Source organism: Azolla caroliniana, unplaced genomic scaffold (assembly GCF_043228905.1).
Source record: "Azolla caroliniana isolate FFs.n. ecotype wild unplaced genomic scaffold, voAzoCaro1.0.p SCAF_9, whole genome shotgun sequence".
Taxonomy (NCBI): domain Eukaryota; kingdom Viridiplantae; phylum Streptophyta; class Polypodiopsida; order Salviniales; family Salviniaceae; genus Azolla; species Azolla caroliniana.
The window spans coordinates 21,610,246-21,754,424 of record NW_028230444.1 but is presented as its reverse complement, the minus strand read 5'-3'; the positions used below and the strand labels follow the sequence as shown (position 1 = coordinate 21,754,424).

General features: G+C 42.4%; 6 protein-coding genes across 7 annotated transcripts in view; 2 read left to right on the top strand and 4 right to left on the bottom strand.

The window, feature by feature from the left end:
- The window catches only part of LOC147860614 (flavonoid 3'-monooxygenase-like), a 7,562-nt gene extending 7,151 nt beyond the window's left edge, over window positions 1-411 (bottom strand). Inside the window, exon 1 of the mRNA XM_087324125.1 lies at window positions 356-411. Within this exon, the coding sequence (XP_087180251.1) occupies window positions 356-411 (56 nt within the window). The remainder of the gene's footprint in view (window positions 1-355) is intronic.
- A 76,398-nt stretch (window positions 412-76,809) lies between these two features.
- On the top strand, window positions 76,810-84,453 carry LOC147860613 (putative LRR receptor-like serine/threonine-protein kinase At1g06840). Of its 2 annotated transcripts, none has more exons than XM_087324584.1 (20): window positions 76,810-76,973; window positions 77,365-77,515; window positions 78,650-78,721; window positions 78,867-78,938; window positions 79,049-79,192; window positions 79,422-79,493; window positions 79,643-79,714; window positions 79,812-79,880; window positions 80,108-80,176; window positions 80,334-80,405; window positions 80,513-80,584; window positions 80,692-80,781; window positions 80,865-80,927; window positions 81,091-81,599; window positions 81,690-81,851; window positions 82,202-82,491; window positions 82,546-82,615; window positions 82,747-82,997; window positions 83,460-83,594; window positions 83,951-84,453. In XM_087324584.1, exons 1-20 carry the CDS (start codon window positions 76,862-76,864, stop codon window positions 84,287-84,289), a joined length of 2,886 nt encoding a protein of 961 aa, XP_087180710.1. In that variant the 5' UTR covers window positions 76,810-76,861; the 3' UTR covers window positions 84,290-84,453. The 2 variants fall into 2 exon arrangements, with proteins under 2 accessions (XP_087180710.1, XP_087180711.1); XM_087324585.1 differs by having other exon boundaries at window positions 82,564-82,615; window positions 83,951-84,452.
- Window positions 84,454-88,826: 4,373 nt separating this feature from the next.
- Window positions 88,827-91,317, bottom strand: LOC147860612 (uncharacterized). Its single transcript, XM_087324678.1, has 3 exons — window positions 90,740-91,317; window positions 89,992-90,153; window positions 88,827-89,168 (listed from the first exon to the last, which is right to left on the bottom strand). The coding sequence occupies exons 1-3, from the start codon at window positions 91,276-91,278 to the stop codon at window positions 88,928-88,930; spliced, it is 942 nt and encodes a 313-aa protein (XP_087180804.1). The 5' UTR covers window positions 91,279-91,317; the 3' UTR covers window positions 88,827-88,927.
- Window positions 91,318-95,499: 4,182 nt separating this feature from the next.
- LOC147860611 (rhamnogalacturonan I rhamnosyltransferase 4-like) lies at window positions 95,500-102,011 on the bottom strand. The gene is made up of 8 exons (XM_087324376.1): window positions 101,186-102,011; window positions 100,331-100,398; window positions 100,150-100,238; window positions 99,372-99,537; window positions 98,990-99,279; window positions 98,695-98,899; window positions 97,152-97,309; window positions 95,500-97,060 (listed from the first exon to the last, which is right to left on the bottom strand). The coding sequence occupies exons 1-8, from the start codon at window positions 101,613-101,615 to the stop codon at window positions 96,841-96,843; spliced, it is 1,626 nt and encodes a 541-aa protein (XP_087180502.1). The 5' UTR covers window positions 101,616-102,011; the 3' UTR covers window positions 95,500-96,840.
- A 3,779-nt stretch (window positions 102,012-105,790) lies between these two features.
- On the top strand, window positions 105,791-107,622 carry LOC147860610 (uncharacterized). Its single transcript, XM_087324788.1, has 3 exons — window positions 105,791-106,087; window positions 106,730-106,881; window positions 107,506-107,622. Exons 1-3 carry the CDS (start codon window positions 105,793-105,795, stop codon window positions 107,563-107,565), a joined length of 507 nt encoding a protein of 168 aa, XP_087180914.1. The 5' UTR covers window positions 105,791-105,792; the 3' UTR covers window positions 107,566-107,622.
- Window positions 107,623-109,190: 1,568 nt separating this feature from the next.
- Window positions 109,191-114,625, bottom strand: LOC147860609 (protein LEAD-SENSITIVE 1-like). Its single transcript, XM_087324659.1, has 2 exons — window positions 114,483-114,625; window positions 109,191-110,073 (listed from the first exon to the last, which is right to left on the bottom strand). Exons 1-2 carry the CDS (start codon window positions 114,574-114,576, stop codon window positions 109,436-109,438), a joined length of 732 nt encoding a protein of 243 aa, XP_087180785.1. The 5' UTR covers window positions 114,577-114,625; the 3' UTR covers window positions 109,191-109,435.
- Between the last annotated feature and the right edge of the window lie 29,554 nt (window positions 114,626-144,179).

Sequence of the window (144,179 nt, the reverse complement as noted above, 5' to 3'; positions counted from 1 at the left end):
AATCAATATATAATATAGACCATAGTCAATCCAATCAAACTTGTCAATCCAATTCAACTTTGAGATGATTTACCATACACGTTTGATTGAATCATTCTCGAATGTGAATGCACGTATGATACGTATGGTTCATTCTATGTGTATACGCATTTAATCGCATACATGTGATAAACATAAATATGTGTATATTAGTGTTTATTACAGTATTTTGGAATATCGAACGTTGTACTTTTCGGGGAAAGGAACTTGGTGGGCATCCTCACATTTTTTGTGAGAAAGGCGTAGTCACCATCCTTCAAACAATTTGTTTATTTATTTTATTTCCCTTGGTCACCTCGATTTCGCTACATGTTAGAATGAAATGATCATAGCCACAATGATGTTGAGAGCATAGATCTTGACCCACTTCATGTGAGGTCGCCCATATGACACATGCATCCAACATTCCTCACTCGTTACATGGCTACGATGCCACCATAAGATCATCATTACGGAAGGCATTCGTAATTATGTAACCATGTAACGGGTCATGTGGGCTACTACGAAAAGAGGGCTTGTGTGGCTTAACCATTAGGTTGCACTTTGGGGTATGTCATCGTAATGTTGAGACTTGAGGTTGGGTAACGTACCTACATATTTTTCTTGTTAACAAGGGGGAAATAAGATTCATTTGTCACCCCCATGAATTTTAAAACACCTTTGTCTTACCATATTAACCTGATCTTGAACCTCGCCCCATATGTCTAGAAGGGTATTGACGTGAGATAATGATATTGATTGATGTTTGCCCATGATATGTTTACATCACGACATGATGTTATGACTATTTGGCTAACCTTATCCTATTTCTTTGCTAGAAATTATCATTCAATGGCTCGTAATAACGACCCAATGGCATTCACCCAAGCAGAAGGAATTGAAGGAAAAATCCTCCTAGGCCAATCCCCATTGAGTCATATTTTTTACAAATACAAAATTTCCTTAATTCTACCTTGCACGAGATTTTTGAACTTTGACAATCTCATAGTGCTCTTGAGGCACGTTGTCGTGAAGAATGTGCTTCACGATATAAAAATGAGCTTAAATGTTGTATTTAATAATATTTGAGAGACTTGAACCCACATCCTTATAAACAATATACAATGTACATACCACTAGGCTAGGCTATTTATTTGTAAAAGTGTGTAATAAATGTGCTTCATGATATAAGAATGAAGCTATATATTGTATTAAGTAAAATTGAGGGACTTGAACCCTCAACCTTGTATACCAAGCACCAAGTATACACCACTAAGCTAGGTTAGTTATTTTAGAATGCATTTTCATCATTATAGTTATCCCATATCTATTTTCATACATAGCCATCATTCATCACATGCAATGCATGTGCGCCAAATGGCGATCATGCATTACATGTAACTCATGCATTGCATGCATGCCATGCTCCCATACATTACCATATGCATGGTAACACTTATATAAAGAGGGGAAAGGGAAAACAAAGGGATCAAGAGAAAGTTAGAGAAATAAGATAATAAAAAAAAACAAACAAGTTAGCTTGTTGGTGAAGAGGCTCGTGTTTCCAAGTTGGAGTCAAGAGTTCGAATCAAGGGTCGATAGAGAAAGGGTTCATCTTGTTACCAAACATTGTAAAGTTGGTAAAATCTTGTATTCATAATATACATCATGTTCATATCATATACTTTTTTGTCTTAAATCATACTTTGTCTCTATCTTGCGTCTTGAATCATACATTGCCTCTATCTTTTATCTATACTAGTCTCTCTCTCACACATATTACTTTAAACTATTATTCCTCATATCCTTTATCTTCCTAACATTTGCGCGCAAGCCTAATAAAAGTTCCTTCAACTCCCCTTAACCTTAGTCCTTGCGACTTCGCCGCACGAACCACAACTACCCCGACAACGTGTCATTAGTATACAACGTGATACTAATAGACCTTATGAGCGCCAAGGTGAACCATCATTTGTTGTAAAGCCATTTATGGGAGAAAAAAAGGAAAGAACTGTCGAATACATGTGTATAATGGACGTATTCACACCATCCCGTTTCGGCCATTTATGTAATTAGCATAAAGGGTAGTTGCCCTAAGTCGGTCACTATATATAGTGACCTTGTAACCTCTTTGTGAGGTTGGTTGTTGTATGATTGCTTTGTGAAATAAAGAGTCTTTTGTGTCTCTCTCTCTCTCTCTCTGTGCAACGACCTACATTCTGTCATACACAGGGAATAAACAGGAATCGAGTGCTTCAAGATCTTCCGCACTGACGACATTGCTTCCAACATCTGGTATCAGAGCATGCACAGTAGTCGGTCCTTCAATCCGCTGTCGGCCGTCGTCTCTGCACTCGGTTTCCTGCGTCATTCGAAGAAAGAGAGAAGAAGAACAAAAACGAGGTTTGCACCTCATCGCGTTAGATCCTCTTGCTTGGAGTAAGCCCTCAGGTTGTACTCTGTTCCTTGTGATCGTAACCGCTCGAGGTGAAATCCCCTTGTGCATCATTGACACGATCGTCCTCCATTCGGTTAAACGGCATCCGAAGAGGTCACCAAACGCTGCTCGTTGTAACCACTCGGTGCAGATCGGTCTCAAGACAACAACCCCAAATTCGTGCTTCATCAGGCTGATCGACATTCGAGAGGATCAGTTGGATCTATCTCTCTCGTCGCTGCAGTCAACCGAAGCAAAATCGGTCCAGATAATCGGTTTCAATAATCGGTACTCGGCACATATATCCGAAGCGAACCGGGCTCACTCCGACTCGGCAACACTCGGGAAGACCAGTCGGTTCTGTCCCTCAAGTTACCGGAGTCAATTCGAGCAAGTTCCGAAGCTGAACCGACTCGGGTTCAAATCCGACTAGAACGATATCGGGTGAGCCAACCGGCTGCACTCCAACAAGGTTCACAGTCAACTCCGAACCGAGCTTCGTCAACCGAAACCGAATTTGATGGCATCAACATCTGGCTCGTCAGAAATGAGTCTACGAAAGTTCGATGGATCGAACTTCAACTTCTGGAAGGAACAAATGCAGGACTATCTCATAGTCAAGGGGCAAATCGACCCCATCGAAAATGAAGAACCTCCAGAAGGATACAAACCAATTGAGTGGCAGAAGCTGGACAGAATTGTCCGCGCCACGATCCGGATGCACCTATCGGAATCGGTATACTTTACGGTGCAATCGTGTACGACAGCATTCGAACTGTGGAAAACACTGTCGGACACTTACGAAAAGAAGGTCGCCGCAACGAAGATGTTTCTGATCCGGCGCCTCTACAACTTGCGGATGAAAGAATCCGACTCGGTCCAAGCACACCTCAATGAGTACGAAAGCATAAGCTCCCAAATCTCGTCACAGGGGATGGCAATCGAGGATGAACTCAGAGCAATGATACTCATGAGCAGCCTTCCCCCATCATGGGAAACTTTCGTCACAACCGTGTGCAACGCGTCAACCACGGCTGTTAAATACTCCGAAGTCACGAGCGCAATCCTGACCGAAGCAGCTCGGAGAAAGTCTTTCGCCAAAGACTCAACAGACGACGCCTACGTAGTACAAGGTTCGACAGACCGATCGAACATACGAGGACGAGATTCCTCACGGCCGCCGAACAATCAGCGAAGACGGAGCCAGTCACGGGATAACCGAATCTGCAACTATTGCAAGAAACCCGGACACATCAAAGCCGACTGCCGCGCACTCAAGAACAAGAACAACAAGAAGAGTGGCCGGCATGAGGAGATCAATTACGTCAGCTTCTCAGCTGATGTACTACCGGACGACCCGAATATACTATCAATAGAAAATCCAGTTGGATCAGAAGTTCTGCTCACGACTGAAGAATCGAGCACATGGCTCTTAGATTCGGGCGCGTCATTTCACGTGACTCCTCATCGATCCCAATTTCGGCAATATACGATCCGTCACTCCGACTCAGTTCGGGTCGGCAACTCGCAACACTGTGACATCATCGGAATCGGCACAGTAGAGCTCAACCTTGCAGGTGGCTCTACACTTGTACTCCACAATGTCCGACATGTACCCGAGCTCTCAAGGCCATTGATCTCAGTCGGACAACTAGATGAAGACGGCATTCGTGCCGGTTTTTCTTCGGGAGGGTGGACACTCCACAGGGGGAACCTCCTGCTTGCTAGAGGACCCAAGATACACTCACTGTATCCGTTACATGTTACGCTCAGAGAGGGTAACCTGTTTTTGGTGGATATTCCTGTGTCATCATTATGGCACCGAAGATTAGGACACCTCAGCAAGGCCGGCATCACGCACCTATCTAGCGCCGGATACATCCCCAAACTCTCCTTCTCGGACCATCAATTCTGCGAGCATTGCCAGTATGGCAAACAAGTAGCCGCATCACACCCGACATCAGCACCAAGAGAAACGAGACCTCTCGATTTAGTCCATTCGGACGTCTGTGGCCCAATGCCGCATCAGTCTCTAGGCGGTGCCTCTTACTTCGTCAGTTTTATTGACGATTCGACTCGAAAGGTGTGGGCTTATCCAATTCGCACCAAAGATCGTGTCTTCTCGATCTTCACCGATTGGCTCGCTATGGTAGAAAATCAAACCGACCGAAAGCTGAAATGCCTTCGGACAGACAATGGGGGAGAGTTCAAATCCGATGAATTCGTCAAATTCTGCCGACAACGCGGCATCCGACGTGAATTTACGGCACCACACAGTCCGGAGCAAAACGGGATTGCCGAACGAATGAATCGGACAATCCAAGAAAGGATAGTTTCCATGCTCCAACACTCCGGACTGTCGGATGGCTTCTGGGCAGAGGCTCTACTCACGGCAGTACACATAATCAATATGTCGCCAAGTCGACCTCTAGGACTTCAAATTCCTCAGGAACTATGGATCGGCAGTAAGCCGAATTACGACAAGCTGAGGATCTTCGGATGCGAGGCGTACGCCCTCATTCCGAAAGATGATCGCCGAAAACTTGCACCTCGGTCCAGGAAATGCATTTTCCTTGGATATGGATCAGACGGCGAAATGGGATACCGACTCTGGGACCCCGAATGCAGACAAATCGTTCGAAGTTCGGACGTTGTGTTCAACGAGTCGGCTATGAATCCATCAGTCGAAAAACCGATCGAAGTCCGAAGGGTAACATTCTCCGATGTGCTGACCCTTCAAGAAGGCCCCGCTCTCAACACACGGTCAGCTTCACGGGTAGCTGAAACTTATACTACCGACTCGGACAACTCTGACTCGGCACAGCCGAATGATTCGGTTTCGGACCATCCGACCTCGATACCCGATGCGACCAGTCCAATCATACCTCGACGATCCGAGAGACTGTCGCAACCTCCGGAGAGGTATTCTCCTGGAATTTTCTTCACCGACGCCGGCGAACCGACGTCTTACGAAGAAGCATCGACATCTGTCGATTCGGCCACCTGGCATCTGGCGATGGAGTCGGAAATGCACTCCATCCGGGCAAACAAGACTTGGGATCTGGTCGAATTACCTAGGAACCGACGTGCTCTTCCTTGCAAGTGGGTTTATCGACTAAAAGAGACGTCTGATTCGACCACCCCAAAGTACAAGGCCAGATTAGTTGCGAAGGGCTTCCGACAAGAATATGGCGTCGACTTCGACGAGATTTTTTCACCAGTGGTGAAAATGACAACCCTTCGTCTTCTGCTCGGCGTCGTGGCAGCCGACAACTTGGAGCTGATTCAGCTAGATGTCAAAACAGCCTTCCTCCATGGTGATCTCGAGGAGGAAATTTATATGGAGCAGCCAAAAGGCTTCGTGGCAACTGGCCAAGAACATCTAGTCTGCCGACTCAGGAAGAGTCTATACGGCCTCAAACAGGCACCGCGACAATGGTACAAGAAGTTCGACGACTTCATCCAATCAATCGGCTTCTCCAAAAGCGATGAGGACCATTGTCTCTTCACCAACACAGCTCGAGATGGATCACCCATCTTCCTCATCATTTACGTGGACGACATGCTAATTTCTGGACGCCACGCGGGCGAACTTGCCGATCTTGTTCGGCAACTGCGGTTGAAGTTTGCCATGAAGGACCTCGGTCCGGCACGACACATCCTTGGCATGAAGATTAGTCGGCATCGCAATAAACGACATCTTTTTTTGTCTCAGACCGACTATATCGGACGTGTCTTGGAACGCTTCAACATGCAATCAGCCAAATCTGCTTCAACCCCACTCCCTATGAATCTTCGGCTCTCTCAGCGAGACTGCCCGACATCCGGTTCGGAGGGGGAAGATATGAAGTCGGTACCGTATGCACCGGCAGTCGGCTCCCTTATGTACCTGATGGTCGCGACACGGCCTGACATCTCTCATGCCGTAGGAGTCGTTAGCAGATTTATGCACAATCCTGGCCGATCGCATTGGAACGCAGTCAAGCATGTGTTCAGATATCTGGCTGGCACAAAAGACCATGGCATTCTTTTCGGACCGAACCGAACCTCAGGCGTAGTCGGTTACACCGACTCGGACTTCGCTGGCTGTATAGACAGTCGGAAATCAACAACCGGATACTGCTTCAAATTCGGCAATGGAGCAATCTCGTGGAAGTGGAAACTTCAGGAGTGCACAGCGACCTCAACGACCGAAGCAGAATATGTAGCTGCGTCCGACGCAGCAAAAGAAGCTTTGTGGCTCGGTTGGCTGGCGCACACGTTTCGACAAGTCGAACATGACTCGGCTCCAGTTGTCTACAGCGACAGTCAAGGTGCTGTTGCCTTGTCGAAAAATCCGGTTCACCACAACGCCTCCAAACATATCGACGTTCGATATCACTTCGTTCGGGACTGCGTCATTTCAGGGAAAATCGGTCTAGAGAAAATATCCACAACCGATAATGTCGCAGATGGAATGACCAAATGTCTCTCGGCAGACCGTTTTCGGTCTCTTCGGCATCAGATGGGCGTAACGACAAACCAGTCCGGTTAGAGCCGGACACAGAGCAGGATGGTTCCCGAAAACTGACATCAGCTCCTTAATGATCGGCTTCAACTGTTCCGACCCGACCAGTTCGGTCTTCTGTCTTCGGATCCTGCCGACTCGAACAAAGCTGATATGTCCGAGAACCTAAGTCTATACCTGTAATCTTAGATAACCCATGTATACGCCCATTACGGGGGAGTGTCGAATACATGTGTATAATGGACGTATTCACACCATCCCGTTTCGGCCATTTATGTAATTAGCATAAAGGGTAGTTGCCCTAAGTCGGTCACTATATATAGTGACCTTGTAACCTCTTTGTGAGGTTGGTTGTTGTATGATTGCTTTGTGAAATAAAGAGTCTTTTGTGTCTCTCTCTCTCTCTCTCTGTGCAACGACCTACATTCTGTCATACACAGGGAATAAACAGGAATCGAGTGCTTCAAGATCTTCCGCACTGACGACATTGCTTCCAACAAGAACCAAAGAAGCAATCTTCACGTGGCTGGGCCAATGGGAGTCTCATTTTGAACTCTATCCCAAGTCAGATAGTACGAAGATTGCATACGTTGGTAGAAAACTAGGGGCTAAGGTCGCCACCTAGTGGTGTGGACTCCGCACTTTGGGGAAATTGCCAGATACCTGGACATACTTTGTCAAAGTTTTCAATGTTCAATTTCTGCAACCTCCATCTTGAACTAAGGCAGCACAAGCTTTAATGAACCTCTCTAGTCGGAACTTCTCCTCGCTAGAAAACTATGTTCACCATGCTAGAAACCACATCCAGAAATCTAGTCTAGAAGGCGATAATTGGTTGATAGCTTGTTTTGTCAATGGCATCCCCAATTCGGACTATCACTGGATAGTGCATGATAATAATCCCAAATCCTTTGAAGGGAAAGTTTAAATAGCTCTTCGTTATCAACGCACTTCGAAGAAGGACCAACGAAGGAGACACAATTTGCTAGGAAACACAAGACATCCAACGAATTCATGGATCATGATTATAAGCGACAAAATCGTTTTTGTGTAGTCTGTAAAAAGAAGAGTCATACAAAAGAGCAATGTCAAAAGCTCCGACGGAAAGGGCACAACAACAAAACAAAAGTTGCAAACAATAAAGGTCAGACTCTTCATGTCCTTAAGATCTATACACATTATTTAAGTGGTTGTAAATGTTCTTTCCCTCACTATGTATTGGGACCCAATGCTTTACTACATGCAAATGGGTATATTAATGGATCTCCTATACAATTTGTATTTGATTCGGGAAGCTCACACAACTTTGTGAATGATCATTTGGTTTAGATATGGGGAATCCAACCCATCGTAAGTGATACTTGGCTGATGGAATAGTAGGTACAATACATCAATGAGGCGATTCATTCATTAGGAATTTCGGTTGATACTTATATAGAGGAAGTAGAGTTCCATGTAATGAATCTTTCTACCACTGATGTAATATTGGTAATCCCTGGTTTTATAATAAAAACTCTTCTTTATCTATTGATTGGGGTCACCATTCCATTACCTTTGTACTGAACAATTGTACTCATTTTATTCAATGTGTAAAAAAACAATCTCTTTCGATTGTTTCCTCTTCATCAATATTCGAGTTGTATTATTCTTCTTTATTTTATTGTGTACTTGCTCCGAACCTTTGCATTTATAATATCAATAGTGTCTCGAATCATTTATCATGTTTTGAACAATAACTCGATGAAATCTTAAATGATTTTCGTTATATTTTTACGAGTGAACTACCACTTTATGTGTTACCTCCTAAACGTAATATAGACCATCGTGTAGATATTATACTTGGTGTTGCATCAATAAGTATACCTCTGTATCGTTTAAGTCGATCCAAAGAGGATGAAGTATTTAAGCAACTTAAGAACTATTTACAAATGGGTTATATACTTCTTCTTTTTCCACAAAAAATGTTCTCCTTTGGTATTAAAATTAACAATGCCAAAGGCAAAATACAAATTGTACATAATAGTTTCCACTCCACAAGTATCTATCATCAAAAAAAGGACCAACTATGAAGCGATGGCATTTGACAAGATAAGCCTAAATATAATCCATGAAACAAACTCTCAGCCTTTGCCAACAACACCTTTGATACCACCCAAAAAGGGGATAGAAATTAAGGACCATACTATCAATCTCCAACATCTGAAAACATTTAATGATACATCGAAATAACCATGTTCTATAACTCTATCACCATTACATTCCAAGACCATATCTGTAGTATGAAGCGTCTGAAACACATCTTAAATTGCCCCTTGTTAGGGCCTCTAAAAAACTTCATGTTGCAGCCAAAATTGGCTAAATGTGGTTCCACATATACTAAAGCTCTTCACTATAACCAAACTCAACATATAAACAAATTCCTGTGGTCCAAGATAATACATATCTTGGTGGTAATCATACTCAACATACCCTAGTTGTCCACCATGGTTGGTAGTCTAAAAACTCCATCTTTGCATTTGGTTCCGCATATACTAAAGTTGTTCACCATCGCGTGACTGTCCACTAGTTGTTGCTATTTGGCAAATGTTTTGTACGTCGAGATCTTCTTCAATTGCTGCAATTGAAGACATGAAAACAGTCCATGATGCACATGCCGCTTGGGGTAAAATGTGATGGACCGCCTTGGATAGCCCCCATCAATCCTGTCCCATATCGAAACGACCATGTCCTCCATCTCCACGAATATTGAAAATGTACTTGTAATGAATCTCTCTATAAAACAAGATGATCTATGTCCTCTTCAGCTCAAACAAATCTGCTTTGATCCCCATACCATCTTCACTCAACCTTCTCACAAAACAAAATTATGGTTCATTCGGTCCGCATCAACCATCTCGCCGCCGCTTACCACCAAGGTCCTGTACAAAATATCAACAAAATGAGTCTAGTGTGTTTCTCATCCCGTCATGATCTACTTCGCTCCCCCCCCACCATCATCACTCATAAAAACAGACAAATTGCTTCATTCAAATCCACATCAACCATCTCGCCGATTACCACCAAGGTCTTGTGCAAGTAGCAACAAAATAAGTGAAAAAGGTTTCCTCATCCCCTCATGATCTGGTTCAGCCCTCACACCATCACCACTCATCCTCTCGTCATGACAAATATGCTTCAAACCCCATCGCCATCATCCCTCAACCTATGAGAACCATAACATCTTCTTAACTCAACCCACATCTGAAGCATCTCGCTGACCCTCTTGCCATCTCGCCGATTAACACGAAAATCCTGTACTGACAGCCAATAAATGAGTGTAAAAAATTTCCTCACCTTCTCATAATAATCTGCTTCAGCCCCCACACCAACATCACTCATCCTGATCACAAAAACAGAAAACCAGTTTCCTCCTATCCACAGAAAACGCCATCTCCAATTATCTCAGGATTTCCATCGATTACCGCTAAAATCTTGTAGTGACAGCCAAAAATTGAGTAAAAAATTTCCTCACCTTCTCATAATATTCTACTTCAACCCCCACACCATCATCCCTCATCCTCATGTCCAAATCCACCATCTAGCTATCTCCGATTATCATCAACACCTTCTACATTAAAAGAGCCTTCCTACATGCCACAACTGCCTCCTCTATGTTAACTCATGTTGTTTGCAGTAAGAATGGTGCCAGTGGCGGGAACAATCAACGAGGTGGTACGTAGTTCCACCTGACCTCAGATCCTGCATCTAACCTTATAGGAATAAATGACCAAACTGAGCGAATTCTCCTTCTTTCCCGAATAGTTGTGTTTCTAGAACCCTTATAACTGTCATAATCACCTTTAATCATATGTACCAAGAAGTTCCAAAAAGACTTTACCTGATCCACAACATGATTGTTTTCATCATTGTATAACTTGAAACACCTAGCTTTCCAAAGAACCCATAAAGCCAACAAGGAGACAATCTGCCAAACATAACTCCGCAAGGAACTTGAAGTAGAATATACCTGAAAGCTTCTTACATGTAAGACAAGGAAGAATGATGACAATGATAAAAAGCCAATTGTTGATCCAACATTCCACAAAAGTTATGGGCAATGGTAGGTTGATACTAGTGGATGAGGAGTCTCCAATCATGTCCACTCCGAAGCAGTTGCCAGTGCAAGTAACTGCTAGATTAGATAAATATATATATATTGATCCTAGTCCACTAATTGCTAACTACTCATCTCATATTTCGGTGTTACACTCTAGGCCAATTGACGATCTGTAGTGGGATCCATCGGATTATGGTTGGAAATTGTCCATGTCTGACTCTTCAAATAAGGTCCTCCCTTTCTTCACATATTCGGTGACGTTTGGGAGAAATTTTATGTTGAAGCAGACCGAGTCGATACCTGTTGGAAAAAAGTATTGGGAGGAAGGTAATGTCTCATCCTCTCATATGGTGATATTTTGGAAACTGTTTTGGTCAATTAAATGCATGAATAAGATATTGCATTTTCGGTGGTTGATTCATTATGCATTTCCAGTAGGTGATTTACTAAGGGGATCGGTGAGTAATCGGTCATGTGTTATGTGTGGGTTTGTGGCTGAGAAATTGCATCATGTATTTTGGGAATGTGTTGCCGCAAAAAGTTGTTGGTGTCGAATTCTTAGCCTAATGGGTTATATACTATTGAGAATCAAACTGAACTATCACAGACACACCAAGCACGAACTAGGACAGAGCATGGAGCTTAAGACACTAGGAACAACATAAGAGCATGAAGACAAAGATGAAGATCAAGGAGACAAGATGGGGCAAAACAAAAATACTAGATTGATGTGTCAAAGACTGGTGTTGAATCCCTTGAAAGGGACAAAGGAGGTTACAAGTATTTATATTGTTAGTCAAAGTACATGCATTAGAATACTCTGGAGAATATTCTAGAACCCTCTAGCACCTTCTAGCACCTTCTAGTTCAAGAACTTCCGAAAAACTCCTAGCACTTCAAATAGATAATCTATGAATACATAATATGACCATGTATTTGGATGTATTGGTTAGAACATAACATTTTACTATTATACAAGAGGTCAAGAATTCAAATCTTGACATGATTATTGTCATGTCCATGACATTATCCTTTACGATTGCATTTTCGGAAGCATTGTGTAGGGGCAAGTGGAAAGAGAAAACTGGAGTACGTTGAGGAGTGGCCGACCATGAACACTCCTCACCGGAGAATGGAACACAAGTGAATGTGAGCGACCATGTGAGGTCCTCACCGAGAACATGGACACCAACGGGCGTGAGCGACCATGTGCAATCCTCACCGAGAACTTGGACACCGACAGGCGTGAGCGACCATGTGCGGTCCTCACTAGAGACACAAACATCGACAGGGGTGAGCGACCATGTGGGGTCCTCACCGGAGACATGAACAATGACGAGCGTCAGCCACCATGTGCGGTCCTCACCGGAGACACGAACACTGACGGGGGTGAGCGACCATGTGGGGTCCTCACCGGAGACATGAACAATGACGGGCATCAGCCACCATGTGCGGTCCTCACCAGAGACGCGAACACCGATGGGCGTGAGCGACCATGTGCGATACTCAGCAAAGACTAGAACACCGACGAGAGTGAGTGACCATGTGTGGTCCTCACTGAAGACTGGAACACCGACGGACATGAGCGACCATGTGGTCCTCAACAGGAACTGGAACACGAACGGGAGTGAGCGACCAAGCGGTCCTCACCGAGAACTAGAACACGAACGGGAGTGAGCGACCATCCGGTCCTCACCTAGAATTGGAACAAGAATGGGCATGAGCGACCATGTGTGGTCCTCACAAAAGGCTAGAACACCGACGGACATGAGCAATCATGCAGTCCTCAACGGAGATTGGAACACCGATGGGCGTGAGCGAGTATGTGTGGCCCTCACCGAAGACTAGAACACCGACAGTGTGAGCAACCATGTGCGGGCATGAGCAACCATGCGGCCCTCATTGGCAACTCGAACACGAACGGGAGTGAGCGACCATTCTGCCCTCACCGGGAACTTGAACACGAATGGTCGTGAGCAACCATTCGGCCCTAACAGGGAACTCGAACATGAACGAACGTGAGTGACCATGTGTGGCCCTCACCAGGAACTTGAACATGATGGACGTGCGTGACCATATGCGGCCCTCACCGGGAACTAGAACACGAACGGGAGTGAGCGACCATGTGGTTCTCATCGGGAACTGGAACATGAACAAGAGTGAGAGACCATAGGATCCTCAATGGGAATTGGAACACGAACATGAGCGACCATGTGGTCCTCACCGAGAACTGGAACATGAACGGACATGAGCAACCATGTGTGGCCCTCACCAAGAATTGGAACACGAATGGGCAAAGGAGTGCAAGTAAAGTCGTCGACGCGACTTCTTCTATTATGAGAGGGTAAATAGTCGAGGTTGACCCAAAACACAACACAAACGGTAGCGCTAGCGAGAAACCGACATGATCCCCACCAGGTGTTAAGAGTCTATTACGAATCAATATACCAAAATAAAGTAAAAGAAGAAAAATAGATTGGATAGAAGAACCCGTTCCACCCGACCACCCCCGAGCTATGATCTAGACATAGCCAACCTACCATCGACGTTGGAAGAGATTACACGATTGTCGAGACGAAAGCCTAGCCTACACCACCGGTGTCTAAGACAGTAGCCTTCCGACATAATGTCCTTATGAGGTAGTTAAGCCTCATATTTATACATTTTCCTAGGCCCCTTGAATAGATGTGCCTTTCTAAAAGGGTCTCCATTCATTGGTTGCCCAAATCATGATAGTGTTTGCAAATATCATTTCTTCTATCCAATCACATTAGCCCCCTTTTTAACATTAGTGAACATACCCTTCAGTAATGTAAATATTAGTGACTTACCCTCACCAACGTTATGTGTACATAACATACTCCCCTACTCTAAAAGATTGCACTCTTGCAATATAAAGAGAGGAAATTGTGCCTTAAGAGTATGCTTACGTTCCCATGTGGCATCATCAATAGGTTTATCAATCCTTTTGATCTTGAATAGCTGAATCTCTTTAGAATATAAACGTTTAGTATGAGAATCAAAAATTTGTTCAGGAACATAATGTTTGTAAGAAAAATACTCTAATGTTACAAGATCTTGGATTGTGATAGTGTTATCACAGAGCCTAAAAAAAGTTTTAGACTACTGACGTGAAAAACAAGATGAATACCAACATTACGGGGCAAGGCAAGGTGATAAGCAGATGACCCAAATCATTTAAGGATTTCAAATGGGCCACAATATTGTGGGGAAAACTTAGCGCACTTGCCTATAGACAATGACATAGAGTCAGTAGGGACACACAAAAAAACTTTTTGACCAATAGTAAATGCACGAGGACATCTCTCCTCATCAGCATAAAATCGAGCATGATCTTGAGCTATTTTGACATTTTCTTTGGCAATGTGCAACATTTGGTTCATGTCTTGCAAAAAATTGCGTGTACTATCTAATGTATCACGATGAATCGTGACATCGACTAGGGCACGTGGCTGAAAACTGTCGAAACGTATGTGCGGAAGCGTAAGACAACAGCTTGGCTGTGTAGCAGCAGAGAGAGAGAGAGAGAATAATACACACAATACAAAGAGTACTCGGGAGAGACAGAGAGAGCAGAATAAGAATCTCGATTCAAAAATTATATCAACACTCCATAAATACAACGTGCTCAACAACACTATTTATACAAGTCCTCATGGGACTGACAGAAGTACAACGTACTTCAATGCTCACACAAGCGTCTGACACTAACTACGAGACAATAACTACGTAGTAATCTAAGCTATTACTCGGCTTCCGGTTACCGCTAGACTCGGCTAACCAGCTCCCCAGCTCACCGGCTCTTTTGCTCACCAGGTGCTCATTGGCTCACTGATCCGTCTCGCTCACCGGCTCAGGCTTATTCAGCCGATCCGGCTCCAGTTGAGCTTGCCGCTCAACACTCCCCCTCAAGCTCAACTTGAGGTCCGGTCGTAGTGTCAACATCTATGGCAACCGGTCCTTCTACCCGGCTCCTTCTGGCGTCGCTCCGCCTCGCTCGCGCTCCTCGTCCGGTCTAGATCTGTTTGTCGTGACCCCTCTTGTTATGGGCACCTTGACCTTCTCGGTCGGCTCATCTGCTCAACAGGCCCAATTCAGCTCCCTCGCTACTACGACTCCGGTGCTTGCCGATCCATTGATTACTCTGCGATGGCATCGACTTCCGCTGCGTCCGTGTCCACTTGGCCTTTAGTTGATCCGGCTCCTCCGAATCCAACTTGTCTTTCGGTTCCAGGCCCTTTACCACATTGGACGATGTCCGAGTCTTGGCCTTCTTCTTCTGGTCGGCTCTGTCCTTCTTGACTCTGCCGCCGCTGTCGAATACAAGTGTATAATGGACGTATTCACACTATCTCTTTGTATAGATCAAGTTTGGGCCATTTGTGTAATTAGCATAAATGGTAGTTGCCCTAAGTCGGTCACTATATAAAGTGACCTTGTAACCTTTTTGTAAGGTTGGTTGTATTATTGTCTTATTGAATAGAAAGACTCTTTGTGTCTCTCTCTCTCTCTCTCTCTCTCCATCTCTGTGCACGACCTTAGAAACTGTCATACGCAGGTATTCAACACGAATCGAATGGTGTTTGATCTTCCGCATTGACGGCCTTGTCTCCAACATCTGGTATCAGAGCCTGCACAGTATTCGGTCTCTCAACCCGCTGTCGGCCGTCGTCTCAGCCTGCACAGCATTCGGTTCTTCGCTTCGTCACAGCCTGCACAGTATTCGCGTCATTCGAAGAAACAGAGAAGAGAGAAGAAGAAGAAAAACGAGGCTTGCATCTCATCGCGTTAGATCATCTTCGCTTGGAGTAAGCCAGCCGGTTGTACTCTGTTCCTTGTGATCGTAACCGCTCGAGGTGAAATCCCCTTGTGCAACATTGACACGATCGTGCTCCACTCGGTTAAACGGCATCCGAAGAGGTCATCAAACGCTGCTCGCCGCTCATTGTAACCACTTGGTGCAGATCGGTCTCAAGACAACAACCCCAATTCGTGCTTCATCCGGCTGATCGACATTCGGGAGGATCAGTTGGATCCGTCTCTCTCGTCGCTGCAGTCACCCGAAGCAGAATCGGTCCAGACAATCGGTTTCAATAATCGGTACTTGGCATATATATTCGGAAGCGAACCGGGCTCACTCCGACTCGGCAACATTCGGGAAGACCAGTCGGTTCTGTCCCTCAAGTTACCGGAGTCAATTCGAGCAAGTTCAACAATACATATATCCTAAGCCGAACCGACTCGGGTTCGAATCCGACTAGAACGATATCGGGTGAGCCAACCGGCTGCACTCCAACAAGGTTCGTAGTCAACTCCGAACCGAGCTTCGTCAACCGAAACCAAATTTGATGATATCAACATCCGGCTCGTCAGAAATGAGTCTACGAAAGTTCGATGGATCGAACTTCAACTTCTGGAAGGAGCAAATGCAGGACTATCTCATAGTCAAGGGGCAAATCGATCCCATCGAAAATGAAGAACCTCCAGAAGGATACAAACCAATTGAGTGGCAGAAGCTGGACAGAATCGTTCGCGCCACGATTCGGATGCACCTATCGGAATCGGTATACTTTACGGTGCAATCGTGTACGACAGCATTCGAACTGTGGAAAACACTGTCGGACACCTATGAAAAGAAGGTCGCTGCAACGAAGATGTTTCTGATCCGGCGCCTCTACAACTTGCGAATGAAAGAATCAGATTCGGTTCAAGCACATCTCAATGAGTACGAAAGCATAAGCTCCCAAATCTGATCTCAGGGGACGGCAATCGAGGATGAACTCAGAGCAATGATACTCATGAGCAGCCTTCCCTCATCATGGGAAACTTTCGTCACAACCGTGTGCAACGCGTCAACCACAGCTGTTAAATACTCCGAAGTCACGAGCGCAATCCTGACCGAAGCAGCTCGGAGAAAGTCTTTCGCCAAAGACTCAACAGACGACGCTTATGTAGTACAAGGTTCGACAGAACGATCGAACATACGAGGAAGAGATTCCTCACGGCAGCCGAACAATCAGCGAAGACGGAGCCAGTCACGGGATAATCGAATTTGCAACTATTGCAAGAAACCCGGACACATCAAAGTCGACTGCCGCGCACTCAAGAACAAGAACGACAAGTCTCAGAAATCAGACAAGAAGAGTGGCCGGCATGAGGAGATCAATTACGTCAGCTTCTCAGCTGATGTGCTACCAAACGACCCGAATATACTATCAATCGAAAATCCAGTCGGATCAGAAGTTCTGCTCACGACTGAAGAATCGAGCACATGGCTCTTAGATTCGGGCGCGTCATTTCACGTGACTCCTCATCGATCCCAATTTCGGCAATATACGATCCGTCACTCCGACTCAGTTCGAGTCGGCAACTCGCAACACTGTGACATCATTGGAATCGGCACAGTAGAGCTCAACCTTGCAAGTGGCTCTACACTTGTACTTCACAATGTCCGACATGTACCCGAGCTCTCAAGACCATTGATCTCAGTCGGACAACTAGATGAAGACGGCATTCGTGCCGGTTTTTCTTCGGGAGGGTGGACACTCCACAGGGGGAACCTCCTGCTTGCTAGAGGACCCAAGATACACTCATTGTATCCGTTACATGTTACGCTCAGAGAGGGTAACCTGTTTTTGGTGGATATACCTGTGTCATCACTATGGCACAGAAGATTAGGACACCTCAGCAAGGCCGGCATTACGCACCTATCTAGAGCCGGATACATCCCTAAACTCTCCTTCTCGGACCATCAATTCTGCGAACATTGCCAGTATGGCAAACAAGCAGCCGCATCACACCCGACATCAGCACCAAGAGAAACGAGACCTCTCGATTTAGTCCACTCGGACGTCTGTGGCCCAATGCCGCATCAGTCTCTCGGCAGTGCCTCTTACTTCGTCAGTTTTATTGACGATTCGACTCGAAAGGTGTGGGCTTATCCAATTCGCACCAAAGATCGTGTCTTCTCGATCTTCTCCGATTGGCTCGCTATGGTAGAAAATCAAACTGACCGAAAACTGAAATGCTTTCGGACCGACAATGGGGGAGAGTTCAAATCAGAAGAATTCGTCAAATTCTGCCGACAACGCGGCATCCGACGTGAATTTACGGCACCACACAGTCCGGAGCAAAACGGGATTGCAGAACGCATGAATCGGACAATCCAAGAACGGATAGTTTCCATGCTCCAACACTCCGGACTGTCGGATGGCTTCTGGGCAGAGGCTCTACTCACGGCAGTACACATAATCAATATGTCGCCAAGCAGACCTCTAGGACTTCAAATTCCTCAGGAACTATGGATCGGCAGTAAGCCGAATTACGACAAGCTGAGGATCTTCGGATGCGAGGCGTACGCCCTTACTCCGAAAGATGATCGCCGAAAACTTGCACCTCGGTCCAGGAAATGCATTTTCCTTGGATATGGATCAGACGGCGAAATGGGATACCGACTCTGGGACCCCGAACGCAGACAAATCGTTCGAAGTTCGGACGTTGTGTTCAACGAGTCGGCTATGAATCCATCAGTCGAAAAACCGATCGAAGTCCGAAGGGTAACATTTTCCGATGTGCCGACCCTTCAAGAAGGCCCCGCTCTTAACACACGGTCAGCTTCACGGGTAGCTGAACCTTCCACTACCGACTCGGACAACTCCGACTCGGCACAGCAGAATAATTCGCTTTCGGACCATCCGACCTCGATACCCGATACGACTAGTCCAATCATACCTCGACGATCCGAGAGACTGTCGCAACCTCTGGAGAGGTATTCTCCTGGAATTTTCTTCACCGACGCCAGCGAACCGACGTCTTACGAAGAAGCATCGACATCTGTCGATTCAGCCACCTGGCATCTGGCGATGGAGTCGGAAATGCACTCCATTCGGGCAAACAAGACTTGGGATCTGGTCGAATTACCTAAGAATCGACGTGCTCTTCCTTGCAAGTGGGTTTATCGACTAAAAGAGACGTCTGATTCGACCACCCCAAAGTACAAGGCCAGATTAGTTGCGAAGGGCTTCCGACAAGAATATGGCGTCGACTTCGACGAGATTTTTTCACCAGTGGTGAAAATGACAACCCTTCGTTTTCTACTCGGCGTAGTGGCAGCCGACAACTTGGAGCTGATTCAGCTAGATGTCAAAACAGCCTTCCTCCATGGTAATCTTGAAGAGGAAATTTATATGGAGCAGCCAAAAGGCTTCGTTGCACCTGGCCAAGAACATCTAGTCTACCGACTCAGGAAGAGTCTATACGGCCTCAAACAGGCACCACGACAATGGTACAAGAAGTTCGACGACTTCATCCAATCGATCGGCTTCTCAAAAAGCGATGAGGACCATTGTCTTTTTACCAACACAGCTCAAGATGGATCACCCATCTTCCTCATCATTTATGTGGACGACATGCTAATTTCTGGACGCCACGCGGGCGAACTTGCCGATCTCATTCGGCAATTGCGGTTGAAGTTTGCCATGAAGGACCTCGGTCCTGCACGACACATACTTGGCATGAAGATTAGTCGGCATCGCGATAAACGACATCTTTTTTTGTCTCAGACCGACTATATCGGACGTGTCTTGGAACGCTTCAACATGCAATCAGCCAAATCTGCTTCAACCCCGCTCCCCATGAATCTTCGGCTCTCTCAGCGCGACTGCCCGACATCCGGTCCGGAGGGGGAAGATATGAAGTCGGTACCGTATGCACCGGCAGTCGGCTCCCTTATGTACCTGATGGTCGCGACACGGCCTGATATTTCTCATGCCGTAGGAGTCGTTAGCAGATTTATGCACAATCCTGGCCGATCGCATTGGAACGCAGTCAAGCATGTGTTCAAATATCTGGCTGGCACAAAAGACCACGGCATTCTTTTCGGTCTGAACTCAACCTCAGGCGTAGTCGGTTACACCGACTCGGACTTCGCCGGCTGTATAGACAGTCGAAAATCAACAACTGGATACTGCTTCAAATTCGGCAATGGAGCAATTTCGTGGAAGTCGAAACTTCAGGAGTGCACAGCGACCTCAACGACCGAAGCAGAATATGTAGCTGCGTCCGACGCTGCAAAAGAAGCCTTGTGGCTCGGCCGGCTGGCGCACACGTTTCGACAAGTCGACCATGACTCGGCCCCAATTGTCTACAGCGACAGTCAAGGTGTTGTTGCCTTGTCGAAAAATCCGGTTCACCACAACGCCTCCAAACATATCGACGTTCGATATCACTTCGTTCGGGACTGCGTCATTTCAGGGAAAATCGGTCTAGAGAAAATATCGACAACCGACAATGTCGCAGATGGAATGACCAAGTGTCTTTCGGCAGACCGCTTTCGGTCCCTTCGGCATCAGATGGGCGTAACGACAAATCAGTCCGGTTAGAGCCGGACACAGCGCAGGATGGTTTCCGACAACCGACATCAGTTCCTTAATGATCGGCTTCAACTCTTCCGACCCGACCAGTCCGGTCTTCTGCCTTCGGACCCTGCCGACTCGAACAAAACTGATACGTCCGAGAACCTAGGTTTATACCTGTAATCTTAGATAACCCATGTATATGCCCATTACGGGGGAGTGTCGAATACAAGTGTATAATGGACGTATTCACACTATCTCTTTGTATAGATCAAGTTTGGGCCATTTGTGTAATTAGCATAAATGGTAGTTGCCCTAAGTCGGTCACTATATAAAGTGACCTTGTAACCTTTTTGTAAGGTTGGTTGTATTATTGTCTTATTGAATAGAAAGACTCTTTGTGTCTCTCTCTCTCTCTCTCTCTCTCTCTCTCTCCATCTCTGTGCACGACCTTAGAAACTGTCATACGCAGGTATTCAACACGAATCGAATGGTGTTTGATCTTCCGCATTGACGGCCTTGTCTCCAACAGCCGCCGCCGCTTGTTCCGACTTGTTTGGATGTGTCAACATCCTCTGTTGACTCGGCTCCTTTCTTCTTCTTGTCTCTCCCCTTGTCAGTTCTTCCATTACCGGCGCAATCAACAGTCTCTTTGCCTTTGCCCATTCTAGTGTCTTTGCCCGTTCTCCCCCTCAAGTGTGGCACGTCGAGATGCTAAACACCAAGCATTTCGGTGAAGTGTTGCAACTTGTCTGATCCGAGCAGTTTGGTGAAGATGTCGGCAACTTGCCGATCCATATGAACATACCAAAGTTCGACTTCACCACTCAGGCCACGCTCACGCACGAAGTGGTAGTGCACTTCTATGTGCTTTGTGCCAACATGGAATACGGGGTTCTTGGCGAGCTGCATGTTGCTTATGTTGTCGCAGTAGATTATGATCGGGGTCGGCACCTCGATCCACAGGTCTTGCAGCAGTCGCCGAAGCCAAATGGCTTCACAAGTGGCAACGATAGCGCCCTAGTATTCGGCCTCAATGCTCGAAAGGGCCATTGTTGGCTACTTTTTGCTGCTCCACGCAACAACTGCGCTACCAAGGGAAAACATATATCTGGAGGTGGATCAGTGATCTGATGCATCGTCGGCCCAATCGGCATCCATGTAACCGACTAGCTCTTTGGTTATACCTCGCCGGTATAATAGTCCCTGATCCTCCGTGTCGCTCACATATCGCAGTATTCGGTGCGCACACTGAAGATGGTCTACGGTCGGCTTCTGCATGAATTGGCAAATCACACCGACCGAATAGCAGATGTCGAGTCGGGTGATGGTCAAATATATAAGGCTTCTGACGATTTGTCCGAACCGCTTCTCATCGCATGCCGGTCCGAAATCGGGACAGAGCTTCTAGTTCCAATCCAGAGGTGTGGAGATCGGTCGACATTCAGTCATGCCGAACTTGTACAGCATATTCAGCACATAGTGTCTCTATGAGAGTAATATGTTGTCGAGGGTTTGGATCACCTCGATCCCAAGGAAATAGTGAAGGTCCCCTAGGTTCTTCATCTCAAATGCGTCCAACAGTTGGGACTTGACTCGGCTGATTTCATCGGGGCCGGGTCTAGTGATGACTAGATCATCAACATACAACAAGATGCAAACCAGACCATCCGGACCTTGCCGGATGAACAATGAAGAGTCGGGCTTGGAGGCTGCAAACCCCATCTTACGCAACCGGTGCGTGATCTTCGCATTCAAAGCTCGGGGGGCTTGCTTCAGGCCATAAAGTGACTTCTTCAACCGGCATACCGCCGACTTGTTCATCTCCGACTGAAAACTGGGGGGTTGGGTCATAAAGACCTCTTCTTTAAGATTGCCTTGAAGAAAAGCATTATTCACGTCCATCTGGTGAAGATGTCACCCCCTTGCCACAGCAACCACTAACACACATGAACCGTCGTCATCTTCGCTACCGGTGCGAAGGTCTCGTCGTAGTCGATTCCGTGGGTCTGCACGTATCCCTTCGCCACTAGTCGGACCTTGTACCGGTTAACCGAACCGTCGGCATTGTACTTTATCTTGTACACCCACTTACATCCGATTGGTTTACAACGTCGGGGAGGTTCAACTAGGTCCCATGTGTCATTGGCATCAAGTGCCCGCACCTCTTCCTCCATAGCGGCATGCCAATGTGCGTCCTTTGCCGCTTTTGCGTAGCTCTCCGACTCACGCATCTTAGCCACCTTGTTCATGTATGCATAGTGATGCGCCATGTACTCGTTGTACTCGTACCGCGTCACGGGGTTCTTCTAGCGGGAAGACCGGCGTAACTTGGTATTAACCGGTTTGGGGCCCTTCTTGGCTAGGTCGGACTTTATTCCCGACGATCCGCCTTCATCTTTTCCGGAGTCGGATTCGCACCGATCCGACTCGGTGTTGCTGGTTTCGTATTCCGGCATCTTCTTCTTCCCCTTCTCTTTGCGCGTGAACCGTCTCCTCGGTTCCTTGCGTGGGGACAGCATGACAGAGTCTCCACTACTCGCTAGTTCCTCATCCGACCGGTCATCCCGACTCAGCCGCTCATTCAATCCGCTTAACCGAAATTAGATCGGACTCTCTTCTAGAGTGCCGACGTCTTCATCTTCTATCTAGACCGATTCAGGCTCACTTGCCTCATCCTCCGGTATCGGGTCGGGGTCAAAGGTCGGAGCCGGTAAGGCATACCATGATGCCGTCTCATCAAACTCAACATCCCGGCTAACTTGGACCTGCTTTGTCTGGGGGTTATAACACTTATACCCCGTTTGCTCATGCGAGTGACCGACCAGGATGCATTTCTCCGACTTTGCATCCAACTTCTTCCGCTTCGCATCTGGCACATGCACATATGCAATGCTACCGAATATCTAAAGGTGTCACAAATTCGGCTTGCGCCCGTAATATAGCTCGTGCGCGGACACCTTGTCACCGATCCGGTTTTGGATGTAGACGGTCATCCGAACCGCCTCTGCCCAGTAGAAATAGGGCATGCTCTTCTCCTCCAGCATTTCCCTTGCCGCGTCGATGATCGACCGATTCTTCCTTTTGACCACACCATTCTATTCCGGTGTGTATCTACAACTGAACTCTCGCCGAATTCCTTTTTGCTGCAGATAACTGTTGAATTGGCCAGAAAAATATTCTTTTCTGCCATCTAACCGTAGGCACTTGATCTTTCTCTCCAATTCCCGCTCCACCATGCTTTGGAGGTTCCGGAAACAGTCGAAGACTTTGCTCTTCCACTCAATGAGGTAGATCCATGTGTGTCGGGTGTAGTTGTCGATGAAGGAGATGAAATATCGACTCCCACCAAGACGCACGTTCTGTGCCGGTCCCCATACATCTGAATGAATAAGGTCGAGCTTGTTATGGCTATGGTTTCCTTCGGTGGGGAATGCAAGCTAGTGTTGCTTCCCGAGTTGGCAGGCTTCACATATTTGGGCCTTTCGGCCACTGAACTTCAACAAACCGAAAACAACTGGTTTTGTTTGCAGGGCTTGAAGCCTCTGGTAATTGACATGGCTGATCCGCTTGTGGCACAGGTCGATGTTCGATTCGACCTTCTATCCTTTGGCGAAAAAAGCGGTGCCAACGTCATTGGTGTCGAGGATGAACATCCTCCCGTCTCTGTGCCCTTGCGCCATGACTTGGCCCTCTTCCTCAATGAAGCACCCGAGGTGCGTAAACCGCACCTGCATCCCCTGGTCGACAATCTGTCCAACCGACACTAGGTTCTTCGTGATGGTCAGAACGTGTAATACGTTCATCAGCTTCCCCCTCTGTCCGACGTGGCACAAAGGGACTTCTCCAATATGCACGATTGGGTGAGGAGTGTCGTCTCCGGTTTCGACAACTCCCGGTTGATCCGGTTTCTCCAGATAAGAGAACCACTCTTCGTGCCTTGTCATGTGTTTCGACGCACCGGAATCAACATACCATACTTCCTCCGATTTGGAAGTGGTCTTCTTCATCAAATTTTCCTCGTGCTTTATTACCAAGGTTGGCCCCTTACCGGTCTTCCCAGTTCCGAATCCTTTCGATCCTTGTGCGTAGTGCGAGCTTTGCCGGTTCTCCCGACCGGTTTTGCCAAATCCAGATCTGTCCAAATTGGCGCGCTTCTTCCAGCACTCACTTTCTCTGTGGCCCTTTTTGCCACAGTACCAGCATTCCGGCGTTGCCTTGACTCCCCCTGCTTGTGGAAGTCCCAGAACTGTTGTCGGCACGTTGTCGTAGAGTATTTCGTGCACTACGTGAAAATAATATAAAATAACCGATTGAATAAATATGAAGAATATATATATATATATCAAAATAAGCATTACATGCATAGGGCAAGATTCAAACCTTGCACCTCCATGATAATAATGTAATGTCTTACCATTACACTAGCATTTCATTCGTGTTAAAAAGTAGATGTCCCACATACAAAAGTAAGTTCACGTAGGATAAACTTTAGTTAAAAGAAAAAAAACGCATGCTAAAAGAAAAAGCTACGCATGCACATCTAGCGTGCATGAACGTTATAGTTGACAAAAAAAAACGCACAAGTTAGAAAAAGCATAATCACTTTAGATAAAGCCGATAAAGCATATAGTCTATCTATAGGAAAAGCATGGAGTCTATAGTTAGAGAAAAAAAAGCATGGATTCCTAAGACTCCCTCATCACTACATAAGGATGGGGAGCACAATGTAATAGGTGTGTGAAAAATATTTGAGAAACTGGATATATTTCCTAAAACACCAATTAATATAATCGTGGGATTCACGAAGTTTTATATAATCTATCTCTTTCAAACTAAATTCATATTCTTATATAAATATTGATTAATGTAATACTTGTCGGATTCACAAGGTTTGATCTCTTTTCTATTTCTACTCTAAACTATTCTAAACTATTTCAACTTATGGGATTCACAAGCTTCTAATAATCTATACAGAATTAAAATCGCCTCAAAGTCTTCCTCTTTCTAGTCCATAACCCCAGTGGTTCCCACCCGACTCACGCAAACGATCTGGCACCGAAAGGCACGACACAAGTGGTGAACCCGACGTGAAGACGGGTGGCAAGGAGATGGAGAATCAACAAGAGGCGATGAGCATAATGATGATGATGATTGAGGGGATGCAACAAGAACAACGTGCGATGACGGAGATGAAGGCGGCAGTAGAGCGGCTTGTGCGACGAAATGGGGAATTCAATGGAAATGATGTGTCACGCTATCTACGTGACTACAAAGTGGAGATGATGTGATGTGGGATACTGGAAGGATTGCAAGTGAGGTCCTTCAGTCGGGTAGCCACGGATGAGTTACAAGAAAGAATCTACAAGATACGGCAACAAAATCCAACATGGGGGTCCTCTGAAGAAGCTTTACGAGAGGCATATGACTACGAGAGATCGAAGGGACAAGATCGACGTGAGTTTGACGAATGGGTGGCATCGGAGAAGACCCATCGAAGTGCAACACAAGCATTCCTAGAGTTCGAGCATGGTTTTGCTCGACTCTCAGAGCGGGAACAACGATTGGTGGGAGAGGATAAAGTCCTAATGTTCGTAAAATCCATCGATCGAAAAGAAAGGATCGACATCGGTATCGAACTCGAAGACGATGACGGTGCGAATGGTCTTACCGAATATTAGGCCGAAGTCCAAAGGGTATGCCAGAGACATGATGAAAGGAAGATGAGAATCTTGTCAACGACATGGCCGATGAAGGATGGTCGATTGAAGACAAATGATGGAGCCGATATGAAGGCCGAAATATAACATGATGGTGCGATGGAAGAGAGTGTAAAACAAGCTACCCTCTTGTCTTGCGAAAGAACGACGGCGAAGGATAAGGCCGATAACCCAAGTTTAGAAGAAGATTTCTGAATACAAGTGTCTGAAACATCGGGTGAAAAAGGGGTAAGCATAATTGATGGTTGCATAATTGATGCAGTGAAAGAGAGCAAGGAGGACTTGATTAAGGAGGTCACCACGAAAGATGACATCGAATCGAAGGTGGCTATGGACGAATCAATGGCGGATGGCCATATCGAGACTTCCCCACCACTGATTCCAGAGACTCCGACGGTTGCGTTCAAAAAGCAACGTGAGACCAAAGAGATGGAAGATGGCGGAGAGAAAACGAAGGCCGAAGCCGATGCATACGACAAAGAGATAGCTGAAAAGGTGGCTATGGTTGAAATGACAAAGGATGATAATACCGAGGGGTCATGCACACTAATCCTGGAGACTTCGGCGATTGCGTCCGGGAACCAACGTGAGACCAGAAAGACGGGAGGTGGCAGCAAGGAAGGTAAAGTCGGAAGCTGGTTCGGAGGGAAGATGATCCATCCGAAATTCCGATGTAAACAAAAGCACGACAACGCGAAGGTCGGGTCTACGATGGGAGAAACACATAATACGGAGCACGTGCTACGGTGCAAAAAGAAGCACGCGCTACGGTGCAAAAAGAAGCATGCACTACGGGGTAATACGATGCATGCACTACGATGGAATGCGAAGCATGCGCTACGGCATAATATGACGAATGCGCAACAACGAGAAATGAAACATGCATTAAAGCCGCACAAGGATCTAACAACGAGCGCGTATTCGGAGGTCGACATCGACACGTGGGTAGAACCTACGGAAGACAAGCGTGAAGCGGAGAGAGACAGCACGCTGAGATGCTTAAGAGGACCACAAGGGACCATGACAACCACTCATGGCAATGCAAAGAGTGAACGAAGAATATGGTGGATCGGATGGCGACAATGGTTCGGGTGGAAAGAATGGATGTGCTCAAAATGGAGAGACAAAGCTGACATAGTGAGAGAAACGGAGGGTACAACACGTAACGAAGAATTACGAGGGCCGGTAACCGGAGACCGGACAGAGCCAACAACCGAACAAAACTAAAACCGAGCGGAGTCGGCAACCAAAAACCGGAGTCCAAACAGAGCTGGCAACCAAAAATGACTGGCGACGAAACCAACCATGCGGAGAACGGACAGACGAGACTAACAATCACCGACAACTTCGCCACATATTGGAGGATGTGCGGGTTCAGAGGGGGCGAGTGTCGTAGTGTATTTCGTACACTGCGTGAAAATAATATAAAATAACCAATTGAATAAATATGAAGGAAAAAATAAATAAAAATAAAAATAAGCATTACACGCATAGGGGAAGATTTGAACCTTGCACCTCCATGTTAATAATGTAATGTCTTACCATTACACTAGCATTTCATTCATGTTAAAAAGTAGATGTCCCACATAAAAAAGGTAAGTTCACGTAGGATAAACTTTAGTTAAAAGAAAAAAACGCATGCTAAAAGAAAAAGCTATGCATGCACATCTAGCGTGCATGAACGCTATAGTTGATAAAAAAAAACGCACAGGTTAGAAAAAGCATAATCACTTTAGATAAAGCCGATAAAGCATATAGTCTATCTATAGGAAAAGCATGGAGTCTATAGTTAGAGAAAAAAAAGCATGGATTCCTACGACTCCCTCATCACTACATAAGGATGAGGAGCACAATGTAATAGGTGTGTGAAAAATATTTGGGAAATTGAATATATTTCCTAAAACACCAATTAATATAATCGTGGGATTCACGAAGTTTTATATAATCTATCTCTTTCAATCTAAATTCATATTCTTACATAAATATTGATTAATGTAATACTTGTGGGATTCACAAGGTTTGATCTCTTTTCTATTTCTACTCTAAACTATTCTAAACTATTTCAATTTATTACTATGATTAAGACAAACTAAAACAACTCTACTTGTGGGATTCACAAGCTTCTAATAATCTATACAGAATTAAAATCGCCTCAAAGTCTTCCTCTTCTTAGTCCATAACCCTAGTGGTTCCCACTCGACTCACGCAAACAATCTGGCGCCGAAAGGCACGACAACATTCTCTGTGCCTTCTTTCCTGCTCTTGTCGGCCGCCTCCAGTGCGTGCAGACCCACCTCGTCCCCTACGCCCACGGGGCCTATCCACGTCCATGTACAACATCCGACTGTCTGATTGAGTGGTCCTTGACCCACTCACGTGGTTTTCTTCAACCATCAACATCAATTGCAAGTCGAAGAAGGTAGGTGGTTTCTCCCAGGTGCAGATCGCTGTCCGGATTGGCCCGTACCTTTGCGCTAGACCACCAAGGCAGATTTGTACCATTTCATCTTCGTCCACCGTCACGTTGATGGACCGGAGCGCGTCGCAAATCTCCTTTGTTTTGGTGGTGTAGTCCGTAACCGACATATCTCTTTGTTGGATGTTGTTCAGCTCTTGCTGGAGCTGCAACTTACGGGTTGTGGTACTTGCGGCAAAAATCTTACGCAGATTTTCCCAGGCCTCCTTCGACGTCTTTGCATCCCTGATGTAGTCGAGCATCTGGTCGTGCACACAAGACGCGAGGGAGTATAATACTCGGCTCGCTCCTTGCTCCCATACCGGGAAGTCCTTATGTACAGGCTCTGGTGCTACCTCATTCATTCCTTCCACGAAAATCCAATACCCATGCCCCAGTAGGTACTGGTGCATTATGTATGACCAGGACGCGTAGTTGCTCCGGTCAAGCTTGTCTGTAGGAAGTGAACTCGCCATACCTCTGTCCATATTTTATTTTATTTTTCCCTATCTACTGTTCTCACAACCTATACAGTTTTTCTTGCGAAAGCAAATGTCGGCTGCAGAGGTCTTCAATCCTCGCGCTCTGATACCATGTCGAAATGTATGTGCGGAAGCGTAAGACAACAGCTTGGCTATGTAGCAGCAAAGAGAGAGAGAGAATAATACACAGAATACAGAGAGTACGTGGGAGAGACAGAGAGAGCAAAATAAGAATCTAGATTCAAAAATTATATCAACACTCTGTACATACAACGTGCTCAACAACACTATTTATACAAGTCCTTATGGGACTGACAGAAGTACATCGTACTTCAATGCTCACACGAGCGTTTGACACTAACTACGAGACAATAACTAACCTAGTAATCTAAGCTATTACTCGGCTTTTGGTTATTGCTTGATCCGGCTAACCGGCTCCCTAGCTCACTGACTCTTTTGCTCACCGGGTGCTCACCGGCTCACCGATCCGTCTCACTCATCGGCTCAGGCTTATTCAGCCGATCCGGCTCTAGTTGAGCTTGCCGCTCAACAAAAAGCATAAATCAACATAAAAGGACTAATATCCAGTGGATGTATGTTTAGAACTATTATAGGAAAATTCTAAGATATGAAAGTATTGCTCCCACTTAGAAGGGGTTTTTGCTACATAAGCTCGAAGCATGTCCTCAATAATTTGATTAACTCATTGTTGTGAAGATTCACGACCATAGTGAGAAACCTCGGGGAGTTAATGGCATCGACGGAGTGCATCATGTGCACTTACCCTTGTATAAAATGTGTTAACATAGGGGCGCCTTTATGGCGCCGAACAGTAATTAATTCGGGACAAAGAATCCCATGTAAAGTGGGGTTTATCCCACATTGTTACACATCCCTCTCCTTGTTCTATAAAAGGAAGGGAGGGTCCCTTGAAAAAGGGGTTGCCCAATTTGAGTTAGGAGGGTATACGACCTAGGTCTAAGGTATGATAGCTTTTCTCTTCTTTCTTCCTTACTTTATTTAGGGTTTCATCTAGGTCTTCTTCTTCGTCATCATGTGGGTTGAGTCTTCGTGTCTATTTAGGGTTTAGTCTGGTTAAGAGCTTGTATATCTTAAGGGGTTTTCTCTTTTACTCTATCTCCTATCCAAGACCCCGCTTCGCGCGACGAGCCTGAGAGCTCCCCAATTAGCGTCTTGGCCGCAGATTGTTGTTGTAACCTAACCTACCTTAGTCCAGCTCGAAGCCGGAGTTATATCTCTCTCTTGTAAATATACATAAGTGAAGTTGAGTGCGTCAGTGTTGGTGTCGGTGTCTTCGGAGTTTCTTCTTTCCGTTTTTGTACATATGTGTGTGTGTGAGCGTGCATGCAAGCACAGTAAACCAGATCATAGTCCGTGTACTTATTAATATGCATATAAATATATATACTTAGGTCTATCAGGCCTTCTATAAATACGGCTGCGAAGGGCAAGCGGGTGCGTGTACGTGCGTGCTCTCCCTCTATGCGTTCCGGTCGTATTCCGGGACGCGTCCGGATCAGTTGTCTCCAAGTCGCATCAGGAACTACTCCTGTCGGTGTCTTGACGGCATATCCGGCTCTAGAGAGCTCGACCTTCTGGAAACCCATCTCTCCCCGGTCCAAGACTTTGGTGGTCCCGCCCAGATCCGACATGTACCCGCGGATTTCCGCGACATTGTCCATCAGACTGAGGATGATGATCTGTGGAACTCATGCTCAACGTAGTTTCTAGTTTCTTAAAGACCTGAGTCCAAAAGTCACTAGTAAACTTGGAATCTCGATCACTAACAATATCCATCGGTAATCCATATAAATGAAATAACTCATCAACAAATTGATAAGCCAATTGTTGAGAAGTTACCGTGGTTTTGGTAGGAATAAATCATGGCAATTTTGTTAGTCTATCAACGACAACCCAAATGGTATCATGACCCCTCTATGTACGAGGTAAACTAATAATAAAATCCATCGAGGTACTTTTCCATTTGTTGTTGGGAATATCTAAGGGATGTAAAACACCAGCACCTTTAAGTCGTTCCGACTTATTAATCTAACATTGTAAGCATTGAGTTACGTATTTATGCACGTCAGAGCGTATCTTAGGCCAGAAAAAAGTACTCGAGATGAGAACGAGTGTGCGTTGTATTCCAGGATGACCAGCAAAGCATCATGACATTCATGAAGAATTTTCTATTTTACGTTTGGTAAATCTGGAACACAAACCTTTCCACTACGGTAGAGCAAACCGTTTGTAATGTGAAAGGTCACCTTCGAGGGTAGGGTGCTAGTAACGACATCTAAACCAGATTCAGCTTTCGTCTAGTATTTTGAGAAATAACTGTCATCAAGGTATTTCCCTCGAAGGTGATCTAAAAGATCAGATTTTATTTTCGTGAAGCTAAGCATGTTAACTTCTTTAATGCGACTAAGAGCATATGCAATGATGTTCATAGAATCCTTGCGATACCGTATGGAAAAATCAAAATCTTGTATAAGGTCAGCCCAACGACCTTACCACCAACAAGATCTGGCTGGTCACAAAAATACTTCAATGATTGATGGTTTGTTGTAACCACAAATTTATTTCTATAGAGATAGTGACTCCATGTTTTAAGTGCATGTATTACCGCAAACAATTCTTTCTCTTCAACCAAATACCGAGATTGAGCAACATCAAGCTTCTTACTTTCAAAAGCAATAGGGTGACCACCATGATAAAGAACGGCACAATAGCATAATCACTAGCATCAGTTTCAATTAAGAAAGGCTTAGAAGGGTCCGGTAATGGAAGAGTGGGAGCCTGACACACATACTCTTTGAGTATCTCAAATGATTTGTCAAGTTGTTCATTCCATGTAATTGGTTTGACAGACTTACATGGATGATCTTTTAAAAGGTTCGTTAATGGCGTAGTCCAATGTCTGGAATAATTATGACTTGATTTTCGTAAAAATCCAACAAACCCTAACAATGATTGCAGTTCACGAATATTACGAGGAATGGGCCAAAGTTTAACCTTTTCAATACGAGAAGGTTCAATTTCAATGCCATTTTCTATAATTAAATGACCTAGGTACAAACAAAAAAAAATTGGAAAAAATCACACTTTGAATGTTTTGCATAGAAAGAGTTGTCACACAACTTTTGCAAAACAAATCGAACATGTTGAACATGATCTTGCAAGGTACGGCTATATATCAAAATATCATCCAAGAAGACAACAACAAAATCACCAAGTTGATCTCGGAAAACATCATTCACCGCTTGTTGGAATGTGGTTGTCTAGAGCGTTAGTCAACCCGAAAGGCGTGACTAAAAACTCATAATAGCCATAGCACGTAGGAAAATCAGTTTTAGGAATATCATCCTCGGCAATGCGAATCTGATGATAACTTGTTCGTCAGTCAATTTTTGTAAAATATCAAGCCCCATGCAAACGATCAATCAAATCATCGGCGCGAGGTTAACGGATATGCATTTTTAATTGTCATTTTCTTCAAACGACGATAATTGATACACATTCGCCATGAACCTTCCTTCTTCTTAACTAATAGAACCGGCACACCCCAAGGTGATTTACTATACCTAATGTGGCCCATACTCAAGAATTCCTTAAGTTGTTTAGCGATCTCATCCTCTTCTAATCGACTAAGTCGGTAAGCTAGAATGCTCACAGGAGCAACACCGGGGATGAGTTCAATTTGATGGTCCACATTACGTTTTGGTGGTAAAGTAAGCGGCAATTCGTTAGGAAACACGTCTTGAAAATCTTCTAAAATAGAGTCAAGTAATCATTGTTCATAATGTGGTAATTGTGTGGCGTCAATATTAAAATAATAAAATTGAAGCGCAGGATCAATTACACACGAATAAATTAATGAACTAGAATACTCACTTAAAGATTTAGAAGACATAAGTGAACGAGAAGGAAGTTTGGAACATTGAATAAAATGTTTACAATTATTAAGTTCAGATGTGATTGAGTTATTAACCCAATCAATGGACAAAGAAGGGTTTTCATTAAATAACCAAGGGTATCCTAAAAGGACATTTGTGGATTGTAGTTTCATAACATGACAGTCTAGCTTCTCCAAATAGGTATCTCTTTGAATTGGCAATTGACAAACAATGCCCCTGATGTATTGAACATTTCCATTTGCCATGTGAACTTGATAGATATGGTCACTTGCAGTTATGTGGAGTTCCATTTGCTGCACAAAGTGATCATTAAGAATATTGTGAGAACTACCAGAATCAAACAAGAAATGTGCTTGTGTTCCATTGATATACCCGACTGTTCAGAGTAAATCATTAGGTCCAAGTAAATGTGAAGGAAAAGTGCATTCACATGAACTTAAGTGGTTGGTATGAACTTCAACAACATCAAAAGACTCACTTGTGTGACTCATAGATTTGTCTTGAGGAGGGGTGTTCATTGACTTCCTCTCAAGACGACAATAGGTATCCTTTGTGTGGCCCCGCTTCTAGCAATATGCACAGAAGAGGTTCGGTTTCTTGGAGTCGTGATCAAGAGTGTCATTGGATTGCTTACATTTCCCAATAAACTTGACATTCAGAGTTTTGCCGAACTCAGGTTTATTAACTGTTGGCTGCAAAAACTATTTCTTAAAAACATCAATGAAACCTTCCCAAGTTGTGGGTAAGTTCTTGGCAGTCCTTAGGCCACGCCACCAAGCAGCATTTCAGCCACCTAACTCACAATCGACATAACCAATTTTTACAACATCGGGCTTAGGGTGGAGCTCAAAGTGAGACTCCCAACGACCAAGCCAAGTGTTAAAAGCCTCCTAGGTTCTTTCTTTCTTATCTCCTTTGAATGATGTTGTCGCGGTATTCCACGGGTACGTGTAGGATCTTAGGCGGCACCGCGGGGTCTTGGACTAGGAAGGGGTTAGGAGAAAGAAGAAGAGATTAATACGAAAGAGTAGTAGACCAAGAACAGATACACCAACAAGTTACATTAAGAAACCACCAAACAATTTACAACCATGGCCATATAGGCCGTATGCAAACACCACTAGATCAAATCCTAACCGGATAGCAAAAGAAGAAGAATGAAACCCTAGATGAAACCCTAAACCAGATAGGGAGAAGAAGAACCCTAGAACAACCAAAACCCTAACCAAGAAGAGAGAGACTACCAAACCCTAGATCTAAGTGGTATACCCTTCTAACACAAAATAGGCAACCCCTTCACAAGAGACCCCTCCTTACTTTTATAGAACAAGGAGGGAGGGACGTTACAATGTGGGATAAATACTCCCCTTATTATTCTATACTTATTCCTAATATACATGTGCACACGTTACACATCACTGACTGGCCCATTCCATCCAGGTTTCACACCGTAGCCGGGAATCTTCATGACATCTACCCCTACCCAACCGCACATCCACTGGTATTTACCAAGAAAGGGAGAGGGTGAAAGATTTTCAGAGACGGTGATCAACTGGGTTCTCCGTCGTCCCGATACCTAACTATCGTGTTGGCCTCTACCGGTCCCGCACCGTCAATTTCAGGGACCAATCCCGCCCTTCTTTCGAGAACTTGCCCCCGCGGTTCTCCTCATTAACCTTGCTCAACTTCGTCTTCCATTTCGAGCATGCCCGTCCTTTCCACACGAACCATTATAGCCTCCCAATCCATCGTACCCACCATATGTCCCCGATCCGTTGGTTCCATTCGATCCACCATATCTGACGCTTCAACCTTCCTCCTCGACCGAACGTAGTTAACTTCCCGGACGGTGTTGCCGATCCAATCACTCTTCCTTCATCTGTCGTGCGTGTCCTCTGAATGGACTCCCGGTCACTCCGATTGCACGTTGTATACCGCCCCTCCCATACTGTCTGTGTTCCTCCTTCTGTTCAACCGTTTCCTCGTCCCAAGCACCTCGGTGTGTCGTCTCCCTCTGTTCCACGTTTGCCTTCCATAGGCTCTACCCACGCGTCGATGTTGACCTCCGAATACCCGCTCATTCTCAGGTCCTTATGTGACCACATTACGCGCTCCTCATCTCGCCCTTGCCCATGGTTCTCTCTCACGGTGGAGTGCACCTCCATCCCGATGTCTGTGTCAATGTTCCCCGCTTCTGTCTCCTCCGTCTTACGTCCCCATTCGATCCTTCTGTGCGGCTTCCTGAACCGTAGTCTCCATTCGATTCGCCAAATCCGGCGATCGCACTCTATCTCCCTTTCGGCTCGAATAGACCTCCCGATCATCACTGTCGGACCGACAAGTCTCCCTTCACTCCTTGCACTTGTTTCGACTTGGCCGCGCACATGTCCCAGCACCATCGTGTCCCATTTTTCCCTTCTCGATCCCTTCCTGTCGGCCTCAACCTTCTTTGAACTCGCGCTCATCTTTCGGCCCTTACACGACCACGCTACACGTTGTCGTGAAGAAAACCGTCCCCAGGCGCAAACCGTGTATAATGTGCGTGAACCGGCCCTTACACGTGGGCACGCCCCTTGTTGTATAGTAGATAGGTAGGTAGCAATATTCTATAGGGGAAATCGAGGAGTATCTCTGTCCGAAAGGACAGAGAATTAATGTGATGTAAACGGGTGAACAACCTCCCTCCTTGAGCTATAAAGGAGAGGCAGACGGGGGGAGAGAGATATAGTGCGCTAGAGGGGACGAAGTGTTGTCGAACTGGGACCGAGCTCTTCTCCTCTGTCGTTCTCCATAGCTTTCTTTGCGCAGGTTCTCGAGAGGCTGATTCTGCTCCGTGGAACGCCCGTGTGCTTCCGGCAGAATCTCCATCTTGCTCCCCTGTGTGCGTGGGTGATCAGGCGTCGACACCCGTCTCGCCGACCTGATCGGTTGTAGCCGATCGAGTCATCTGCATACATATATTTATATACGCGTTCTTATACTCTATCTCCTGCCCAACTTGTGTCTCTTGTGTTGATTAGGCTGCATTCCCACGCGCTCCTTTGTCTATCCGTATGTGAGCGTGTCTCTCTCTCCTTTCGCTTCCTCACCTATTCCTCGGTCCAAGACCCCAGTGGTCCTGCCTCGTTCTCCACGCACGCGCGTAGCAATGCGACATATTTGGTGAACCCAACGTGAACAGGCGGCAAAGGAGTAGAAGATGAGGGGGTCAGACCTTGCAGAAGCCATGGCTTCGGTTGTGGACCGTATAGTGAGTGCGCGCGAAGGCACCGGCGCCCTTGATAGGGCTATCGAGGCGGTTGTAAGTACGATCAGCCGGTTTAGTGGGAAGGATGCCAGGAGCTACTTGTCGTCCTACCGGGCTGAAATGGTAATGAGGGACATTCCGGAAGAGAGGCGTCTAGCTGGATTCCCTCGAGTGGCGATGCCGGGCATCCATACGGAGGTGCTCGAGGTACGGGCCGAGAGCCGGACCTCGGAGGAGTTCGAAGGTCGGCTCCTCGAAAGATACGGGCTTGAAGATGCGCTTTGACTTTCGAAGGGGGACTTCATGGAGTGGGTGGAGACCCCCGACAAAGGAAGGAACGCGTCAGTGCTCCTCCGGGAGTTTGAGGAACGCTTCGCGCGCCTCTCAGTGCTTGACCGAGCCGTTCTGGACACAAGTCGTGTCCTATTGTTTGTTAAGTCGGTTGACGACCGGGAGCGGGAGCAAGTAGGCCTCCTATTGGAGACTGATGACGGGCTGACGGCCGACTGGGCCGTGGTGAAAAGGGTTTGTGGCCGTTTCGACAAACGGCGGGAATGGGTTGACAAAGGATTGACAAGGGCGGGCTCTGTCGCAGCAAGGAAGCTTGAGCCAACACCACCAACGCGAAGGGAAGAGACCCAAGATTGGCTCGAGACCGGATCGGCTTCAACCGGCATGGTCAAGGGCTCGTCCGGGGGAGCAGCTCTGGAAGAGCTGACGAGGATGGTAAAGGATCTCCAGATCGCCCAGGCATAGAGGGATGGTGGCGAACAGGCCCGTGACCGACGACCTCTGGCTGAAAACAGGTGCATGTGGTGTGACGCGGTTGGGCACATCCGGAAGGACTGCGGGGACTTCGCCGAGTCGATGAGAAGCAAGGTGGTGTACCTGTGGAACGGTCGGGTGCACACCAGCGAGACCCGAAGGGCCCTGAACCTGAACGTCGGGCAAGGGGGTATGAAAAGGCTGATGGAGGAGGCGGCGGCTCGTCACGCGGAGACCGTCCACTACTCGGCATCAGCTGGTATTTGGGTCGGAGGTGGCGAGGCCCCGAAGACAAACAAAGCCGGGTTCTAGCCGACGATGCTAGAAGGCCTCGCTGACGCACGACTGAGGAAAGAAGAGGTGGACCGCGCGGAAAAACGGGTCCGGGAGGTAACCAGGTGGAGTGACCCGGTGGGAGAAAAGACGGGCTTCGTCGAAGCCGCTTGTCAAAACTACGAGGCTCTGGTGGAGGACAAGCGAGTAGGGAAAACCGGAGGGGCCGGGCCCTCGCAGCGATATAAAAATCGATTCGGGCAAAGACGGAATGAGGCCGGTGTAACCGGCGCCCAGGATAATCCCAAGAAGGGCGGGTACCGGCTGGGCACAGAAATCAAAAGATCCACGGACCTGCGGAAGGTCCTGGAAGAACGAACCCTCGACAGCAAGGTGGAACTGTCGCTGAGGGAAGTGCTCGGGATCGCCAAGAAGGAGTTCCACGACTCCATCGTAGACTTGGTGAAGAAGAAGAGGCTGTCGACGGAGACAGAACCGGAGAGCCATTATTCGAGGCCGCACTGGGCCAGAGCGACCACGGAGACCCCCGTGAAGATCGAAGATGTTCATGAGCCGGTGGAGGTGCGGACGACGCACATAGAGGACATGGCGCTGGAAGACGAGTTGGCGGAGAGCCACTATTCGAGGCCGCACTGGGCCAGAGCGACCACGGAGACCCCCGTGAAGATCGGAGATGTTCATGAACCGGTGGTGGTGTTGGTGGACCATGGTTCAGAAATCAATTTGATGTCCATGGACTTCTATAAGAAGGGAAAATGGCCGATCAACACCAAGCACGGGTGGAAAATACGGGCGGCGACGCGTGCCACCGAAGAACTGCATGGAGCCTGCCCAAACGTACGAGTAAAGATCGGCGATGTCGAGATTGACCAGTACTTCTTCGTGCAGGAGAACCGTACATCACGGCAGCACGGATGGAGACCAAGGTGCTGGACAACGGCTCGGCCTACGCAAGGGTCAAGAGCCAGGATGGGCGTCACTCGGTCCAGTTCCTGACGGTGAGACCGAACCATGAGAGGAACTGCGAGACCCTCAAGGGCGAAAGCCGGGAGGATTTTTGAAGAGGGCTATCAAGGCGTGGGGCCGCGATAGTCGGGACACTCTGGGAAAACCCCACAAGTGTATGGTAGCGAAGAAGACCTGTACTATAAGTAGGAAATTTTGGTTCTCCGACAACGGAGGGTGTACGATAGTCGACGTTGTTGGCCGGAAGAAGAGAAGGGCGGAGGAGCGACTTCCGGCATGTGGCGTCCTCGACCTCGGAGAGGAAATCAACGGAGCCGTGGAGGCGGTCTCTTTCGACGATACCTTGGGGGAGCTGCGGGAGGTAGTCAGAGGAGTCCTTAAAGAGGACCAGACGATTCCGGTATGTTCGGAAAGGATGTACGAAGTCATCGCAGACTTCAGTAGAGGGCTCGAGTCGGATCGGACGGCCCGGGTGGACACGAGGTACAAGACTGTGGACCGGAAGGTGAGGCCAGTCGCGGCTCCCTTGCCGAAGGGCAGCGAGTTGCGAATAAAGGGGGTTGTGTCGGACCCGAGTTTACGAAATCCGGCCCGCATAGGACACACGTTCACCGACATAACGCTACGGGAGCTCAAGGTCGGTGGGGGCGGCTTCCTACTGTCGGTGGAAGAGGACCGTTTTCGGGTAATGCTCGGAAGGTGCAAGAAGGCTTTCGCATTCTCTCTCGAGGAGATCGGGTGCGTAGACCCGACAGTCGTGGAACCAATGGTGATATTCACGGTACCGCATGTGCCGTGGAGTCTCAAACCGATTCTAGTACCCAGAGCTCACATCCCGAAGCTGATGGAGCTGTTAAAGCAGAAGGTCGAGATGGGAATCCTTGAACCGTCGAGTGCCCCATACTCGAATCGGTGGTTTACCGTGCCAAAGAAGGACGGTACGCTGCGCTTTATTCAAGACCTACAGCCGGTCAACAAGGTGACCATTCGAAACGCAAGAATCGGACCGACAATAGACGAGTTCGCAGAGGCCTCCGTCGGAAGGTCGATTTACTCGGTCGGTGATCTCTACTCGGGTACGATCAGTTCCAGCTTGCCGTAGAGAGCAGAGACATCACGAGAATGCGAACTCCTCTCGGCCTAGTGCGGATGTGTACCCTGCCGCAAGGAGGGACGAACTCGGTGGCTCACATGGTGAACGCAATGAACAAAGTGTTGGGGGATTGTATCCCGGACATCACCATGCCGTTTTTGGACGACGTCCCGATCAAGGGATGCCCGGTGGAGGAAAGGGACGAGACGATCAGACCGGATGGATGACGGAAATTCGTGGCAATGCACATCGATGACTGCGAGAAGGTGCTGCAAAGGTTGGAGGGCGCGAAGCTCACCTTCTCTGGGGAAAAGTAGGCCTTCAGGCAATCAGAGATCATGGTCGTTGGACACCTATGCGGGCCGTATGGCCGGAAACCGTCTCCGGCTAAGGTAGAAGCCATCTCCACGATGAAGAACGACTGTAGTTCGGTCACGGAGGTTCGGAGGTTCTTGGGAGCGTGCGCGTTCTACCACATATGGATCCCGCATTATGCTCACGTCGCGGAGCCGTTATATAGGTTGCTGAAAAAGGGGCAAAAATTCGAGTGGAGAGACGAGCATACGGAGTCTGTCCGGAAGATGAAGGGAGCATTTGTCGCGGCTCCGGCGCTCCGAAAGGCTGTCTACGGACAGAGCATTCCAATTTACGTAATGGTGTTGCGTTGTTACGCACGTGCGTGGAGAAAGTCGGGACCACGGGGGTCTTGGACTAGGGAGCGACGGAGCGTAGGAAGCCGCACTTCGCCGTTTCTGGGGCACCCCTGAAACGGACTGGAAGCAGCCGAAGGGAGAGAGGGAGTGAGAGAGCGTGCTTGACACCGACTCACGCGCGCACACACACACACACACGCACGCACACATGCACACACGCCCTCTTGTACAGGAAACGCAGGGAAGGAGGGGAGCACCCGACACCAACAAGACGCCAATATACACAGACAGATGCAAACGTATATGTATATATATATAAGAAGAAAACGCTCCCGGCTTCGAGACGGACCAGGATAGCTTACAACAGTCGTCTGCTGTCAAGCCGCCGTCGGGGAGCTCTCGGGCTCGTCGCGCCGAGCGGGGTCTTGCACAGGAGATAAACTGCAGCCAACCCTAAACAAACACGAAGGGGAAGAAGAAGAAGCAGAAGAAACCTAACCCTAAACCTACCGGTATACCCTCTAATCCAAAATGGGCAACCCTTTTACAAAGGGCGTTCCCTCCCTTTTATAGAACAAGGAGAGGGATGCGTTACAATGTGGGACAAATCCCGACTTGCATGGGATCGTCTATCCCGACTTGACTACTCTTCGGCACCATAAAGGCGCCCTCGATATTCACACCAAATGTACATGCGTGCGTACACACGTTGCACCCCGCCGATGTAGACAATGTTTCCCGGTTTTCGTCGCGCCGAGCGGGGTCTTGCACAGGAGATAAACTGTAGCCAACCCTAAACAAACACGAAGGGGAAGAAGAAGAAGCAGAAGAAACCTAACCCTAAACCTACCGGTATACCCTCTAATCCAAAATGGGCAACCCTTTTACAAAGGGCGTTCCCTCCCTTTTATAGAACAAGGAGAGGGATGCGTTACAATGTGGGACAAATCCCGACTTGCATGGGATCGTCTGTCCCAACTTGACTACTCTTCAGCACCATAAAGGCGCTCTCGATATTCACACCAAATGTACATGGGTGCGTACACACGCTGCACCCCGCCGATGTAGACAATGTTTCCCGGTTTTCGCCTATGGCCAAAATTCTTCACGACATCCGCCCCCACCTAACTGCACGTCCACCGGTACGTGCCAATCTGGTTGAAGGGTGAGAGATTTCGGCCGATGAGAAACCGGTCTCCCGTGATCCGCATCTCGGCTCGCTGCCGGTTTGATCCGACAGCTTCGAGTCTTCCTTCGCGCTCGCCTCCCCGTAGGCTCGTTCGACCCGTCGATGGGTCCTCTGCCGCGATCTCCGTACCACGATGCCCGATGTCCTCCGCTAGAGGAATGCCCATGGCAGCCCGCTTGGCCTCCGTTGTCGAATCGTGATGTCCCGATGGTGTTTCGCGTTGCCTTCGTCCTTCCGCCGCCACCTTCCTTCTCCATGGTCTTACATCGCCGCGTCGGCTCGAACCGCCATGGTCTCCGAAACGACGTGGAAGATCCCTTTCCGGCCTTCTCCACGCTCGTCTTTCCGCTCCGGCACCTCCGTGTGCCACTTACCCTTGTCTGTTGTTTGGTACTGCCCGTGTTGCACGTGAGTCCCAAGCTGAGGAAGGTGGCGGTGATAGACCAAGAATCACCGGCGAGACGATACGCGGAAGGAGTAGACTAAAGCCCTCGAACCCGATTCCGGAGAACTCGGCATTCGGGCCCGTATGCCCATGTAAGACCGAGGAGATGGATGGCGGTACCGAGGAGTCCTGGCACGATGCCAACGAAGACGGATGGGAAACGGCCTGCGAGGAGGCCGAGGGCGGACGCGGCACGAGGCGATCGGCATTTCGATACGTATGGAGCAGAATCCGGTCGTGGATCGTTCGATTGGGGCCGGATTCGGCATGAAGGTACGTCGGTACCACGGGAGAGGGTGCGGAGTAAACCGCCCTCTCGGCATGAGGAAAAGGACGACCCGGGACAGGGTCGGGAAGACAAATCGGCGGCCTACGGAGGATCCTTCACACCGGTTCTAGAGACTTCGGCAGTCGGCAACGCGGTCGACGTAAGACCAAGATACTGACGGTGGCGGCGAGGTGACGAAGGCAAGGGCTATGGATCGGAGGTCTACGGAGGATCTTTCACACCGGTTCTAGAGACTTCGGCAGTCGACAACACGGTCGACGTAAGACCAAGACACTGACGGTGGCGGCGAGGTGACGAAGACAACGGGCATAAGGAAGTCCGGTCGTACGGGATCCCCACACTTAACTGGAGACCCCGGTTGTTCGGCCAACGTGGCAACGTAAGACCGAGGGAGAAGGAAGGTGGCGGCGGGAAACAGGACCCGGCTACGCGGAAGACACGACGAGAGTCCGGGAGGGACTCAAACAAAAGACACCCGACTTACCGCAAGCATAGAAACGGAGTCCGGTCCTATGGGACCCTCACACCGATCCGGAGGCTCCGGCAGTTCGGCCAACGTGGCAATGTGAGACCGAGGGAGAAGGACGGTGGCGTCAGGGAACGGGACCCGACGACACGAGGTTCGGAAGGAGCCGGTAGGGGCAAACACGGAGAGGTGTGTCAGGCCGGAAAGGCACACCTTGGACAGAACAAGAGTCTCACGAGTGGCCATCATGGGCCGGATCGAAGCGTGACTACGGGACGGTGTTCGGCGCGGGCGAGGCCAAACGAAGGAAGCGGAAGACGGCACAAGGGAGGTGCCCAGAACGAAGGGACAAGTGCCTAGTGGACTGCACAGGGTCGGAACCAGGATGGCAAGAGAGGCCTAAGGAGGATCCTCCACACTCGCTTCGTAGATCTCGGTAACTCCGTCGAAGTAACAAAGACTGACACGGCAAGCCGGGGTGACAAGCTGGTGGGGGCGAGGGGACAACGGCAAGCGAAAGACCCAGGACCTGTTTCAGCAGCACGATGACGGGAAGGGCCAAGCGGGCTACTGCGGGGTGTTCCTCGGATGCAAAGGAAACCGGTATGCGGGTGAACAGCGATGCACGATCAGGCCGGAAAGGGGCCGACGAGGAGTGCACTCGGGCCCGACTGCCATCGTCTCGGGAGCAAGTGTGGGAAGACACAAAGAATCGCCTGTCCGTTTTATGCCCTTGTCCGTAGCCACCGACTCTTCGTGGTCGGTGGTCGTCTTCTTACCGATCGCGCAAGCCCCGCCTGGGCTTGTCTCTCTGACGACCGGGATCTCGGGCTGACCCGTCCGAAACCACTGGTCCAAACGTTCCGATTCCGCGATCGGTATCTCGGCCTCGTCCTTGGCCGTTCTATCTCCGCAAGTCGAGAGGGTGGCTCGTCCCGCGCCCTCTCCCGTGGTACCATCGTACCCTTCATTTTCAGCCTCCTCATCCTCCGATCGCCTCCGGCCCGACTCCATAATAAGCCCTTCTTCGGCTTCGATTTTCCCCTCTTCCTCGAGCATCGCTTTGATCGCTGCGTACGCCTCCGCAATCCTGGCCCCAACGCCGACCCTTGCCGACTCTCCCTGCCGTTCGGCCTCTTCCCGATGTGATGGCACGCCGTCGCGTACCTTCCTCTTAGCCTTCTCAGCTCACTCGTTGTCTAGCCTTTGGCACACCCTTCCGACCTTCGACCAGTCCCCCATAAGCCCATTCGCTCCATCATCGTCTTCGAGCTCAATCCCGATGGCTTCCCGTTCCGGTCGATCGATCGACCTAACGAACAAAAGGACTTTGTCCGCCCCCACCAAACCTTGTTCCCGCTCTGGGAGCCGAGCAAGTCGTCGCTCGAATTCCCGGAACGCCTTCGTCGCACCCCGGTGGGTCTTTGCCGATGCTACCCACTGGTCGAAGTGGTGCCGTCCCCGGTTCTTCCGCCGTCCTCTGTATGCCTTCAAGAGCGCCTCTTCGAAGGCCTCCCACGAACCATGAGCCTCATAGAGCTCCATTACTTCCGCATGCATCCGGACAGCTACGACCCGGCAGAACAACTCCAGCCTCAACGCCTCGTCTACGCCACGCTCTTCCATTTCCGCGTTGTAGGCTTCCAAGTAAGATGGGACTTTGTCCCCGTTGAAACGGCCAACTCTTTCGACCACTCGCCCAACCGCTTGTTGCGCTGCTTCTCGCCTCATCACCACTCGTGCCGACTCCAACACCACTTCGGCCACCATCTCCGCAAGGTCGTCGCCTTCCGACTCCATCCCCCCTTGCCGCCTTTCACGTCAGGTTCACCAAATATGTCGCGTTGTTACGCGCGTGCGTGGAGAAAGGCGGGACCACGGGGGTCTTGGACTAGGGAGCGACGGAGCGTAGGAAACCGCACTTCGCCGTTTCTGGGGCACCCCTGAAACGGACCGGAAGCAGCCGAAGGGAGAGAGGGAGTGAGAGAGCGTGCTTGAGACCGACTCACGCGCGCGCGCATACGCACACGCACACACGCCCTCTTGTACAGGAAACGCAGGGAAGGAGGGGAACACCCGACACCAACAAGACGCCAATATACACAGACAGACGCAAACATATATGTATATATATATAAGAAGAAAACGCTCCCGGCTTCGAGCCGGACCAGGATAGCTTACAACAGCCGTCTGTTGTCAAGCCGTCGTCGGGGAGCTCTCGGGCTCGTTGCGCCGAGCGGGGTCTTGCACAGGAGATAAGCTGCAGCCAACCCTAAACGAACACGAAGGGGAAGAAGAAGAAGCAGAAGAAACCTAACCCTAAACCTACCGGTATACCCTCTAATCCAAAATGGGCAACCCTTTTACAAAGGGTGTTCCCTCCCTTTTATAGAACAAGGAGAGGGATGCGTTACAATGTGGGACAAATCCCGACTTGCATGGGATCGTCTATCCCGACTTGTCTACTCTTCGGCGTCATAAAAGCGCCCTCGATATTATCACCAAATGTACATGGGTGCGTACACACGCTACACCCCGTCGATGTAGACAATGTTTCCCGGTTTTCGCCTATGGCCAAAATTCTTCACGACAACGGTGGACACGAGTCCGATTGGGATCGGATGGGTCGTCAACCAAGAGGGCGAGGACAGCATGCGTTTCCCGATCCGGTTCGGTGCGAAGGTCCTCAGCGAGCGACAGCGAGGATACGCCCAGGTTAAACGCGAGCTCTGGGCTATCGTTTCGGCGGTAAAGGCCGATAGAGACTACCTAATCGGGACAGAGGTAATTATCGAGACGGACTACCTGCCAATTCTTGGCATGGTTTCCGGATGCGCGACGTCGGACCTGGCGATGCTCAGGTGGATAGCATACGACACATTTCCGGAAGTAGGACACATTTTCGGGAAAGACAATACCATGGCCGATCTGCTCTTCCCGGTGCGTAGCCCTTCGTTCTCTATGCACCTCCTCCGTTTCCCTAGACACGACCCTCAGCCCATGCCGATCACGCTCGACTCGTTCTGTCGATCTCATCACCTCGTCGCACCATCTTTCTTCCCGTACTTGCCTCTCAAAGGCTCGACCCGACCACTATCATCGGTCACTCGTACCGGCTCCTCTAGGTGCACGTTTGTTTCTTGGCCCTCGAGCGGCCGTAGTGCATGCTTCATTTCTCGCCCTTCCCTGGCCGTAGTCCCGACCTCCGCGTCGGACTCTCCCCTCTTCATTGCCATCATTCCGCACCAAATACATGCTTCAGCATCATCATCCGCGTCGATCTCCAACTCCTTGCCGCCACCCACCGTCTCTTCGGTTTTATGTAGATCCGCAGCCGCTGAAGTCTCGAGAATAGGTGTGGAGGGTTCCCCTCGTTCCTAGTCTTTCACCGAGCCGTAGTCATTGTGCCCACTTGGCCTCGTCCTCATGCTCACCAACTCCGACTGTGCGTTGTGGCTCGTCCATCTCGATCTCAGATCGTGCCGGCTAAGCCCTTGTCCGGATTGGTCTCGACCAGCTCGGTTCCAGTTCGGTCAGCTTTCTTCCGTTTTCGCACTCAACCAATACAGCTCGACCAAACAATTTTGGCCGTCTGGGTTCTCTTCCAGGTCGGGCCCGGTTGAATGGCCCTCGCTCCATTCTTCTTTCGTGTGAGTCGGAATTCTAGCCGGATTGTCTTCCATTCGAGTCGGATTACCGACCAGGTCATCTTCCGGTCGGGTCAAATCCCGAGTCTCTCCTCTTTTCCACTCCCGACCTCTTCACTGGTCTTCGCCACCATTTTCCCCTTTGCCTCTTCATCAGCCACCTCCATTTTGTATATGCCTGCTCCGGGCCACGCCTCTGTTGTTGGGGTTGGGGGTGAAGCCATCCTTCCTCTAATGGGAGTTACGTTAGAGAGAAAGAAGGAGAGAGTGAAACAAGGATGACACCAAAATCAGGGGGAAAAAGCTATCCATTACATACCCCATAGGGGGTTTATATAATTCATTCAATGTAACAGTTACATGACCGTTACGCAATTTTGTACACATGCACATAGTTCTGCACGTGTCCATACACATACTCATCCTCACACACTCCTTTACTACATACACATCAACCACATCATTACACATACCCTTATGCCTCCCCGTATATTCTTACGGGTAACAGCCTCCTCACGGCCACCGCCCATCTCTCCAGTCTTATGTTGGCACTCGGGCACAACCGATGTAGTCTCTGGCACGGGTGTCAAGGGATCTCGCCTCCGCCCGCTACCCACTTCCTCATTCACCTTGTTGCCGCCACCGTCAGTCCCTTCGATCTCACGTGGCTTCTCGTAGCCGACCGTCGAAGTCTCCAGAACCGATGTGGGCAAGGTCCTGGCACCACCGTTCGTCATGTCCGTAGCCACCTTTATCCGGACGTCATCATCCATGGCTACCCCGTCCCCGATTACGCAAGCCTCGATTACGCTTGCCACCTCCTCGTTTGATTTTTCGGCCAACCGTGTCCCGAAACTTCTACCCACTCTCGAAGTGGCGCTCATTGTTCTGTAGTTCCCGACCTTCTCCATGGCCATCCCTTTACCACAAGGCGAGAGGGTCGCTCGCTCGGCACCCTCTCCTATGTCACCGGTGTACGCTCTTTCGGCCTCCACATAGACCCGGCCCTCCACGTGTAGGGAAGCACCTTCTTCTGTGTCCTTTGATCCTCTCGGACCCGACTCCATAATAAACCCCTCTTCCGCTTCAATCGTTGTCTTCAAGAACTCGTATGCCTCTCGTATCAATGCTTCTAGGTCGAACTCCTGCGAACCCTTACGCGTTGTACGCTCTTTCGGCCTCCACATAGGCCCGGTCCTCCACATGTAGGGAGGCGCATTCCTCTGTGTCCTTCGATCCTCTCGGACCCAACTCCATAATAAACCCCTCTTCAGCTTCAACCTTTGTCTTCAAGAACTCGTACGCCTCTCATACCAATGCTTCTAGATTGAACTCCTTCGAACCCTTACGCGTTGAGCTCTCTTCCGGGGGTAGTGCATAGTTACCCGCCACCCTTTCTTCGCCGCGGCTCGCGGGCCATATTGTGGCCGATCGCTTCTCATCGTCTCACCAGCATACCCTCTCTACTTTAGTCCAATCCTCAGTGAGGCCGTGTGCTCCATAATCATCTTCGAGCTCGAATAGAATGTCCATCCTTTCCTCCCGATTGACCGTCTTCAAAAATAGGAGGACTTTGTCCGCCCCCACTGCTCTCCGATCCCGCTCCAAGAGTTGAGCAAAACGACAGCCAAACTCTCGAAATGCTTCCATCGCGGTCCGATGATCCTTCACCAACGCCACCCATCGATCGAACTCAAGCTGACCTTACCCCTCTAGTTTCACGTACCTGTACGCCTCCAATAGAGCTCTGTCAAAAGACTCCCACGACTCATGAGCTATACTCGAAGCTCCTTGACCTCTTCGCGAGTCGATACAGCCACCACTCGCCAAAATTATTCTAGCCTCGTCACTTCGTCCACGCCCCACTCCACCATCTCGGCATTGTAGGCTCTCAAAAATTTTGGGACCTCGCCCCCGTTGAACCAGCCAACTTAATCGACCACCCTCTCAACGACTTGTTGAGGCGCATCTCGCCTTTCTCTTCCCTTCAAAACCTCCATGATCATTCTCAACATCATTTCCTCTAAATCTTCTTCCTCCATGATCACTCTCCCTCGCCGCCTTTCACGTCGGGTTCACCAAGAATGTCGCGATATTCCAGGGTACATGTAGGATCTTAGGATGGACCGCGAGGATCTTGGACTTAGGAAGAGGTTAGGAGAAAGAAGAAGATATTAACACAGAAGAGTAGTAGACCAAGACGAGATACACCAACAAGTTACATTAAGAAGCCACCAAACGATTTACAACCATGGCCATATAGGCCGTATGCAAACACCGCTAGATCAAATCCTAACCGGATAGGAAAAGAAGAAGAATGAAACCCTAAACCGGATAGGGAGAAGAAGAATGAAACCCTAGACGAAACCCTAGACCAGATAGGGAGAAGAAGAACCCTAGAACAACCAAAACCCTAACAAAGAAGAGAGAGACTACCAAACCCTAGATCTAAGTGGATACCCTTCTAACACAAAATAGGCAACCCCTTCTCAAGAGACCCCTCCTTCCTTTTATAGAACTAGGAGGGAGAGACGTTACAATGTGGGATAAATACTCCCCTTATTATTCTATACTTATTCCTAATATACATGTGCACACGTTGCACATCACCAACTTGCCCATTCCATCCGGGTTTCGCACCGTAGCCGGGAATCTTCACGACAACATTACTACGAAAGAAGGTTCACCTTCTTTCTTGGACTCAATAGTAAATTCTTGGAATTTCTTTTTCAATGCCATATTGGTTTGCCGCATTTCGGCCAATTGATTCAAGGTAGTAGTGAGCAATTTCTCAATAGTGATCTCAGCTTGTGTGCGAGATGCGGATTGGAGTTGAGAGGTCTCGGTCGCAAAGATCGCCCCAATAACGTTGAAAACTTGTTCCATGATGCAAGTTGTGGATATGCAATATAAATAAGGAGTTTCAGAAAATACACAAGCAAAATGAATGCTTGAAATTTTGATTGGAAGAACTTTACTAAGAAAGCATCTCACGTCTTTACCCGTCTAGACATATGAGATGTTATTCGAGATCCGATAACTATGGTAACACTATGGTTTTTAATCATGGCAGCTCCTCGAGGCTCAACCATGGTTCTGGCATCAATGTAATTTCCTAGTTAGCCTTGTATTAAAATGTCAACTCGGCATGTATTGATATGGTCGAGAAATTTTATTACGTGCAAAAACAAATGCACTCGCAAGTAATATTCTAATCTTGCGAGTAGCAAGCAAATGTTATGAAAAAAAGAGAAAAAAAAGTCACTACCTATAAGAGTCAAGGAGTGACGAAAACAAGGTTCAAAAACCATGCGTTTTCTACTGAACAAAAATACCATAAATAAATGGACGGTGTGTAGTATGCACATATCCATCCCAATATGGTGGTTGTAATTTGCACAATTGTGATATAAGCCACAAATTGATACAAGTGGTGGTCGTGTTGTGCGCAAAGATGTAGTACTCAAATCTATGAGTAAAACATCAATAGGGGAACTCATGTGGTTTTACTCGAGTTCTAAGGCTCGATAATATAAGTTAAACCTAGATGACCCATTGGAAAAAATCGTTCAAAAAACGGCATGATGCCCACTCAATACGAAAAAATAGTCTACACGGAAGCGTTACATCATAGGTAAACGCACATAAATACTTTAAACATGAAAAGGAAGGGAAAAAATAGAGTTAATTGTGGGTGGGTAAATGACAATTACTAGAAGATCATACAAAAGTGAAACGACAATTTGTGTAATTAGAAATTAATTAGAATAATAATCAATTAGGTGTATGGAACATTAAGCATGCCTTAAGGTAAGAAACCCTAGGGTAATTGACATGCACCTCCTCAAGACCACCACATCCCATAGAATCGGCCAAGTGATGGCTCAATAGAGAGTAGAGTGGCATAGGTAGGCGACATACACCTCGTTAAGACCACATCCCATAGAATCGGCCAAGTGATGGCTCAGTAAAGGGAAGGGTGCCATACTCAACATCATATGCAAAAGGGCCATGAGGTGAGCATGTGTGATTAGTGTAAACACGCTCGATCCGATGCGTAAGTAGATTAATATCGTATCATGGTAGAAAGAAGAAAGAAAAGAACATAAAACGTAATACCACTTTCATATGACCAAGAAGAAAGCATCATAGAAAAGAAAAGAGAGATCAAAAAAGAAGAATACCAAGTTAAGAATGTTGTTTTGATCCTATGAAGAGCATGACGAGCCTTGTTAGATCCCCATCGCTCACACTTTAAACATAAAAACAACAACAAAAAATTGTTAGTAAATGCTCTTATACCACTATTAAGAGTCTATTACTAATTAATACACCAAAATAAAGTAAAAGAAGGAAAATAGATTGGATAGAAGAACTCGTTCCACCCGATCACCCCCGAGCTATGATCTAGATATAGCCAACCAACCACCGACATCCCATACCGCCGGATATTAGGATGACTAATACCATGGAAGAGATTACACGATCGTCGAGACGAAAGCCTAGCCCGCACCACCGATGTCTAAGACAGCAGCAGCCTTCCGACGTAATGTCCTTATGAGGGTAGCTAAGCCTCATATTTATACCTTTTCCTAGGCCCCTTGAATAGATGTGCCTTTCTAAAAGGGTCTGCATTCATTGGTTGCCCAAATCATGATAGTGCATGCACCTATCATTCCTTCTATCCAATCACATTAGCTCCCTTTTTAACATTAGTGAACATACCCTTCACTAATGTAAATATTAGTGACCTACCCTCACCAACATTATGTGTACATAACACAAGGAAAGTGAGTGGTTGTGACCCCCACCGGAACAAGAAGGTGAGCGATCGAAATCGGTCCTCGCCAAAGGAAAGTGGCATGAAACTTGTACAAAAATGAAAATGGAGTGCACGCGAGCAATGATTCGATCCCTACGAAGAAAGTGAGTGGTTGTAATCCCCACCGAAACTAGGAAGGTGAGTGATCGAAAGCAATCCTCACCAAAATCGTGATGCAAAATGATACCTATAAATGATAACAAATAGTATTGATCATAGTATGAACCATACATACCATATGTGCATTCGCATTCGTGAATGGTTCAATCATTCGCGAAAGAAAAACACCCTCAAAGAATGATAAATACCATACTTTTGGATTAACTATTTATTATGAGGTAGATAAGCCTAAATATGAAAAAAAAACAAAAAAAAAACAAAAAAAATGGGAAAAAAATGGGAAAAAAACACAAGAATGTTTGGATAACATTCGCATTCATTTTCCAATGTAGGAAAACGAATGTTATGCTACGAACACGAATTTTACGTACTATGGTATTGATTACGATGAAGATTGGGCGAAGAGATGCAGAAAAAGATGATGTTGAAGACTAGGATGTTGATGATGGTAACTCTAGAAGCAAGAACGGTGAAGATGATAACTCTAGAAGCAAAGGCGATAATGAAGAGGGGTGACACATCAATCTAGTATCTTGTTTCGCCCCATCTTGTCTCCTTGATCTTCATCTCTATCTTCATGCTCTTATATCGTTCCCAGTGTCTTAAGTTCCATGCTGCCCCATCATCCTAGTCCGTGCTTGGTGTGTCTGTGATAGTTTGAATCCCTTGAAAAGGGACCAAGGAGATTACAAGTATTTATACTGTGAGTCGACATACATGCATTAGAATATTCTGGAGAATATTTTAGAACCCTCTAGAACCTTCTAGTTCTAGAACTTCCTAAAAACTCCTAGAACTTGAAATAGATAATCTACTAATAAGATGTACATAGTATAACCATGTATTTGGATGTATTAGTTAGAACATAACATTTGACTATAATACAAGAGGTCAAGTCCATGACATAAACTTCCCGTGTTTGATCCCACACACCCCTCTCTTTGTACATTAACTAGTGTGTCATAGAATATTAACTTCTATGACACATATTCTTTAGGTAGTTAAGACTCGACCTCTTTCCCAAGAGGCGCTTCTAGTGAGAGAATCGAGAGAGAAGGTGACTACATAAGCACCTTCTCCTTCTCTTTGTAACTGTTGGTTATTCTTGTCTCCTTGTTAATATAGTTTTCTGTTTTTCTGTAATCGTGAGCTCTCCCTCTCTCTCTCTCTCTCTCCAAACACACACACAGAGTTCTTCCGCTATCCATCCGATTCTTTACATGGTATCACAACGCGTGGTTGCTTTATTGAAGACCATCGCCTCTGCGTGTGATGTGCTCAATCCCGCGTCCGGAAAGAACCAGTTGATCACTATAGTAGCAACTTGCACAGTTCGTATCAAAGAGAAGAAGAAGAAGAAGTTCGACAATGAACACTCAGATGGGAACCGCTCTTCCTACCAAGAAGCTCGACAAAAACAAGTTTGCATCTTGGGAGTACAAGATGCACCAATACCTTGTCGGCCAAAGCTATTGGAGTTATGTTGAAGGAGCAAACGAAAAACAACCCAACCCAACACATGTAGACTACCCAACTTGGGAGCAAGTGGCGAGTCGTGTATTGTATTCCGTTGCATCATGTGTCCATGATCACATGTTTGGCTACATCCGAGAGGCCAAAACGCCGAAGGAGGCATGGGGGAACCTCAAGAAGATTTTCGCAGCCAACACAACCACAAGAAAGCTTCAACTCCATCAAGAGTTGAACGATATACAACAAAGGGACATATCAATCAACAATGCTACACCTTGAAGATCAAGGAGTTGTGTGATGCCCTCGAGTCGATCAATGTTAGCATTGACGATGATGAAATGGTGCAGATTTTCCTCGGAGGCTTAACACCTCAATTCGGAGCCATTCAGTCAACAGTCCTCGTGAGGGAGAATCCTCCCTCCTTCAATCTCCAGTCGATGTTGTTGGTCGAGGAGAATCATGTTCGAACAAGAAGCAATGCCCAAGAAGGACAAATGCTCTATTCGAACTTCGATGGAGGAAGAGGACAAGGTCCTAGAGGAAGAGGCTGATTCGGCCAAGGCCGACACAACCAAGAGCAACCCCGAGAACATAACTTCTATTACCAACAAGATGTTTCGAATGCGTGAGGGAGGCGGAGCGTCCGGGAGAAGGGGGAGCAATCATGCTGAACCCAACCAACAAAACAATCCCGCCTAGTGTGGATACTGTGGTAAATTCGGCCACTATGAGGCAAAGTATCGGAAAAAGAAGAGTCAGTCGGCATCCACAAGTCGACAACTCAGAAACTATGCCTCCAACTCCGACTACGACAATCGTGGCGGAATGTTTATGATGAGGCACAAAGCGAACTCGATGACAGCCTCCAACCTTACCAACACCTCCAAACCAGAAGATGTATGGTTTGTCGACTCGGGTGCATCCAACCACATGACATCCCACGAGCATTAGTTCAAAGAACTACGAAAGCCCGAACGACCAAGCTATGTGGAAACTAGGGATGACACAATCCACCCCATTCAACATGTCGGCAATGTCCTATTTGGCAAAGAAGGGAATGAGGTGTACATAAAAAATGTCTTGCATGTTCTGACAATAACGAAGAATCTAGTCTTGGTCAGCCAGATTGTGGAACAAGGCATGCAAGTTTGGTTCTACAACGGAGGTTGCTTCATCAAAAAGCAAGGTCGACTTATTTCTTGCGGTCGGAGAGAAGGTCAAATATTCATCCTCGACTCTCATGAGATGAAATTGGCAATGTATGCCAAGGGCCGAAAGGCCGACACTAACATAGAGTTGTGGCAAGAATGAATTGGCCACATCAACCTCCAAAAGCTCAAGGGAATGCAGTCGAAAGGAGTCTTCATCGGACTCCCGACCTTCACCGAAAAGGAAATTGCATGCATGTGCGAAGCCTGCCAATTCAGCAAACAACACCAACAACCGTTTACAAAAGAGAGGAACATAAGCAAAGGGATCCTTGATATAATACATTGACATGTGTATGGGAACTAGCCTAGACAGAAACATTTGGTGGTTGTCGGTACTATGTAACGTTCATTGACAACTTCTCCAGACATACCTGGATTTATCCAATGCGGCAAAAGAGCAAAGTGTTCGGACACTTCCAAAAATTCAAAAATGAAGTCGAAAAGGCAACCGGTCGGCATGTCAAATGCCTGCAATCGGACGGTGGCAAAGAGTACTTCTCTGACGCCTTTACAACATACCTTAGACAAGAAGGAATCCTACAGGAGTCCTCAGCAGAACGGAGTAACCGAACGTTGTCGTGGAAATCCACTCCTGTGGGTCGGTCAAACGGGACCACCGGGGTCTTTGACCAAGGATGAATTGGGTGACTTGTGATTGTAAGGAATCGGTCGTTTAGGTTTACAATCGGGTCATTCTTGTTTTCGGAGACGATTGTGTGGGTTGATTGAGAGAAAAGAGGGAGAGAGAGAGAAAAAAAATATTTACCACACCACAAAGATGTCGCGAAGCACGTGACACATGCGCCAAATGTCACGATGTGCGCAGACAAGCACCGGCCTCTATCTGCAAATGGTAATGGAGGATCGAAGGGATCGTACAAGACAATGAAGCAAGACCGTCAATGTTCTGGACCAGAAGGAGTAGCGCAAGCGAGAAAGTATTAAAGGTGGATATGTAGATTTGAGAGACAAGACACATTGCCAATGAGACAACTAAGCTTTTATTATTATCTTATGAATTACATACATCACTTGCCTTCGTTTCCCTTCCTTCTCTTCTTATATAGATGCCCCCATGCATGTTGGAAGACAGGTCCCTCTGGATGGGAAGAGAGAAGAACAATGCCGACGGAGAACCGGATGAGGAGTACCCGACTGCGGAGAGTCGGATGGTGCAGGCCCGGTATGAACCGGACGAGGAGTACCCGACTGCAGAGAGCCGGATGGAGCCCATCGAGGCTACATTTTGTAAATAGCCGAAAAGTCATATTAGTATAAATATGACTGAGGGCAAACTTTTAATGTGTGTTGTCATTCTTGTTGTTATTCCTTCTTGTTGGTGCAAGAAGAAATTAGAGAGCGTAACTGTACAGAGAAAGAGAGAGAGACGAGGTCGTTGCCTCTGTTGTAACCGCCGCCTGTGGCGAAGATCTGTGGACACGAGGTCGTTGCCTCAGTGATCTCACTGTTGTATATTTCTGCATAGTGACAGTTTGCAGCTTGTGGGCTGCCGTGGTTTTTTCCCCTACTTTGGGGTTTTCCACGTATACCTCCTGTGTACCATTTCTCCTCTCTTGTGTCGCGTTTTTCATTACCTGTTTTTCTGTGTATGTAAAGAATCTCGGTTGTGGCCGAGCATCGGACATAAGGAACGTCAAGTTCTCAACAAGTGGTATCAGAGCGAAATCGACACAAAAAAAATGGACGAATCGTTTGGCGGCATGTTCAAGCTCACCGGCTCCAACTATTCAGTGTGGAAGTCGAAGATGAGGGACATGCTCGTGGTTAAAGACCTCTGGCTGCCGGTTCAGTTCGGGGACAAGAGATCGGACAAAATCGACGCCGCGATATGGGAGGTGATGCACATGAAGACAACGGCGTACATACGGTGCTTCATCGACATGAGCCTGTACAACAACTTCAATGAAGAGAGTAAGGCTCATGAGCTCTGGGAGAAGATAGGCACAATGTTCCAGAACAAAAATGTTGTCAATCAGGCGTCGGTATTCCGGAAGCTTGTAAGACTCCGGTACCAAGATGGCTCCAGCATGGCGGAGCATATGAATGCCTTCTAGGGGCTGATTCACCAGGCAACGTCATTGGAAGTACCTCTTGCCGATGAGGTCCTAGCGCTACTCCTGCTCGGTTCCCTCCTGGATAGCTGGGAGACGTTAGTTGTTACCTTGGGCAACGCCGGGCCGGAAGGAAAACGGCTATCCCTAGCAAGAGTAAAGTCGAGCTTGCTAGATGAGGAGGCTCGTCGGAAAGACAAAGATACGAGCTCCGACTCCAAAGCACTCCTTACCGAATCGGAACGCGGAAGACATAGAAACCGTAGTCCCCAGAACCGGGAGAAGTCGGGGACACAATCTAAGTCAAGGGGGAGGCCTACTTGCTTCTATTGCGGCAAGCCGGGACACTTCCAAAAGAACTGTCGGCATTTCCGTAAAGACAAGGAAACCGACTGTACCGATTCGAAGCAAACCCCAAACCGGAATGGTACAGACCGGAACGGTAAAGACCGGAGGGGGCCGGACCGGAAGGGAACGACGGCAATTGCGGCAAGTGCAGAGGAGTTGATGCTCATCACTGAGGAGAATGAGCTAAACCATGCCGGCGATGAGATGACCTGGGTGGTAGACTCCGGAGCGTCGTTCCACCTTACCCCGGACCGGAAATGCTTCTCATCCTACTCAGCCGGTGATCACGGCTGTGTCCGGATGGGGAATGAAGGAACATGCTGAATTGTCGACATAGGAGACGTGTGGCTGACAACACCAACCGGATGCAAGTTGCTGTTGAAAGATGTTCGACACGTTCCGGAAGTTCGTCTGAACCTGATATCAGCCGGTCGGCTAGATGATGAAGGTTACACGGGTAGCATCCGGAACGGTGTCATGAAGTTCAGCAAAGGGAGCCTGATTGTGGCTCGGGCCCGGAAGGAAAACACACTGTACCTGATGTATGCCCGGTTATGTCCGGAAGAAGTGAACTTGGCTTCCGACACTGCCGGTGAGCTGTGGCACAAGAGGCTATGTCACATGAGTGAGAAGGGGATGAAGAGGCTTGCAGACGACAACCTCATTCCATTGAAGAACGTGCACTTAGAGAAGTGCACTGATTGTCTGGCCGGTAAGCAGAACCGGACCTCCTTCCGACCAAGGCCACCGATGAGACGTAATGCACCACTGGAGTTGGTGCATACGGATGTTTGTCAAGTAGACACGAAGTCACATGCCGGAGCGCAGTACTTCGTGACGTTCATAGATGACCACAGCCGGAAGCTGTGGGCCACACCGCTGAAGACGAAGGATCAGGTGTTATCCGTCTTCAAAGAGCTCCACGCGAGAGTGGAAAGAGAAACCGGCCGGAAGCTGAAGGCGGTTCGAGCAGATAACGGAGGTGAGTACCGAGGGCAGTTCGAGGAGTACTGCCGCTCGAAGGGAATCCGGCTCGAATTTACCGTGCCGAAGACGCCGGAGCTAAACGGACTGGCCGAGAGGATGAACCGGACCATAATGGAGAGGGTCTGAAGTATGCTAGCGCATGCAAAACTACCCAAGAAGTTTTGGGCTGAGGCACTGTCGACGGCGACATACGTGATAAACAGATCACCCTCAGTACCCCTGGACGGAGACACGCCACAGAGAGTATGGACCGGTAAGGAAGTGTCCTACCGGCATCTAAGGGTGTTCGGGTGTCTCGCGTACGTGCATGTAGCAAAGGACCGGAGAGGAAAGCTAGATCCAAAGACCCGGCCATGCATATTCCTCGGTTACGGTGACGACGAGTTCGGCTACCGAGTGTGGGACCCGGTCGACAAGAAGGTATTCCGGAGTCGAGATATTATCTTCATGGAGGACAAGACGCTCGCCGACTGGGAGTCGGAGAAGAAGATAGTGAACTCCGAGTCGACCGGTAAGGATAGACTCTACAATGAGCGGACCCAACCGGCAAGAGACCGGTTAGCACTCGAGGAACCAGCCGGTTACGGTGAGGATACCGAACCGGCAGAAGAAGAAGTAGAGGAAGCTGAGACCGGAACCGGTCAAGATCCCGAATCGGATTCGGATGAAGAGCAAATGGAGGAACCGATTACCGAAGCCCGAAGACGTAGATATCCTCTCAGAGAGAGAAGGGCGCCCCGGAGATTTCCGGAAGCAGAGCATGTCCTGCTAACCGATGAGGGGGAGCCGGAAAGCTTCGAAGAAGCAAAGGAAGACACCCACAGCCGAAAATGGTTAAGTGCCATGCAGGATGAGATGGATTCCCTGCATGAGAACCATACGTACGAATTGGTGGAGCTGCCGAAAGGAAAGCGGGCACTCCGAAACAAGTGGGTATTCAAGTTGAAACCGGGAGATGCCGGCAACCCCCCAAGATACAAAGCCAGGATCGTGGTGAAGGGGTTCCAGCAGAAGAAGGGCGTGGACTTCGACGAAATATTCGCCCCGGTAGTAAAGATGACCTCCATCCGGACGGTGCTGAGTATAGCAGCAAGCATGGATCTCGAGGTAGAGCAGCTGGACGTGAAGACGGCATTCCTCCACGGCGACCTCGAAGAGGAAATCTACATGCAGCAACCGGAAGGATTTCTGGAGAAAGGGAAGGAACACCTGGTATGCCGGTTGAAGAAGAGCCTGTACGGACTGAAGTAGGCTCCCCGGCAATGGTATCGGAAGTTCGACTCCTTCATGACCGATCAAGGGTACCACAAGACGCAGGCCGATCACTGCGTGTTTGTGAAGAAGTTCGAAGGAGGGGACTTCCTGATACTCCTCCTGTACGTGGATGACATGTTGATCGTCGGACGAGACCAAGGAAAAATACGGATGCTGAAGAAGGCTCTCAATCGGACCTTCTCAATGAAGGACTTGGGTCCGGCAAGACAGATGTTGGGGATGCACATCATTCGGGACCGGTCAGTGAAGCAACTATGGCTGTCACAGGAGAAGTATGTGACAAAGGTGCTTCACCGGTTCAACATGTCAGATGCAAAACCGGTCGGATCGTCACTACCGGCAAACTGCAAGTTGTCCGGCAAGCAAAGCCCGAAGACAAAAGGAGAGAAGGCAGATATGACGAAGATTCCATATGCCTCTGCCGTCGGGAGCTTGATGTACGCAATGGTCTGTACCCGACCGGACATTGGATACGCAGTCGGAGTGGTGAGCCGGTTCATGAGTAATCCTGGCAAGGAGCATTGGAACGCGGTCAAATGGATACTCCGGTATTTGAAGGGCACTTCAAATATGTGTCTCCGATTCGGCTCCGGAAAACCTCAACTGGACGGTTTCACCGATTCGGATATGTCGGCTAATGTGGATACCAGCCGGTCTACATCCGGATATGTGATGACATATGCAGGGGGAGCTGTTTCGTGGCAGTCGAGGCTGCAGAAGACGGTTGCATTGTCAACCACAGAGGCGGAGTACATGGCGGCTGTGGAAGCCGGCAAGGAAATATTATGGATGAAGGACTTCATCGGGGAGCTCGGTATCCGGCAAGAGGAATACCGACTCTACTGCGACAGTCAAAGTGCCATCCACCTTGCTAAGAATGCGGCCTACCATTCCCGGACGAAGCATATCCAGCGGAGGTATCACTGGATCCGGGAAAGGGTAGATGACCAGGAGTTCGCTTTGGCGAAGATCCACACAGCCGAGAACGGGTCAGATATGCTGACCAAAGTGCTGACACCCGACAAGCTGGACGCATGCCGGAAGAGGATCGGGCTGGAAAGACACCCCATGCCGGAGTGAAGGGGGAGTTTGTTGGAAGACAGGTCCCTCCGGATGGGAAGAGAGAAGAACAATGCCGACGAACAAACTCGGTCGAGGCCGATAGGCCGAGGCCGAGACGGAGAACCGGATGAGGAGTACCCGACTGCGGAGAGTCGGATGGTGCAAGCCCGGTATGAACCGGACGAGGAATACCCGACTGCGGAGAGCCGGATGGAGCCCATCGAGGCTACATTTTGTAAATAGCCGAAAAGTCATATTAGTATAAATATGACTTAGGGCAAACTTTTAATGTGTGTTGTCATTCTTGTTGTTATTCCTTCTTGTTGGTGCAAGAAGAAATTAGAGAGCGTAACTGTACAGAGAAAGAGAGAGAGACGAGGTCGTTGCCTCTGTTGTAACCGCTGCCTGTGGCGAAGATCTGTGGACACGAGGTCGTTGCCTCAGTGATCTCACTGTTGTATATTTCTGCATAGTGACAGTTTGCAGCTTGTGGGCTGCTGTGGTTTTTTCCCCTACTTTGGGGTTTTCCACGTATACCTCCTGTGTACCATTTCTCCTCTCTTGTGTCGCGTTTTTCATTACCTGTTTTTCTGTGTATGTAAAGAATCTCGGTTGTGGCCGAGCATCGGACATAAGGAACGTCAAGTTCTCAACAATGCATATGATGTATGTGAGGGTGTAAAACATGCATACAATGCATGATTGCCATTTGGCGCTCATGCATCACATGTGATGCATGATGACCATGCCCATCATTCAAGCTCCCATGTACGAGCAATTGCATGTGAAAAGTACAATGAAGAAAATAAACTTTAAAGAAAACAACCTAGCCTTAATGGTATGTCAATTGCCTCCTATCTTGGAGGTGTAATGAACACCTAAACACACATCACATGTGCACATTAACATGCTAACATACATGTGTAACCATCACTCCTTTCATTGTATGTCATTAGGCCCTAGGCTTATTTTTATATTTTGTGTAATGAACACCTAAACACACATCACACATGCACATTAACGTGCTAACATACATGTGTAACCATCACTCCTTTCATACGTGTGCACATTGCAACTTCTCAATTTTCCTCGTTCCATGCGATTTTCACACTGTTGCCGAAAATCTTCACGACAACGCAAGAACCGGCACATACTCAAGGTGGCAAGGGCAATGATGAACGAGAAACATCTATCAAAGTCATATTGGGGTGAAGCGATGAATACGTTCGTATATCTAATGAATCGTTGCACAACATCAAGAGTGCATGATGTTACCCCCTACGAAAAGTTCAATGGGAAGAAATCAGATCTATCCCACGTCATGATATTCAGTTCAATTGCATATGTACATATTCCCGACAAGACACGGCAGAAGCTCGATCCCAAGTCAGAGAAATGTATACTCGTAGGGTACTCACTCGAACAAATAGGGTATAAGTGTTTCAACCCCTCCATCAAGAAGGTACGAGTGAGTAGGGATGTAGTATTCGATGAGTCTGCATCCTAGTATACGGTCGAATCAACCCCATTCGACATAGTCGAAACCGAGTTCGACACATGCGGAGGAGGATGATTAGTCGAGGCCCACATCAGAGGAAAGTCCAATCTCAACCAAATTTAGTGGACCAGAAGAGCCTCCAAGCGACCAAAGCATGTCGTGGTTGAGTTCGGAACAGGACAAAGGAAAGACCAAAATGCTTGAGTACGAAGACTCAAATAGAAACGAATCAGACCACTCACTCGACAGTTAACATGGTGGACTGGATGTGCCCATCATGAGAAAACAAGGAGAACCACGTCGCTCCACTCGAGAGAAGAACGTGGTCAGACGATTCGGCTACAATGACTACATGGCATATCATTAGACATTCATGATGAAAGTGGCAACACTCTGAGAACCGGAAACATTTTCCAAAAAGCCGCGAAGAACCCCATATAGGACAATGCCACCAGGCATATACTTTCAAGAGCCATGAACTAAGGGATGGCTCTTCAACTCATTAGTGACCCCTTCCCTAATGTATGCATCAGTAGTATGGGCTCCAGGTCTACCATCTTTCATGTGTACGCAATTAGAGAGACCTTTGGTGACGATGTTATCACGTCAACTCCGAAGCAAATCGACAGTACCACATGACATTATTAGAGCAAAGTTTAGTTTGCCCCCGATGTTAGTTGAAGCACTTTTCCACTGGTAGTTTTTATTCATAGGATACATAGCCAACCACAAGATAGGATATCCCATCAAGATTTTGAGGCATCCTAATCCCTATATGTGCCCGGAGATACTAGCTCTTGGCATAGCATTGTAGTGATTTGGTTACTTGCAAATGGCATAAACGTTAATAAGCTATCTCCTCTTAAGTACAACAATGGAACTGATCAAACTTTAATCTCTCATGAGAACCGTAATAAAGTAATACGCCAAGAAATATGGTAAATTCACACCCAATATAAATGGATCACCCCATGAGAGCCACTCCCATCTAAAACATTGTATTGTAAGGAACACTTCATGCACTTCTCTAAGTTAGGTTTTATTACATGAACAAAATATCTAGATACATTCTTATCAAATGCACTAAGGGTGGCCATTGGACAACTTAGGATATCATCTCACCAACTTGAGATTGAGAATGGTCGTGCTAATATAGTCCCTAGAGAGGAAAGGCTATGTACCTCTCCCACCCTCTCCAAACTATTAGATACCCCGGATATAACGAGACTTGGTAGGTATCTCTTAGAGCTAAAACAACATAGGGAGAATAAACTACAAAGTGTTAACCATATCCTTTTTAACATTCACCAACATGTAACTAATGTAATTTTCCAAGAACAAGGGGAGACAATGAATGTGGACACACCTACACCACCCAGCCTCTCTCTTGATGAAGTAGAAATGCAAAGAACAACCAAACGCCCTCGGATGTCGGGCTTCAAAGCAACTCGGCGTGGAGTAGAAACAATTAAGAAGATAAGGGAATGTGAGCTACGCCACCTAAAAGCTATGGTTGGGGTACCTTTTACATTGGGACCACGGGCCACATCCACATCGAAACCCTTTGACCTCCCACTTCTTTTTGAGAGACTTGAATGGAAATGAAACTAGGCCTAGTATAAAGCCATTTCCTTATGGGACATGTTTTTTTTATTTTACTTTCAATGAATGGGTAAATGCCCTATTTTTGTTGTAAACCAACTGTCTCATGGGCCAATTTTGGTCTTAGAAGATGTTAATCTCTTAATCTCTCTCTCTCTCTCTCTCTCTCTCTCTCTCTCTCTCTCTAAATATCTACAAGCATTGCGTCTTGGGTTCGAAACCCAATTTTCTCACCTCTTTATTATATACGTCATACATATCTCTTAATTCACTTGATGCAACTATGGAATGTAGGGGTTTAACCCATGACCGCATGCTAGTCTCTCTCTCTCTCTCTCCCTCTCTCTCTTTATTCATTTCGTTCATGCTCACTATCCTTCTGTCTTCTCGCTCTCGTTATTCAGCTTGCTTACACTTACCACAAATATATGTCACATTAAGTGTCATTACAAGACATTTTTAACATGTCAAAAGACAGAAAGGATTAAAGTAATTTTGATATTAATAATAAGTCTTATACAATAACTTGGGAAAATAATAATAATATGTACAATAAAAAATACATAAACTGGTGATCACTATTGTCAATGAATTGATCACCTCTTGTCTCGTCTAATTGTCAATTAGACATGGAAGATTCACTTGGTTGATCGGTTGGTCATTTTTTACCTCAAGAACATCTTGAGTTCCATGAATTTCTTTAACATTTAAAAACCCAAAAGTTGTTAGAAAATTGTTGAATAGAGAAAGAGACATTAGTAAAATGATAGAGTCTATAATTACAATCTCTAGAAACAATGGGGAATGCATATCTATCAAATATTTGTAGCCTTTGTATGCAACTATTTTCGCTCATCTATCAGAAGTGAGTGCCCATAATCTTTCATATACAAAACGATGGTCTCATGATATTTGGTTCCGATTTTGCAATATTCCTATTAGACAATTGAAAACATATGTTAGATTGGTTATAATTAAATTATTTATCGTATGTGCTATTTAGATTTGGATTCAAGTGGACAAACGCTATCTCCACCTCCTTCACGTATACCAGCCCCGATCAAGGAGGAAGCTAAGAAGATGATCTCCAAGCTTGGTTTCGACCACAAGGAAATCCAAGAGTCTGAAAATGATTGTATCATTTTTAGAGGTAACTTGATTGCTTCTTAAACTGTGAGACTAGGGTAGCAACATATATCTCCTTATGTACTTGCTTACTACGACTTCCTAACTAGTCTTGTCCTTATATTTTCTGTGACATACTCCAAATCTTTCCATTTCACAATGTCTACAAAATAATGGTTGTGGGAAAACCTTACATGTTCTTAAAAGAAATGAAAGATTATCCCACTTAGATGATTGTTGTTTTTCACAAACCAAAGACTTCCATGACTCAGAAGGTCATATTTTCAACATTATGTTGGCATAAAAGGCCAACTCCTTCCACTTTGTATCCTAGTGTGAACTTGTCCATATAGTTAGGGCTTGGTATATAACGTTGTAAAGAGTGTGGCTTGATCATTCTTGTAACAAGTCTCTGAGTTGAGAGAGAGAGAGAGAGAGAGAATAGAAATAAAGAGAGCCTCCATTAAAGGTTTATCGGTGTGTATCTATCATTTGTCTATATCTTCTTGCCTTCCCTCTGTGTTGTTTACTGAGCATAACCGACAGGTCCTCACATACGTTTCCGTGCATATCTGTCCTTCAAACTAGTATCAGAGCGATCCGTGGCTCGACGGCAACAAACAACAAAAAAAAAGGCGGTTGGAAATAAAAAAAGACCAGGTTAGCAAATGTCACTTTCAACAAAATCATGGCATCAACATCCGGTACAGGAATTGAGATATCAAAATTCGACGGCAAAAACTTTGCCCTATGGAAGGAGATGATGCAGGATGTACTGATTATTCGAAGACAGGCTGAGGTCATTCGACACTCCAAAAAGCCTGCTTCAATGTCAGCCGATGAGTGGAGATCAATGGACGAAATCGCACGCTCCACCATTCGAATGCACCTAGCCGAAAACATCTACTTTAGCATGGCAAAAGAGATGACAAAGTTCTCATTATGGGAGAAGCTACAAGACGTGTACAAGAAAAAGTCCTCATCTTCAAAACTAATCTTGATCAAACAACTGTTCAACATGAAGATGAGAGAGATCGATCCGGATACCTCTCACATCAACACCTTCAGTCGGGTGTTGTTAGAACTCTCCTCATAAGGGATCAACTTCGGAAGAAGTGAAAGCCCTTGCCCTCCTATCGAGCTTGCCGGCGAGTTGGGAGGTATTCTGCACGACATACGCCAATAGCCGACCGATCCTAAATCTGGATGAGACGATCAGCCAAGTCCTCACCAAGGACATTCGGCAAAAATCGATGGGACATACCATCGATGAATCAGCACAAGCCCATCACTCGACCGAGTCATTCGACCGACAGAGTCAAACGAGAGAGCAAGCCGACAGAACCGGTTGGAACACCAATCGATCGAAGACAAGGGGAGACTGACAGCGATCAAAGTCAAGAACAGGCCCATCAAGCAAATTCTGCACACACTGCATAAAAGCTAGCCACAATGTTTCCAACTATTGGTCGATCAAGAGGAAAGAGAATGGTCGACGATCCGAGCAAAATTGAGGACGACCCGACTCGGACCACTCTCCAGTAGGCAACCAAATCAACGTTGCGGACACCCGATCAGGAGAAATCCTTTCTTTACAGGACTCGATGATCGGAGAAGTCCTCTACACTGCACAAGATGCACACACATGGCTACTGGATTCCGGTGCCACATTCCACGTGACCCCACACATTGAATGGTTTTCAAACTATTCATCCGACGCCAACGGCACAGTCCGACTAGGCAACCAGCAGGAGTGCAAAATAGTAGGCACCAGAGAGGTTCCCATATGATTGCCCAATGGCAACATGATCACCCTGCACCAAGTCAGGCACATACTCGATCTGAAAAGGAGTCTGGTCTCCATCGGTATGTTAGCCGAAGATGGGTACCGAACGACGTTAAGTGAGTTGATATGGATGATCAGACGGGGAAATCTCAGAATTGGGAGTGGACACAAGTACAATAACTTGTACCCATTAATGGCGATCAATCCAAAAGGGGTTGTGAACGTAGCTGAAAAGACCGACCCAAACTTATGGCATGGCCGACTCAGCCATATGTCTCAAGCCAGACTCAATCGGCTGATGGCGGTTGGCTACATCCCTAAACTCCAAGCAAAGACGGACTTCTATGAGCATTGTCGATACGGGAAACAGACTTGAAGTCCTCACACTCTCCACTACCAGATGGTACGAAAGCCCCTAGAGCTCGTGCACATAGATATATGTGGGCCCATGCTAGAGTGATCACTAAGAGGCTCCTGGTACTTCATCACCTTTGTAGATGACTGTAAACGAAAGGTTTGGGCCTACTCGATCAAGTCCAAAGACGAAGCGCTCAAGGTCTTCACTCAGTGGACATCTAAAGTGGAGAATTGGTTTGGACACGGAGTGAAGACACTCTGATCCGACAATGGAGGCGAATATACCTCCACAGCCTTCAAGGAGTACCTGTCCAACAAAAGAATCCAGCATCAAAAAGATCGTTCCTTACAGACCCATGCATAATGGAGTGGCAGAACGGATCAACCAAATGATCTAGTAGAGGGTGACGATAATGCTCCAACAAGCTAGACTGAAGCTGGAGTTTTGGGCTGAGGCATTGCAGACGGCAGTATACTTGATAAATCTATCATCGTCGAAAGAAATCAGGCTAGAAGTGCCACAGGTACTATGGCTAGGCAAATAGCCGACCTACGATAGGCTCCGTGTATTCGAATGCGAAGCCTACGCGTTCATCCCCAGGGCGAAAAGGACCAAGTTGGCACCCCATGCGGCAAAATGCATGTTTCTCCGTTATGGAACCAATGGGGATTTTGGCTACCGGCTATGGGACCCTGAGAACCGGAAACTGATCCGGAGCAGTAATGTAGTCTTCAATGAAGACTCTATCTTCTCTCAGCAGAACCAGCAGAAAATAGTTGGTAAAAAGGTATCCTTCGAAGTCGACAGAGATGTCGTAGAAGGACCATCCCACCCACCTGACTCAGAGATTCGACAAATAGTCGAACTCGACCAAGCTGACAACATACCTGCCGACTCCGAATCGGTAGGAAGTCCACTAGTCGAACTCGAAGACAAATCCATCAAAGACAATGGTTCAACAAATACCGATCACCCAACAAAGCCGATTGAAGAATCCAAACCACTTGTCTCGGCACCCAGGAGATCTGGACGAGCTTGAAGGCCAACAGAGTGTTTTCAACCGGGCCTCGACTACGTCAACTACACCGATGCAAGCGAACCAAGCGCTCATGAAGAAGCTATGGCCGCAATGGATGCCTAAACATGGCTCCAAGCCATGAAATCCAAAATGGATTCGATTCACAAGAATCAGACATGGGAGTTGATCGAACTATCAACTAGAAGAAAGCCGCTACCTTGCAAATGGGTTTTCCGATACAAATATGTACCTGACTCAGAGAAACCCGAGTACAAAGTTTGACTTGTCGCGAAAGGGTTCAAACAAGAACATGGGGTCGACTACAACGAGATATTCTCACCAGTAGTCAAGATGACCATTACCTCCGACTCTTACTAGGAGTTGTGGCGATAGAAGACCTAGAGCTAGAGCAGCTAGATGTAAAGACGACATTCCTACACAAAGATCTGGAAGAAGACATCTACATGTCTCAGCCGGCAGGCTTCACGGCAACGGGGAAGGAAAGTCACCTCGTATGTCGACTAAAGAAAAGTCTCTATGGCTTGAAACAAGCGCCGAGGATCTGGTACCAAAAGTACGACTCCTACATCAGGCAGCTTGGATACCACCGATCTGACTCCGACCCATGTATGTATGTTCAGCAATTGGCCGACGAGTCTAGGATTTATCTAATCCTATATGTTGACGACCTGATGATTGCAGGAAGAAATCAAGCAGAGATCGGAAAGTTGAAGCAGAGCCTTCACGACAAGTTCACGATGAAGGAACTCGGACAAGCCCATTACATACTAGGCATGAGGATCGAGCAAAATCAAACGACCAAGACTCTCTAACACTCCTAGTTCGACTATATCCAGAAGGTGTTGAGGCACTTCAACATGCAGAATGTGAAGCCAGCACCAACAACACTTCCGACATCGATCCGACTATCAAACAGAGACTCTCCTTCAACGAACAAGGATAGAGAGCTTAATGGAAAGATGCTCTACGCATGGGCTATAGGATGTATCATGTACACAATGGTGGCGACCCAACCCGACCTAGCCTATGCCGTAGGAGTGGTCAACCGGTACATGTCAAACCCAGGATGGAAGCATTGGGAGTCCGTCAAGCACATCTTCAGGTACCTGAGAGGGACCGAAGATACACAACTGACATTTGGTTTGACAACCTCAGTCGAAGTCGAAGGCTACACTGACTCTAACTATGTCGGAAATACGGACAATCGGAAGTCAATATCAGGCTATATTTTCACTTATGGTGGTGGTGCGATATCATGGAGGTCAAATCTTCAAGAGTGCACAGCCTTGTCGACCACAGAGGCTGAGTACATAGCAACATCAAAGGTAGCGAAGGACGCGATCTGGCTGCACCGACTGTCTACCGATTTTTCAGCTACAAGCCGAATAGACCGACCAACGCCTACCATCTATTGCGACTCACAGAGCGCAATACACCTCATCAACAATCTTGTCTATCACGCAGAGACAAAGCATATTGAGGTGCAGTATCATCACATCCGGGAGTTCATAACCGAGAAGAGGCTCGAAGTCTGGAAGATCGACACTAAGGTGAACATCGTTGATTGCCTGATGAAGTCCCTCCCAGATCAACGTTTCGGAGCACTAAGGACAAAGATGGGACTACGACAAGCGACCGAGCAGAAGAAAGCCGAATGAGGAGCAGAAGGTAAGAGTCGACCGAATCAATCATGATAATGAGCCATGCTAAGCTCAATACGGAGCTTACCTATCCCGAGTCAACTATATGCCAACCGATTTGTAACATAAATTTAGATTATTATTGTAATCTAGGTTTATGGGGGAGACAACCCCAAATACATGTACATGTAGGAAAGAGTAGTCCTTTTATGGGGGAGTTTGTTGGCATAAAAGGCCGACTCCTTCCACTTTGTATGATAGTGTGAACTCATCTATATAGTTAGGTCTTAGTATATAAGCGATAACCTAATGTTGTAAAGAGTGTTGCTTGATCATTCTTGTAACAAGTCTCTAAGTTGAGAGAGAGAGAGAACAGAAATAAAGAGAGCTTCCATTAAAGCTTTATCGATGTGTATCTATCATTTGTCTATATCTTCTTGCCTTCCCTCTGTGTTGTTTGTTCAGCATAACCGACAAGTCCTCACATACGTTGCCGCGCATATTGGTCCTTCATATTACACCTATTATCCTCCCCATTTGCTCGACATACTTCACATGTGCAATAAACACACTGATTCTGGGGGAGAAATAATAGAAGGAATGGGAGAGATTCCTTACCTCTTCATGAGTGAATTCGTGCGCTTGGAACTGCTTCGTACACCTCGTAACATCATCGACGGTGTCATACGCCTGTTCCACAACCACGTGTCACAGGGGGGTTGTTGGTTGTAGGGGCATCGTGCACATTGGTTCAGGTGGACTTGACGCAGGAATTCGCAATACGTGATGCAGTTAACAGGCATTGGGATCATCTGCGCTCGGGGTTGCGATGATACAATAACGTTCTTGACAAGGCGAATATGGGGGCACAGGGGGCGCAGGGGGCGCAGGGGGTCCAATGTTGAATTTCGTGCAGGAGGTAGCGTGTGAGGAACCAAGCGAAGTTAGATGACTAGTTTTGGCTGTGTTCATCATTTCATTCCTTGTGTAATTCGCGAGCCCAATGGAATCAATGAGGGTCGTTGGCCCATTTAACGAACTCGCCAAGATAGTGTTTAGGTGTAACAGGGAGACTCGTAGTAGACAGCGAAAAAGAGGTAAGGAGAGCAAAGAATGCAGAGACGAGGTACATACAAGGAGTGCAAGAAGAGGCAAGGAGAGTGACACACACACACACACACACAGAGAATACAAACATGTATGCAGATATTAGAGGTGAGGGCTACTAGGAATAAGCTCTACGGCAATGATAATAAGGGACAATAAAAACGAAGAGGAATAAACGAGTAGGGCAACAAAAAACACAGGGGAAACATAAAGGGAATAGAAAATATATATGACTAAGAAATAAGTAAACATTTAGTTAAGTGCGCACTTTGAACTCAAGGGAAAAGTGCGCACTTAACCGAGGCACGCACGTAAGGTTTTTTACACACAAAAAAAAATATTTCCCCAAAATGTTTTTCTTTACACATTTTCAGAAAACACACCCCCACCCCACGTTGTTATTGACCACGTTGATGCATACATCCCTATTAGATTGTGTTGCAAGCATGAAGGTTTCTAATGTACTATGTGTAAACCATGTTTTTTGAAAATATGCATAATTATAACAAAAATTTGTCAATATTTGGAAAGCATTGTGAAGGTTTCTATTAAAAATTGATTTGTAATAGAAATTTGGGAAGCTTTTTATAAACATTTGAGAAGGTTTCTATTAAAGCATTGATTTTTAACATAAATTTCAAAACGTAATAGTAATTTCCAAACATTGCAATTGTAAATTGAATAAATTTTTATTTCTCTTCAAAGATTGATTTGACAATGTTGGTTATAGAAGTCATCATATTTATATGTAAATTGACTCCTCTAACATAAGAAATCATGTTTTTTTTATGATGATCAGGCTTTTTACATGAAATTAGCTCCTCTAATATAAGAAATTATGACTTTGTTTTATGATGATCGGGCTTTTAACATGAAATTAGCTCCTCTAACGTAAGAAATCATGAATGTTTTTTATGATGATCGGGCTTTTTACATGAAATTAGCTCCTCTAACAAAAGAAATCAACCTTCTAATAGAGCATTTTGTTTGTTATGCATCAGTTGGATCCCCTAACATACGAAATCAATGATAGGGAATTTTGCTTGTGCATTTTACTTGTGCATTTAATTGGATTGCACTTATTTATGAGGGATTTATTCCTAGTGCTTTGGCCTTCCTAATGAATGGAGAGCTCGAAATAATGTTTGGAACATAATTTCTATTTTTATTGATGATTTTCTTGTTTTTGAAAGTAATTTCTATTTTGCTTGATGTAATTTTGTCATGAAACTATGTAAATTTCTTGATCAGGATTTTGACCCCTATAACAAAAAAACGCATTTAATAGAATGGCGCACTTAACCAAATGGTTACTATACTTAAATAAATAAATAAATAAGGAAGAAGAAATAAACAGAATAGCAAATGGACTTTGAAACCAAAAAAAATGGAGAGAGGGAAAACACACATGCATAAGGATAAGAACCATACAAGAACCATAAGTTCGTCAAGGGAAAAGGAGAAAGGGAATATAGGAAGGGTGAGGGGAAACTTGGCGGTGGGGAAGAAAAAAAGGAATGGGAAACCCCGTCTAGTTAGGGTTAGCCGGGTGTAGTGTGGAGCTAGCATGCAAGAAGGAGTGGTTTGCATACCCACACGAGTCGTCCCTGGGGGTGGGTAGGGCAATGTTTTGTGGTTAGCGATTGTGGGTTGGGATGGCCTCAGGTTGTTGTGCAACAGGCATGTGGGTTGGTAGGTTTCGAGGGTGATGCCAATGGGTGGGTGAATAGGAGAGGATAGGGTCACTCGGTACCTAGAAGAAAGCGGGTATTTTTAGGGACCTAGACATGAAGAGATGTTGCGGCACGAGTGGGGTGTGGGAGGCTTGTTCCCGGGTGCGTGGGTCTTTCTAGTGGCCAGTAGTGCCGATGCCTAAGGGGTTTACCTTGGCGGAGTGTTTGGATGTTGTTCAGGTTCGTCTGTTATTACGCAAGGCTGAGATTTGCACAAGCTAAATGGTTGATGTTGTGTGGTGGTGGTCATCATCAATACGGGATCTCATTGCAGGTAGACAATTTTGTTTGGGTACCCAAATTTGGGCAATACCCACATGCCAATCTTGGGCTTTTGTGGGCTCTTTATGCACTCGCCATATAGTTGGTTGGCCTTTTCGTTGTCCCTCGGCAAAGGTGGCATGAATATTCACCCACTCGTGTGGTTTACTGGATTGGGACCGTTTGTTACCAATGGTCGAGTTTTTGGGATCGGGTGTCTGCGACCTCAAGGTTGTCTAGGGGATTCATCGGTTTGAGGCACGAGTGACGTGTTCGTGATGGTTGTGGCTTGGATGGATAGTCTATTTGTTGGTGTTGTAATATCCCTCTCACACTCGCTCTCATAGACAATGGAAATAAAGAATATGTTTATTATCCCTCTTGCTAAGAGGTCTAGCATCAACAAGAGAGATTAGTCTTTCTCTACGAAACATTATCACTAATCTCTCTTAAGCTTAAGGATTACAAGAAAGAGAAGAGGAAGCTTTAGCTCTTGATCACTAGAGAGATCTTTACAAATGGAAGAACCCTCACAAAGACACGGTTGTGTGGTTTATACAGGTTTTATTGTGTGGATGTGGCCATTTCAAACTTGGTTGCCTATTGGCTTGCACTTCCCTCACTTGCTTCTTGCTACTTCCCAATCATGCGTCCCTTAGTTGAAAGATATCCTTGTTGATGCACTCTCCCTCTCGGCCTAGACATGATGCAATCCAAGCGCTTAACATCTAGTAATTGCATTATTGATATGCATTTGGATTGTTCCAGGTGCTAGTAACTCCCATAAATCATCAAACAACAATAACATGAAATGGGAAGGAAACTCGGTAATATTATTACACATAAGATTAACTGAGGGAAATATGGTGGTAGAGAAGGTAGACCCAACTAAGATAAGGTAGATCCAACCACCAGGAAATTGTTTACAGAACAATAGGTTTGATGTTACATTTGTTTTTAAAAAAACATTAATATTTGAAATTTGAAACTTCATGACTTTAATCTTTTGGAAATTCAATTTCTACAATCCATAGCATATAATCTGTCAAGAAAAAACATTATTATAGCAAAGGAACAAAAGTAGGCTACGAGCAACATCCAACACGTAAATATATAACTATTAGCGATCACCAAAAGCGAGCACATTCTCATTTCAACCAAGCGGGAGAATTTCTCTATTGCTCATCGACACATTAGTCTTAATGCCAATTTAGGGGGGGTTCCTAGGTTTGATTTAGGGTAATCAACATAGGGATGATTCAAGAGTTCATAGGGTTGATCAAGCTATAGTAATGCTAATTAGGGGATGTTAGGGAAGACAAAGGGGTTCCTAGGGCTAAATTTGAGGGACACCTTTGGGGTAAAACTGGTTAAGTTGGTTGTAGGGGGAGCCGTATCATGGTAGTCGAGGCAGCAAAAGTTCGTTGCACTATCAACAACTGAAGCGGTGTACATGGCAGTCGTGGAAGCCGGCAAGGGAGTAATTTGGATGAAGGATTTCATCAGGGAGCTAGGGATCCCACAGGAGGAATACCGGCTCTACTGCGATAGCCAAAGTGCCATCCACCTTGTAAAGAATGCGGTCTACTATTCCCGGACCAAGCACATCCAGAGAATATATCACAGGCTCTGGGAGAAGGTAGAAGATAAAGAGTTCTTGCTAAGGAAGATCCATACGGAGGAGAACGGGTCTGACATGCTAACCAAGGTGTTGTCAGCCCCCAAGCTGGATGTGTATAAGAGACGGATCAGATTGACAAGACATCCCATGCCCCTTCGGATGCGATCCGGATGAGAACTAGAGGAGCCAGATCGAACGAACCGAAGGAAGGAACCAAACTGGACGGATCCGGAATGTATCCGGATGGATCCGGTGTGAACCGGATCCAAGGACATATTTGTAAATATGTTTCTAGTGTGCCTGTCATGGCCATATTTGTAAATAGTCCTAAAGTCATATAAGTATAAATATGACTTAGGGCAATCACTTTAGGGTGTAGAGATATTGGACTCAAATCGTGCATTTTGTAAAAATACCTACAAATAATTCTAGATTCAAATAACTCTTTGGATGAGGTGAAATGAGTTTCCCTAGTTTGGCTTGTCGGTGAACCAAAGTTGCTCCTTGTTACTTAGAACTACATTGGGTACATATTTATAATTCCTCCCAAATCAGGTAAATGCCAGAGAGATAATGTAGTTTAAATCACCAGGGGGTTATAAATCCCATAATTTACCATGATTTTGGGGAATTGTTTTGAAATGGTTGAACTTGTTTACACATGTCAAGACATGGTTACAATAATGAGCTTGGGGAGATATCGTTGACCTAGTGCAGTGAGTCTATAATCATTGACCTAGTGTAGTCAGTCTACAATCAAGAACAATGTCATCTTGGTTGTCACAAGCCTATCACATGCTCTCATGATAACTTGTTTGTCTTCAAAACCTATCTATTGAGTCTACACGAGCTCAATTGATAGTGAGTTGTCTTGCTCATGATATATCATTGAAGAGTTTCGTATCGCATAAACATAGGATTATCTATTAACTTGCACCGTTGCTTTTCCTTTGCCGCATATGTTTGTCCTTATCATTGGGAGGAGTACTTGGTCTATGTATATTGTGGGGTATTTGCATGGCATTATAGGCTTGCACTTAGCTCTCACCATTTGAGCGATACTCAGGTAATGTTTTAATCTTGACATTAATTTTATCCATTGTAAAACTTGACAATTTGGTAAATTTCTCCTTTTCCATATGCCACATCATGATTGTGTGGAAATGAAAACTGTAAATTGTGCATTGGGTCATTGGTCATTCCTATATATCATCTAACAACAATGTTGCGATAGCATGAAATGGGAAGGAAAATGGGCAATGTTATTACACATAAGATTATTTGAGGGAAATAGGGTGGTAGAGAAGGTAGACCCAACTAAGATAAGGTAGATCCAACCACCAAAGCAATTATTAGTAGAACAATCAGTTTGATGTTACATTTGCTTTAAAAAAATATTAATATATGAAATTTTAAACGTTATGACTTTAAATCATTTGGAAAATCTGTTTCTACAACCCATAACATATAATCGGTCAAGAAAAAACATTATTATAGCAAAGATAGGAACAAAAGTAGGCTACAAGCAACATCAATCACATAAAAATGTAACTATTAGCAATCACCAAAGGCGAGCACATTGTCATTTCAAGCAAGCATGAGTGATCAAGGAAAAATGATCATTGATAGCATAGTATGTAAAATTCGTGTTCGTCTAGCATAACATTCGTTTTCCTAAGTTGGAAAACGAATGTGAATGTTATTCAAACATTCTTGTTTTTTTTTCCCATTTTTTTAATGTTTTTTTTTGTTTTTTTTTCATTTTGTAGGCTTATTTACCTCATAATAAATAGATAATCCAAAAGTATGGTATTTATCATTCTTTGAGGGTGTTTTTCTTACGCGAACGGTTCAATCATTCGCGAATGCGAATGCACGTATGGTACGTATGGTTCATACTATGATTGATAGAATTGAGCCAAGCTATGAAATTTCGTATGATAGCCCCTATCACAATACTCCATGTTGGACACCTTTTGTTTGAGATTAATCAATCAACCAAATTGCATGTTTATGCATGTTGTATGCGATATAATTACAAATGAGCCATAGATGTTTCTAGAAAAACACGGTTGTACCGAAGACTTTGATGACAATGACCAGTACTTACCTCCTTGATGGGGAGAGTGCATGAGAAAAAAAGAAGTGAGGACCAGTCAGTGGGAGTGTTAATGTAAAGTTGTTTTGATTGTATGGCGAACATTTCAAAAGTATATCCATGCTAGGTCAAGTTGAGTTTGATTTAGATGGAAGGTCTAGATTCTTTAATGGCAGACTAAAAATATTAGCCAATTGTCTATAATTAACCTAGATTTGTCATTCATTTTACGGGCATATGAAAAAATTCAGTTCATATTGTAAAATATTGACGAATGTTTCCACAAGCAAAGATTATGGACCTTTGGGAGAAATCGCAAGAATGTGGCATTAAAATAAATGTTGATCTACCAATGTCTCGACTCTCTACCAAGAAATCACACAAAGGAATATATTAAACCTTACAAAATACTAGTTGAAAATAGTGTGATGTTGAACGAGGCATGTGGACTAGGTAAAAAAGAGAGCGAAAAGTCTTTCATCTTTCATCGTACTTATAACGAGTATAAAAGGACATGTATATATTAACTAACAATGCTCTTATGGGCGAGCGAGAGACATGGGATTCATGAAAGACATTATATAACACAGTGAGGGGGTGCAAAAGCCTGACCGAGCAATATCATGAAATATATTGATCAAAGTATGGGCTCCTAATTGCAAGGAAATCTTAAGATGAATCGATGTACCCAAATTGTGGAAGGCATGCTTACAACGTGATGTGATGAGGATGCTTCCGCAATAAAATTAAAGGAACAAGTTAACCTAGATTACGCCAGTTTAAATTACTAATGGCCCTCTAATCAAGTAAGCAACACGCATGTCATTTGATGAGCGAGACGACTATGACCTAGACATTGACGAGCATATGTTGCGTCATACACAAACACATGTTGATGAAACATGGAAAGGATACCAACATGTATGTATACTTTTATTGTTTGACCTAAAACAAGCTTCAGCTATTGTGCCTTTGTCCACACTTCAACACATACATACCAGATTACAACATGTATACTTCTTTTGCTTCACCTAAAACAAGCTTCACTTATTGTGCCTTTCTCCACTCTTGAAGACATACATACCAGAGTACAGCAATACATACATATAATCTATATATATATACTATACCGTATATGGTGGAGATTTGTACGCAAATTTGTAGCATAGGTATATAATATAGATTACTATACCATATGTGTATATATATATATATATTACTATTATACCGTATATAGTGGACATTTATACGGAAATTTGTAGCATAAACCTAATTTTTTTTACAGATCACAAGAAAAATGAAGATGCACAACTTCAATTTCTAAAACATAGAGAAAAAACCAAAAGACCCACAAGAAGTGCATAAAATCAGTTTAAATAAAATCAAATTGAAGTGCATTCATTTATATTCTAGATTAATCTTGAGGTCAGCAGCTATTATTATTATTTAATTATTATTATTATTACTACTACTACTACTACTATTATTAATGGAACCTTGATTCTGTCTGTCTTGTGTGTGCAGAATCACACCCACCTGCACATGGCTCCATTAACCTATGCACAGCTCTTCATCTTCTTCATTGCTTACATCAACCTTCATGGCTTCCTCTATTGCTACAACACAGTTTCTGCAACCTCTGATCCTTCTGAAGGTTTGTCTATACACATACACTTATATATATATGGTAAATGAATATGATTTTCTGCTATGTATGTACATGTGTATGTATGTATGCATGCATGCATGTGTATGCCTATTTGTGAGTGTATTTTGTATTTGTTAGTGTATTTGCAACTGTATGTATATGTATATGCATCTAACATTCTGATCAGTATATCAGCTCCAATGGCTTCTTTGGCTGAGTGTATGCGTATGTGCTTGTATTTTCTAGTGTATATGTATGTCTATGTGTAGGTGTAGGTGTTTAACATTCTGGTCAATATATGAGCTCCCATGGCTTCTTCTTTTTCCTTTCTAATTCATACATTCACTCCAATTTGCTAATGTTGTTTTTCCTTCTTTCTTTGTAATCATGGGCTCAGTCTCTGCACTTCTTTCGGTGAAGGAGGCCATTGGAGACACCTTGAATGAGCTGGGCGATTCGTGGGTCAATGACGATCCCTGTGAATCTCAATGGAAAGGAGTCTTTTGCACCATTGATCTTATTAATGGCTATCGACGTGTCGAGGAACTGTAAGCAAATTCTCACTCTCTATGTCTCTGTCTCAATCTCCCTCTGCCTGTAACTGGCTTTATGGTTTAATACACCAGGCTCGGACCTGGTTTGGTTTAGACTGTAGCAGCATTGGAAAGTCATATAAGTCCAATCCTTGCCAATAGGGGCTCTCATTTGCTCTGCTTTACAGCATGACACCATAAAAAATAATAAAAGTTTGACAGAGCCCAAGTTCAATCCTCTCGAATATGGCTCAAGAACATGGGTTTTACTCATTGACAGTACTGAATGTCACAAACTTGAGAAAACCCAAGTTCCTCCCTTGCCAATATGGGCTTGGAAGTGGTTATACAGAATTGAATCAAAAAGCCATGAGCATGAGACTTAGCTCAAATTTGATCTTCGCCATGTGCTCGGACATGGTTTGGTTTACATTCTTGCTTCAGAAGTCATAAGATTGAGGGAACCCAGGCTCAATGAATGTCCAATAACTTGGATTTGTTTTCAACTTTAGCATTGGAAATTGTAAAATTCAGAGAACCCAGCATCAAAATCCTCTTATACAGCCTGGGACCTGTACAATGGTCACAAATCAGTATCCCGTGAAAGCTAAATTTTCGAACATTATTGTGTGTCTATGGGTAGACTTGCTCATTTTTCCAAATGGATGAACACTGACCCTACCACACCTAGCTAAGTGTGCCAAGCCTCATGGGAAGATGGCTGACAAAATGTTAACTGAAATGTCTGGGAATTAAGTGTTATCTGGAACATTGCCTAGAAATAAAACTCATGCTGTTGATCATTAGAAAAACTCATTGACCCTAGTCCATAGCTATCTTGCAGTGCATACCTAGAACTAAATTTTGTGAAGCTTAGGAACTAAATTCCTTTGAAGTTTAGCTAGGTACTGTACTGTAGCGGCTGTGCTAGTTACAAATATGCATTGTTATATGCTTTTAATGAATATGCATAGCTTAGGCTACCCTAAACCTCCTATAATTTATCATGGTAGCTATCTGGTGTAAATGTGTCATGCCTCCTATAGTTACAGATCGTACTTATCTTTAAGGGCATGGAACTTCTTGTTCTTGGTCTTGTTCTTTCTCCACATGGACTTAATCTTATGATTTGTATTATTTGTCTTTCAGACGTTTATTCCGCAAGAACTTTACTGGGACTCTGTCACCCGCACTTGGAAACTTGACACAACTCCGAATCTTGTAAGAGCTTTTCTCTTCTTCTTATAGCCCAAAATTGTTCACACTCAATTCTCTTTTTTCATTTTGCCAATTTCGAATAAAATCTTCTCTATTCCCAATGTTTCCATCTGAACCCTGTTAATGGTCATTGACATGCTTTGTGAAGAAATTTCATGTGGAACAACCTCACAGGACCAATTCCTCGTGAGATAGGGAAACTCAGTCATCTCCAACTATTGTAAGTATCAGTTCTAGTAAAGAATTAATTTCACATTGTTAATATTGAGATTGATGTTGCCCATTAATTCATATTTATAATTTAATAATGAAAATGTTTGGATGCTACAGGTTGTTGAATGGTAATATGTTGTCAGGAACCTTGCCAGAAGAATTAGGGTTCTTGTCAAAACTTAATAGGTTGCAAATCGATTTAAACAACATTTCGGGACCTATTCCTTCCTCTTTCCAACATTTAATCAGCATTAAGCACATGTGAGTAAATAGGATGGTATCAATCATTGTTTTTGACTTCTGCATCTTAGATCAATTTAACTGCCATAACATTTGAAAACATGCCTTATTTCACTGTGTTGTAATTTCAATTGCTCCTTCGTTTTATTTGCTGAACGTAGGTACTAATTATTTAATCCAATCAGCAAGTTATACGTTAATAAACCAAATTGAGAAGTAATGAATCCTTTTATAATCTAATTGGTAGCAGCCATTTCAACAACAATTCTTTGAACGGAAGCATTCCAAAGGAGTTAGGAAAACTTCCAGCACTCCTCCACTTGTAAGTAATACTTTTGGGTTAGCATATTTGTTGATGGTTCTTTAATCTTGTGAAAATAATCAATTTTGTTCTATCATGTGTTCAATAGTTGCCATATAAATGTTGGTGATCGTTTTTTTCTTGTTTAAGCCAATGTCTTCTCTTTGTAGGTTATTAGATACTAATGATTTCAGTGGACAACTTCCACCCGAATTGTCAAACATCTCTCGACTGGTTATTTTGTAAATGAACTTATTAATCGTTGAATGCAATCAATTATCTTATACCACATACAAGATATAGCTAATTATCTTTTTTCATGGTGTTTCTTTGATTCAGACAACTTGACAACAATCACTTTAGTGGTTCAATACCCTCCAATTATTCCACCATGAATCTTACAAAGTTGTAAGTGTTGCTCGCAATTAATATATTTTGAGATCATGAAGTTTTAAGGTATCTTAGAGATGGATGGATAGATTTTTTCTTAACTTTCAATGGAGACCGTATTTACGATCTTTATTGGTATGGGGCTGATCCATGTGCAAGGATCAAACGTGGAATCTCTCAAGTTTAAGATCATTTCATTACAAAGAAAGAAATTGATGCAGGCCTTATATTTTAAATTTTTTCAGGAGCTTGAGAAATTGCAATCTCACTGGAAGCATCCCAGACCTTTCTTCCCTTGTTAAGTTATCATATCTGTAAGTAATCAACCTCTGATATGCAAAAAAAGAGTTTATTTGTTTAGTTGTCTCTCATTTGGGAGAGATACATAATATGAGGTTCTTATTCTGATCGATACTAATATGTTCATATGTGATTACTTAATTGATTAATTTCTTATATTGGATGTCAAAGGGATGTCAGTCACAACCATTTGAGTGGACCTCTTCCATTTCTTGAGAGGGGATCTCAATCGATAACAACCATGTAAAGTTATTTCCTTACTGAATCTTGCATGTATTCCCATAATTAAATACATTTTGTTTTATACGTGTATGTCATCTTGATTGGTATATTTTGTAACAATTTTTTAGCGATCTGTCATTCAATGAATTAGATGGAGAATTGCTGGTGGACTACTTGCAATTCTCGAATATTGAGCGTCTGTAAGTCACGATGATCTTTCATTTCATGTCAATAATGAATGTTAAATGGAACAATGTTGGTACCATGCAAGGAAGCAAATTCTTATGAAATTCCATTTTTGTTTCAGCTTTTTGCAAAATAATTCTTTAGATGGAAGTGTACAACAAAATTTACAGACCCATAGTGCCTACGCGTCTGACAATTCCACATTGATTTTGTAAGTGGAGAAGATTATGCTAATGTGTCATTTTCCTATGTATGTTCTCTAATAATTCGATTTTGTGTCTTTGCTCAATACAGGGATTTCCGGAACAACAATTTCTCACAATTTTCCAAAGGAGTCATAGACAATGTTACCATAAGGTAATATGGCATTCCAAAAAAGTTTACCAGAATTTGGGCACACTGTTCCAACCAAATAAGACATATGGGTGGTTCACGAAGTTAACCCCTATAAGTTTTTCAGTATGGAAAATACACAATTGAATGAAAATACATTAAACTATATTGAAAATAATTTTTGCAGGCTATCTGGAAATCCAGTCTGTAATGATGATTCTATAGCGAGAGTTTATTGTATGGATACTGCTTCATCGGATTTTAATACCACGCCCGTCATGCCAGCTCCACCCTCCATATCAGGCTGCACATCAGAAAGTTGTGATAAATCACATGGCCAAGAGCTTAATCCTAAACTGTGGGAACAGGATCAATGTCTATGTGCATACCCTCTTTCAGTGGAATATAGGCTAAAAAGCCCTAGTTTCTCTGTTTTTGTTCCTCATGAAGAGGGTTTCTATATTTGGATCTCATCAGGTCTTTATCTTCAACCCCACCAAGTTATTGTCTCCAAATATATGTGGGAATCAGGGCCACGGTTATGGATGAACATCAAGCTATTTCCCAATGTAAGTCGATTTGATCAATCAAAAGTTGAAGACATTTACAGTATTCTCTCGAATTGGAGTATGCCACCAAATGATACGTTTGGGCCCTATGAGTTGCTTGGAGTTGAGATAGGATTTCCATATAATGGTACTCTTTCAGTCCATTAAATTTCCAAAATATTTGATTTAGTTGTCTGTAATTTTTTTTATATATTTTAAAAAAGTTTCAATGATGCAGAGTCATTAAGCAGTGAAAGCAATGCGAAAGGCATAAGTGCTGGGTTGGTTGTGGGCATCGTTATTGGTTCAGCTGTATTTGTAACTGTTATTGTAGCCATTGCTACACTCCTAGTAATTAGGCACCGGAATGCGAAGGCTAGCTTTGGTCAAAGAAGACATGGTATGAAATTACATATCCTTTAATCTGGTTTGTAAATCATTTTGTTTGAATGTTTTTACTACAATTCTTTACTGTGTTTATGGAATCGTTTAATATGGTAGGTTTATGAACTTATTTGAAATCCTCTACTATGCTAGTTTGTCCATATGAGCTTGTTTGAAATACATTGCTATACCAGTTTGTTCATGTGAGCTTGTTTGATATCTTTCACAATGCCAAATTATTCATATATTATCTTGTTTGAAACCCTTCACTATGGTTTGTTCATATGATATGGATTTTCTACCAAATGGTAGTAGCTTTTCTTTCGACTAAGAACGGATTATCTTTTTGTCTTGCATCCTGTACAGTTAAGAAGCACCATGAATCTATAAAAATTTCCGGGGTAAAGTGCTTCACATTTGGTGATATGTTGATGGCCACCAACAACTTTGATCCCTTAACACAAATTGGGAAAGGTGGGTATGGTAAAGTCTATAAGGGCAGGTTAAGTGATGGAATCATTGTGGCCATTAAGCGTGCACAAGAGGGATCATTGCAAGGATCTAAGGAATTCTACACAGAAATAGAGCTCTTATCTCGTGTGCATCATCGCAATCTTGTTTCTTTGATTGGATATTGTGATGACGATGGTGAACAAGTAAGATTCACAATATCTTTTGGGGCTGATTCTTATGTCATTCTAATTAACCAGGCTTTCATCCTATTGCAGATGCTAGTATATGAGTACATGCCGAATGGTACATTGCAGGAGCATCTCAGTCGTAAGTTCATTTCTTTCTTTAACCTTGCACTGCTTTACCATTTTAATTTCAGAGCAATTCGACAATGGTAATGTCACATTTGTATGGCTTCTAGTATATTCGAATGTCCTTAGATTTTTGTTCTCCTTCAGCACAATCGAAAGTGCCCCTCGATTTCCAATCCCGTCTCCAGATAGCTGTTGGCTCTGCAAAAGGGATATTATACCTTCACACAGAGGCAGATCCTCCTATTTATCACCGTGACATTAAAACTTCAAACATCTTGCTAGATGAGAAAATGAAAGCAAAAGTTGCAGATTTTGGATTGTCGAAACTCGCTCCGCAACCTAACCTAGATGGTTGTCCTAGTGGTCACATCTCAACAGTGGTGAAAGGCACTCCGGTGAAGTAACTTGGCTTTTTGTCCTGACTCCTACCTATACATATGCATTATCATGCACATCCATATCTAGGGTATTTCAACATGTGCTACATTCAACATCTGATATGTTGGATTTCTACCAAATAAATATAAACAATATATGCAGATGATGTGTTACATAGAAGCTCTGTGCTAACAACACAGCGGTACATACAAGTTATAAATTCATCATGTGTTAGAACACCACTATCATATATGTTCATTGTGCTATTCTCATGATGTGTGGTGATACCATCATCTTAACCATCACATGTGTGTTGATACCATCATTTTGTGAAAAGGATTCACAATAAGAGATCGATCAGGTGCATTTTGTCAATGTACATACTTCTATCTAAGCATAAAATCATAAACACGCATTTAAAATTTGTCCCGCATTCAAAGATAAAAAATTACTCATTTATATGGTTATGCCACTATCAGGGATACCTTGACCCCGAGTATTTTCTCACTCACCAGCTCACGGATAAAAGTGACGTATACAGCTTTGGAGTGGTGCTACTAGAGCTTATAACCGGCATGCAACCTATCTATGAAGGCAAAAACCTTGTGAGAGAGGTGAGTGGGCGGATCACATCCTATTCTTATTGTGAAAAACATCCGACAATGTAAATTCCCAATAGTTATTATAGGGTAAAATACTGAAATACCGCTAACTTTGGGACATTAACCAGAATTCCCTGTTGTTAAATAAACCATTTGTCAGAGTGGTATTACGGTAAATTTTGACAATTTTGGGGGTATTCTGGTTTATCTCCAAAATGTTGGGGGGTATATTTTTTGGATTTTCTTGCCTAAAATATGTTTGCCATTGTTTAGAAGCTATAGGTGTATGTTTTTAGTCCAAAATATATTGGCATGTTTTGTCATGGTTCAAAGTTTTAGATAACAATGGCACTCTTTGAAAGTTGCAGGTTGAAATGGCAAATGAGAGAGAGAAAGTGTTGTTGATGGTAGATCATCGGATGGGAACATACCCGCCCAAGTGTATGTTGTCACTAATCGACTTGGCTATTTCATGTTGCAATAACTTCACTGCATCTCGTCCATCAATGGCTGAGGTTGTGCGAATATTGGTTGAGATTTGGCAATCTATGCATGCCCATTATGCCATGCATCCCTTGGAGTTTCCTGCATCGGAGAAAGAACCCTTCATCAAACTACAAAACCTTCTCAACAATGCATCGATATCTTCCAACACCACAGATAGTACTCGATTTAGTGGTGTTGTGTTGAGTTTGAATCCTAGATAATAAATAGGGAAGGAAGAAACATAGAATTATGATGCAGCAAAAACGTCGTAAAAAAAGATCATACCTCAAAAGAATGGTGCAATGCTGTGAGGGTGGGACAAAATTAACAATTTTATGAATATGTATTAGCGACGAACTTGTAAAGGAAGTATGGACAATCTCTATAGACTGATATAGCCAATAGGTTAAAGGAAATATGGATCTGTCAATATAGAATCATATATGTAGGCAATAGGTTGTTTAAACTTTAGAGAAAAGGATTATGGATATATATGTCTATGGAATTATAAAGCCTATGCGTTGTCTAAAATGAATAACATGTCAAACCTCAATTATGTGTATTGTTTTGTAATAAATCTTTCAATGGTTTGTATGAGTATATTTATGACATTATTACATTTCATTTGCCTAGTACTCAACTTCTTGTAACTAACAACTTCCCTTCCCTCATCAAATTCAATGCTAGTGTTTATAATGTTACATTTTTAAAGAGTGCAAGAACTTTTTATTTATTGAAAATACAGTTATATTAATTAATGTGTGAGTGCAAGAGTTTTTTTTTGTTTGGTATACGTAGACAATTATATTAATTTTATGTAAAATCCACAGTTACATAGTCTCTTCTACCCTATCTTATGTAGGGAGAGGGATGGCTTGTAATGCTATTAGACAACCTAAATATGCATTTGAGGAAATGATCCTCACATGCTCTAACATCTAAATGGCCTGTCCCTAGTCCTCATCGCTTTAAGATTGAACCTAATGCAAGCCTACCAATAATGACTCTCCATACGAATACCTTTGCATGAAATGGTAGATGGGAATGCCAACCACGTTGTAATATTTTCCACCACCTTGCATTCAACTTACATACATTCCATACCTTTCCTGCTTTAGGTGATAACCAAGATAATGATGTCATTGCTTGATGATACCATATATTTGTAGTGACCTGTAATAAGCATGTACCATGTTGTAATCGCCAATCCACCCAAGGTGCAACATTTGTTTCTAGTGGCAACGATCCATGCAACAATGATATATCTTGTAATTTCTCTCAAATAAATCTATAATCTCTCTCTCTCTCTCTCTCTCTCTCTTGGTGATAAACACACAATTATATTAATATTTGTGTGTGAAAAACACTACTTAGAATGGGTATCACAACAATGGAGTATGGTCACCCACTAACTACATAGATAGTGGAACATGTGGAATTGCCAATAGGCAAGACGAGCACTCAATTGAGGAAAGGCACATTTGTACTCCCTTCAACTTTCGTAGATACTTGTGTCCTTGTACTTCTGTTTTCTGTCTTCTGTGCTTTTTGTCAATTTAATCAAGTTTGCACCTGCATACGCACTAGTGAGAACTGGTTGTGGCCGGTCAGGGATCCTCACATATTGTAACAGTACAAAATAATGGCAACCAACAACCTCTCAAACTAGGTTACAAGTTCAGTTTATATATGAACTGAACTAGGGCAACTGCCCTTTACTATATTTACAGAATTGTCCTAAACCTAGTTTGTCCAATTGGGACTATGTGAATACGTTTATTATACACCCGTAGTATGACACAATCTTGACCAACCCTGCTCATGCCACATCAATAAAGTTGATGGTGTTGTAGGTTTGAGCCCGTACGAGAAGTTGGTGGGTTACAACCTCTTGTGTGCCTTTGGTATGTCCTAATTAGAAATGAAAATACAATATATTAAGAAAGCATCATGATTTAGAATATAACTAAAGGTTCTTGAAATTCAAACCATCAATCTGATGGAAGCATTAACTCAAGCCCTAATGGTTCACAACATGAGAACCCCATTTTCGAATAAAAATTAAGAACATAGGTAAAGAACGAATGCAATAAACAATGCAACTACCTAGAATTTGGAAACTACGGATCATGACCAAGCAAGATGCCATGTTCAAAAGTAACTAAGCCTATAAGCTTTCTTGGAGATGGTGTTAGTGTTGGTGGTTGTACTTGATTTGTTGTCTTAGTTGGTGTTGAATAGCATTTGACAAACAATTAGTTGTAATTGGTTGACATATTTGCAGCATACTCAAGCATTCATAAGAGAGTCATGTATGATGTTATATCTTGCTTGATATACCCTAACACCATCATGAAATTTTGTATAGAGAATAGAAGTGTTGGGATGATTGACAGTAATTGTTCACAATATTGCTCCATATTTACCTAAAACACATATGGAAAGGATTTTAGTGTGTATGTGTATGCATGAATGTATAATGATTATATAAATTTGTATGAATGTGTATTCGAGGTTGTGTGTGCAATGTGTATGATTGCATGAATATATAAATGTTAGAATGTGTATATGTATGTGTAAAGTGTGTATAAAATGTTTGTATGAATGTATGTATGTGTATGATTGATCAAATGTGTGTGCATGAATGTCTAAAAATGATTGAATGTGTTTTTATGACTCTATGAATGCGTGTATAATTAAATAAGTGTGTGTGCATGATTATATGCATGTATGTTTGTATAGGATTGAATAAGTGTGTGTATGATGCATGAATGTGTGTATGCTTGAATGGATGTTTGTATAGGATTGAATAAGTGTGTGTATGATATATGAATGTGTGTATATGTATGCTTCATGTATGTATGTGTTCGTATGTACTTTTGCAAAAAAAGTTCTAATGTTATGTGTACGCTTGTTAGTTTTCCGTCCACGTGTATGTATTACCTTTAACTATATTTATGATGTGATTGTAATTTGTATATATGCTAAGCATATGAATGTTGTAGTGGTATATGAATATATGAATGTATAATTTTGTACAATTGTATGTGTGTGATTGGTAAATTACATATATATCTGAGTATCTTTGTGTAAGAATGTATAAATATGTGTGCATCAATGTGTGTATGCCTGTGTGTAAATGTATGGCGATGTATGAATTTGTGTATATGTATGTTTCACTATGTGTATGTTAATTACTCTATGTATGGCGATGTATGAATTTGTGTATATGTATGTTTCGCTATGTGTATGTTAATTACTCTGTATATGTATATATACGTTTGGTTCTTGTCCATGTGTATTTGTAATCCTAACACACCCTAACCCTAAACATACCCAGAAATCAAGGAGGGCATCACTCTATTGTCTCTTGTTGATGGCTGGAGCCTCTATCACATATGAAAAGTTGGTTTATAAATACCCCTTTCCTTATAACTTAAAAATAAATAAATAGAAATTTGTGTTGCCACACAACATGTTGTCCTATAAAATGTGCATGCGTAGCACTACGACGCAATTAGCGATCTACGCTTTCGACATCATTAAAGCCCTTATTTCGTGTAGTGGCAGGCCTAATATTAAGTGTTGTGGCATATTGGGATGGGAAAGAAATTGTCAAATAGACATTAGCGTGCTAGATACAAAGAATAGACCATTTAACTCCATCTTCCTTACTCCAAGTCCTCGGTGGTCCTGCAAAAAGGTCGTTTAGCCGGTTTGACAATCATGACATTGGGACATCAAATCTCATCTTGTTGTTATGGATCCACTAGAGAGGAAGGCTCAACATGTTAGAGTCCCAATGTCTTGGGAAAAAACAACCATGTTGATCAAGAGACCAAAGCCGAAAGGGGAGAGTGTGGGAAACCTAGTTAGATGGATGATTATTGACAATCTAGGAAGGACTATACATGAATTCAAATCTCCTATATGGCAAGACTTGATGGTTTTCTCCCAAATGTCCAACATCTAGGGTTTATTGAAGATTCATTGGGTGTTATTACCAAGAAGATCAAAAGACATAATGAGTTGATTTCCACCAAAATTACTTTAACTTCGTTGATGGTTTCTTCATACCAAATTTGGTTGTGGTTGTACGAAGAAGCTCATGGAGGAAGCCAAAAGAAGAAATGTGTGATCAATACACTATGTTTATGCTTTATGTGAGATTTGAGCTGAGAAAGAACCTAGGAGCCAAGATACTCATGAAGTTGATTTTTGGCTAGCTATTTTAGGAAGCTTCCCAAGGATAAAACTCTTGAAGTCCAATGAACAATATATATGGCAAAGGGATGGGAAGACCCAATAAAAAAGAATGGAATTCATCTACCAAAACTATGAGGCTTTGATGAGAATGAGAAGATGGAATAACAAATCACGTAGCTTGAAAAGAATATCGAGGGATAAGAGGTGGCACACACACCTTCATCTCATCAAGTATCAATGAAGCTTCTTGCCTAAACATACCAAGAGTTATTTTAGAGGTAGCTATATTCAAATCTAATTTCACATAGTATTAGGAGAAACATTGTTGGATATGAAAAAATCGCTTACCCCACGAACATACTTTTTCACCAAGTGTGGACGAGTCCCGCATATGTATTTCGAAAGCAAAATATCGTCATAATATGTTACACATTGGAATCTAACTATCGACCAAAATAGACGAATATAATGTGAAATGACTTTAAATTGAGAAATTTCATACGCTTAGCTATATCTATATAATTGCGATACAAGTGGTTCAATATACTCAAATGTCTAAAAGGAATGCTCGATTAAGCATGGTTATGAATGATATAAAGTATGGTACAAAATGTGAGAATGTTTGTGATCTAGATTGAAAGTGTTTAGCACATCTAACTATGGTAAATGAAATCCATGGCAGGTAAATGCCTCTTATAATTGTTCATGAAATGGAAGGCATCTTCGGGGTACTGGGCGAAACAACTGGAGATAGGGAGCCCTTGGAGTTGTTGATCAGGCGGGAGATGATTGTGTACTCCTTCATATGTTGTAATGACAAACTTCGGCTCATGTAATTGTCGTTCGACATGCTTCTTCACGTTGCAATGCTTCGACGTACATTTATAATATCCCCTACAAATATATAATGGAAAACATACAACTTGGTTTAACTCAATTGTCTTGCATATTCATGGGTATGAATTAAATTGAGTCTTTTAGATTGTACTAATCATCATCAAGATTATCCTAGAAATATATAATAGAAAACATACAACTTGGTTTAACTCAATTGTCTCCATGCTCATGGGTATGAATTAAAATGAACCTTTTAGATTATACTAATCATCATCAGGATTATCCTAGAAATACATTGGAAAACATACAACTTGGTTTAACTCAATTGTCTTGCATACTCATGGGTATGAATTAAAATTGAGCCTTTTAGATTATACTAGTAATCATCAAGATTATCCTAGCAATATATAATGGAAAACATACAATTTGGTTTAACTCAATTGTCTGCATACTCATGGGTATGAATTAAAATTGAGCCTTTTAGATTATACTAATCATCATCAGGATTATCCTAGAAAAAATATATTGGAAAACATAAAAGCTGGTTTAATTCACTTGTCTGCATATACTCATGGGTATGAACTAAAATTGAGCCTTCCTTTTGTATTATGCTAATCATCATCAAGATTCACAAGCCATGAAGAGCATAATGATTTAAGCCACATTCCAACCAAATTTAGAGATGAAGGTTAACGCATTGATTTATGTCACAACTATTAGAAATTTAGAATAGATGCCATCCATACTCAGGATGGGTGCTTTTTTATGCAAATTATTTCATGATCTCTAATTTTTAACCTAAATGAGAGCCAGCATGAGAAACTCAAAGAGATTTAGGGTTAGGTTTTGGAACTTAGGTACGTTTCTTCGTTAAACATACCTAGGGTAAGGGCTATTTTTGACAGCTTTTTGGCCATACTTCCGCCATTTGTAGCCATCATCTATAACATCGACATCGATCTCCATTTTGAAAGCTAACTTTGGGCCCCTCTCCTTCCGAGGTTTCTTGGGCGTGAGTCCTGACAGAGCTTTCGATGCATTCCTGAGAAGATGCCATGGAAATATAATCAAAACATGAGAGTACCAAAAATGCCCTCTAATTAGGCATGCAGACATATAATCCATCTTGTCTTGAATTGGAGAACAATCGATTCAAGGCCTAAAGTCCTGTATTAGGGTTTAGGGATGCGATCAATAATGAAGGATATGTATGAATTGAAGACTGTATGTGAAGAGTGTGGGTACCACTTAATGGGATCATTAAGGATATGAGCTATATACTCAGAGATGTGAATCTGTTGTCTCTTATCATAACCCTAAACCAGGGAATTTGTTGTTTGTCTCCCATCAAGACATAAAAACCTCAATTATGTGAAATTTGTTGTCAGATCATATCAAGGCATATAAAACCTCAATTCTGTGGATTTTGTTATGCCCTAATTATGTGAATTTTATTGTCTCTCATTAAGATAATTCCAAATGCCAGAGAAGAGGATTGAACTGAGACAGACTAACCTAATATACAGCTTTGCAGTAAGATCCCAAAACATTGGACCCCAAACCCATAAATTTAAGAAAAAACTAACAAATCAAAGGTAATGGTATTGGGATTTGTATGATTTGTATACCTCCTCCTATTGGCTTGGTTTTCTGTTGGTGAGGGTGGAGTGGAAGGAGATTCCTTGCCTTCGATTGGTTGGACGAGGTCGCACCAATCGTATTCCGACCAATCATCATCCGCCACGCGGTCTGTCGACGACGCGGGAGTTGCGCCCCCGCTAGTCGTGCTATGAATCACAAGAGGTTCATCCACAAAATTGATGGGTGGCGACAAAGTGTTGAACCCATGATCATTCATCATTACTAGATAATCTTCGCACAATCCATTCCTAAACTCATCAATATTGTCACTCGATCGATCATTATAGGTAGCACAATTGTATGTATCATCAAGGTAATGGTACTCATAATCACTTATTGGATCCAATGGGTTGTGATCGTGGGTGCTATCCACATATTGGTCGGGGGTGGGGATGTCTACTAGACCATTATCGTGGTCTAGAAAATTTGATGAATGGTAATTAGACTCACATTTGTGCTTGGCTTCATTAGAATGAAGATGGCGATTCAAGGGGATTACTACATGATTGCACCCATCAAACTCCATGTTGGTTTGGTACTAATTTTTTCTACCTTTGATCAATTGCTTGTCTCTAGATATGGCCTCTTTAGAGAGGAGTCTCCTTTTATATGTAAACAACCTCTAAAATTTAATGTTCTCTTTTGAATTCAAAGTCAATGTCAAGGTCTTTATAAACTAATAATTGTTGCTTCAAACCCTTGAAAAAAAAGTGCCAGGTCCCAGGTCCGCTTGACATCATCGCGACGAATGAAACTTTTAAACGTTAGTGTGCGACATGGATTAAACAAAAGTGGTCCTGCCATGAAACCATGGCAAGACCATCTCCTGGGGGACACCAGCTCAAGAATTTACGAGACTAGGAAAATCGAGGTGACACAAAGCTTCGGAACCTTAGGCTTGGTGAGAAGAGAGAGAGGATATAAAGAAATGGAGAGAAACTAACAAGGCAACAAGTTTAGTATCATTATGCAATAGATGAATGAGAAAAAACAAAGTAGACCATTGTACACGAGGGTATAGAAAGTTACATAACATTAAATGATTGAAATCATTACGTAGATATCTGAGAGAAAAACACTAAATTTCTTCATTTCCACAAAAAAAAAACACTTTAAACAGAAACCAACAAATTGTCAATAGATTCGAACCGCGAAAGGCAAACTCTTTGAGGGCAACAAATCATGAAACGTGCACCACCCTTGATGATGTGTCCAAGTTGTGGGCTCTCACATTTGCTTCATTGAGGTTGTTCAATAATCAAATGCTAGCTTGTAAGCACATTGCTATGGCCATGATGATCAATACAAGTTCAACTATGGTTTATCCCTTCCCAACGAAGGAAGATTTTTTTAATTGCACAAAGGAATGCCTTTCATATGTGCTTGCATGGTGTGTAGTCTCTTCAAGGGAAACCACAAAAAAACCCATCTAAGGCTTTGAAATATCATAAGCACCACTCGGTCAACAAAACTAGGTCAAGATTGTTTCGGTAGTGACTTCAAAATACCAACACCTTTCATATGGGCAAGTTTTTATTTGTACAACGATTAAGCAAGATTCTAGCACAAATTCAAAGTGTGTACAAAGTGATTATATTTGATGGGATAATGGAGGTTGTATTAAAGTAATATGAACTCATCCATATTCGATTGACCATATTAAAAATAGATATAGTTAACTAGTGAGGGGAGAGCTAAGGTTTCATTTGTTATACACAAGGAGAAGGTGGTTGCAAGATGAGTGTTCATGTGAATGCTCAAAAGGACAAGTGCATATAATAGATCTACTCTATCCAATGTGAATACATGATCTATAAAGCCCATTTTCACGAGCTCTTAATTGAAGTCTCAAAAATACCAACACATTTCATACGAGCAAGTTTTTATTAGTATAATGATTGAGGATTCGGGCACAAAATTTATAGTGTTACAAAGTGATGATATTTGATTTGATAATGGAGGTTGTATTAAGGAATTTGAACTCATCCATATTCGATTGACCATATTAAAAAACCGATATAGCTAATCAGTGAGGTGAGTCCTCAGGTTTCATTTGTTACACACAACGAGAAGGCGGTTGCAAGATGGTGATATGCTTTATTTGAGTGTTCATGTAATATATATATATATATACATATTAGACAACTTGGTTCTTAAAATGTGAATACACAACTTGGTTCTTAAAATCTATAAGTATAAGCAAATTCAAATACGACTTCATTCAAACTTGAGAATTAGAAAAAAAAAATGCAAACCGATGCGATTGAAAATGTGGAACCAAACAACACATGTAGATGGCCCTGTGCTTATTTGTTATGTAAATGGAGACCCATTGTGATAGACAACTATCGTGTATATTTCTAGTCGACGTGATTGCACACTAATGGCATGCAAGAAGGTATTATTTGATTCAAGGATATCTAACATTATGAAAGAGATATTTGCACATGCTAATGAGCACAAATAATGTTAGAATAAATAGTATAATAAGTGATAGGGACAAGAAAGACAAATTTGCTAAAACATATATGAAGTGATAAAGGAGTCTATTTTAATGGATGATAACCTTGAAGTGTGATGTTTTATGGAATCATAGCCTAGGTTTTGTCTTTGAATTCCCGACTTTTGGATTTTGATCAAAGTACAATGATAACGTTAACTCCAAGGAGTACTAAAAGGTTGTACCAAGAAGTTCAAAGCAATTTGTTAAGCTCTAATGTTAATGATTGTTAAACTTCGTGAGTGCATAACTCAAAATATTTAGCCACAAATTCCTAGAGCAGAAACAAGTCTTGCACAAAATGCAATTATAACTCTTTGGAAATATGGCCGACCCCCACATGACCGCCAAGAAAACCCAACTAGAAATTATAGTTAAACTATCTATTTGTACAACAAATTCATAAGCAACCTAGATTGGGCCAAGACTTCTCAAGTTTGGCCAAGAATTTTATAGTCAGCAATCAGATTTAGTGAGGCCCCAACAAAATGGCATAAGAAACGGTTTCCTATTATGAGTATAATCGACTTAGTCATGACTTCTCTAAAACTTAATTTATCCACAAAAGTTATGTATTTATATAGTCTAGTCTCCCTAAAATGGTTGCTTTAAAGAACAATAATCATAAAAGAAGATATGGATAAGTTAAATAGATAAATGTTGACAAAAATATAATTGCACACAAAGCAAATTAAAGAAAATAATTGCACACAAAGCAAATTAAAGAAAATAGTCAAAGGCAAAAAAATGTGAGTAGGGTAACAAAAGCAATCATTAGATGGGGTCGACAAAGGGGGGACAATGTTTTGCCGCATCCTAAGGGAAAAGGAGATGATTGGATGACATGTAAGAAAATTTAAAAATCTTAGTCAAGATTGAGAGGTAGAATAATGTAAATGAGGAACAAGAAACAGTCACTTGACGAGATCCACAAGGGGACAATGGTTTGGCATAGTCTTAAGCAAAAAAGAAAAAGACATTTCTATTAAAGCGACAATAGAGCATCGAGAGAGGAATGAGCTTACCTACCTTCTTGTCCCACATTAGAGCAAGCCAAAGGGCTCAGGAGTATGAGAATCCCATTACCACAGAGGAGAAGAGTAAGAAATCCTCTCCAAAAATATATCAGGCAGCATTGAAGACCTCTCAACAATATTTGTACAATCGAGATGGCATCTCATAGGTCCTCGAGATGGGTTAACATGATCAACCAACTTTGTTTCTATCTATATTTAGGGTTTGTAAATTTTCATGTCTCAAACAAGCTATAAGATTTATATCATTTATTTCCAATAAAAATATGTTTTTGTTGTGGTTTAGATTTGAACCCCACCTAATTGTTCATTTGTGGTCTATAAATTGGGATCCAAATCTCACCTAATCATTATATCTTGACCTATTGATTGGAATCTAATTCTTGTTTGGTTGTTAATTTCAAGTCTACCAAAGCTTATTGTAGGCATGGTGATCTTTCCCAAACCTCACACAATTATGTATCATTCATTTTTTGATATAGTTTTGCAATCAAATTCGCAAAAGAATGATTTTTTAACTATTATTTATGAATAGTATTCTGTAAAAAGTTTAAAATCCTACTGTCCATGAAAGTTTTACTCCCATCATTGAGTTACTCGCATTGATGGGATAGAGTGAGATTGCATTTATTTCTTTAAGCTACTAACCGACTCCATTTACACAAGGAGTCATTTTATTCCAACTTTGTCTTGTTTGTGAATATCTCACTTCTTATTGCTTTACTAGGTTTATAGGTTGGATGAGGTTACGCTTTCTACACACCCTAAATGAACTCCGTCAATTGGATTGGAACTTAGAATCTAGCTTCTAAGCAGAGTGCCTCGATAATAACATATAGGCGATGAAATGTCAAAATCCAACTATCAAATAAAGCCCATGGATTGTACACTCAAAAACTAAGAAGTGGATGCACACTAATGTATTAGATTATGATCTAGATTAAAGAATTATCACAATAGATAGAGAATAGCATATTGCTTTCAATACATATTGATCTAATTTGTGTTTCCTAACATTGTCATAAAAATATATTTTGATTTACTATTACTGATTATGTTCAATTTTGATTGTCCACCCAACTTGATAGCACATGCACACACAAAGGAACATGACTCAAAGCCGACACGTACAAAGATTGGGTGCAAAAATGTATGAAAACCTATCAAACTCAAGATTTGGCCACATTGCAATAGATATGGATTGTGCACGACATTGAATAAGAATTGCCAACTCTCTAGTCGACTATACACGAAGTAGATTATGGCCAAGATTAAACACCAGATATGCAAACACATAGATATTATCGTACCCTTGGTTTTTTAGAGATGAGACATAAGCACGGTTAGGGAGTGATGAGACTTCCTAGGTATCAAGGAGATTTGACGACATAATGGACTATCTAAATAATGTAGGCTTGATTTCTAGTAGAATGATTGGCCTCATTATGAACTCACAAAACGCCCACATGATACAAAGATTTCAATGATTGGTGAGGCCGGCTCGAGAGAACCGACCAAAAGTCGAGGAGCACAAAATGTTCAACATATTCATTCATTCACACACGCATGGTCTGAGGGAGGGAGGCTTGAAGTGTCTAGATCATCAAAATTTTAAGCAAGCAAATAATTGGTTAAAGTGTTTTCTTGTCCCATTCCATTGTCCTACACAAGAATATGGACACATGTGGGTCTCTGTCTGTCTCCATGTGTGTGTATGTATGTGTGTGTGTGTGTGTGTGTGTGTGTGTGTGTGTGTGTGTGTAAGTGTGTAAGTGTGTTCACACTCTCTCCATTGAAGGGCTTTGAGGATGTGGAATTGGAGCAAGCCTCTCACTACAAAAGTCAAAAGAGAAGAATTTCTGTTTCCTCCCATTCCTGTTGCAATCCTCTCACTACAAAAGTCAAAAGAGAAGGATTTCTGTTGCAATCTTACTCGGGGAAAAAGGGTTTAACAAATTTGGGGAGAACCATGATTTTGATTATTTCCCATGTTTCTCCATGATTTTTATGAATTTCCTCAGATCTTTTGCTGTTGCTGTATATGATTTGATTCTAGGGCTACATCCAAGGATTTTAATATGAACAGGGCTTTTTGCTTAGAGCAAAGCAAATGGTCTGTCATTTGATCAGTTATCTAGTTGCTTTGTTGAAGCAGTTATCCAATGGGCACCCCACCATGTCTGCTTCAGAAACTCGCCTACAAATTTGCAGTTCAATTGGCTGTGGTATATTATGATAGCCCCTAATTCTCTTCTTCTTTGGATTCACACAACCCACATGGGAAAGATGAAATTGGGTGTGAACTTAGAAGTATATATGACCTTTTGAATCTGCTTGATAATGTAGACCAAATGGGAAAAGATGCAATTGAGCGCGAAGGATATATGATCTTTTGAATCTGCTTGATAATGTAGACAACAGCACAATTACCACACATAAACGCATATCTTTGCAGCTCCAAAACGCGTTGTCATGTAATTAAATACCTCTGTCAGAAGGATTTATAGGAGCAAAAAGGTCCTGCATGACAGACTTGATCAAATAGCTGAGGTATCTATGCAAGACATTCTTCAGGATTTGCATAGAAGTAATCCTCTTCCTTTGGTCTATCTGGAATCCCTGTTCTCCTCTTTTGGGAGCCTGTGTAGTTATCTTGATGTTCTTTTACAGCTAGAGAGAAATCATGCCATTTCAATTGACCATTATGATACAGATCGATTAGTTCAACGAGTTTTCTGCGATCCAATACCATCGTTTTTCTGTAGCCTAAATATCTGTGAACATTTTTACAAGATGTTTGATCAAATAAACTGATAACAAATCAATACTAAGCATCAAGACATGCATAATTATTGAAATATCTACCTGCGATGGCCTTCAACAACTTTTGCCATGTTTCCATAATATGTTGGAATAAATACGTCGCTTTCAATGGCTACTAGATAGTCGAGAGCAGCCATTTGGGAAGAGTGATTTTGAAAGGCCTTCAGCTCGTCTGAACTTAAAATCATCTCTTTCTTAACCTGCAAATGTTATTGAATATCAACAAGGTCAATTTTGAAACATACCTTTAATTTGCAAACCAAAAAGATTTTGTAGAAGTTGTGTTAGATTTATAATCACTGTCATGTATATTTGTTCAACAATTCTTGTGATTTCAATCCTTTCTTTAAAACGAGCCACTGTTAAGTTCTATATTTCTATTCATAATGGTAAATTGATCATTCACATCAGAGTTCGCTACTCTGATCCAATGTAAATTTCTGTTGGAGCAAGGAATGAATGTTTCATCACGTCAAAGAAAGGAGATAGATAAAGAGACAAGTTATCTTTTTAACGCCCACAAATGACCGACTGCAATCTATGAGATGGGGCACGTCTCTTTTTCCAAGTTGTATTCTGTATTGTGTTGTGAGAGAGACCAGGAAATGTGAAGTTAACACATGCTTTACTAGAGAGTCAAGGCGTCTAAGGTGAATTGGCTATTACTGTGGCTAATCTTTGAGGTAATTCCAGTGGCCACAATTCTTAAACATCAGCCTCAAAGAGGTAACACCAACAAAAGAGTATTGATGGGAGAAACATATGGTAAACTGTTTCCGGTTTCTAAGCTCTAGGATCCCATAAAATTTTCCACATTGAAATGAGACCGTGCAAAATTTCACTCTTTTGAAGTCTTTATGCATCACCTGGATTCTCATGAATAGGGCTGCAACAAGCTGTCATACCAAGTGTTTTGCCATTTCTCCCTCGTAACCATACTCTATTTTCCAAGCAATCCAAATGACTTTCCATTTCAATTTATAATGATGGATGGAAAGAAATCCACATCATTATTTCAGAGTTTTAATGCTTTATTCCAGTTGGCTTCAAAAAGTTTGGTTTTTGGCAAGCAGACAATGGACTAACAAGCATTTCTATGGGCCCAAAAAATATGATATAGTTCTATAATTGGTGCTGGCAATGAATTCCCGAGAATAGGTGAGATGGTGTATGAAGATTAAATTACCTTGGCAACGACGTTTCTTACTATGAGACCATGGAAGATAGTCATGGACTGACTAAACTATGGTATCATCTAAAATTATGGATCCTAGATAAGTGGAATATTATCAGAGGGAATCCTTTAGCTTCGAGCACATATAGCAGGAGCAAGTTTGATCTCTAGTATCACATTTTAAGGATATTCTCATGTAATTCCTAATAGATGCTGGCCTTTTTGTGCATTAGGGATGATACCATGCTAGCAGATACAATTGATATGGTAATTAGTTCACAAAGTTATAACGTATGCTATAGTATAGCTTCTTAGAGATAGTGTATACCACATTTTGGTTCTCTTTATCTTAGACATATTAAGCTAGAAGTATACATATGCATCTACATGTATTGGGATGAGAATACATACAATATTAGGATAAGCCGCATGCAATGGAGCCATCCTCCTTTCACTGCCATAGATCTCACCAGCTGCAATATAAATCTGGGTGTCATTTTTAAATCCTAAAGCCTTCAGAACAAGTGTAGTCTCCTCAGGGGTTAGCGGACACAATCCATCAATCCTTTTTCTATCTGAATCTATGACCTTCTCCTTCCACCAAGGATATGAATACCTTCAAACAAATCACAAAATATGAAGGTAAAGATCTCTTCTTGAACACTATTTGGAAAATAAAAGATAACAAATGAGCTCATTCACTGACCTCATCTTTGTCAGCTCATCTGACTCTCCATTGGTGCATCCATGAGTACATCCTGAAAATGCAAGCATATCCATCTCATACCTTAAGTGGAGAACAACAAAGCCACCTTTCGCCTTTAGAAACCTTACTAGCTTTTCACCCAAGTATCCAATATGAGGAGTGAATTTGAGTGTTTCATAGTTAGCTCTACAACGAAGCTTCTGCATTTTCAATGGCAATCCATTATTTGCAAGCCTTGTGTCTGTTTTATTGAAATGGAGCACTTTCTGCTTCTTTATCAAAGGAAGGATCTGCAAGAGAACACGTTATAGTTAGCATCAATGCATAGAAAAGTATGCAAAAGAAGAAGAGAACCATACCATCAATTTAGATATACGCATACCTCATTCAAGTAGTAAGATTCATTAGACCAGCTAACCGGAGGTATGGACATTATTTTCCCAGCCATATGTTTTGCATGGAGTTTGGGGGGTAGCTTTCTCACTATTCTTACTTCATCTTTAAGCGATTTTATGAAATGGTTGACATCAAAAATATCTCCAAAATCACTGCCAAATTCTCATGTTGGTTCAAAATACAATCTCTATACAAATAATAAACCAGCAGCTAGAAATAAAATGAATAAAAAATTTGATGGAGATCTTGCAGAATGAAATGAAGAAATTATAGATCCACTCGGTAGAGAGAAATTCCCATTCATTCATTCTATACTATCATTAATAAAAAAGGAGAAGGTGGAGGGGCATTCATGTTCTAGTTTTACAAATAACTCCACTCATGCATGAAGCACATGCATTGGGAAGGGTAGGCAGCTATGTTGTGTTGATGAATGCTCATTGCAAATCATATGATGGTATACATGAGAACAAGAAATAAAACACTCTTGATGCATAAGCATTATGGTGGTATCTACAAAGATGATCCATCTGTGATCAAAACAAATTTGCAAAAAGGTAACAGCAATCATGAAGATAATCAGGCAGTTAAGAAAAACAAATAAATGATCTTCTGTGCTGATGCATTGTAAGATAAGGTTAGAGTTTGATTTCTTAAAATGAAGAAACTAGCATACCATCTGGCCAATTAAGAATCAAACGATTCCACAGAAATAAATAAAATAACTGATTAAGAAATTTCATGGCAATTGATCGAATGCTTACCTCGGATCCGCCCAGAAAGAAGCTTTATCTAGTTCAGGTATGACCAATGTCAAGTTCAAGTGATTAGCTATTGCAACCATGTCGCATATCTGCAAGTAAGTTAGGGAGAACTTAGCCTAACTATACATTGTATTCACAGAATCTGAGATACCAATGCATAGAAATAGAGAATGACGCTTACTGCCGCACGCATCTGGTTAAGACCTCCATTACAAGAGATCAGTAGGTATCCATTGCCTCTGTAGGATCCTGGTTGAATGCAGAATAGTATAAACATCAAACTTAAACTAAAGAAAACTTTGAAGAATAATGAAAATGCGTATAGTACATCAAAGGTGCCAATAAATCATGAAGAATTATGAAAGAAAACGGTATCCCTCATATTTCCAGAGAAACCCTGACGAATTATGAAAGAAAACAATGAAAACGTCATGCTCATAGCACACTAAAAACTTGAAAATAAACCATGAAGATTATGGAAGTATCCCTCATATTTCCAGAGAAACCCTGAAGAATTACGAAAGAAAACAATGAGAACGTCAAAATTGCTAAAAGAGACTATGAACATTAGTGAAAAAACACAGTATACAATCAAACTTCAAAGTTACAGTCAAGAATTATGAAAATTTACAAAGAAAACGTCAAACTTGGAAAGAAACCATGAAGTTTAAGAAAGAATAGAATGTACCAGCATACTTCTAGAGAAACCCTGAAGTGTTATTAAAGCCTAGAATCAAAATGTCAATCTTCTAAAGAAATCATGAAGGATTGTGAAGGAATACAAAACATCATTCAACTTCCAAAGAAACTATAAAGAATTATAAGTGAATAACAAACTCACAAAGACGTCATGAAGATTTATGAAAGATTACAATAAAATACCAAGATTTGCAAAGAAACTCTGAAGAAATACTAAAGAATACAACAATAATGTCAAATTTGCAAAGGAACCGTGAAGAATCATTAAAAGAATGAAATGAAAATATCGAACTTACAAAACGAAATAGGGAAGAATTATGATGCATAGATAGCTTACTTGGGAGTCGAGGAGAGGCAAGATGATCAGAGAAGGTACGATCAGATTCGGATTTGGATGTTGAGGAAGGAAAAGAACTCTCTGAGCGATCCACACTGTTGTTGAAATCATTAGCATTGTCGAAGCAAGCAGGAAGAAGGTTAGGATGCCATAGCTGTACGAGAGCTATCAGCTGAATGAGACATGTCCACAGAAGAATGCTTGTACTTAGACGAATGAGCCAGTCATGGAGACAAGAACGAGGAGGGGGAGATGAAGAAGAAGAAGAAGAAGAAGAAGGAAGAAGAGGTCTACTGCCACGTTCGACACTAAACTCATGGCTTTTTAAAGTTTGTTGAAGATCAATTTTGTCATCAAGCCATTCCCAAGAAGAGATTTTGCTTCTTGCAGGAGTAATAAGGGAACTATTGTGCTGCTTGATTGGGAGCATAATGTCCAATTATAAAGCTGAAGAAGACGAATACGAAGATGATAATGAAGTCCGTTAAAACAGCAGAAGCCTGATCGTCACAGAAGAAATCCAATGAAGCTTAGACCATCCGGAAACCTTCTCTTTTTCTCTCAATCGTATTTTCTTTTGGAAGTGCCTTTCTTTATTGAACGCCTATGGCTATGGCTAAGGATTAATCAAGATTTGATCTCCCTTCTTGCTTAATCAACACCTGATGCTCCTTCCAAAAATAATCAATCAAATTAAGATCTTTTTTTGTTTCCGTGCAATGCTGATAACCAAATATCTTGGATCGTCAGCAAATTATAACCTCGAAAGAATTGATCAGCACAACTGAACAAAGTACATGCATGATAACCAAATATCTTGGCTATTCAGAAAATTATAACCTTGAAAGGAACGGATCAGCCTAACAAATAGGAACAGAGACGAATGGAGGACGCGGAGAATTATTCTTCTCTGTATGAGGTGTGTGTCAAGAGTAAGATTCTTCCGACAGCATTGTGGAGAGAGAGAGAGAGATAAGGATCAATGCCATCTCTATCTATCTCTGTCTGTCTTGGCATCTGAAGCGAGGCGAGGTAGTCTGCGGAGACGATATCTGGTCCACATATGCGAGTTAACAACAAGCAGGAAGGAGATGGAGATGGAGATGGAGATGGAGATGGCTTCACAGACACTCTCTCTCTCTCCTCCTGACAGTTCTTTGGGTTCTTTACTGTTCTTTCTCTTTCTCTGTTAGAAGGGGGGGGGGGGGGGGGGGTAAGGGGCGGTTCACACGATGAAGAAGGAAACATATGGATTTAGGGGGAGGCATTGGTTGATTGATCGAACCCGAGTGTCGGGAACCCGTTCGTCACACCACATGTCCACGGGTGGCCCCGCCCGCCCATCGCAGCCTCCCACATGAACTACATACTGCTAAGGTCTCAACTCCTCATCCTCGAAACCTTCGGACTGAATCGCAACCTCCGCATGCGAATACAACCAGATAGAGTATTCAAACCCTCGTCTCTTTTGGTATCATGTGTTTTTTATATGTCAGTTGGCATCGTGAGTTTTGAGTACCCTTTTGTTCGTTGAAGGATTAGTGATGAGTATGTTCACGCGTCTTCGCATGAATGAGGATCCCATTTGAGAAAGGATTTGAGTCACCATTGCCAATGGAACTAGCCATGAGTCACTTGGCCATACAATTGTCGAGAATGAGCAACCCATGTGGCCCTCGCGCCTTTTGATTGGTCACCATTCCTTAAGAAATGGTGTAGTGACGTCCACCTCCTTGCTCTCTATCCTGATGGTCTCTAGGTTTGCAAAAGATTATAAACGAGAATTTGTCTGTGATGGGTTTGGTTGATCACCATTCCAATGAGCTTCCTTATGAACTTGTTTATTGACAGCCACCCCCTTGTTCTCTATCCTTATGGTCTCTAGGTTTGTAGAAGATTATAGACGAGAATTTGTCTGTGATGGGTTTGGTTGATCACCATTCCAATGAGCTTCCTTATGAACTTGTTTAGTGCCATCCATCCCCTTGTTCTCTATCCTTATGGTCTCTAGGTTTACGGAATATTATAGACACGAATTTGTCTATGATGGGTTACAAAATGAGGGAACGTTAACTTAGTTTGCAATAGCATTTAGTTTCTTTATTCTTCTTCACCTTTGTTCCAAGTATCATCTATAAGATACATTATTATATACATGTTTATAAGTTTAATAACAAAGGAGTGACCTCAACCAAGACCTTGGGAATGAGGGATGCAATAAATGAAGACAATCAACGCGAGCATAATTCTTCTACATAGTTGGAAATGTACATATAGGTCAAGATAATGATTGGAGTTCTTTCAAACCTTGGTGAGCTCACACATATACAAACAAGGCACATATAAAACTTCCATTTGGACATGTTTAATCTGAGATAATGATTGAAGCTCTTTCTAGATGTTCATGAACTCATTCTCAGAACCAGCCAACCAAATCAATAACGATGTGATGATTTCTTTGTATTTTGATCATTCAAGTTTCACTTCCCACAGAACAACCAATGACGAAGTGAGGATGCTTACCTCGAATAAATAATGCATATAGAGAGAGCCCTCGAAAAAGTCGTCTTCGGTAACAATCTATGAGCCTTCTAAGTAGGAAGTAGTACAAAAAAGTGTAATGTCCCTCTTCCACCAAACATGGAAATGTGTTATTTTTGGGAGGCCCACATCTCCATGTCATTGTACTCTATATATGTATATACATGCATAATATATGTAGACAAATCCACATCTACCATTGGGCATAGTGACACAAACCTATAAAGAGAGAAATAGAGTGAATGAATGTGTCTAGAGTCTAATAAGGCCATGCCCAACCCAACAATAGCCCCTTGTTCTATAGATGGGTTAATTTTCATTGATATGTAGACGCTCACAAGGCCTAGAGACAAGTAGAATAGATTGTACGACAACAAAGAAGGCATTCTCATGCCAACATTATAGATATTGTTTGTACATACACCTGCTTTTTGTATATCTAAGCAAAGATAGCCAAACCTATTATTAAACGGTACTTGATAAGTCGAGCAAACTCAAACACAAGGTTACCTAGGATTGATCGACTTATTTATGTATACGCTACAATCCTACCCTTCACGTGCATACATGGTGTATTCTTGGGTTTTGAATTATTTGAATAAGATGTTTTGTAACTATTCTTCAGTTTCCACCCCAAGGCTCAAATTCTCCCTTTGAGGTTTCTTATAGCCTATAGGTAAGTCGTAACATTGTTTGAGTTTAACCTTATAAGTTATATTCAAACTTATGCTCTGTAGATTTTTTATCTAACGGATTAAATGCTCACTCTGAGGTATAGGTGCTGGGTAATTCGATTCGTACTTTGAAGTTTCCCATTGGGTAACACAACACAATGTCTGCTTTGAGTCGTTTTGCACTTCAAGGTTTCGCACTTGTTAACTTGACACACTCCAATGTTTCCGGGTCTTGTAATAATATAAAGCCTTGCTATAAATTAAAATAAAAATAGAAAATGTTGTTTTTCCCTTCTTAAAACTAGATGCACAAGAAGCAACCTCCAAGATTTTAAATTGTTCTATTTTTTGAGTAATTAATTGATTGATTTTACTTTTACTTTTAGAAATTGTATTTCTTTTATTTATTATTGTCAACAAAACAAAGGGATTGAGGTATTTGTTTCTTCCGCGATCAATTAATGTTCATGGTCTTGAGAGTGAACAATGGCTTGTGGGCCAATGACCACAAGCCCATGATGGCCCAAATATTATTGTCACTCAAATACAGTCCACACCCCCTCCCGCATGCCCAAGAACAAAGCTTGATATGCTTGCATAATTATGTCAATATGCAATATGTATGTTTTATCATTTTACCTATACTTCAATGCATGATATGTTGAAGTAAGCATATCTCTAAAGGGGTGTGCCTACACATGCAGTAATATGTAGTTATGTAGCACATGATGTGTTTAGTGTGGCAGGCTTGATAAGACTAGCTAGCAACATGACGTTGATGTGATTAACTACTTTGCCTCTTTTGGCGAATGCTAGCGAACTAAGTCTATGATTATGTTACAAACTACCTAAGCATGATTCCAAACAAATTGCCATGATTGACTGTAACCAATTATGTTTTATGTTTGCACAGGAATTCCCACAAAATAGCAAAGAGGATCTACATTTGAACTTGGTAACACCAACAAAATTCAATTTGAATGGGAGAATTGTTGTTTTCAAAGAAACCGTTTTTCATTAGATAAATATGTCTCTATGCTTATTGTTGTAAAATGTATGGCGGCTCTTAAAAGCAAACTTAAAATAAGTTTTAAATTAAATAGTTTTTCCATGAATCTTAAGTTTGACGAGCCTACAGAAAATAAAGGTACAAATATCCTTGGTGTAAAATTTAGAAAAGCCAAGTTTGTGAATAGGATTTCAAAGATCCTAATAGAGAACTTATCTAGAACAAATAAATATTAGGATGCTTTGCCAAGTCGATTGATTAAAGCAATGTTGGTTTTGCTTGAAGATGTGGTTTGGAGGTGAGGGAATGAAGTGACTCCAAAGGTTTTATTGTTATCGTGGGTTAAATAAACCGAGATCTCACTACACAAAGAGAAGAGGGAGATGGAGGGGAGGAAGTCTATAGGATTGGAGAGTATAATGTATAATGAGAGAATGGTGCATGACAACAATGGGACGCCAACTACGTGGATGGAGATAGGGCGTGTTAAGGAGAGAGAGAGGTGGCAGGCCTTCACGTGCGAGCTTCTAAGTGGTGCCATTGCTAGCGAGTTGGAGGAGCTTAAGCGTAGGGTGACCGAAACATTGCAATCCCTCCCTCCTCCCTCTCGCACTTCTATCACTCATTCTCTCCTTGCCCTTGTTGACACTCACAAGAATAACATCAACTCAATCCTTGGTATTCTCACTCTCACTCTCTTTCTCTAGGATCGTCAAACTTGTTGAGTTTCACAAACAAAAAACATGAAAAATGCATTGCTTGTTAATGGTGCATTTCTCTCCACATCCTTAAGATCCCTATCACAGACAATGCATTGGTTGCAAATATTGTGTTGGGGAATGGGCATCCGGGTATGTCACTATCCTTCTATAATGAACCAATGTTGGAGGAACTTAGGCACACATAAGCATCTTAAAAAACCCCATTTTATGTTTCTTTATGAATTGCGCTACATCTAAAATAAACATAATTAAGGCGTAGTGGAGAAGCTTAGAATGTTCGCTAAATGATCAATTTTAGGTGTCGATAAGATTCAATAAAATCAATAGTTGTATTATGCTTACAAGCTTTTTAGAAGAAAGCCAAATATTAGGGAAAATATAAAAACTATTCTCATTATGGATAATATCAATTTTACTACTTTGTTGCATTTATTCTACCATAGTAAAATTGGAAAATATTACCCATAATCAAATGGCTAGTTTTTATGTTCCCTCGATATTATACATGTAACCGTTAAACCAATTTTTCTTTCTTTAGTTGTGATAGATAGGTCTGACATTTTCATTTTAAGTAAAGTTTGTCGTCTTATTAATGTAGGTGATTACATCAAGTCCTTTTCAAATGACTCAAAAATTGACAAAGCAAATAACGATGTTGTCAATGCATCAGTGGAAGTTGATTCTAAACAATTAGTACCCAATGAAGGGGATTCTAAGCAATCAATACCCAATGAAACTCAAATTGGAATGGTATGACTTATATTATACATAAAAAACACTCCATGTGTGACAGCCTGACAGGCAAGAATGGTAACAAGGCAAACATATCAAACATTTACCAACAGATAGAGACACCTTATCTATGCAAAGATTGTAGTGAGGTTCTCTAAGTTGCCACACTCTATATTTATCTTGCAACTAAAATGTTTTCATCACACTTCATTTTTGCTCAAATTAGAAATGTTAGTGCATGTAAATGAATTTGAGAAATTTACTTCAGCACCTATGTTGGTGATTTGTGTATCAAAGAATGTTAGTCCCGCAAGAATGTGGGTCGCAAAATGTTAGGAGAATTTATTAAGGGTATGAATGTGTTGATTTTCAATGCTAGTGGCGAATCTTGTGGATTGATCATCATTTCAATACATTATGACCACATGAAAAACATTCGACAAGAGCATTGATTACATCATATACTTGTTTTCACTTACTTTGTAAAGCTTTGAGGATTTCTTGCATTGCATATATGCATGACTTCTATGCACAAAAACCTATTGTGATTCCCAACAAGAAAATTTTATAATCATGAACAATAAAGAAGGAAAATCTCATAACACTTACCTTTAATCCCAATTGTCATTTGTTTTACTGCAGAACATTTTCCAAAGCGTGGGGTTGTTTGTTGGTTTCATCATTCTCATGAGGTTAATGTGATACAAGATCATATATGTACACCGTTATGGAACAGTCAATAAACAATTTTTTGTTTTACTATCCTCATCTTCCAACTTGCCACTTATGTCCTGTTTGCTTTCAAATATATTGCGAATTTTTGGTTTACATCGAGAACAACCAAACCATGCACTTTTTGTTGGGAGTTCAAAATTTAAGCTAAAACCCTCATTGAATGTAAGACTATACATTATTGTAACCAATTGGTTGGGATAATGTCGGTTGCCTCTTGAGATATTGATGCCACAAGAAAGAAGAAAATAATTGAATAAGACTTGAGTGACATAATATTGGGCCTAATCTAATCTTCGCCATATTAGACAGCAAATTTGCATCCAAGTCTCATCCTCTTAACAAGAAAATGAGTCTATGTGTAGAAGCAAGCCAATGGAGAGTATTGAGCTTGATTCTCAAAGAAGATATAATTGTTTCATCTCTTTGTTGAAGAATTTGGAATGTTGCACAATCCCATTAGAGGAACGATTTATAAGCTATTTTTCAAAGTACCAAAACTGACTATTTTACAAGTCCTAACTATCCATGGTTTATTTGAAAGTTTCCTCGACCTTTTCTTTATTTCATGAAATTTTTGTTATTAATCGAATACATTTACATATTGAGCTAGTCAAATTGGATTCCAAACTATCCCACACCAGGTAATGATACAAGTCTATATGGGCAATATGTCATGAAAAAAGTGTATAACCCTTTAGCATTCAACACAAAACAATATCGACTATGTGGTGTGATGTGATGATGACATAATATTTGCTATTGATGCTATGATAGCACTTTTCTACTTTCAATGCCTAGTTTTCCTCAACCAAAAACCTACTTTTCCTCGACCAAAAACATCAACTTTACACTCCTTTTGTTCAAACATGTTACAATATCAATTTGATACTCAACCAAAGCTCTTAAACTCCTCATTCAAACACTCTACACAATTTCAAACTTCCTTGCATATGTTTTGTAGGGTCTTCCTTAAATGTGCATAGAAGCAATTAATAATGTCATGCCAACACGTCTATGACCAGCTTTTTAAAAAAGCTTATATCTACAGATTGGCCTTCAACTTCACATAGAATAGATTTTTTATTATGACTCCTTCCACATTTGACCTATGGAACTGAATAAACATATAGCCTTGGATGTGACAACTTCCAAAGATTGGGGGAGGGGGGGGGGGGGGGTACTACTTTGTAGTAAAAATTCTATGTGAAAAATAATGGACAAACAATATGTGCTCACACTTCATGGTGGAGATTTGAGTATGTCACTTGAATTATCACCCCCATCTAAGCAAATATTCATCCTCCACTAGGTTTTCATCGTATATCTTCATACTTGGGGTGATGATGCCATGATGCTACCTCAGCACCAAACTTGTGTGACCAAATTTGATGAAGTGTCAAGTTAGGTAGCAACATTTTGATTGAAGGGATAACGGATTCTTGAATTATATATATATATATATATCAAGAATTATATATATATATAGATATATATATATATTGTGAATTGATAGATCACCACCAACTCTTGTTCTGAAGTTGTATCTTCATGAAAATCCAAAGAATGACATAAGAAACAAATAATGCGAACGGGAGTAGAAACACTAATTATATATTTATGAGGTTGAATTTCACTATTGTTCGATGAAGCTATGGATATGTGTTCCTTCACACAAACCAACAAAATGAATCAGATATCATTAAAATCTAGTGAACAAGTCTTTGGCATCATCAAAATGCGAATTTCAGGGGCCAAGAGTTTTGCCAAATTGGAGTTACTGACATAATTATGTGGATGACAGTTATCATGTAAATGATGATGAGAATGAAGATGACAGTTATGATAGTGATGAAGATGATGGAGACCAACCCAAATTTAAAGCCAGCTCTTCAACAGGAATTTTTGCAATATCTTTTCTGATACCGAGATCAACAGCATATCGACTGAGACAATAAATTCCTGCGCCCACTAACAAGCTCGATGGATAGAGAACTGCAGCTGCTACAGGAACACCTAGCATCATGCTGACTGCTTGCCCACTCCTTCCAGGCAACTTTTCATCTAGTAGAAGTAGTCCTGTCTTGCAATACATGGCAAAATCCTCACAATTGTTCCGAAAGAGATGGTATCCTCCAAACCCATTCTTTAGGAGGTAGAATGCCCGATAGATCGTCTCTTCTACTGAATCATCTTTCGCTAGTGTGCAAGTTCCACCTCTTGCTTTTGCAAGGAAAGTGGCTGTGTCAACCTCATATTGGAACTTGTAAAGAGGGCATCCGGAAAGAAAGCAGTCTAGGCATGACAAAACCACACCATTACTGTTTGTCGTGTGGTGCTTGCACTTCTCGCACGTGCGAGATGATGAGCGAGGCGCTAACCAGCTGTTGAAAAGGTTGTCTAGAACTGTTCCGGTTCCTGCCTCCATGCCTTGTCCCCGTGTGAAATGAATCACGTTCCCATCACCAATATATATTCCTGATAAAAAATCCAAAAGCAGAATAAGGAATCTAGATCTTAATTGGAGTAAAATAAGACAAAACACCAAAATGGAGTCAGCTTACAACACATCACAAAATTCAATGCTTATTCAATATTATGTAACCATCTCAGCAGTAATAATACGAAGAATAAAGAAATGATTCAGTAATAATATCAGTTACCTAGTAAATGCACTTGACTAATACTTTTGAGTTCATATAAATCCTAATACAAACATCTTTGAGACTCCATTATCTCTAATCTAGTCATCATAGCTCATGAGTTTAGTCACACATATTCGAAGAATGCATTCGATCATTCCGAAAAAACCAAATATAAAAGTTATTTCTTAATCTCCCTTATTTGTATCCTATGAAGTAGCAACTATCCATTTCCTACTTCTTGCTGCCAAACAAAACAACAGCAATTACAAGGTTTGTCATCACCATTGAACGAGTGATTTAAGGATATATTTTGTTCCATCTCAAACCATTACATGAGCCTTTTTTTACTATAAATTCATGTGGATATTAGGCCATCTATAATACCAAATGTACATTCTGTAACATAAATGATAATAGGGGCACATGTCAAATAAAAAAACATGGGAATCTAAAAGGGAGCCCATGAATGTAAACACAGTGCACATTATTAAACACAACCTTAGCTCTCTTCAAACAAAATGCACTATAAGACTAACTGTAACCACAACCTATCAAATAAGCGCACAAATTACCAAGATTATGATACTGTTATAGACATAACTTTAGGGACCAAGTCTAAAGGCTAATTTAAATGATAATAGCAGGACAAGTGGGAAACCACTTAACGTAACAAGTGAGACAAACCCCTAAGGACCTCTGAAATGCGGCAGTCTAGGGCCCTAAGTTGGGCTATCTTCATTATGGCATCTTGAGACGCTATTGAGACTTTGATGGCTAGGCAAAGCTCTCTTCTTTCAGATCCATCTATCTCAACTTCAAAGGTACAACATAAGGTAATATTTGGTGGTATAGGACACAGATCTGTCCACTAGTGGTATTGTCCTTTGCTCAAGGGAGGTTAGTGTGTTTAAGCACCCTTAAACTATTATTTTCTTAATCTTAATATTCATTACTTGTCATTAGTGTTTTGATTCATAATAAATAGTATCCTTCGTTTTCTCTAATTCCACAATTTTTTCTCTAAAAAGGAGTTCATTATGTTTCAGCTTGTGGGTCATTGATGTATGCAATGATATCAACACGGCCTGATATTGCATATGTAGTAGTAGTAACCAGATTTATGAATCAACCTGGACGAAACCATTAGGTTGCAGTCAAGTCTATCCTTAGATATCTCAAATGCACTAAGGAAAAGAACAATTGTTATGGCAAAGGGATTTGAACCTTCATGGCTATTGTGATTCTGATATGGCTGGAGTTGTAAACACAAGAAAATCTACTTCTGGCTACATCTGTTGGGATTAAAGGCCCTTTAGGTTTCTCTAGCTAAACTAGAAAAACAAGTTTATATTATTTAATATTTCTAATTTTTGTTAAAGTTGTACAGTCTCGTTTTCAGAGCTGTACTACAAACTTCTAAAAGAATATTTTGTAGTTTGAAGGGATCCTTGTAAAAGATTCCACTCAACATTAAATAGGTATTTATGAGGCCATGACTTAGATGTCACATCAACATTTAAAGCTCTTCTTCTAAGAGCATATTCTATGTATCTTGGATAGCACATATATAAGTGCTTTTTAAGTGGTCAAATCTTCATGGATATGAGTGAATTCAATTATGTCCATACATCCATATTTGTTTCTAGCTTCCCTAATCCATCCTAATGTGTATGCCAACAACCAATTATTCACTGTGCCTTGAATGTGGAACATCCATTGTTCTTATGCCTAACTAATGGAGGGAAATATGGAGGAAAGGTTCACTAAATACTCCTTGATTTGAGGATATTAATAAAATGCACTTTATGTATAAAGCTTAAATAAGAGGCTAATTTTCATGATTGAGAAACCAACGCTCTTGTGTGTCTCACCATTCTCAGCCTTTGTGCAAGATTCTTTATTACCTCTGCCCGAATTCCTCAGTCAATGTTTTGTCTTAAAACTAATGATATAATCTTAATCGCTCTCTTACTCTCTATCAAGACTTAAACTACAGTTTAGATTTTTATATCATGGTTATTGATGATACCAAGATTATGATGTGGGAGAGGATACGTGCGTTCTAGTACATATTCCCTCTCTTACATCTTGATTTTGAATAGTGAAGGACAACTGGTGTGTTACTTTTCTGGTCACATTACGATCTGGTTGTTTTTTTCTAACTTTCTATAAGCTACTCTTTTTTCTCTCTCATTTTATTAGCTTAGTTTAAAATTTATCTGTATTTTTAGTTCTTTCTATATGTTACAATCCAAATTTATTTTTTCTATCTTTAAGCTACTCTTTTTCTTTCTTATTTATGAGCTTAGCTGAAAATCTATTAGTGTTTTTAATTCTTTTTATATATTCCAATTTCATTGTTTTTTTCCTGATTTTACACAAGGTTGGCATTTACATCAAAAGAACTTGCTGAATATGGAGATATCCATCATTGGTATGCTAAAACCCAACAATGGTTCGAGTCACATGGTACAAATACAAATGCACTACCCCAACTCCAATATAGCTTGGACTGTCCACATCTAAACATGGCCAGAGTGGTCCGAACTAATATTATCAAGTAGGAAAACAAAATAACATAGATCAGTACCACATAATCTCTCTGTAGGAAGATGGCTCATTATAGGAACCCTTTTACACACATCAGAGGATGGATTCATCATCAGGCCGTCTAATACGGACATACATCGATCCTATACATTGCGCAATGTGATAGGCCAAGTTGTGCCGAAGTTATCAAGTAGGAAAACAAAATAACATAGATCAGTACCACATAATCTCTCTGTAGGAAGATGGCTCATTATAGGAACCCTTTTACACACATCAGAGGATGGATTCATCATCAGGCCGTCTAATACGGACATACATCGATCCTATACATTGCGCAATGTGATAGGCCAAGTTGTGCCGAAGTTATCTCAAATATCTTTCCAAGACAGAACATTAAGTCCTCTCATGCTCATTGACAAGCATTTTTTGAAAAGTGGCAATACCAATGTAAGTCATGCATGCACCCGAACCCACAATAGAAACAAGATTTGACACATCTAAGTCAAGAACATCTATAGGCAATGTAGTAAGGCAAGAAATAAGGGAGAATCATAGTGGAACAACATGACCTTGTACAAAAAGAAGAGAGGAGACGAGGAACCCTTGAAAGGTTCTGTTTAATTTATATTGTTGCCTTTCTCATCTTCTCATTCTAGCATACTGCATTTTATCTACTATTAAGAGATTCTGCATTTGCTTCCACTACCATATACAATTTGTCTCATGTGATATTATAACCACGAAATCACATCCATTGAACATCTAAAACAGAGTCACATAGAATGAACATACCTTAACTTCATGTCCCTGTCTTGTTTCCTTTTAGCATCTCCTATCATGTTTCCATGCCTTCATACCTTATCTCTCTCATCATACATACATACACACCACTGGTTCCATTCCCAAATCCTGCAATGTATCCTGAATAACCATGATCTAAAGTACATATATCACACCTGATGCCAGGTGGAGACTACACCACTGTTCATAGTCCAACCAATTAGAAGAACAGACATTGAAGAGATGTTAGTCATTGCAACTATCATCAGTAATATCAACATGGTGGAAACGAGGAATTGTTGCCACTGTTTATGTAGGAAAATGAACACTAGGATGATTTAAAAGCCAACCCCTCAGATTGAGTATATATGAGAATGAGAAAGAGAACGAGAATTCACCTTTCTGGATCTAAACCATGGCTTTGATCATGGAATGCAGAAATATGGACAAGTCTAGTCTCAAACGCTCACAGAAATCAGAAGAAGTTTGTATATTACTTTACAAGGAAACACAGACTTGAATGTGAAATGTACATAATACATAAAAAAAAACCTGGCCACATTGAACAAATGGTTTTCCATGAGCCTTTCTTTGTTCGGACTAAAAAGGAAACACATTATCAATATGAGGAAATAACCATCGCCATTGTGATCATCATCGTCATCATCACCATCATCATCATTACAAAAGCTTAATGATGATTAAAGTGCTAAACAATTTCTGATAGAGATCAACCAAGGTATTACTACAATACCGATCTAAGAAAACGCAGATCTTGACCGACTTGCTCTCTCAAAAATCAACAAGGAAGGAAGAAGACGTTCCGAGAAATAGAGAGAGAGAGAGAGAGAGAGAGAGAGAGAGAGAGAGAAAGAAACACAAAAACGGAAAGGAGAAAAAAGGGAGAAATACCGTGATGAGCATAGCTATACAAAGCTCTCCAAGAGTAGATATGATCTCCAGGGCTAAGTTGCGCTCGAGAGATCCTGTTTGAAAGAAGGCCCATCTGCAGAGACAGAGAGAAGGGAGCAGAAACAGAGGAAGGGGTAGAGACGTAAAACAATATGCATAAAAATCACAGGGATACCCCTACTCAGTTTTGGGTAATTACAAATAATACCCCCCCCCACCCCCAAATAAACCGAAGTTTTCTAAACCTCTCAAGTGGTCTCAGACTTCAGCCCAAGTTTCCCAACCCAAGTCTCATGGTTTTCTCTCAGACTTCAGCCCAAGTTTCCCCAACCCAAGACTCATGGTTTTCTCTTAGGCTTCAGCCCGCTTGTTTCAAATGATGACTTGATGCGAGGCACCCGTGTGCGCTTCTAAACACCCTCCTCCTGTCTACAACCGATAGCGTGAGAACTTTGTGCGCACATGCGAACCCCCGAAGGACCTGAACCATGGAAGATGTATGGCCTAATTTGTCGACGATGGGTCTGTGGGAGTCGACAGATTAGTGGGCCACCCCTTTTTGCTTCTTTAGATCAAGCTTCTTGTCTTGATTCGTGCGGTTTCAGTTCTGAGCACACCCTCTCTGCGTAGGACAAAATGTGCTTGTATTTGGATATTGTGTATGCTAGAATATGTAAGTGTTGTGCGAGTTGAGATGTGTTCATGTGAAAGTGAACTGGTGCAATGTATGCTCATATGTGCAGGTGTTCACGTGCAACTGTTATAAATGCAAGCCTAAAAAATCACATGTTTGTGCACTTAAGAATATACCCAATGAAGGGTTACATGATCAAACAAATCAATTGGCACTCCTCTATCTATGCTTCTTTAGATTGAGCATCTTGCATATGTACAAATTAGTGCAATGTATGTGAATAGGTGCAAGTGTTCATGTGTGTGTCAGTTATAAACATGAGCGTGATTTTCATGTTTGTGTGCTTGTGAGTATATATTGAGTGTGAGTGCACTTGAAAATGTGTATGTTTTTTGTATTGAGTATCATGTATATCATATACATATGAATGTGGAAGTATTCTTGATGTGCTTATGTGTGTGTTGTTGTTGGTATGGGGGCTTATACGCACATTTGGGTTGATGTGTGTGTGTGTGTGTGTGTGTGTGTGTGTGTGTGTGTGTGAAGGGATAATATGGGTATGCACGTTAGTATATAGGTTTACAAATATGTATTTGTGTCTGTATGTGTTTTCATTTTGATAAATGAGAAGTAGATTTTAAGATTTGGAATATATGTATATTTTGTTTAAATTTAAATTCAAGGGGATAGTGTGTACAAAGAGGGTGAGTACGGGGTTGGCTATGTGTGAAGTGTAGACTTGGTAGTGGCTAGGCGTTGTGCGTTGGTTGATGATGCCAAGTAACTACAACATCCATGGGGAGTAGACCCGTTTCCTCCTCCTCCTCATCTCCTTGTTGGCTCTAAGGAGCCTCCTTTTGTCCAAGGCCTAAATTGGCCTTAGATACAATCATTTTGGGATTGGTTCTAGAGTTTATTTGGGGGGAGGGGTCCCAATGCCGGATTAAGGAAATTGGCCGAAGGACGACTTAAGGGTCCCTACGGCTAATTAGGAACTTTTATGATGATTTAGGGATAAAATTATCTTCTAGCAATCAGACTTTTGCACCAAAAAACCTATCAAGACCTTAGCAAGAGTGGCAACAATCTCTGTAAAACACGTGTTCGAAATCCTACCTCTCACCCAAATTATTGATCGGTACTACTAAAACTCCTCTATTATGGGGAAACAAGTTCACGTAGTTTTTTGCTCTCTAGAATCAATTGAACACACATTTTACAATTCTATCCGAAACAAGTTTATAACATAGAGGTTGTTTAGTTTAATCACAAAAGCAATTATGATTTCTCTACATGACAAAAGATTTGGGGAATTGAATAAAAAATAAACAAGTTTACAATAAATAAGCCCTTTTATTAGGTCGCACATGCCACATCATGACACCTTTCATTTTCATGGTAGGAAAATTGATCGAGTTATGACACTCTTCTTTGATATTGAAGTTTCTCCATCTTGTGACTTACAAGTTAAAGGGCTTCCCGATCAAAATACTGTCTCTTGGAACACGCTCATTATTGGATATACTAAGCATAATCAAGTTCATGAAGCTTTAGTTCCTTCAAGCAAATGCAAAATGAAGGCCTTTCCCTTGATATTATCACCTTCATATGCATCTTGAAGGCTTGTGGTAGCTCAAGAGATATAGAAAAAGGTTAACATGATATGCGATATTCATTGTAATAGTGGACTATTTTGATACCAACAGAGGATATTAAAATAAATAATAATGATAATAAACGTTTGCAATGCATATCTATCTATTCATGGTTTTCAACACATAATGATGATTAGCCTTTCTTGAATCACATTACCTTGACTCATGGCTCATGACTCACTACTCTCCTTAATGTTGACCCTCTTTTGATCTTCAATTTCCATGTTTACATTGATTTGATTGGCATATAGCACATTGTATGATCATTGGATTAATTACACGCAAACGCTTCATATAATTGGATTGGTTGAATGACATGTGACGACACCCTAGATTAATTGGTTGTTTTTTTATTAGCATAGCTAGAAAGCAACCAGTACCTTGATGCAACATATTGAGAAAGTGGGCAATCTCAATCCTTTGTAGAGTCAAAGCACCCATACATAGAGATGCACAAATCCAACAAAGAGACAAAAACTCTTTCTTGTGATGCACATAATAGAACAATCTGCATAGACTTTACACGACGACCTTTAGGAGACATACACTCTCTTTGGTTGGAAATTTGAGTAAATATGCACATATTGGCATTGCTATTGGTTTCACTTTGTATTATGTGAAAATGTGTCAACATCAATATTATGTTCTGAGGATATGGGTCAATGAGTGTATTATCTAAAAGTTAATTTAATATGCACAACAATAGATTTCATGCTTGAACCTATAATCACAATCTTAATGTATCGTCATGGTAATCTCATGAATGTATAAATCACAATTTGTGGAACATCTAAAGACACTTATATAGTATGGCAATGCTTTTCACACATGATTGCATTGTGATTTGAGTCATGGTAGCAAATCAAGTGTTAATCAATAACTCATAACCTTGTTTTGGGACATTATCTGTTCAATGAGAAATTTAGAACTACTTTGGTTCACTCTCTCACAAGCCTTAATTTAATCATCATAATCTGGATAGTCAAGTTAAGTTTCGTTCATGCCCATTCATGTGTAAACCCGATTGTCGCATGTAAGCGATAATTGTCTAAATAGAAACACAAGTCCAAGGTCCAAACAAATGTAAGGGACAAGCTAAAGTCTAGGGTTGTGAAAAGATATGAGATCAAGGTTCTAGTTTTGATACTAAATCATTGGATATAATTAATCATGGAGCGTTGGTCATGCTTGAAGTCTTTTTCATGCATTAGAGCAAAAATGTTCTAGTCTCAATGGCATATCGATAGCCATGCAAACCATTTAGAGTAACTCTTTCTCATTCATTCTCCCCAACATTTTGTACCTTCTTTATATTTATCTTGCTATTGTTGCGCTTTCTTGGATGTATTCTCAAATACATTTTCTTGTTAGTCTATTGGCATTTTAACAACCAAGAACTAAGGAGCTACTAGTTACATCCAACAATAACAAAATCTTTAAAAGAATCTTTGCGTTACTTTATAGGTTTCTTTGCTTATAAAGTGTCTAGTTTCATGATTAGGTAGAGCTTGAATATCCGATGTGTTATTACTTTACAATTGTATGCTTCATCTAGTGGGAACCAAAACACATGCATGGACCTCCTCTTAATTGAACCATGTCTCTATTTTGTTTTAAACATTAATGAGTTTGGTGGTCGAAGCTAACCAAATTGTCGTGTCTATCAATTGATTGCCATATAAAAGGGTATGTAGAAAACAAGTTGTTAAAGATAATGGCATCTTTTACTTTATAACTTGATGTGGACATACATTTTTAAGTTTAAATTCCATATGCTGGATTTTTTCAATTATATAACGTGAATACGCTTGGGATCATCAACAATGGAATGTACTTTTTACTTTTAGGGAAATGGGCCAATCGAGTTTATATTGGACCACTTGTTCCTCTACTCGAGTAACCAAAGTACAATCTATGATGCTCAATACAGAATCTTAGAATAAATCCTTAGTATTTGGGCTCAATTGATTATCTAGAGCCTTTTGTATGTAATTTTCCACTATATTTCTTGGTGTGGAAAGCTTAGATATGTCTTCAATTATTGCATAATCAACAACAATGTGAAAAATTAAAACATAGTGAACTCAACGATACAATATTAGTAATGTTACAAATATCATGAAATCATAATAGTCATTGTGCCATGTGGAGGTTGTTCTTAATATCAAAAACTTGATCGTTGATTCACCACAATATTTATCTATTTATTAACTCAAGCAATTATACACAAGGTACACAAAATGTCTATAAGATTGACTCTCTGTGCTTAATGCTCAATTTAAGTTACAAGCAAATTGAGTTGCACACACTTGTATAGATTTCAAAAGTATAGATTTCATGAGACACCACTTATATGCTACATCCATTTGGAACTTGTTTACATCTACCAATTCATTTACATGCTTATCCTAGTTGGATATTAACTGTAATTTGTTTTCTTTCACCTTCTTATATCCAACCTCCATGCACATTGACAAAAATTGTAAAGATGCTTTTCTTTAAATCAATAATGACCCTGTCTCTGCATTTGTTTCTATAAATATCAAAATATATTCTTAATGCAAATTGTAAGCATGCATGCAAGAAACCCATGGAAACATTAATATGGCAAAAATTCCCTCCATCACCAACACAAATATTGTGCACGCACTTGATTGGCTGCAAAGCTGTCTACAAGAAGACCTTGGCAGATTGAAGGACATTGCATTTATGGGAAAGGGGTTCTGCCATGTTACAATGATGCTGGAAACGGAAACGAATATATGCAAAATTGTCGAGAGCAGCCCATTGATTTGGTACAATGCGAGAGCCTATATATTAAATTGGGATGCAAACTTTGACATGTGTAAAGCTGATGCTTGTATAGGCAATCCTACAGTGGTAACGACCTTTTTCCCTGGTTTACCTAAGCAATTTGAGTCCTTTCTCCCGGCCATTGGCAAAAGTATGGGAGGTCAATGCTTGGAAAAAACTCTTGCAGAGAGAATAAGTGAAACACCGAGGATCAAACTAATTGTTTCGGATGGAAAGGCCTTACCGCAATTGATGTTGTTGAGCAGTAAACAAATGTTTGACCATGCACAAACTGTGGAGTATGCGGGACTCCCAAGGTAATGCTTTGCATGTAGACAGATGGGGCATAGGGCCCTAGAATGCCCTAGAGGAAAGGAGAACATGCATCATGGTTATGGGAAGCAAGGACGGAAAAGTAAAACAAGTCTGATGCAATAGAATAATCAACTAATAAACCATGGAATGAGTAAGAATGAAGATGGATGGAAATATAACACCTATAAAGGCAAACATAAAGTCATGGTCGGATAAGAATGGCTCCCACTTAGAAACAAATACGCACTTAACCTTAGAGGACAATGAAAACAAACCTAATGAAAGGGAAGCAAGAACGAAGGCAACTCATGAGAGCAAATATGTGGAAGCAATTAATGATATGGAGAAACTACACCAAGAAGACAATTTGGTAGGGGATGATATTGACCAGATGCTTCATGAAAGTATGGATGAGGTAGGGGAATTAAATGTAGGAAAGGTCGTAAGCCCCTTAACAGAGCAAGCTAAGTCATTGGTGACAACCTAATATATTAAGGGGATAGCAAAAATGAAAAGGCACATGCCTGCTAAAAAAGAGGAGGTGAAAGGGATGGAAAAAAATAAAGGGATGTGTAAATGGCCAAGAGTGAACCGGAATCTTCAATACAAGGCGAACCCCCTCTCAAATATTGGACAACGGATCAAACTGAAATTGACAGGCAAAAAGTAGTTCAAGGAAATATGTGGAAGTGAGATGAAGAAGGACAACATGTATAGAGTCAATATATATGGTAAATGTATTGATGAAGGACGGATCGCTGGTTTGTCCTATATTCTGGCCTTGGGAAATAAGGAACCACATAGTAGAGAAGAAGCACTCGGATGTTTGGAACAACAAATGGATGTTCATGTAGACTCATCATATGATACCGCAATAGGGGTGAAAATGAAAAGACAATGGAAAGATGCCTTGACCTGGAGTTCGGGCAAGGCAAATGAACAAGGCATATGCTACATAAATGTGAAATTTAGGAAGCTTCCTAAACTGATCATGGAATTCATGGTATACATCCCTGAAATGCTGACACAGTTGGAAGAGGAAAATCTCCAAGATAGGATATTAGCTACCATATTGGAAGCGGAAAATGAATTGGTTGGGCCTCAGAAGGTGTAGGTTATATGAATCTTAGCTTGCTAACTTGGAATATACAAGGAATTGGTGGCACCCAATTCCAGATGAAAAAGAATGTATTGGCTGCGGAAATTCAGTGTTGCACTGAGGTAATGGTGCCTGATATTATCTTGGTGCAGGAGCATCATCTAGATGGGGATAAGATCAATAAAATTGGAAGCATTTGCCCTAGGAATTGGACCAATACATGGTCAGCAGCTACGGAGGATAGACAAATTCATGGGGGAGTACTTATAGCTATGAAAGCTAAGTTTACTGTTGATTGTACAGGTAGGGGGAGTTTAATAGAGGGTTGTGATGTCTACATAAGGATAAAACATAGTTGTGGGCACTTGGGCATACTGAACATATATGCCCCAAATTTAGCTGCTGAAAGACAAGAATTCTGGTTGCAATTAGTGGCCAAGAAACCAGATGCTGAGTTGTGGATCATTGGAGGAGACTTTAATATGGTGGAGCATCTAGAAGATAGAAGAGGCAATGCAAATGGCACGGTGCAGGGGGCGGAGAAGTATGCATCGGATAAGTTTTGTTTAGCATATAATGTGATAGACTATTGGAATGCACCTAACTTTCAAATGCAAAAAGAAAAATCTCTTCAATACTCTAGAGTAGGAGGAAGCGTGCATGGGAGGACGATGTCCAGGCTGGACAGATGGTATTTGGACCCTCAACTCATGGATAGGAAAGGCATATGCATTATTTGTCCGGGTACAATGTTCTCTGATCATGCCCCGGTTTTGTTGCACATACAAGAAAACAATCGATGCAAGCCACATAATGTGAAGGTGTGCAAGGAATTGGTCATGGATACTAAATGGACTGATGATATACAGAAAATATGGTCTAATATCAAATGGAGGTACCTTGACCCTGCTCATAGGTTGGCTAGGAAACTTGAGGCATGTGCAGGGTATTTTCAACAAAAAGCGATTGAAATTAGAAAAGAGATAAGGGAGAAAATGCAGAGAATGCAATGGTCACTCGCTTCTATGCAATGACTAAGAGAAGTATACCCACATAATGTATGGATTGAGGCTTGACTAGAGGAGGCCAAAAGCAAATTAGAGATGTACCAAAAACTTAGGAGTACCTATGCCTATCGAAGTAAGGCAGCAAGTTGGATGAGGGTAAGAAATCAGGTTACTAAAGGATTTTTTGAAGCTGTTAAATGCAAAGGATCTGGGATTCAACCTTCATGCTTAAAAAAGACAGATGGCACAATGACCACATGCAAAGAGGAAATGCTTGAAATAGCCACAAGCTATTATACTCAACTACTAAATGTATGCAATGAGGAACTGACTGATCAGGTTGCCTTTAGAAATATAATAAATAGGATACCAAGGAAAGTTACGACTTAGATGATGGACCAACTAAATACCCCTATAGGTATGCATGAATTGTGGGATGCTATTGGGGATATGAACAAACAAAGTTGTGTAGGTATTGATGGACTTTCTATATACTTTTACATCAAATACTGGGATCTAATTAAGGATGACATGCTGGCAGGGATGCAATACATTATGGTAGAAGGATTAATGCCCACAACAATGTGTAGAGGCATGATTTATTTAATACCCAAGGTTGGTAAAGACCTAACAACACTTGATAATTGGCGACCATTGACAATTCTCACCAATGCTTATAAGATATTGGCCAAAGTCGTAAGTAAGAGATTGAAAATGGTACTTGGGGACATTATACATACAACACAAACTGGCTTCCTGGAAAAATGGAGCATTGTTGACAATGTGATAACATTCAGGGAATACTCAGCATGGGCGGAGGAGCAAGAAGCGGACCTAACAATAATGCTACTTGACTTCGAAAAAGCATATGATAGGATTTCATGGGATCAGTGATGGCAACTCTAGGCTTTGAACAACAATGGATCATTGGAATGGGTGCCTTTTACAGAGGTGCATCTAGCAATGGGCACAATTTTGGCTCAAACTGAACCGAACCGTTAAGCCATGGCTTAACGGTTTATTGGTTCAAAGATAAATAAACTGTTTGGTTTGGTTTCAAATATTATGATCCGGTTTGGTTTCAGTTCGGTTTGGTTTTGAATTTCAAGGTTTAGCGGTTACGGCTTATGCGGTTTGGTTTAAAGGTTTAAAAGTTTTGAAGGTTTATAGGTTTATAGGTTTGGTTTGGTTTTGATTTATGATAAACCGATTTGGTTTGGTTCTAAATTGTTCATAAACGGTTTGGTTTAAATGGCTTCATAAATTTTAAATAGTTTGCTTTGGTTTTTAATATAAATAAATGGTTTGGTTTGGTTTCAAGGCCAAGAAACCAAACTGTGCCCATTGCTAGGTGCATCTAGCCAGGTGTTAATGGCTGGAAGTATGGGGAAGAGTTTTAAGATGCTACGTTCGGTACGCCAAGGATGCCCATTGGCCCCGTACTTATACATCATTGCAGCAAAAGCTTTGCATTATCAAATTGCTGATAGATCTTGGCAAATACAGGGCCTTACCTTGCCCGATGATGAAGGTATGGTGCTCGATACGACATATGCTGATGACACAATGACCTATGTCAAAGGTGATGCACACAACTTGGGCAAATTGCAAAATGCAATTGATGAGTTTTGTAGGGGATCAGATGCTAAAATAAATTGGAATAAATCAGTGGGCATTTAGAACAATAATAAGCCCATGTTAAATTGGGTCCCCAACCCCAATTTTAGATGGTTGAGGAAAGGAGAAGCTACTAGATACTTGGGCTTCAAAATTGGGACGGACATCAATCGAGCAAAACACTACAATCTACTAGTGGACAAAATAAAAGCAAAGCTAATATGGTGGAATGCAAGAAAACTATCCTTTGCGGGCAAGATTGTGATTGCAAATCAAATTCTAATGGCCACTATATGGCATACTGATGCATGCTGGATAATTGTGCCCAAGTCGATGAAATTGATAAAAAGGATTATCAGAAATGACTTATGGGGGGGCACAAAGGAAAAACAAGCCTATGCAAAGGTTGCTTGGACCATGCTTATAAGAAGGAAAAGTGCAGGGGGGGTGGGATTGATAGATCCCGTGGTGCAAACAAAGGCCTTGCTAGGAAAACTAGTGGTCAGGAGCCTACAACCTCCTGAGGCACCTTGGAAAGTTCTATGGAAACGTAGATGGAAGATGTGGTTGCCGAGACAAGGTGGATGTTGGCCAAATAGCCCATTTTGGGGCTTTGTGCCAAAAATGAGACCCAAATATTAGGGAAGTATGCAGAGTCTTTGTGTTATTGGAATTATGAAAGCATGGCAAGAAATTAGAAAGGGGATCACATGTAGGTGGAGAAATGATGCATATGCACGGATGTACATGCCAATTGTGTGGAACCCATTGATTAGAGATGTGGATGGGCTGATGATAGGACAAAAAGCAAGTTTCAAATGGGCTGAGTTAATCAATGCCCAAGGGAATGCATTCGTGGAGTGGGAGAAGTTTTTGTCCAATGAGGTGGGCACTCAAAAGGCTAGAATATGGAGAATAAGTAGGCCCGGTAAAGGCATGCTCAAGAGAATTACAGATGCCATTGCATGCTACAGGAATACCTTGCAAGAGGAAGAAGTAACAACCTCTGAAATTGCGTGGACAGGACTTATAGATGCTGAGAATTATTTAATTGGCATTAAGGGAATGAAAGTAGAATCAAATGAGGTATGCTACTACAAACTATTGCATGGAATGGTAAGAGTTGAGCAACCCGCCTTTCAAAGAGAAAGGCCAATTAGGCTGATCGCAAAAAATGGCAAGAATATGATTATTGACCCTAAGCCAAGGGAAATCACACCGACGACAATGTGTTGGCCTATAGAAGGGCATTTGGATCAGTTATCATGGGACCCAACGATGTATTTTTGGAGAACTCAAGGACGAACTGATGGGGAAAAGCTGGTTCAATTTTTTAGGTATAACATGAAGATTGGGAGGCAAATTATTCTAGAACAAGAACACGACAAGATTGCGGCAAAGAAATTTTGGATACAGGAGGGCATTAGTGAAATGAGACTAGATAAATTCTGGAAAATGATATGGCATGACATATATGACCGCAAGATAATGATGTGTTTATGGCTTATTGCACATAGAGCCTTGCCGGTAGGGACGTGGGATAAAGGCCCCAATGTAGGCCCTAGATGTATTGCATGTGGACAGATAGAAAGCATTTCCCATTGTCTATGGGAATGTCGCGAGGGAGTGGTTGTATGGGGAAGGGCACTACGTTTGGTTTGCCATGCCTCTAGTTTGCTCACCCTCAACTGGGGACATGCTTGCTGGATTTGTCTTGAGGAAGATGTGGTGAAATAGGATAGCACATGCGATGCTCAGTACAGAGGGGAGAATGACATTGTTTGGCTGATCACTGACAACATGGTACCTACAACTTGTGCATAGAATAAAAAACTTGGAGATCTTTGGACATTGCTTGCCCCCATTACTATATGGTGTATATGGACAACAAGGTGTACAAGGGTATTTTCAGCACACAAACACCCTCCAGCTAAATCGATTAAGCTAATCTAGCACACATTAATAACTACACTAAGAGCTCAATATGAGCGGATTGATGGTATTGATGATGCTGCAGAACTAATGAGGTTGAATTTTTGAAAGCGATGGTGTACTACACCGATGGCTGCAACAAATGGAATGGATATACTATGGAAGTATGAAGTACCCATATGGTTGTTCCCCCCTCCCAATAGTTGAACGAGGGGCATGAAAGACATGGCATGTGGGATAGTGAATGTAGGTGATGTGTATGAAAGGATGACTAGAGACATATGTGAAAGTGTAAGATAAATAAGCGAGATCTCTTATGTAGGATAGGATAGTCTTGGCACGGCCTACTCGAGAAAGGGATCGAGTTTGTGTATATTTTAACTAATGGAGTATATTCTTATTTGGAAAAAAATATTGTGCACGCACTAACATTCCGTGAAGGTAATATCACGATTCACAATAATATGAGCTACACTTCAATGGTGCAAGGTTCCCATTGGGAGAAGCTAATATTATAACTAGATAATGGTAGGATCCTATCGTAAACATTATAAAGGGTCCTTATGTGTATAGACATATGGTTATGAGATGGATAATGTTGGCCACATGAGTAGAAGGTTGTGTTGGAGTTAAATCACCACATTTCAGTATAGTGTAATACTTTTGTAGAGGGTCCTAATGCAACAACATTGCAATAGCTACTAGCACCTAATTCAAATTTTAGTTTTTGTCAAAAACAAAACTCCTTCCATTAGTTATAAAATTTTACATTTAAGACTGTTATATACAAATCCTTGTAGGGACACGATAGTTCCATCTCATGTGGATGCTTACTGGCTCAAGAAAGGGAGAGGATGTTGTCATGAAGACAACATTTTGGCATTGAACCCACGACTTCTTGGTCTATGTGTTGAACCCTTAACCATTGTAATAACATATATATTGTGTGAGTATAATAATTATATTTTTAGTTATTACGAGATATTAGAATATTCTAGAACATTCTAGATTATTCTAGAACATCCTTTAATATTTCATGATTATATTTGTTATCATAAAAATCTAAAATATTCTAGAACATTCTAGAATACTCCATAAGGATCTATAAATAAGTGTCCATACATTCATTTCAACTCATTCGGTTCAACACCAATCTTTAGCCCTTAGCCTACTCATTGTAATATTGTTTCATCATAATATAATCTCATTTCTATTCCAAGTCTTATCTCTCACACTCTCTCTCTCTCTCACGCATACACACACACCCTCTCTCTTTTGCTATCGCTCTAGCTCTCACTCTATCTCCTACCCATGAGTCTCGACAGTTTGAACCGAAAATTTCTGTTTCATTTTCCAATAACCCTAGCCAGCTTTCTTCATTTCCCTTCTTTCTTTTCCCCCCTCAGTTATGGAATCCGTCAGCAAGCAAGAGTATATGCATGTCCTTTCTGAGCTCGACATGCTCACGACTAAGTTTGTGGCATTAGAGCAAGAAAATCATAGACTACTTGGGGATTTACAACAAGTGAGTACCGAGAAAGCTCATCAATATGAGGAGTTATCACAATGGGTTCATCAACTTAAGGCTACTATATTAACGTTACGAGAACAAGCGGTGGGGGTTCAAAACTCCCCAAGGGAACCAAAGATTAGCCTCCCTGCCAAGTTTGATGGTACCCAATCTTTGTTTCCAGGTTTCCTGAATCAAGTCCGTTTGGTGATTCAGTTACATCCCAATCGGTACCCAACTAATGCTGCTCGTGTGGGATTAATAGGAACCTTGTTAAGCGGTTACGTACAACATTAGCATGGTTTGCACCACTTCTAGAGAAGAAATCACCATTGTTGGAGGATTTCGAGGCATTCGTTAAAGAGTTTCAAGCTAGTTTTGGAGACACCGATAGCACTAGAATGACAATAAACAAGATTCGAAGACTCCGACAAGGAGATTGTCCCGCTTCAGCCTACGCAACAGATTTCCGTCTCTTTGCATGTGACATCCCTTGGGATGAGGCAACCTTAATGGATCAATTCCGTCAGGGTTTGCGTAACGATGTCAAAGATCTTCTTCTTACTTTCCACGAAGATCCAAAGTCTCTTACAGAGGCCATTAGTCGAGTTGTGTGATGTGATAATCGCTTATTTGAGCGACGTTTTGAACGTCAACAAATGCTACGCCGCCAACCAGAACAAACGTATGCTTCAATAGTCGCAACACCGCCACAAGTTCCCAAACCCGTTACGAGGGATGGTCCCACTCCGATGGAAATAGAGTCAACACAACGTCGAGGGCCTTTATCAGATGTTGAGAAACAACGACGTTGGGCGCATCGCCTATGCCTTTATTGTGGTGGTCCGGGCAGGACATATTGCTGTGAATTGTCCACATAAACCTAGACGTCAAGTTTACCAAGTAAGTGCACATGACAACCTTACCTCGAGTTCCACTATCACTTCTAATAACTTAATTACTAAGCCTAATAACCCATGCCATGAGAATAGATTTGATGTCTTGAGCCAATTAGAGGATGTGTTAAACGAATATGTTCGGCCAAAATAGGAGCCATTTGGTTGGACCATCCTAGATATGTAGAGTCAGTACCTAGTTGTAGTTCCATTTCATCAAATCAAGTTAGTAGAGTTTTTTCTGCACAAGTCGAGCTTAACACATCTACAGGTCATCGAGTCCTACCCTCTGCCCTCCTAGATTCTGGAGCCAATTCTTGTTTCATGGATCGCGAGTTTGCATTGACCCAAAACATCATCTTGAACAAGCTCCCGAACCCAGTAGTTGTAGGATTCATCGATGATCTCCCTATAGCATCAGGTGATATAGTCGAAGAGTCTGAACCAATTCGTGTAGTCCTAGGTAATTTGGCTAGTATCATCTCATTCAACATCATTAGTAGTCCAGAGCACTCTCTAGTTCTTGGTATTCCTTGGTTTGAGTTACATAACCCAACTATTGATTGGAGAAAAAGAACTATTGAAGAGGTCACAATACAATCCGAGTCTCTTGAAACTCCAACAAAGGATCTAGGATCCCACACGATTTCAACAATCTCTATACATCAGTTACGAGATGATGGAAGGAAGGAAGACATGATGGTGTTTGCGGTTTTAGCAACTCCCTAATCTAGCTCACAAGAATTGGGGGTCCAATTACCAAAGAAGTACATAGAATTCTCCGATGTGTTCGATAAGGTGAAGGCTAATAGATTACCAGAGCATTGACCATATGATTGCCCGATTGATTTGCAGCCAAGAAAAGAGCTTCCATGGGGGCCAATTTATAACCTTTCACCCACGAAGTTAGAGGTTCTTCGAGAATATATTGATGAGAACCTAGCAAATGGTTTTATCCAACATTCAAGATCTCTTGCTAGTGCACCCATCTTTTTCGTTAAGAAGAAAGATGGTACGCTTCGTAAGGTCGTGAATTATCGGGGCTTGAATAAAGGGACTATTAGAAACCGATATGCTCTACCATTGATCTCAAGCCTTCTAGAATGCCTACAACCTTGTTCGAATTCGTCCTGGGGATGAATGGAAGACCGCGTTCCGCACTCGCTATGGTCATTTTGAGTATACAGTGATGCCATTTGGTCTCACAAATGCACCAACAGTTTTCCAACATATGGCGAATGACATTTTTCGAGACTTCCTCGATATCTTCATCATAGTTTACCTGGATGATATCTTGATCTACTCAAAAACTCAAGAGGAGCATGAGATACACGTTTGCCAAGTTTTGCAACGGTTACGAGAGTATGGTCTCTATGCAAAATTGGAGAAGTTTAGTTTCGACCAATGTCAAGTGGAATTTTTGGGGTACATAGTCTCTTCAAATGGCATCTATATGGATCCATCAAAGGTTCAAACAATTTTGGATTGGCAAACACCACAGTCTGTGCGAGATGTACAATGTTTTTTGGGGTTCGCAAACTTTTATCGCAAGTTCATCAAAGATTATTCAAAGATTGTATTGCCCCTCACTCAACTAACGCGCAAGAATCAACCATTTGTATGGGGTATAGATGCGAACTTTGCATTTGAGGGTTTAAAGCAAGCGTTTACATCTGCACCAATTTTAATGCATGTCGATCCAATGAGGCACTTTATACTTGAAGCTAATGCATCTGATTTCGCACTCGGAAGCGTACTATCCTAGATTGGCGAAGATGGCGCAATGGCTATTCACTCACGAAAATGTGAAGCCGTAGAAATGAACTATGACATTCACGACAAAGAGCTTCTTGCCATTGTGGATTCTTTTCAACAATGGCGTCATTTTTTGGAGGGTTCTTCTCAACATATTATTGTCTACAATGATCACAAAAATTTAACATACTTCCAAAGTGCTCGAGTCTTGCATCGTCGACAAGCTCATTGGGTGTAGTTCTTAACTCGTTTTGATTTTGTAATTCTATATCGCCCTGGGATGCAACAAGGAAAAGTAGATGGTTTATCTCGACGTTCGTATATGGAACTTCAACCAGGAGAGGTCGCATTTGAAAGTCAAAAGCAAATCCTCTTAGGTCCTGATCGTCTATGAGTAATGGCAATACATACTATCAACACACCGGGAGATTCAAGGCTTCTTGATTCCATTTGGGAGCAGATTGCGACCAATGCATTCACCCAAGAGGTTTTGAGTCATATTATCCCAGATCGTGCTTCTGGCTCCCAATCTCAAAATCCTCGTCTAGACTACACCCAGTTCAGTTGGCATGATGGTTTACTTTTTTGACAAACTCTCTTGTATCTGCCTAGCAGTCCTTCTCGACTCAAAGTCGTGCAACAATGTCATGACACGCCAATGGTTGGACATTTCGGCATCCACAAGAGTTTTGAGTTGATTTCTCGCCGATATTGGTGGCCACGGCTTTGCCATTTTGTTACGGATTATGTTCGTAGTTGTGATACATGTTGCCAACCAAAAAAGTCTCGACATCATCCATATGGCCTATTACAACCAATGCCTATTCCTGAGAGCCCATGGAAATCTATTTCCTTGGTTTATTACGGATCTTCCACCTTCCAAGGGATTTGATTCTATTCTCACGGTAGTCGATCATTTTACGAAGATGGCGCGTTTCCTTCCATGCACGAAGACCATTACTTGTAAAGAGACAACCAATTTACTCATGCGGGAAGTGTTTCACCATCAGTCTTCCGGATGATATTATCAGTGATCGGGGTCCCCAATTCATCTTGAAATTTTGGTAACACATGTTCAAACTCTTACATACTTCTTGTAAACTCTCTTCCGGCTACCATCCAGAGACTAATGTGCAGAGTGAGCGCACCAACCAAACAGTCGAACAATATCTACATTGTTTTGTCAACTATCAACAAGATGATTGGGTGGATTTATTACATTTGGCGGAATTTGCTTACAACAACTCTGAACATTCTTCTACTGGATATTCCCCATTTTTTGGTAACATTGGGTACCATCCTTGTTGGACGATGCTTGAACATCCCGAACTCCCGAAAAACCCGGCTGCTGAAGATCAAATCACTCGACTCCAAGAAGTTCAGGAATCAGGATATACTTTTGCATCATTTATGTGATGCCCAAAACACTCAAAAGAAGATTGTTGATCGTCATCGGCGTAATTCATCGACTACGTTTCAAGTAGGAGATCGTGTATGGCTCTTACAAGGTAGCATTAAAACCACCCGAACTTGCTACAAATTGGATTATCAACTTTTCAGCCTATATGTGATCTCTAGTAAGATCAGTGATGTGACATTTCATCTTGATCACCCTCCTCATATGCGTCTTCACCCAATCTTCCATGTTTCACTTTTGGAGCCCTACAAAACATGCTCTATTCCGGGTCGTCTTACACCTCTCCCACCTTCAATCGAAGTTTCCAATGGCTCTAAATATGAGGTTGTTGCCATTCTCGACTCCAAAATCATTCGCAACAAACTATATTATTTGGTTGATTGGTTAGGTTATACACCTAATGATCGAATAGGGGAGCCTGCCGAGCATCTTGCTAATGCCTCCAACATGGTTGTTGCATTTCATGAAAAATATCCCCATAAACCAAGTTGAAACTCTTGTCTTCCGACTTGTGGAACTCGTCATAAAAAAGGGGGATAATGTCATGAAGACAACATTTTGGCTTATCAAGAATCAAACCCACGACTTCTTGGTCTATGTGTTGTTGAACCCTTAACCATTGTAATAACATATATGTTGTGTGATTATAATAATTATATTTTTAGTTATCACGAGATATTAGAATATTCTAGAACATCCTTTAATATTTCATGATTATATTTCTTATCATAAAAATCTAAAATATTCTAGAACATTCTAGAATACTCCATAAGGATCTATAAATAAGTGTCCATACATTCATTTCAACTCATTCGGTTCAACACCAGTCTTTAGCCCTTAGCCTACTCATTGTAATCTTGTTTCATCATAATATAATCTCATTTCTATTCCAAGTCTTATCTCTCTCACACACTCTCTCTCTCACGTACACACACACCCTCTCTCTTTCGCTATTGCTCTCACTCTCACTCTATCTCCTACCCATGATTCTCGACAGATGTTAGGAATATGTCCCTCCTGGGGAGAGAGAGAGAGAGAGCAAAACAAGAATCACACATTAAAAATTATGTCAACACTATGTACATAGTATGTGTTCAACGAACACTTTTATACAAGTCCATACAGACTGACAGAAGTACGGTGTACTTCAATGCTCACTCGAGCGTCTGACACTAACTACGAGAGTAATAACTCCCTAGTAGTCTAGCTGCTACTATGCTTCTGGTTACTGATGGATCCGGCTAACCGGCTCCCCAACTCATCGGCTCTTTTGCTCACCGGGTGCTCGCCGGCTCACCGATCCGTCTCGCTCACCGGCTCAGGCTTATTCAGCCGATCTGGCTCCAATTGAGCTTGCCGCTCAACACTCCCCCTCAAGCTCTATTGTCCATGGGCCAAAAATATAAATTAGTCAAATGTAATAAGGCGAGTAGGTAAAGCGAGCTGGTAAGGCATACCATGATGTTGTCTCATCAAACTCAACATCGCAGCTAACTCGGACTTGCTTCGTCTGGGGGTTATAACATTTATACCCCTTTTGCTCATGTAAGTAGCCGACGAGGATGCACTTCTCCGATTTTGCATCCAGCTTCCTCCGCTTCTCATCCAGCACATGCACATATGCTATGCTGCCGAAAATCCGAAGGTGTCTCAAATTCGGCTTGCGCCCGAAATACAGCTCATGCGCGGACACCTTGTCATCGATCCGGTTTTGGATGTAGAGGCCGTTTGGACCACCTCCGCCTAGTAGAAATGGGGCATGCTCCTCTCTTCCAGCATTGCCCTTGCCGCGTCGACAAGCGACCGGTTCTTCCTTTCGGCCACACCATTTTGCTCCGGTGTGTATCTATAGCTGAATGTTACCAATCGGCAAAGGAGTCCAGAGTGTGAAACGGAGGAGTTAATTAATTATTAGGAATGGTTGTAAGTAAGCTATGAGTGTGGACGGACGGACCGGAATCGGTATGCCGTTCCGGATCCGGACCGATCCTGAACAGGTGCGGATGGCACCGTTTTGTACTACAGACCGGAAACCTATTTAAAGGCCCGGATACAATGTAATGAGGAGCGGTTAATTAATAAAGCTTAATGTTTTATCTCTCTGTGTTAATTGTCGTTCTACATTCATTGTTATATCTTACGCGTGTGATCATTAAGGACGATCTTGCTAAGTAACCTAATTAAGGCGGATTAATCGTTGAAGCATAATCCTCTTGCCGTAACACCCCTTTGGTGAAGTGTCTTCCGTAGACACCCTGTGTTAGGCCATTGTCCGGCCCTAAGAGTTAACACAGTTTTTGGCGACCACGATCCCTGTTTTTGCAGCCAACGACGGCACGAATGGATGACTAGATCAACGCACACGGACGACGGCAGCAGCCTAAGCAGCCTCCGGGAAACCGAATCGCTTCTCCAAGCGTTGGCAAGCGGAGAAGGCGAAGGAGAAGCCTTTTTAGCGTATGAATCAGATTCCGAAGGGGAATACAACGTGCACACGAACTACCGTAGCAGCAACGAAACCCTGGGCGGACCGGAGGACGAAGGATTGGACACCGTACCGACACCAGAACCGGAAGTGCTAAGGCTGGAACCTTCGGAACCAACAGAGGAAGAGCGACCTCCGATACCGGAAGTCGAGGAGGAGAGGCCTCTGTCACCAAAAGAAGAGGAAAGACCACCGACGCCGGAGAAAAACCAGGAACGACCACCAACACCGCCAGCCCGTGCACTGATACCGGATGACGACATGTCGTTCGAGTACTCCAAGTATAGAGATGATCCGGACGCGGAAGCTCATGTTCACGCCTTTGAACAGACATGGGAAGCAAACCATGTGTCCCAGCGATTGACCCCGGAAGAAGAGGAACGCTCTAAGATAGCAGAATTTGGCGTCACATTGGAGGGACCGGCAGCGAGATGGCGCCAAACGCAGGACCTGTCTACCATCACCACCTTCGCAGATTTAAAAGCTAAATTCTTGCCTTTTTTCCAAAAGGAGGTGGACCAGACAGTAATGGTGGGCTTATTTTATACCATCCGACAGGAGGCAGGGGAGAGCATTCCCTAGTTTGTCATCCGGTTTCAACGGATGCATAGTCAGCTTGCCCGCGCACCCCCGGAGGAGGAATTACGGACTATATTCCTAAATGCGATCCGGGAACCCCTACGCACGGTTTTCACAGTAATTAACTTGCCGCACAAGAAGCGCTAAGGAGCCGGGAACGGGAATTGAAGACAGCGGCCGAAGCAGAATTAAAGAAGACTACTAAGAACCTCCGTCGGGCAGAGGAGAGCCTCCGGAAAGGCCATCAAGCGTACGACCGGCTAAGGGAGGAAAAAGACAAAGTGTTGTAGGAAAAGGCCAAGCTGCGGAAGACGGCGGAAACGGAAATTGAACGGCTAAAGGAAGAGCTCCGTCAGCAGAAGGACCGCGAGGACCGGGCCTGTCGACAAATCAACGCACGACTCAAACAAAAGACAGATGATTTTGAGCACCTGCACCGGGACTACAAACGGCTGGAAACAGAGCATAAGGAACGGGTGGCCGAGCTCCAACAGGAAGTTGATCAGGCGGCGACGGCGCTTGCCGATGAACGAGCGGAAAATACAAGACAGTTGGATGAGGCGGAGAAGGTCCGGATGGAGCTCCAGAGGCAGCAACAGGAAGAAAAGGAGAGAGCGTCAACGGTATTGCAAAAATTACAAAGCACATATCAAAGGCAATTGACGCATTACAAGGAGCAGGCGGAAGACAACGTCAAAATCATCAAGCAATTGAAGGAGGAATGGCAAGCAGCGGAGATCAAATCGCAATTGGGAACGGGCCAGATTCAGTGCATCCTCCGGGCATGGCTGAATCAGACAAAACGCTTGATTGACGAAAGCTCCGTAAGATGGTGGACAAAGTGGGCAAAAAATGCGGCGGAACTCCAATTGCTACGGGCAGACGTGGCAAACCGGCGGAAGGAAGGAGATGATTGTTACACGTTGACTTTCGAGGACTTCACCGCCATACAGGACGAGTTGGCCGAAGACTTTTATCACACTTTAAAAATTATGTCAACACTCTGTACATAGTATGTGTTCAACGAACACTTTTATACAAATCCATACGGACTGACAGAAGTACGGTGTACTTCAATGCTCACTCGAGCGTCTGACACTAACTACGAGAGTAATAACTCCCTAGTAGTCTAGCTACTACTAGGCTTCCGGTTACTGATGGATCCGGCTAACTGGCTCCCCAACTCACCGGCTCTTTTGCTCATCGGGTGCTCGTCGGCTCACTGGTTCAGGCTTATTCAGCCGATCCGGCTCCAATTGAGCTTGCCGCTCAACACCCCCATTAGACAGTGTGTCGATGTGAGTGTCCTACAGCATGTGGCTAATGACACAAATGCCTACGAGATGTGGCAAAAGTTGTCAAGTCTGTATGAGAGGAAGAATGCCCTCAACAAAACATCTTTGATGAGAAAGATTGTGAGGTTAAAATACAGGGACAGAGAGAGCATAGTTGAGCATGTAAGCACATTCATGGGGTATGTGAACCAACTTGCAGCAACCAAGTGTCCCCTTGATGATGTTTTGCAGGCCATTCTTCTACAGTGTACATTGTCGGACAACAGGGAGAATTTGGTGGTAGCTCTCAACACCTTGTGTCAAGAAGAAAACCAGTAGCTTGAGGGGGAGTGTTGAGCAAGCAAGCTCAACCGGATCCGGATCGACTGAATAAGCCAGAGCCGGATCGGGGAGAGAAATCGGAGAGCCGGATTCGAGTGCAAACCGGAAGCCTAGTAGTAGCCTAGACCAGTGTTGGGCAAAGTCCCAGGAACAGTGTTAGCGTTCCGGTTGGGTTGGGACTTTTGCCGGCGAAGGTGGGGGACAACCGGAATTGATTCCAGCCAAGTTTTCCTACCAACCGGAATCTAGCCGATTCATATTTTTTGAACCAGCTATTTATATAGTTTATGTAAAAAATAAAGGTAAAAAAAAGTTTTTATATATATTTTTCATGTTTTCCCCCTTTTTTTGTTTTACTTTCCCCCCTCTTTTTGTTTTTCTCCCTCTCTATCGTCGTCTAATTTCTTGCTACTCCCTCCTTGCTCGTTGCTCCCTCCTCGTTGCTCACTGCTCCCTCCTCATTGCTCGTTGTCGTTCCTCCTTCCTACTTCCTAGTTGTTCGTTAACAACTGCTTGTTATTCATTGTTCATTCACTGCTCACTGCTCACTGCCCACAGCTCGTTGCTTCTCCCTCGTTGATTGTCGGTGGCCTCTCATCACTCAGAAATTGCTGCTCGTCACTCGTCGCCCATCATTCGTCACTCAGCTCTCACCACTCGACGATTCGCGCGCGTTAATTGTCGCTCGTTGAATCAAAGAAGGTATCCTCAATCTTCATCTTGATTATAAATTTAGTGATAGCAGGGAACCCATGAGATATGGTATACAATCTTTAAAACAAAATTAAGGGACATGTGCCATTGTGTTTCTAGAGGTAGGAGAAAATTGTTGGATTCCCAATGTTAGCATGGGATTTCTATTCTGAAATGGGAAGGTAAGCAAGTGGTACTTACACAATGTAAACATGAAACTTGTTTCCCAGTGAAGCTCTGATATGTGCTTCCTTTGTTCTATGTGAAACTACTCCCAGAAAAGAGTTAAGAACTTATTAGCATTTGTTTTCTATCTGAAGGTCCTTATACAAAATGTCTAATCTCCTTACTGCTAGTTTATTTTTGTTGCGTGTTATGTGTTCTGATCCTCGAGTCAGTTTCATCTTGTAAGAGCTATTTTGCCTCAAGATTTAGGGTCATAGTTAGCTTAATATTAATAGTGGTCACAGATTTGCCCTTGCTGATATGACTGCATAATTTTGGATAATCTTGACAAATAAGGTGATACCAAAATACACGGTATTCACTAAGCTAATTGTTTTTAGTTAGTAGAAATATCTTGCTTGTAGTGCTATTAAAGATTTGAGGCACGGATGTTTGTCAATAGCTTCATTATATTCTTGTATTTGCATCAAGATCCACCCATAAGATAAAAGAATCATTCTAGTAGAGCATTTTGAATAGTTTTTACACCGTCTTACCTTAGTATATTATAGTAAGGGGACAAAAAGGATCATTAACATTCTCTTCATCTAGATAAAATCAAATGAAGTGTACATCTCTTGATTATTACTATTCTGAAGCATTCTACTCAGGGATAAAAACCATAATGAAAGGCAAATGTGATATAGGGAGATTAATTGCTAATATAAGGTTTTATTGGTGAGAATGCTTAGTGCAAGTTGTAGTAGTGATGCATGGAAGCAATTGATTGAGTGTATGGAGATTATTATGAGATTGCCAAGAATTTGAAGTAGAGAAGAATATGGGAGCAATTCAGCTAATAGCTAGAACAAACAATTAGAAGTACAATCTCATCATATGTTAGACATTTTTTATATAAAGGTCACCTTATTAAAATTCTGTGTGTAGTAATGTTGCACATGCTTTGCAACATTAAGATCGTGTCTTCAAGCCTTGAGCAATGGAAACCTAACATTCCTCTATGTGACATTAATACCGTCGTCTCTCTTGGTTTCTACTTGGTCATCATGATCTAGACTATTGTTATTAATTAACCTCCTTAATAACTTGTTGACATTGAGTTCATTTCTCAACTTTGTAATTGCTATATTTTTGGTTAGGCATTTTCATAAAGTTTGTACATATGTTAGTCTAGAAGGTTTCAATGTGATCAATGTTTTACTTAGGCTTATTATAATCACATCTACAACTGAGTGCTAATCACATTACAACATCTAGATAAATAACTTACTTGATGGGAGATAAGTTTAGATAAATCGAGTGCTAATCACTTATAGAACATTTAAACTTGCGATTCCACCAATGTTTTATCATTTAGAGTATGATTTGGATTATCTTAACACACCAAGACCTCTAAATTTGTAGTTGTAGCTTTTTAGACAGAAAGTTATTGTCTTTCATCTAAAAAGCGACTCACTACATGCTATTGGTTCACTTTGGAATATCACTAAGTTCTAATTGGTTCAATTCTAATTTATATCTTAAGTTTTTGTGATCTCTAAAGTGTATCTCAAAATCTCAGTGTTCTAAACTAGAGCTTATTTAATGTGGGTAAGCTAATGTGAGCCATCCTCTTTCTTCTTTATTTTCTGATAGATTGGAAGGTCCATAGTGGAAAATTGATCCTTTATTGCCTCGGAAACTTCAAATATCCTAGGTATCTTAATTTGTTTTTTCTTTTTGGAAACATGGATTGTGTATGTAGGTTTCGCCTTCTTGTAAATAGAATCCATATATTATGTTAGTCAAACATTCTTTGCATTATTGTTACAGACTTACAGTATGTCCCAAAACAAGAATATGAAAGGCAAAGGAAAGCAAATTAGCCTCTTTACAATGCCCGGCTTTAGGAAAAACTTGCCATCTAAAGAAGATGTGTCTCTAGAAGAGCCTATAAAGGACCATCAACACTCTGAAGAATTACTTCATGAGATGAATAGAATTAGTAAGGCCAAACTAAAATTTCAAGAAGATTGGCTTACTAAATTTAAGTGGCTTCAAGAGGATTTAGAAACTGGTCTTTTATGGTGTAGTTATTGTAGGAGTGATCCTCATAGTAAGTCTTCATTTGGCAAAACAGGTGCCAAAAACTTTAAGACTTTCGCATTAGAAGAACATGCAAGAAGTGTGGCCCATCGAGATGCCATTTTGTTACAAGAACGTGACAAGAATGGTCTTGAAAAATGTGCATCAAAAAAAAAAAGCAAGTGTGGATGTAGCAATTGAAAAATTGTTTAAATGTGCATATTTTATAGCTAAAGAGGATTTAGCATTTAGAAAATTGGAAAGCCTCTTACGATTGTTAAGAGAATGTGGTGTGGAAGGCCTTCCACGAATGTATAACGATAATAAGGCTTGTGCAAGCTTTATCTTGCACATTAGCAAGGCTCTTAAAGCTGAGATCTATGATAGGTTGAGGAAAAGTCATTGGTTTGGGCTTATGGTAGATGAAGCTACTGATGTAAGCGTAACCAAGAACTTGATTCTTTATGCTACATTTGTGGAAGGAAGGCAAGTAAGAACCTCTTATTTGGGGTTACTTGAAGTAGAGGATGGTACATCAAACACAATAACAGAAAGCATTTTAGCATTATTAAAAAAGTGGAACTTAGATGTTAGAAAAATGATGGGATTCGGAAGTGATGGAGCATCTGTTATGGTAGGTATGTCTACAGGTGTTGCTACAAGATTGAAGTCATATAACCCATTTATGACTTCCTTACATTGTTGTGCACATCGAACAAACTTGTGTGTGCAAGAGGCTTCAAAGAACATTGAAGTCAAAGAAACATGTAAGCAATTAGATGCCCTTGTGAATCGGGTGGTTGCACATTTCTCGAGGAGCTCATTGCGCCAAGGTGAATTAACTAAGATGCAAGATGCACTAGAATACACACATTTGCATATTCTTGGGATTGTGAAAACACGATGGCTTAGTCGGCATGGTGCTATCATGAGGGTATGTGATGTGTATGAACCCTTGATGAAGACTTTACAATCGCAAAGTGATGCATACAATGTATTCGTAAGTTTAAGAAACTTCAAAGTAGTGTATATGCTTCACTTTCTTGCAGATGTACTTAAGAGCATGTCAACGTTAAGTATGGAATTCCAAAAGGAATATGTGGATGTGACATGCATTGGAGGTTTGGCTATGATAGCCATTGGGGAGATCGAAGAACAATTTCTCCATCATGTTATGATGGATCTAAATGGTTTTGAGAAGGATAGCTATAGTTATCCAATTATTCCAGAATATGGTAGAGAAAAAGGAATGCTTTCAGTTTTAAGAGATGCTATTAAAGGTAATATGTATAAAAGCATCCTCATGGATAGATGTATTGATGGTGAGGACTTGATTGAAGCCATACAATTCCAAACTTTGTTTTCTAAGGCATTAATAGAGACAATAAAAAAGAGACTTCAAGATCTGGTAACTCTTTGCGCATTGAAAATGTTATCACCAATGAACATGTCTGTCGGATCTACAAGCATTTTAGCACGAAAAACTATGGGTCTTAATGAGTTGAAAACACTTGGAAATTTTTATGGCATTCAAAAAATGGTAGATGGGAGAGCGTTTTCTCCCATAATTGATAATGATAAATTGTATGATGAATATGCAATTTTCAAAAGGCAAGCTACCACGGAATGGCTTGGAAGAGATTTCTTAGATGTTTGGGGTATGATAAATTGTAATGATGTGTGGAAAGAAAAGCTACCCAAACTTCTAAAGATTGCATTGATAGGTTTAATCCAATGTTCTTCTACAGCAGCGTGTGAGAGAGGCTTTAGTCGCCTAAATCTAATAAAAAATAAGTTTAGAAATAGGCTGAAAAACAATGCGATTGATGCATTGATACAAATCTCTATTGAAGGACCTGAACTAGAAGAACATGACTTCAATGCTAGCATTTTGTTGTGGCGAGAAAGCAAGGCATATCGTCATATTTATACAAGAACTTCTCATGAGCATGATGATGAGATCGAGGACTTCATAGAAGATATAGATTAAAAATTTATAAATGTGATCGATTTTGTTTTGGAACTTTCTATATATTACATCTAATTTGATCTAATATGTTGTTAATGCTACTTTACAAAGGTTTGAAAAGTGAAATATGTTTATAAAGTTAGAATTTTTTTTGGAAAATATATATCTTTAGTTTTTGGGTTCCAAAATTTTGTAATTGATTTGATTTGGTATTGCATTAGATTTTTTTTTGGTTATGCGGGCAAAAAAAAATTCAACATGTTCCGGTTGACATTGTTGTTGGTAGGAACGTGGCCGGCCAACATGAGAAGCAGGAAAATTTCCGGTAGGGGCTACAAACTTTGCCCAACATTGGCCTAGACTACTAGGTAATCATTATCTCGTAGTTAATGTCAATCGCTCGTATGTGCATTGAAGTACATAGTACTTCTGTCAGTCCTTTTGAGGACTTGTATAAATAGTGTTGTTTAGCACGTTGTATGTACAAAGTTCTTTACAGAGTGTTATTTTTTAATATACATTAAATGTTTTGCTCTCTCTTTCTCTCCCGCGTATACTCTCTGTGTATTAAGCTTCTCCATTAAACCTTCATCTTATTCTCTGTTGCTATCCGGTTGAGCTAGTTCTGTCTAATGCTTCTGCACGTTCACATTCACAAATGAATACTATCAACACACTAGGAGATTCAATTCTTCTTGATTCCATTCGGGAGCATATTGCGACCGATGCATTCGCCCAAGAGATTTTGAACCATATTATCCCATTACGTGCTCCCAGATCCCAATCTCAAAATCCTCGTCTAGACTACACCCAATTCAGTTGGCATGATGGTTTACTTTTTCGACAAACTCTCTTATATGTGTTGAATGGTCCTTCTCGACTCGAAGTCGTGCAACAATGCCATGACACACCAATGGCCTGGCATTTCGGCATCTACAAGACTTTTGAGTTGATTTCTCACCGATATTGGTGGCCACAGCTTCACCATTTTGTTACGGATTATGTTCGTAGTTGTGATACATGTTGCCAATCAAAAAAGCCTTGACATCATCCATATGGCTTATTACAGCCAATGCCTATTCTTGATAGCCCATGGAAATCTATTTCCTTGAACTTTATTATGGATCTTCCACCTTCCAGGGTTTTGATTCTATTCTCACGGTAGTAGATCGTTTTACGAAGATGGCACATTTCCTTCTATGCATGAAGACCATTACTAGCCAAGAGACAGTCGATTTACTCATGCGGGAGGTGTTTCACCATCACGGTCTTCCAGATGATATTATTAGTGATCGGGGTTCCCAATTCATCTCAAAATTTTGGTGGCACATGTTTAAACTCTTACACACTTCTAATAAACTCTCTTCCAACTACCATCCAGAGACTAATGGGCAGAGTGAGCACACCAACCAAGTAGTCGAACAATATCTTCGTTGTTTTGTCAACTATCAACAAGATGATTGGGTTGATCGATTACATTTGGCGGAATTTACTTACAGAAACTCTGAACATTCTTCTATTGGATATTCCCCATTTTTTGCGAACATTAGGTACCATCCTCGTTGGACAATGCTTGAACATCGTGAACTTCCGAAAAACCCGACTACTAAAGATCGGCTCACCCGACTCCAAGAAGTTCAAGATATACTTTTACACCATTTATGTTCAGATGCTCAAACCACTTACACGAAGATTGTTGATCGTCATCGGCGTAATTCATCGACTACGTTTCAAGTAGGCGATCAAGTATGGCTCTTACAAGGTAGCATTAAAGCCACCTGACCTTGCTACAAATTGGATTATCAACGTTTCGGCCCATATGTGTCTCTGGTAATTGTAATATCAATTATGTGACATTTCACCTTGATCTTCCTCTTTATATGCGTCTTCACCCGGTCTTCCATGTTTCACTTTTGGAGCCCTACACACCAAGCTCTATTTTGGGTCGTCTTACACTAACCCCACCTCCAATCGATGTTTCCAATGACTCTAAATATGAGGTTGATGGCATTCTGGACTCCAAGATCATTCGCAACAAACTATTTTATTTGGTTGATTGGTTAGCTTATACACCTAATGATCGAACATGGGAGCCTACCGAGCATCTTGCTAATGCTTCCGACATGGTTGCTACATTTCACAACACAAATATCCCCATAAACCAAGTCGGAACTCTTGTCTTTCGACTCGTGGAACTTGTCGTCAAAGAGGGGGGATAATGTCATGAAGACATACATTTTGGCTTATCAAGAGTCGAACCCACAACTTCTTGGCCTATGTGTTGAACCTTTAACCATCGTAATAACATATATGATGTGTAATTATAATAATTATATTTTTAGTTATTACAAGATATTTGGAATATTCTAGAACATTCTTGAATATTTCATGATTATAACTATTATCATAAATATCTAAAATATTCTAGAACATTCTAGAATACTCCATAAGGATCTATAAATAGGTGTTTATACATTCATCACAACTCATTCGGTTCAATACCAGTCTTTAGCCCTTGGCCTACTCTTTGTAACCTTATTTTCTCATAATATAATATCCTCTCCATTTCCTGTCTTATCTCTCTCCCTCTCTCATGAGTCACGACAGCTTGCCTTCAACTACATACAAGATCCAATCATCCTCAACCTCATCAACTGCTAGATTCACCTTCCATTTCTTACCGTCTCGTGCCACAATTCTAATCGGGGACCAACGAGCACCTACAACTACTGATCCCAACTGGATTATCTTCCCATTCTTTCCCAGACCCATGGCAGTGATAACTTTTCCGGCATCATCACATTGTCTGAACCATTCACCCTCTTCCCCATTACTAATAGGAACAAAGTAAACAACTTTATCGACTAGGTCAAGCATCTTCCTACCATTTCTAAACTTTTCCGCGTCTTCATATAATTTATCCCGATTACTGGGGGACAACTGCATCCAATTTTCCATTGAATGAATCCCAACACCATGCAATATAGCCCACGGCATACCCTTGCTCTGGCCAAGCATCTTTCCCTCGGTCAACTTTAAGGTCTCGTTCCACAATAGGGGTTGGTGCATCCATTCAGCATTAGTACTTGGACCTATACGGCTAAGATGCCCACGGAGCATACCCCACGCCTTCATCACTGACATACATGTGCGATCAGCCAACCAATTCGATTTCCTAAGCTTTCAGTCCATACAAACTAGCCATGATTTATGTGGTTTCCAATGCCCACCACATCGTGGACTCCAAAGGATACTCCTATTAAAAAACAAAATTTCCCATAACTCATTTCCAGGCAGCAAGCTCCTTACCAATACCTTACATAGCAATGATTGACTCTGTAGTACTCTAGGGTCAATCAATCCTAAACCCCCCTTACTTTTGGGAAGAATCAACGTAGACCATGATACTTTAGTTTCCACGTTGTCTTTCCTATTCCCAGCCTATAGAAAGCCCCTAATACACGCTTTAACAATA

Bases quoted from the DNA above. Each gene is read 5' to 3' on its own strand.
- LOC147860612 (XM_087324678.1), bottom strand. From the start codon at position 91,278: ATGGAGTTTGATGGGTGCAATCATGTAGTAATCCCCTTGAATCGCCAT. The intron at 90,154-90,739 runs GTATACAAATCA...GCATCTTCTCAG, and splicing joins AACCAAGCCAATAGGAGGAG to GAATGCATCGAAAGCTCTGT. The intron at 89,169-89,991 runs GTATGTTTAACG...ATATATTTGTAG, and splicing joins AAAAATAGCCCTTACCCTAG to GGGATATTATAAATGTACGT.
- LOC147860610 (XM_087324788.1), top strand. From the start codon at position 105,793: ATGGAGGGGAGGAAGTCTATAGGATTGGAGAGTATAATGTATAATGAG. The intron at 106,088-106,729 runs GTATTCTCACTC...TTATTAATGTAG, and splicing joins TAACATCAACTCAATCCTTG to GTGATTACATCAAGTCCTTT. The intron at 106,882-107,505 runs GTATGACTTATA...GTTTTACTGCAG, and splicing joins ATGAAACTCAAATTGGAATG to AACATTTTCCAAAGCGTGGG.
- LOC147860611 (XM_087324376.1), bottom strand. From the start codon at position 101,615: ATGCTCCCAATCAAGCAGCACAATAGTTCCCTTATTACTCCTGCAAGA. The intron at 99,538-100,149 runs GTAAGCATTCGA...AGAATTTGGCAG, and splicing joins TCTTTCTGGGCGGATCCGAG to TGATTTTGGAGATATTTTTG. The intron at 97,310-98,694 runs GTATGTATTCTC...TAACATTTGCAG, and splicing joins ATGCGGCTTATCCTAATATT to GTTAAGAAAGAGATGATTTT.
- LOC147860609 (XM_087324659.1), bottom strand. From the start codon at position 114,576: ATGGGCCTTCTTTCAAACAGGATCTCTCGAGCGCAACTTAGCCCTGGA. The intron at 110,074-114,482 runs GTATTTCTCCCT...ATTTTTTATCAG, and splicing joins GTATAGCTATGCTCATCACG to GAATATATATTGGTGATGGG.
- LOC147860613 (XM_087324584.1), top strand. From the start codon at position 76,862: ATGGCTCCATTAACCTATGCACAGCTCTTCATCTTCTTCATTGCTTAC. The intron at 82,492-82,545 runs GTAAGATTCACA...CTAATTAACCAG, and splicing joins GTGATGACGATGGTGAACAA to GCTTTCATCCTATTGCAGAT. The intron at 83,595-83,950 runs GTGAGTGGGCGG...TGAAAGTTGCAG, and splicing joins GCAAAAACCTTGTGAGAGAG to GTTGAAATGGCAAATGAGAG.